Genomic DNA, 133,984 nt, shown 5'->3' with positions numbered 1-133,984 from the left:
TATTGACAGTTAATATTTCAGATTAAATGCAGATTAGCATGTTCCAGAAACAAAAACTGATGGCTAGTCTGAGACGGGTCAAGACCAAAGTGGACGTCTGTCCTCTTAAAACAGCTGCAACCTCAAAAGCTTCACTGTTTCAGATAATGCTTTTTACTAACTTTTAAACCATTGTCACGTTATTTACACAGAAGCTGGTGAGTTTTCAAATGGGAAAGGTACGTTAGAGGCTGTGTGCCGATAATGAACTTCCTATGTGAAACAGACACTAAGGAAAAAAAACGAAGGAATGTCTGGTCAAAGTAACTACCTACAGGAGAAGTAAGGTGGTATGAGCACCGATGAAACTAGAAAAAACTGTTCCTGCGAAACAGCAGTGAGAATGATTTTCTGCAGAATGAAAAGCCCCAAAAGTTTCCTGAGTCATTCTGAAGCCTGAATTGTTTACCGGAGCTGAAGCTGAATGTTAAAGCGGCAACGGAACAAAGGGGAACGGTGAAGAGCGTTTAAACACAGAGATGAAGAGATGTCACAGGTAAAGTCAAAAGAGACAGACAAGAGAAGAGAGAGAAAGAATGGAGGAGGTAGAGGAGAAAACAAAGAGAGAGGAAGAGTGGAGGAGGTGACGAATGAGAGAAAGAAGGGGTGGGGGAGGAGAACAGAAAGAGAGAGTGGAGGGAGAGAGAGAAAGATAGAGAGAGGTAGAAGACAGTGTGGCGTCAATGGGCTTCCTGTGGTAAACACCATACCTGAAAATGTAAAGCGTCTCCATTCAGAGGCCTAATTTAGTAAAGTAAAGTAAAGCAGTGTAAAACTCTATAAAATAGCATTCATCACTGTGTCTGTCTGTCTGTCTGTCTGTCTGTCTGTCTGTCTGTCTGTCTGTCTGTCTGTCTGTCTGTCTGTCTGTCTGTCTGTCTGTCTGGATAGATAGATAGATAGATAGATAGATAGATAGATAGATAGATAGATAGATAGATAGATAGATAGATAGATAGATAGATAGATAGATAGATAGATAGATAGATAGATAGATAGATAGACATACAGGCGCTGCACCTCTCTAACACACTTATCTGCTAATCAATGACTTCCTCATAGAACATACCACAGCTCCTCTCTCGTCACCCTGATCTCTAGATCTACAAGACAAAATGCAGCTCCATCTGACCTTCTCCATCAACATCCACAAAGTAAATACATAAATGCGTCTGTAGTACCTTTTCTTGGCATGAAACCATGCTGTTGCTCGCAGATGCTCATTTCTGACCTAAGTCTGGCTTCCATTACTCATTCCCATAACTTTTTGTATGACACATCAACTTAATTCATCTGTAGATTCCACAACTCTGCACATCTCCCTTGTTTTTGAAAACTGGTACCAGCACACTTCTTCATTCCTCTGGCATCTTTTCTCTCTCTAAGATCTCATTCGACAGCTTAGTCAAAAACTATACTGCTGACTCTAGACACTTCCATACTTCCACAGGTATATCATCAGGACCCTACTTCATCCTTTTTAATCATTGCTACTTCCTAATCCAAAATGGTCACTTTTTCTACTCATTGTTCTCTCTTATTTTCCTTTTTCATTAGCTCAAAGTACTCTTCCATCTTCCCATCACACCTGTTGCACCTGTGAGTACCTTTCCATCATGGTCCTTAATCACCCTAACCTGCTGAACGTCCTTCCCCTCTCTGTCCCTCCACCTCGCCAACTTGTATAAATACGTCTCTCCTTCTTTACTGTCCAATCGGTCACACAAGTCATTGTACGATCTTGTGCTGCCTTAACTCAAAATAGTAATTGTTGTTCATGCAAACACAATTTCATGTACCTTTAAATTGTTATAACCTTTGCACTTGGGGTTTTATTTTAACAGAAGCAGCAGATAAATTGAGGTAGGAGGTGGTGTGCCACTAAGGATCTTCCTTTGTTAAAGTGATTCTGGTTGTAGTGACAGCCTAACAGAAAAGTAAGGGTATGTAAAAATCTATTTAATAATGGTCACTTTAAGTCATTTAATATTTTCTCAATCATCCCGTTAAGATGTTCATGTGTGACTAAAGCACCTCCAAGCACTTCCAAGCAGGCCTCCTACTTTCTTCTCTCATTCTTTTGGTCTGTTCTAAGCTTCCTCTTCTTTTCGGGGCTCTCTGTACCGCAGCTTTGGCCCAACTCTGCAGCACCCCTGCCTCCATTAAGCCACATCAGATGTTTTCAATCTGAATGTTGGCTTCTTTTCTGAAGACTCATCACCCTCTCTACTTTCATTTTCTGTCTCTTTCTGGGATTTTGGCTCCCTTGCATTACCTTGGCCTTTTTTAATTATGTTTGTGTTAAATTTCACTGTCCAACAGTTTGGTGGTGATGTTGCTCTTTAGCAGATGCCTGATGTTTTCTGGTTAATACCCTTCTTAGCTGTTTATAGGGCCCCATCTTCCTGATTGTCAATGCAATGAGTCAGCAGCATTTATTGTATTTTCGGTTAAGTGTAGGTGATGAGAAACAAAAAAAACTCATGTAGCTTTGAGCTCTTTACAGTCATTTTCCCAAGTGAAAAGAGCATTAGAGCCAAAATCCAAAGCATCCATGAATTGTCTCCCTCAATCCCAACTGATTACTGCAGAGAACAATAACAATATTGCTGCTGCTAAAAACTTTTTGCACAGATAATCACTGTGCGAAACCTGAAACAACAGCAAAGGCAAATATGGTTTTGACTACAGAGTAAGAGCTTCCTTGGAACTGGTTTGGTGTGAAAGCGAGACAGCAGAGAGGACCAGGGCATCTGAATTATTGACTGTAGCCAGATAACTTAATCCTTAGACAAAACATCAAAAATAACCTTTTGGCTTTTAAATACCTTTATCAAATGCAAAACCTGAAAAAACATACCTTATATGGCACTGAAATGTCAACCGTACATGGCTCCTTTTCCCTTTCCCCCATTGCTCTACCACTAAATTTAGCAGTCCATGTTGAAGGGCAGCTGGCAACTGGTTTTCCAACTCATTTCAATAAGAAATGTCTGCAGGCTCTGAGGACTGCACCAAGCCCAGGCTGTCTGAGGTAAGTTCTGGATAACTGGAACAAAGAAAACAATTTCTAAATAAATGACTTCTACATGTTTATTATTATTATTATTATTATTATTATTATTGGGGTTTAGGCTTAGTCACCAGGTTAGATTTAGTGGTTTGAGCTATTTTAGCTACTCAAAGCAATTCAAATTGAAACTATTTACCATGGGGTATCTTCCTGGCACAATAGCAGTCAGTGAGCCTCTATAATTTTAAAAGAGACAGTTGTATAATTTCTCACTGTTTACTAGGCTGGACATTGTAACAATTGGTCCAATTAGTTGATTGTGAGTCTGCCAGGAACATTTCCAAAAAACTGGGAGAAAAGCACCAGAACAAACTGATGCCTGTGCATAACGGGCAGCCAGTGGCAAGATCCATGGGTTTCCTCAGCTCTTGGGTTCCCCTTAGCTGTTATTCTTCCTCTGAGTATTTCTTCACTATTCTACAAACCCACGCTGACAAATAGAAATATTGCGAGGGAACAATTTCTATTACATTACTATTGTTATTTTAATGTTACACAACACCAGTTCAAAAAAATCCAAACCATAATTTTAAAATCTTCAATTTGAAAAAGTTTAAAGGCTGAGTTGAGGAGAAGTATGGGCTGCTCCAGAAAATGCCCTAATCACCAATTTGTATTTATTATTTTTTTTGGCTTATTGGCAGTTATTGATACGAGTGCTACGGCTCACCACCCAGAGCGCAATACTCTCATGGAGCGCCACAGGCATTAAGACAGCAGAAAATTAATATGCTGTCAGTTGCAACATATACACCATTTTATTTGGCCTATTTAAATGTCCAATCTATGGGGAGTGGGCGCCCCCCTGTGTTGTGTAACTGTGTAAGCACTGTATGTAAAGATCTGTGGACCCAATCTGATTAATTAGCAGCTTCTTTTTCTGCACCAGAATAAAGGTCTATTTCTCTTATTTCTAAATAAATCCAGAATCCTGTATCTTTTGTTTGAAACCAAAAGAACACTTAGACCGGTCAAATCTGAGCTGAGCAAAAGGATTATTTAAAACACAGTTAAGAAATCTATAAAGCATTTATTCAATCTGAGAAAATACAGTAACCAACATTTTCAATGCTTTCTTTGGCATCAAGACAATAGAGTACGAAACTGTTGATTGCCAATACTTATTGCATGTCATATAACAGTGTTTATGAGGACATTACCGCTGTGTCTGTTGATGTAAAATATATATGGGGACAACCGATCTCCATTTTCAATTTCAGAGATGCTCTTTTTTATTATTTAATTTTAAGGACAAGTTTTAGTGATAGCGGTTAGAGTAGAGGTAGAGGAAGCACTAATGAGATTTGTCTTTTAGCAGTCGATGATTCAGATAAAATGTTTGGAGTTTTTTTTAAAAAAAACCTACTGATTTATAAGTACAATTACAAAATATCAGTAATGTTGTAGAAATATCAGGATTTTCTTCTTCTTCACTTAATTCAGCTGCATTTGTTCACCTTACCTATCAAAGAAAGACGGCAACAAGCCAAACGAAGCACTGTTCTACACAGAGTTCACCTCATAACTGCATAGAAATGTCTTGTTCTTAATGGGAATGCAGCATAGATGTGCCGTATGTACCAAACAGGTAATCCCAGTGGATAAAGTAGGGGGCAAAGTTAATATTCTGCTTCTTGTGATGGGCTTGGTGGTGGGGGGATCCTCCCATACAGGGAAGTAGTCTGTGTAAAGCCCAGGGCAGGTTGTAGCCACAGTGGTCCTCCACTGCCAGCCAGCTGTTGAGGAAGTGGAAGAGGGTTTCACTGAGTGGGTGGCAGCCCAGCACCCAGGCACTGATCAGAGCAAGGAGCAGCAGGGACAGAAGCTCAGCTGAGCTGGCATCCTGGGCTGCCAACGCGAAGAGAACACGGTGCTGGTGGTGCATCTGGTGGATGGTGCGATACAACCAGGGAACCCTGATGAGGAGCAAAAAATATGTTTGTCTCAGTACATGTGTGGGAGCATTCCATGGAAAACAATCCAGTCAATAATCTGATATGCTGCGCCGGTCAGATCTCAGTGCTACCTTTGACACCAAAGACCACAACATCACGTTCTCAATTGTGTGTCCGGACTCAGCCATGGATGGACTGCACCAGCCATCAAAAAAGACTGGTGAAAACTCTACATCCCAGAATACACAGTCTGAACCTGATTACATGTTGGTTTACAGGAAGGAGGAGTTTCACAGCTGGAACCCCCATGATGTGATGGAAGTAGAAAAGCATGAGCAGACCTGCCCCTCCGTCTCTTTTCCTGCAAATTGACAGACTTCATCTGGGAGGAAACGTAGATGAATGTCTTGATCTTGCTGGCCTAGCAAAAGACTGCATCTTCAATGATACTTTGAATCCAAAATAACAAGTCTTATTTTGACTGCATCTGGCCATATGTACGTAAGACTTGTGCGCTTAGTAACTTTAAGAAAAATTACTAACTTTGTTAAAAACTCTTTTTGTACTTATTAATAGTTATTCATTACCAAACGAACTAACAAACAATTGTCATGTTTGTCAATTATGGGTAAAGCTTTTAAACTGGCCTAAGCATGTGCTATCGAAAGGCTTTTCACTTTATACATGTTGCCTGTGCAGATTCTCAGTTACCTGGGTCATCACAACAGTAAACAGGTTTAAATCGGAGGCATCTGTTCAGTTCTTCTGAAAAACGTTGAGGCTCAAGTGCAAGCCACCATAATTAAAACAGACTCCTGGTCAGGTGTCGAAACGTTTTCAGAAAGAACTGAATAAAAGCCCTGTTGCCTCCGATTTAAGCTTGTTTACTCTTTACACAGGTTCATAAAGAGTCATATAACATTAAACATTAACGTTATGCTGTTATATACAGGGGTTGGACAGTGAAACTGAAACCCCTGGTTTTAGACCACAATAATTTATTAGTATGGTGTAGGGCCTCCTTTTGCGGCCAATACAGCGTCAATTCGTCTTGGGAATGACATATACAAGTCCTGCACAGTGGTCAGAGGGATTTTAAGCCATTCTTCTTGCAGGATAGTGGCCAGGTCATGACGTGATGCTGGTGGAGGAAAATGATTCCTGACTCGCTCCTCCAAAACACCCCAAAGTGGCTCAATAATATTTAGATCTGGTGACTGTGCAGGCCATGGGAGATGTTCAACTTCACTTTCATGTTCATCAAACCAATCTTTCACCAGTCTTGCTGTGTGTATTGGTGCATTGTCATCCTGATACACGGCACCTCCTTCAGGATACAATGTTTGAACCATTGGATGCACATGGTCCTCCAGAATGGTTCGGTAGTCCTTGGCAGTGACGCACCCATCTAGCACAAGTATGGGGCCAAGGGAATGCCATGATATGGCAGCCCAAACCATCACTGATCCACCCCCATGCTTCACTCTGGGCATGAAACAGTCTGGGTGGTACGCTTCTTTGGGGCTTCTCCACACCGTAACTCTCCTGGATGTGGGGAAAACAGTAAAGGTGGACTCATCAGAGAACAATACATGTTTAAAATTATCCACAGCCCAAGATTTGCGCTCCTTGCACCATTGAAACCGACGTTTAGCATTGGCACGAGGTTTGGCTATAGCAGTCCGGCCGTGGATATTGACCCTGTGGAGCTCCCGACGGACAGTTTTGGTGGAAACAGGAGAGTTGAGGTGCACATTTAATTCTGCCGTGATTTGGGGAGCCGTGGTTTTAGGTTTTTTGGATACAATCCGAGTTAGCACCCGAACATCCCTTTCAGACAGCTTCCTCTTGCATCCACAGTTAATCCTGCTGGGTGTGGTTCGTCCTTCTTGGTGGTATGCTGACATTACCCTGGATACCGTGGCTCTTGATACATCACAAAGACTTGCTGTCTTGGTCACAGATGCGCCAGCAAGACGTGCACCAACAATCTGTCCTCTTTTGAACTCTGGTATGTCACTCATAATGTTGTGTGCATTGCAATATTTTGAGCAAAACTGTGCTCTTACACTGCTAATTGGACCTTCACACTCTGCTCTTATTGGTTCAATGTGCAATTAATGAAGATTGGCCACCAGGCTGGTCCAATTTAGCCATGAATCCTCCCACCCTAAAATGAGAGGTGTTTCAGTTTCATTGTCCAACCCCTGTACATTGCAGCATAACATGGAAGGGGAAATAACATGCTTTTAATGTCTTCCTTTTGACATTGAAATATTTCAGCTGTGGTTTATCTAAAGTGGAACTGCAATGCTTTAGTCTGAATTCTTTGTTAATTCCCACTTGTTCCCTCTTTCTACTCCTGTTCTGAGGTGCGTCTGAGAGCAATTGGTTTTGGTGCTGTCTCTTTAAATCTAAAGGAGGCATCTTACTCTCCGCCCTATTCCATTTCACAGAACGTTCCACTTCATCTTGTTACGCCATTTTTTGAATATGCCGAGAGACAGAGTAATCAACAACCAGACATTTTACACTTATCCCATTGTAGCTTCGCCATCCTTCAGCCTGGACTAAAAAATCGCTCCAAGAAAAAAGAATGGCGGACTCACGAGACTGGTGAGCTGGAAGTCCATGACCTTGTTTAGTAGTCTCGTAGCAAACGCTGTGACTTAATTGTTCAAAACCCATAAATGAAAACAGAGAAAACTGAACGACTTGAAAAAATAATGACCCAAAAAGAATATAAAGATATCTATGCAGCTCCTGGACAGACGACATTTAAAATTTCTGCATAACTAGAGACTCCAAGTACAAAACAAAATCTATTTAAGGGCTAAAAGGTGGATTTTGCATGATAAAGCCTCTTTAAATAAATTAAGGTTTGTATATTTAACCTTAAAAAGTCATCGACATGTTATATTCAAACACAATTTTCATTTGTATGCTCATAATTAGTGTGACTAGTAAAGCATGGGTTCACTATAGGTCCTTTAACCGTCATAAACACCTAACTGGAGCAGTATGTTGTTTGATCTACAAAATATTACCAGTATTAAAAACACAATTTTCTGAAGAGATGCTGTACAACTGGTCCTGTCATGATTTACACTTAGGTTGGATAATTACACTTCCAATGCCCCCTCATTTCTTTGTATGCTGATTTAAAATTGTGCGTCGAGTACAGATAGATTGTTATTGTGTCTCCATATTTTCTTTTCTTTCTTTTTTCACGAGAGTTCCTCTGCCTCCCACCATCTGCCCTGGGTCAATGAGGGTATCCTCAGACACTGCTGGCCTTCCCGGTGAGGTTAAAGACAAGTACCCTATAAGTGTTTGCAAATAATTCAAAAAGCAAGGTCACTCTGTCATAGTTGCTTTTGTTACACTTGGGTTGTCCTCTCAAACTCCTCTTGTGGCTGTTCTGAATTAGGATTCCTGAAAAAGACTAAATGGGTATAGATTGAGAATTAACTTTCTCCTTGTTAACAAATACCACCTTCTAAAACAAAAGGAACAAAAGGGACTTCAGTGGTTCATCTTTTCAATTTTAACGGTATCAGCAAGGGCTACACAGTGGCGCAGTCTGTAGCACTGTTGTCTTGCAGCAAGTTAGTTAGGTAACTCTGTAGGGAGTTTGCATTTTTCTCTCTGTGCATGCGTGGGTTCTCCCCTGGTACTCCGGCTTCCTCCCACAGTCCAAAAATATGATGGTTAAGTTAATTGGTCTCTCTCAACTTGTAACTTTATTTTTCTCTTCATAGTAGGTAGACCTGGTCTGGCGTTCAGTTAGCTGTGACACCATCCAGGGGTCGGATCATCTGTTATTACCATATAACATAGAAAGGATTCCTGGATCAATGTGTGCTTTTTTTTCAGTATTTTCCTCCCTGTTAATGGGGAGTTTTTCTTTCCACTGTTGCTTCATGCTTGCTCACAGCAGATGGCTTTGGACGTTTCTTTCTGTTAAAGAAGAGTTCTCCTCTCCACCGTCATCACATGTGTCTCAGATATGAGGGATTGCTGCAAAGATAATGACTAAATGCAATCGACTGTCAACTGTCACTTCCTTAGATACCAAACTTTTCACCATGTTTTTTACTTTTGATGGGACAACACTGAAGATACGATCAAGATAAACTTATTTAGTTCAGTCTGTGTGTGGCGGCAACCAGGTGAGGAGCACAAAGACAATTGTGTCTTTCCCACAATCAAGCATGGTGGTAGGAGCGTCATGGTTTGGGACTGCATGACTGCTGTGGGGAGCTGCAGTTTATTGAAGGAATTGTGAATGCCAACATAGACTGTGACCTACTGAGGTAGAGCACAATCCCCTCGAATGGGAAACTGGGCTGTAGGTCAGTATCGCATCATTATAACGGCCCCAGCATGAGGGATTGCTGCAAAGTTAATGACATAACGCAGGCGACTGTCCACTGTGGCTATGCACTCTTTCAGGAGGAGCAAATTCTGCCAGTCAAAGACTGGTCATGGGGCTGTGGATCCGGAGCAGAGTACATAAAGCTTTGTCAGTTTTGTGCTCTAAGTCTCTCTCTCTCTCCATACGCTGGGCCCCATCATGTACATTTGAGTTTGTTTTTGTATATCATCATTTACACATACATACCACAGCCAAGCATTTGCATTACATCACTGACACCTATATACTATTGTAGATTTAACCTTATACTTTATCATTAATAAATGTTCCTTTTGCGCACTTTTCCCTGTGGCATTTCTTTTGTGCCGTATTTTTATGGCTCGAGCAAGTCAGAACACAAGCTATACACTGACTACACACTACAGAGTGTTGTTTCCATGAAAACGTATAATAGAATATTTACAAATATTCTATTATACCTCACACAATATTTATGTGTGAGGTTTACTCACTGTTGTGAGATACTGTAGATACCCATGCAAGTAAACCGTATTTAGATCCACTTAATCAGCAGATTATTCCCACATGCTGTTTGTGTGCCACATTTCAGCACACATGCCGTTGTACTGAAGACGCTTAAAACAAAATCCCAATTTACTTCCAAATAAAAGAGCTAAATGTCAATCGCTAAAAAGTTTCCATCCAAAGTTTTTTACATATGATTTGTATTTACATGCAACATGTTGCATAAGTTAGATAGACTGTAAAGAGTGGTGGCTTCCAGGCATTTGGCCCGGCTAAAAGCGGAGTCTCAAATGGTTTGGTCCCGCTCAGAGACACAAAAAACAATTAGATGTTAACCGGAATCAGGATTATTTTAAACTCGTCTGGGAGTAATCTATTCCTGTTAGAATCTTAGAAATAGGATGTTTTCCAATCAGTGTGTGTGACTCATTTTGGCTGCTCCAAAATGACTCAAATGACTGCAAGCCATCACAACCTGTTCACGAACTTTAAGTGGGAGGAGAAAACCTGTAAGAAGCTCGCCTTAAATAATTAGGACCATAGCTTCTACCATTTCCGTTGAGTTCATTTAGGCTTCTACAAAAGGGTGTTGGACTTGCTCTGTTTTCTCCCACTTGAAGAGTTCAGCTCTGTTTGTCATTGGGCACAGTAGTAAAAGTCTACTAACCCAACAGGGAACACAGCCAGAGACTACTGGTAATCCCCGTGTAAATCAAAACAAAAACTAACACAGGATACCAAAGACAGTCAAAGACTTTAGTCATTTTCATTGTTTTGAAATACTAGGGAAACTCTATTTAACTGCAGGGTTGGGTAACAAAAGCACCTCTATTTCAAAATCGCAGTATGACATCACCACTTAAATATATAAAGGTTGATAACCACAGAAAGGCTTCTATAAAGTAACGCTAAATATGATTTAACAATTTAATGCAAATGGAATTTGGAGCTTTTTTCTTTCAGCGATTATGTTGGTCCACTGTAAATTATTTTTAAAATAATGATGTTGAAATTTTGACCAATGGTCCACATTATATTATTAAGCGTGCAAAACTACATCGTTTTGCAGAGGAGTTATGCAAAGGAGATAAACTGCAAGTCTTTCTGCAGATACCTCTTTCCCACTACCAAGAGGATTTTATAGAATGTTTAGATATTTTGTGTTAAATTAAGAGACAGCAACGTAACCTTGAGTTGTTTTTGAGATTTTGAATAAAAATAGGAAGTGGCAATAGGAGATACATAGGGCATATCAATAACTGTTGCCTCCATCAATTCCCAGACCATTTTCTCCCTTCCATGTCTGAATTATTACTGGGGCAATGTTCTGTTCCATTTTTACTCAAAGACACTTGCATTGTCTTTATTTATTTGATTACTCTTGGCAGGATTGCTGCAAATGGCCACACAGATACATCAGTGCTTTAAAGGAGAAGTCCGGTCAAAATCAGAATTCAAACTGCTGAAAGTACTTTAAATATAAAACTACTACATACTGTACAAAAAATTATTCGTTTTTTTAATTATGAATAATTTTCATTTAATCATGTTTATGTGGAGGAATCCATCTTGGTCAAGAATAGTACTGTCACCTCCCATTTTTTGACGTCACTCGGCGGACCCGCAGATGAGCAAGTTTCAACGCTCTGTTTGTCAAGGCGCACTATTTTCCAACATGGCGACGACTGGTGCTCTGTACGAAGCAGAGAGTGATGAAGTACTTAGTGACAGTGATGAGAGTTCTGTGGAGCTATCATCATCTGATAGCAATATGGATTTTTTTTAGAAGAGTTTCTTGACAGAAACCGGACTTTTGACGGAATCCAGCGTACCTATTTCCAGTGCAAACTCAGTCGGGTCCCACAGTATATATGTATACACGTGCGTGTGTGTGTGTGTGTGTGTGTGTGTGTGTGTGTGTGTGTGTGTGTGTGTGTGTGTGTGTGTGCGCGCTCCGCCGCAGCTGCAGCGGAGCGCGCACACACACACACACAGCGGAGGAGAGATCGCTGAAGTGACTTAAGTTATATATTTGCCCTCTAGTAAAAAGGGCAGGTGGTCATTATTGTATAAATATTAAAATATAAGAGCGTTCCAGCACATGCTGGGGCGGAGGGATACCACATCACATGCGGTATCCCTCCGCCCCTCTGCTCGGTGACCATCCCCGCAAATTCTAAATAAAAAATTCTAAAATAAAAAATAACTTACCGAAAATCCTCACTCTCATGTCATGTTCAAAACATTCTTCTTCAAAATGGTTGCTACATATGGTTGCTACATATTTCTCTCTGGCCAGAAGTTAGATGGCAAATCCGCTCTCTTTAAGTTGGCAATCCAGCAACGAGCCCGGTGGCTCATGATTTGGGAAGTTGAAATAAGCAATGGTTTTTCCACTTTTACCAGTTGTGTTGGAACATCCGATGGCCATGCACGTGGGCATTGTTGCTTCAGCTATAGCTCTTGGGAATGTCAGTGGTGAAGTCCTCTGGAAATCCGAAAAAATTATTGATGATCGCAGCTATGTAGAACGGCTCCTATTGACTTTGCATGGAAAGCGGAGAGAAATGCTGTCGCCGCTTCCGCTTTTCCACGCCCCAGGATGTGATGTCAAACGTATGGGCAGTAAGTAATGTCAGCCCCCAAACACAGTGATTCAGACGACAATTTATGTTTTTATTTTCTTATTGATTAAAGATAAGTTCATTAAATAACCACAAACGTATTAGTTTTAGTTATAGCTAATGATACCCTGATTTTTCCTTGTTGACCGGACTTCCCCTTTAAATGGGCCAGTACGTACCAGTAAGCAGTACAGACACTTTTAAATTTTACCCCTTAGTGCACCGGGGACTTTTTCTTCAGCATGGGACACGTACCCGGGACTTTTACCGGTTTTCCCCAGTGATCTGTCCCCCCCCCCCCCCCCCCCCCCCCCCCCCCCCCCGACCTATTAACCGTTAAAAGCTTGTAGCCTATTTAAATAAAAAGATAAAATAAAATCTGCTAAGAAAAACCCACATTGTTTTGTTGCAGAAGGCTTGCCATTGTGGATGTAGGTGTTTCTGATGAGAGAGGAAAAGCGGAGGAAAACAGTCACGGCTGTGATGTTGATCTGGCTCCAAAAGGGCTCAAAGAACATTAAACTAGAGCAGAGATGAACGAAAATGTCACTACATATAAAAACGGAGGTCGGACTTCACAAGCTGGCATTAGCGCATCCAACAGGGAACCTGAGCCTGACATATTTTTAGATAAAAGGAAAAGTCAGAGGCAGCACTAGTCATTTAGGTGCATTAATCAGAGCTCTACCTATCTATCTATATATAGTATCAACAATGGAGTAACAAACAAATAAAGTACAATAAATGAAATGCAACCTTTAAATCAAGGTTAAAAACCTATTTTAGAGTTGCCTTTCAATGTTAATGCTGAAGTCTGCAGTCCAACTCGTCTTATACCTTGACCTGCAGCTACTATTCCACCGCAATGTGCTTTCCTCTGTAATGTCTTATTTTCTTTGTATTGTTCATGTACAGCACTTTGAATTGTATTGTTACTGAAACATAATAAAATAAAGAACTAAAGTAATAAAGAACTAGGACTCGTCCTATAAATGGCCATTAGAATGAGGCTGATGTCACATGTTGCATTTGTTTGATGCAAATCCCTAAAACATAAAAAGGTCCGACTTTATAGAGGAAACTGACCTAAATGATCGACAAGTTTTGTTTTCCTGCGGAAGATTCATTAGGAGGAGCTCATCAAAACCAAAACCCCTCCAAGTCTGCGCAACCTCTACATATCTTTCAGGGGCATAGGAAGGTTTTAAAATGTGTGTGTGTGTGTGTGTGTGTGTGTGTGTGTGTGTGTGTGTGTGTGTGGGGGGGGGGGGGGGGGGGGGTAGATAAGGTATTATAGCCAAATGGCGAGCGGATCGAACCAAAAAATCTTTTGGGTCCATAGGCAAGGAAAAGTGAAATGCACCCCTATTTAACTTGTCTAATAAGCATGCTGATTAAAGAAGCAGTACATCTACATCTATATCAGCACTGTAGGCTTAAGAGTTATTTTTTCGTGGCACATCATTATCTTCTCAACATTTAGGAGGTATTTACCAAACAAAGAACTACCCCAAGAACTTAAGGTTGTGCATAAAATGTAAAAATGACCAGAAAGGCAAGATTATCAGCAGCATGGAAGAAACCTTTAATGTTTTGTGACATAAAAACTGGAGTACAGATAAATGGTCTGCAAAATGGTTAATACTGAACTACAGCAAACAGCAATATCAACATTGTTAAGGAGATGACCTGGTTAGTCAAATTTGCCAAAAAACCTGAGGCGACGGTCATTCTTGCTGGCAAAGTCTATGGCTACTTTTTTCAAATCAAGTTCATCTGTCAAGTCTTTATGGGCTGTGTCGTAGCTGTGTCCTACAGCTGCTAATGCACGGCGAACTGCCGTCAGCTCTATGCTTATCCACGTCACTGGATGCGGTGTCAGGCGGCCATTTCTGCCCATATTTGTAATGACCGCCCCCATACACAGTGATCCAGATGACAATTTATGTTTTTTTATTCTTATTGATTAACGTCAAATTCATTAAATAACCACGAACGTATTAGTTTTAGGTATAGCTAATGATCCCCTGATTTTTCCTTGTTGACCGGACTTCCCCTTTAAAGTTACTAATATTTGATTTCAGAGTAAAATGTTTTTGACATAGCAAATGTGCAATTATTGATAATAAAAATAATATAACTTACTACGCTGGGAATCGGTGGGTTCCTGTAAAAATTCAGGTTATCCTAGGTCTTGGTTTAAATCTTGTCTTCTTTGTCTTAATGGTTTTAAAGGAAGAGACTATAGCGCATGAGTCAAGAGTATGGGGTAAAAGCGGTTCCATAATAAACTTGTACATAAAAGGATAGTTGTGTCCATATTAGTCAGAAGTTGTGCATAAAAAACATTTGTAAACTCATAATAATTTAAATCGCATTCAAAAGATACAACATACAGTTTAAATAGTTACAACTTCAATAACTAATAAATACAAATTTCAAGTTTAAATTTGTGCTTTACTCTTTATGAACACAAACAGCAGCGGCTGCTTGAGAATACGGATTTTTTCTTTGAGAATACGAATTCACAACAGTGGTCTGACGTCACGGTTTCCAAGGCTGGTTAATGGAGCACAGAGTGCGAAGATAGGAGCCGCGCATGCGCTCTTCAGACTGACCGTCTCTGAATGCACCGCGGCTGCAGATTCATTCCAGACAGCGCAGAGCTCACAGTGGTAAGTTAAACACTCCCTTTTCTGCTGCTGTTGTTCAAAAGTACGTTTTCAGATCGTTTGAGGCGAGAACATTATACTTTTAAGCTTCCCTATGTGGCCTGTTTACAGAGTTAGTGCGTAATTTAAAAAAAAAGAGTGATTTATTTGTTTTGTGTTTATCAGGCTGACGCGTGTTGCTTTATTAACTCAATAATTGCTGGAATAAATTGTAAATGTCTCCAAAGAATGACAGAAGCATATAAAATGGAGGTGGACCATAATTTAATAACAATATATATCAGTCGAAAGACGTGTGGCACAATAAGGGGAAAAAAGGGTCGATAAAAGTTGGTAATAGAGACAGTTTTCCTTCCTTCCTCTTAGCCTATATTAGTTGATGCTGCAGTCACTGCTTCCTCTCGACCAATCGTAATCGCGGACCCAGGCACGCCGTCACAAGCGCCGCCCTCTCAAACCACAACACAGAGCATGTGAATATGTCGCAGCAAGGAGCAGCGGAGGAAACGGTCCCAAAACGGGGTTTTACTAGTTCGCCAGCCTGACTGAAATAAACCACAGTGAACTGTAACATTTGCAAGGAACCGGTAAAAACAAAGTCTGGTAACGCAACCAACTTGTTTCATCACGTAAGCCGCTCACTACCTCAGCAGCGCGAGCTGTGTCAGCCCCGCGCTGCTGCGCGTCATCTTCTTAGGAATCTTCTGGAAGTTCTTCCAAAACAACGCAGGTATAGCAGCTACTGGGCTCCGTTCTTTGTGATAAAATGACAAAGCGTCCTGGCGGCGTAAGGACATCACGCATGCAGTAACGTGCTTCATAGTGATGGTGTGCTGCTGTTGTTGTCTGCAGCTGAAAAACCTGGCTTCAGACAATCACTCGCCACTCATGATCCATGATAAAAAGTTCCAGGCTGCAAGTTTTTCTCTAACAGCGCCGGTCACTTTAGTTTATTCTTTGTCAGTATTTAATAACATCACCCAGGTCTCTTAAGTTAAGTCATTTTTCATAAAAAAAAAAAAATCAGTTATAATTAAAAATGTTGGTTAAATAAGAATTAAATTGGGATTGAGTGTTTGTGTGTGATATATTAAAAGTAAGTCATTTAGCAATATTATAAGAGCCAGGTTTTAAATCTTTTTGATAATTATCTATCGATCAATATGCATTTTTTTTTATCAATATGCTTTTTTTCTATATCGTCCAGCCCTAATATAAAATCTATAAATAAATCTATAAATAAATTCTATAAATGTTTTTCCTATCTAAGTGAGTTTCCTCTGAGTGAGGACACGAAGAATCGAGAGAAGAAAGAGGGAAAGAAAACAATAGTAACAATATATGAAAAAATACAGATATTTATTTTAGACAAATGTTTTAACTTTGGAACAGAATGAAGGTGTAACATATTCAACAAATTAGCAGTTACTAATGTGGTTTAAAACAAAGAAATAACTTCTATTCACATCTTATACAAATAGACAACACCTACAAACATACAATTAAAAATAGTTGGAATGGAAATTAATTTACTGATTATTTTATGTATTTTTACAGGTAGTGAAAAAAATGAAATGAAGCAGCATGTGGACATGACTAGAACTGATTTACATAAGGTCAGGTGTAGTCATGTTCACTTAAACATGCAGCCAGCTGGAGCAGCTCCCTGTCTTCAGCCGCTGGATGGCCGTCCTCCTCTGGGTCAACCTCCTCGTCCTCCTCATCTAGCTGGTCACCTGCTGCTATACAAATACTGTGGAGGATGCAGCAGGCGGCGATTACTTTTGGGGCAAACGTCGGGTGGACCTCCAGCGCCCTGAAGAAGATGGAACGCCACCGTGTCTTCAGATCACCAAAGGCGCACTCAATGATGTTAATCAGCCTTGGCGTGGTGCCTGTTGTAGCGTGCCTCCACTAGACCTGTACCAAATATAAAATTAACTTGTAATTTAGGTAATATGCTGATCTGTCTTAATCTTCTATCCAATTAATATAATCTATGTATCAATTGTGTGTCATTGTTGGCTCTATTTAAGGACAAGAAGGTAAGAGATCTTACTAGCAAGCTGTTTCCCTATAGGATGCACCACAGACCAGCCAGCAGAGGGTCAGCAGCACCTCTATCTCCTGTGGCCATCCATGGACCTTCTGATGGGCAGCAGCTGAAGGAGGAGGACGATGGTGGCCCTTCTTAGCCTGAAGGCTGGTTTCAGGTCCCCTTCATTAAAAAAATATTTGGAGGATTGGCACAGAAGTGTTTATCCTCACATATTTTATTTCTGTTTCTTCCTGTAAATAAAAAATGCCAAATGTTACCATAATTGTTTTTTTCAATCCTCACCTTTTCACACCATAAAACTATATGTAGTTAACGTGCAGATTATTATAGTTCTCAAGAAAGAAAGGGTCAAATGTATAGTAGTAAATGTAACAAATGGCTTCCCTTCTCTGGTATTTCTACCATTTCACTGAAAGAATGAACTGAACTAACTGCACATAATTTATAGATTAATCGCTGTAAAGGTGGACAGACAGAAATAACTTTTCCTTAATGAACAATGCTGTTAAGGTTAGACAAAGTAGCTTAACTCTACTCCCTTTACTGTTACTAATATATAAAAATTGTGTTTTCATTTTAATTATTTACAGATAAATAGTCACAATTTCAACGTGATCACATGTTTAATACCATCCTCAATGTTGTTTTTTTAAAGATAAAAGTAGGAAATAGGCTGTCAGTCTCAAAAAACCTACCAGTTGGCACAGACGCTCAACGTCGGACTTTTTATTAAAATTACGCACTAACTCTGTAAACAGGCCACGAAGGGAAGCTTAAAAGTATAATGTTCTCGCTTCAAACTGCCTGAAAACGTACTTTTGAAGAACAGCAGCAGCAGAAAAGGGAGTGTTTAACTTACTACTGTGAGCTCTGCGCTGTCTGTAATGAATCTGCAGCCGAGGTGCATTCAGAGACGGTCAGTCTGAAGAGCGCATGCGCGGCTCCTATCTTCGCACTCTGTGCTCCATTAACCAGCCTTGGAAACCGTGACGTCAGACCACTGTTGTGAATTCGTATTCTCAAAGAAAAAATCCGTATTCTCAAGCAGCCGCTGCTGTTTGTGTTCATAAAGAGTAAAGCACAAATTTAAACTTGAAATTTGTATTTATTAGTTATTGAAGTTGTAACTATTTAAACCGTATGTTGTATCTTTTGAATGTGATTTAAATTATTATGAGTTTACAAATGTTTGTTATGCACAACTTCTGACTGATATGGACACAACTATCCTTTTATGTACAAATCTATTTAGAAAGCTCTCTTACCCCATACAAGAGGTCATTAAGTGGACAGACTCAAAAAAGTTGGATACTGACTCATTCCTCATTCCTGTGCTGCATGGAAATGTATTCGGGCTGATTCATTACTTGTATCTGCCTTCTATAAACTAAGGCTGCACCATGTTGCAAAACTGGACACACTAAAGCTGCATAGTGGCAACACTAGAAAAAAGCTGTGTAAGACCATTCCTTTTCAAGGTTTTTAGAAGGTTTTTAGTTCAAGGTTTTTGAGAAAAACGTCATATTATGAGAATTAAGAGGAAACAATTTCAGAATAGTCACAGTTTGCAGAATTATTTCACTCCTGGAGTAATAGGGCCAGGTTAGATTATTTGAATTATTTTTATTCTTTACGATAATAAATTCAGGAGAATGAAGCTAAAGGGATACGAAAATAAACTTGTAATTAAGGCTGGGCAACGATTAAAATCTTGAATCGCGATTAATCGCATAATTTGCCTGATTAATCATGATTAATCACATTGTATGCGCAAACTCCAAGAATTAATTCAAAAGTAGTGTAAAGAGCACTTTTATTTTAATGTTCTGCTGCCATATGAACAAAAGAGTTGTAACATTTGTAGCACTTATCAGTAACACATATTTAGTGTAAAGCTCAACTTAAACATGTGAAACAAAAAGTAGCAATAATAATAAATTAAAGCTTATTGCCACTGACAGGGAATTCTCTTTATGGGGAAAAAATCTACCAAAAACAGGCAATTTCTGAGGTAACATCAGGGAGCAGCATTACCATTTTATGTTCAATACCAAAGTGTGAAGCACAAAAAAAGGTCTACAGTAGCTATCCGCTTCGCCATTACATTGGTTAGCTTCTCTGAGTCATTTAATTGACTCAATGTCTACTGTGTGTTTGGCATTTAAGTGATATGTTAAGCTCAAGGTGTTCCTGTGATAAGAAAGTTTAACTTGGCAGTGGTTACTACTAACTTGTTTCATATTCGTTGCTGGAAGAACTTTAAACTGAAATGGCGTGGATGACTGCTGACTCCGCCAGCAGTCATCCACGCAAAACTTGTTCCGGCCGCCAACTCACCGCCTCGCCTGAGGAAATTCCTGCGGGAAACACCGCCTTCCGCATGTCGGCTTTGTTTTTTTCCGCGTTTTCCTTTAACCAGCCAGCACCTTTCTTCCTGTTTGAATCCGAGGCTGGGCTGACAGCGAGGTTATTGGCGCATTATCGCCACCTACTGTTCTGATTCAAACCCCTACACCGCAGCAACAGACCTTCACAAAATAAAAGCATGTGAGCAACATGCGTTAATGCGCGATAAAGTAAATATCGCCGTTAATAGTCTAAAGAATTAACAAGAAATTAACGCGTTAACTTGCCCAGCCCTACTTGTAATATTACAAAAATAAAAATATTACGAGTAAAAAGTATATTCTGAGCTTAAAGTCCCTCTGATACTGTTTAAGTGACTGAGTAACTGCAGATTTGCCACATTTAAGATGGCGGACGCTCTGACGCATCGCAGCATAGGCAGAACCCGCCCAACGACGCGTCTACGTATGTCTATGGTAAACAGTACATAGTCATACAAGATGTAAACAATTTGCACATACTAAGAGTACTGAAGCTTAACTCATATTAAACAAAATAATAATAATGAATTTGAACATTAAAAAGATAATGAAATAACCAGTAGACTTCAAGTAATTAAAAATTTAATTAAGAGAAAACTAATTAATTAATTCTTGTTGATATTGATAGCTTTCTTATTGTTGTATTTATCAAAATAATGAAAAAAGTTTAAATTAAATTTTATCTCAAAAGTGGGGGGGGGGGGGCAAAACATACCTTTTGCCCCCCCCTGTCCAAAAAGTGAGGGGGCACTTGCCCCCCTTGCCCCCCCCTATTCCTACGCCACTGTCTTTTTAGAACAGACATGAACACTGCTGTTCAACGTAAATATTTTTGTTATGTATTGATTCTATTTAATAACATGCTTTACACATTTTTCTTTTAAATCTGTCACACTACATAATTATGATTTGTTTGTGCCTCCCTCGACAGGTGGGCTTAGCGCAGGGTGAGATTATGTTAAAGTGACATGCAGGGTTAATTTTCATGTCCATGTTAACGCCATGAGGCTTGAAGTTAATGAAAATGGCTTCATGACACCTTAAATGTGGATTTGATTTATAACTGGATTTGCTCATTTGTTCTTTGTAATTTCTGCATAATAAAACTATTGATGTATAGATCTATATAAAAATATGACTCATATGTTTCTATCCCATATTTTTACGAAAAATGAAGAGTACTGGAACTATTTTTCCACTTAAAGCACTTACAAACAGGCTTACTTTAATAACTGATTTCTCACCTGTGCATGCAGTAGTGCCATAAAAAGAAGAGCGCGTCAAACAGCAGGAAGCATGCCACCACTTCCACGAACAGCTGCCAGCAGGACGGGGCCAGTTCCGGTAAGTTGGGGCTCCGCAGCCGCTGGAAGAGCGCCGCCGCGGGCAGCACCGCTGTGGCGTATTTGAAGAGGACCCTGCAGAAGCACTCCAACCACTGGCGGAGGGACGGAGGCGGGCCTGAGCCCGCCGCGATTCTCCACGAGCGGACGCGCTGACACGCGCTCCCCAGCGCGTCCAGCACGAGGAAAGGTGAGCAAAGCGCCACGTGCGTCAAGAAGGCGCAGGACGCGGCCAGGTGAGGGGAGAGCAGGATCTGCTGCTGCCCCGATCTCACGCTCTCCCACAGACCTTGCAAGACGGGCGCATCCCTGAGCGCTGCGGTGGGTTCGTTCATCATCACGGTGTCCACGTCCCTGTCACCACATCACCCCCAGTGCGCTGCAGCCTCTTCCAGGACCCAGTGTGACCAGAGTTTTCTGCGCGTCCTGCGCTCCACTCACAGCTACTCATACTCATTGTGCTGCAGAACGCAACATCAGCCCACACTGTGGTAGGAGGGGCCCCGGGCCCGAATGCCGTAATTAAATACGTATGTCTGTCTTTTTTTTTTTTTTTTTTAAAGAAGCCTAATCTATTCCAAGGTAACTGCGGGGCGTAAAGGTGAGCTGGTGGGTGGAAATGTAGGGGATTTTTGTATTGTTACCCAATACCAATACCAGTACCTACAGAACATTCAAGTACAGCCTTCTGAGTACAAGAATTAAATACTATGTTTAGGCGATAGACATGCTTGGACATTTTCCTAATTGATTTTTACAGCAGAGATCTCAACACCCGCCCCTCCAGACAATTTCTATACCTCAAGTACTTTCAAGCTCTGTTAAAGTAAGATCTTGAGAAACACTTTAAAACCGCTCTGCTGAGGTAGGCGGGTAGTTTATTAAAAGCAGATGTGATGTGAGTCAGATTTACACAAAAAAATAAATAAAAGTGAACCAGGGCAGTTGTCCACTGCATAGGTCATTTCCAACAAACACAGGGAAAAGGGTAATTGTCGGGCTAGAAGCAGCCCTGGTTCACTTGTTCAAATGTATAATGCAACATCTAGCGAGTCGTGACACTGCTCTTCTACAGTGAGGGTATAGGTAAATATTTTCTTAGAATTTGTGATAAGTGAATTTAGTCTTAGCAAATTGTCACTGTGGAATCACCTCGTTGCCAGAGCTGTCAGAGTCAGCCCCAAGCCTCAGAACAATAAAGCACATTCGAAGCATCCTCACATTGGTCCGTTGCCAGTTCCTTAGAATGCTGTCTGGATTTTCCTGGTCTCAAAATCTATGATAATTATATCACATCTGTTTTCACTTGTAAAATGTGTTTGAAGCCTTAAATACATTTAATATCATCATTGGGCCGTTTAGCAGGATAAGGCTCCAAAAAACAACAGACACAGGATCAGCTTTATTCAACCTCCACCCATTTCTTTTCAATGTGAGATTGTGTGACTGAGGTAGTGCTGCTGAAACAAACATGCCCCCTTACAGATGTCCTATGTTATTTTGTCCCATCTAAATATTTTGGATCCTCACAAATGTTTTAATACCTGACAAAAAAAATCAACTCGAGTAAATACAAAGCTGCAATTGTAGTATCCTAGAGCAACGTTGGTCCACTCTATGAAGAAGTGTTTCTGCTGTAGAAGGGTTTTGAAGGATGAACAACACGTTTAAGAGCATTTAACCGCATTTTCATATTTATGTCTGGACTTTGACTAGGTCATATCAAAAATATTTTATCCATTTAGAGGGCTTGGATCATTATCCTGCTGCAAAACCCAAGTGAGCACGAGGTCAACGATTGACCGCTAGCGAGCAGTTTATGCTTCCATCAACTACAGCAGGTTGTCCAGGTCCTGGAGCAGTAAAGCAGCCACCCGCATGTTTGACGATAGTTATGCTGTTTTTCTGAAATTATGTATTATTTTCATGGCAGATGTAATGGAAAGCTCACCTCCCAAACAAAAGTGTCATTTTTGTCCCATCAGTCCACAAATGTTTTTCCCAAAAGGCCTAGAGATCAAAAAGTTGCTTTTTGTTTAGTTTTTTTTTGGCAAATGTGAGACGAGTCTTCATGTTATGTTTAGAAGTGGTTTGGGACTTGGAACGCTCGCATGGAATCTATTTTTGTTGATTCCAGTGAATGCTGACCTTAATTCAGGGATTCAGTGAATCGGCTCCGAGTTTCTTGGTGACCTCTTCGATGATGATCCACAATTGTGGTTGGCCAGTATGGATAGAAAATTACAAGCTCACACTAAGTAGGTGCTGAAAGCTGCAGCCCAGTAAGAGGCGGTGGCCACAGATTTGGAGAACAGAGCTGGGAACAGAAGGGATGCAGGCTGCGGCCGAGCCAAGGGTGTGATTACTTTACCTCTGCTCTGTTTCTCAATAAAATGGTGGAACTTGATGAAATTGTTGTAAGTGACATCTGTTGCATGTTTTTCTAGTTGTAGTTGATGGCGGCGGATAGCACTCCCAAAGCCTTAGAAATGACTTTGTAACCCTCCCCAGACTGATAGATGTCCTTTTGTCTTATGTTGCCAGATAGGTTGTATTTAAAGGATTTCCAGTTTTGAAAACTCTGGCAGTAATCAGGAAAACTTCAGTTTGAATTTACCCAGGTTATCTTTGTCTGCTGATAAAATTTGATAATGGATAGATATAGTAATTGTCATTTCCAAAGGTCAAAACAGTCAAAATTTTAAATGACAGACTTCCAGCAGTTTTTAGCTTCTGTTGAATTTATTGTGTTTGTAACACAAGCTTTCACTCTTACAATCAGTACAAAAAAAAATTCTTAAATATATTACTGCACTTGTTAACAGAAGCTTCCCGATGTAATTTATTTCTGGATTAAAACAGCAGATTTTTTGCCTAAAGACAATATTTTGATTGTACATTCATCACATCACAGTGCAATAACACCGTTCTGTTGAGTCAGTGCCTGTCTCAGTTCATCTGAGACTCTGGAATGAATATTAGGGTATGTTCCTGTAGCCTTAAAGGGTGCTGCCCGTTAACAAGCTTAGCTCTGGATATACAGCGGTTCTCTGGAAAACCCAGGATTTGGTCATTAACTCAGTCCATCATGGAACTAAGGCCAGTTAAATACCCCCCCCCCCCAAAAAAAAAAAAAAAAAAAATTTGAAACAGCAAACAAAGCAAAACAATCGAAGTAAATGAAATGCATCACACAGCAAATGGAACATTTTCTTTTGCTCCTTTTCAAGCTTTCAACAATAAGTGTGTCCACCATGAGCAGTTTCTATAGTTCAGTCTATTCCTCAAATTCATTTTTTGTGTCCCCTTGTTCTTCTTCAGGCCCTTGATGACGCCACAGCTTCATTTTCAGCAATTTACGATAAAATCTAGAAAAAGGTTCCTGGAGAACATTCAAGAAATTGTTTTAGTAAAAAAAAAAAAAAGCAGAAAAACTGTCCAGAGAGAAGCAGATATGCCACATGTCTGGTTTGGATGTCAAAAGTCACGTGAAAAGCTGCTTTTTGTGTCACAATCTAGGATGCTCTTGGCACAGTTTGCTATGAAAAAATGCTAACAGCACACCACATTCAGCAGGAAAAGTGCTGCACGCTTACACAACATAATGAACCTGCAGCTGCAGACATCCAGTGAACTAGAAGTCGATTCACTGGGCACAGAAAGCCAATCAAACAAAATGCAGTGACTTGAAATGAGACGGTGAGCGGCTACCGCACCACATTCATTAAGCGTGCGCTGGTCAAGGCCCGTATTTATCAGGCAGACCAGAAGGAAATCAAGCCAGACTCCCCACGCTGACGGGGGTCTCTTTCAGACCCACAAAAATGTCTCTAATTGACAGGATTACCAGCATCTTCCTCGAACAAGGAGCCCCAAAGCTATTTTTAGGGTTGAAAGGGGATTTTCTTTGTTCCCATGTTTCTGAACACATTGGAACCTTAACCCAGGCGCTTGTCAATTCAATTTCTTACTCCTGCAGTTTTGGTGGCAGGACGGGGTCTGCCATGAGTCATTTCATACACACCATGCATCAAACTGTGCTCACCAAAGGGACTTTCCTACCCGGTTGCATCAGTGCAACTTTAAACCGACCTTGAGGGCCACAAAATGTAGATAAATGATCAAAAATACTCATTATGACAGAATAGGGCAGGTACAAAAATGTTTATGGGAAGCAGTATGGGCCAAAATGGCATCCTACCGATATATAGTGATGGATAGGAGAAGGGCTAAATTGATTCAGAGCCCACAAACTGACAAAAACCCTGTAAATTAAAGTCCCTCATCATTATTTTAAATGAGACTGACCCAATCTATACATGATAGCCATGCCTAGAGTCTAGTTATGCATTTCTAGGGTTTTAGGAGCTTAGCTACAGGGTACCTGCATGAATTACTGATGCCTTCACGTCCCTTCATGCAGTGCAGAGAAATTATAAGGAGGCCTTAATTATTTCACAGGTTAAGATGATCGAAGACCCCTAAATGTCTCCTCACATACAAGATGCTCTTTAAAGATCAAACCCTTTTCATCTGACAAAGACAACGCTCTCTTTATATTCCCAAATCACACATTTTAATTTTAAATCTAACAATAAGGTTTGTTATTCAGATGTTTTCCATTGAACTGACTAGCATAACATCTGATCTCCATCACAGCTGCAGAAACATTTTGTTTACGCAACTCTCTATCAAGGTCACAATGCATTTCAAGTTTTGAGTTTCTCTGGTTACTTTCAAAGCCTGAGGACTGATTATACTGCATAGCTGGATGTGTTGTAAAGTTAAGAGACATTCAGAGTTTAGGAGATACTTTATTAAGGGCCAATTCTAGATTATTCCTGTGTTGAAATAAGTCAAGTATCTGTAGGATACCGTGGGAAAGTGCTCCGCATCATTCGCATGAGCTAACAGATTTGATCTGTGGAATGACTTGAGAAATGGGCTACGAAAACAAGCAGTTTAATCTCATTTTAATTAAGGAGCATGTGTAGGAAATTAAACAGCTGCCTGTGTCCAACTGAACAAAGATCCATTGTGACTTAACAAATGGGAAACAGCTAAAAAAGAAAGCAACAAACACTTGTTCTTTCATTATGCCACTACATTGACTGCAAAATCCTAAAAAGTGCAGCAGCAAGAACAAATCTTCAGAGCCATTTATTTTTTTTGGTTGCATGTCAGTTCAATGGATCTGGGACCGATGAACATTTTAGCTGTCCTACCGTTCTGGGTTAACATTTTGTCTTTTGACCAGAACAGAGTTGAAGGAACCTAATGAAGTTTCTGCATTGGAGCTGAACTTTTTAATTTATCCTCTCCAACCTTCCAGTAGGACTTCCTGTAGTGATTCTGAATTATCTGAGAAATACTTGCCCTGGACAACAGATTATGTTGATAACAGGGAGTACCACTGTCACCCGCAAGGAGTCCGCCACTCTTGGTGGTCCTAAGGGTCCCGCTACTTTCTTCGTTAATCCAGGTCTATAACTTGATCATTAAAAACATCCAGGACTGCGGAGGCCTTGATGGAGCTCCCTGCGGAGCCAGAGTCCACAAACATCTGAGGTATGTCGTTTCCAAAGTAGATCTTGCTGTTGGCTGCGATGGCCTTGTACTTCATCAGCTGCAGGTACTCTGGAGTTAACTTCAACTGCAAGAGAAGCAACAGGGTTCAGAAAAAGGTCTGGATCCTCCACCCCAAGATGAAGTAAAGCAGTTTGAACTGCTCTCAGTTACAGCAAAGTGTTCACTTTACAACAGAATTAAAAGGGCGATAGGACTAGCAGCTGATTGTGCAGATCATAAAGTACTTTAAGGAAGTGTTGCGCTCCTATTAGAGGAAATGGTCAGCATCACTTAGCTGTTTTTGGTCTTAGAACTATGGTGGCCAACAGGGGCAAATGTGCAGCAAATGAAGTTAAACCCGCCCTAATAACGGAAGTGCACCAGACCACTAGGCGGAGTAAAACAAAACAAGTCATATAAGTACCAGGCCCTCAGTAAAGACATTAACACGATCCCAAGAAAAAATTTTGGTGGGAAGAAAGAAAAGGTAGGTTTTTGTTCACCGTCCGTCCGTCTTCTTCCGCTTATCCGGGGTCGGGTCGCGGGGGTAGCAGCTTCCGTAGGGAGGCCCAGACGTCCCTCTCCCCAGCCACTTGGGCCAGCTCCACAGGAGGAATCCCAAGGCATTCCCAGGCCAGCCGAGAGACATAGTCCCTCCAGCGTGTCCTGGGTCTTCCCCTGGGCCTCCTCCCGGTGGGACGTGCCCAGAACACCTCACCAGGGAGGCGTCCAGGAGGCATCCTGACCAGATGCCCGAGCCACCTCAACTGGCTCCTCTCGACGTGGAGGAGCAGCGGCTCTACTCTGAGTCCTCCCCGGATGACTGAGCTCCTCACCCTATCTCTAAGGGAGAGCCCAGACACACTACGGAGAAAACTCATTTCAGCCGCTTGTATCCGGGATCTCGTTCTTTCGGTCACGACCCAAAGCTCATGACCATAGATGAGGGTAGGAACGTAGATCGACCGGTAAATCGAGAGCTTCGCCTTTTGGCTCAGCTCTCTCTTCACCACAACGGATCGGTACAGCGCCCGCTTCACAGCAGACGCCGCACCAATACGCCTGTCGATCTCCCGCTCCATCTTCCCCTCATTCGTGAACAAGACCCCAAGATACTTGAACTCCTCCACTAGGGACAGTACATCCTCCCCCAACCCGGAGCTTCAAGACCATGGTCTCGGATTTGGAGGCACTGATTTTCATCCTGGCCGCTTCGCACTCGGCTGCGAACCGCTCCAGTGAGAGCTGTAGATCACGCCCTGATGAAGCCAATAGGACCACGTCATCCGCAAATAGCAGAGACGCAATCCTAAGGCCACCAAAGCAGATCCCCTCAACACCTTGGCTGCGCCTAGAAATTCTGTCCATAAAAGTTATGAACAAAATCGGTGACAAAGGGCAACCTTGGCGGAGTCCAACTCTCACCGGAAACGAGTCCGACTTACTGCCGGCAATGCGGACTAGACTCTGACACCGGTCGTACAGAGACCTGACAGCCCTTATTAAAGGGCCCGGTACTCCATACTCCCGGAGTACCCCCCACAGGATCCCCCGGGGGACACGGTCGAATGCCTTCTCCAGATCCACAAAGCACATGTAGACTGGTTGGGCAAACTCCCATGCCCGCTCAAGAATCCTGCTGAGGGTATAGAGCTGGTCCAGTGTTCCACGGCCAGGACGAAAACCACACTGCTCTTCCTGAATCCGAGATTCGACTATCCGACGGACCCTCCTTTCCAGAACCCCTGAATAGACCTTACCAGGGAGGCTTAAGAGTGTGATTCCTCTGTAGTTGGAACAAACCCTCCGGGTTTTTGTTCACGTCTATTTAAACTAGTGGCCGTAACATTTTACATCAGCAAACATCAGTATATTTACGTAGGCAATATTAGTTCTACTGCTCCCCCTTGTGGTCACTTAAATTTTTTTACACAGTTTTCAGCTTTTTTTAACTTGCTTTTTGGATAAATTTTCTTTTGCAGGGTTTTTCCTGTTGTATTAATTTTTTTATGCTTGTGCGTTTTTGGAGTTTTCATCATTCACCTGTCCGCATCGCATTTAGCTGTTTGCTGCGGGGTCGCCCCTGTTGGCCACCATAGAGAACAGGTAATATGTCCCATGTAACTCTGAGTTTTCACCACACCATCGCAACTACCCTAACTCTTTGTTGCATTGATTCAACAAGGTGTTGCAAACATTCCCCAGAGATTTGGGTTCATATTAAAATGATAGCGTCACACAGCTGCTGCAGATTTGTAGCTGCACAGCCACAATGAATAACTCCAAATCCACCCCTGTCTGGTCAATGTGGCAGTCAGAGTGAAACAAAGCAAAAAAGGGTCCAAAGTGTGCCGATAAAAGATCTTCCACACCGTTATAGCACCAGCCTGGACTGGTGACACAAGGCAGGAGGGGGACCCATGCTTTTCAGATGGTAGAGTCACATTCTGACTCTACCATCTGAATATAACTGCTGAAATCCAGACTTGTTAGACCATGTAATATTATTTTCTTTTCTTTTTTTATCTGAGTGTACGGACTTTAACCTCATTTTCTTCTTATTAGCTGCCAGCAGCTGTAGCTGGTGTGGTCTTCTGCTGCTGAAGCCACCCATAACAAGACAGGTAAAGTTACAAATATGGTTCCAGTGTCTGTGTTTAAAAAAAAAATTTCTCAAATCCCATTTATGTCTACTTTATCCACTGTAATTTAAAACTCCAGAACACTTTTTCTGTACCACAAAGGGTTCTACAGTCATGGGAAAAAGAAAGCACATCCTCTTGTAAAGTATTAAGTATTTGGACATAATAAAAGTGATCTCACCCTGATTTAAATCTCAAACCAAGAGAACAAAAAGACACCTTCCACACTGTCAATTATTAGACATAGATCAAACACACATGCTTTCTATGAAAAAAGTTTATCCAGTGGTTTAATAGTTTGCAGAACCGCCTTTAGCAACTTGCAGTCATTTCCTGCATGATGTATCACTTGGTCACTCTGCGTCATGACATTGAAGGCAGCAGGGGTTTGTTTCTGCAGTTCTGTTAGGGCCCACAACGGTATTACCCTCACACCGAGCTGTGAACTAACCCAATGCAATGCTGGACTATTTTTTTTCTTAGTAATCCTGTTAGGAATTTGCTGATGAATCTTAGATCGTTGTCATGTTGAACTAATTCTGACTGAGCTTTAGCTGTTGTGGATTTATGGGTTTTCCACCGAAATGTTTTCAGTGTCAGACTGGTGCTAGTGCTGGCCTAACATCAAGTCCTGTGCTGTTTTCACTATTGCAAATTCTGGTTCTGGCATTGATAAACTTGTTCTTTCTTAGCACCAACATTGAGCTGGGCTAAAGGAAAGAAGCACTCTTATCAGAAACCAAGCTCAGTAGCGGCCAACAACCACTCAAAAATGGTTTAAGTGCCCCTTAAATTAGCTTGTAATCTAATTCAATCTGATCTGAAACCCAAAATCTATATTTTTAGCTTTAGTAATAGTTAAGATTAGACTCAGAATCACAAGGCCACCCCTTGGCCAGAAGGAAACGAGGGGAGGTAGCTTTTAGCGTCCATGTTCCTCAGCTGTAGAGTAAATTCACTGAAAACTCTGTGCACAAACTTTTGGCTCCCTTACATCAGGACTGAAAACATTTTCGTTTACAGCAGCTTTCGATCAAAGAGTCTCGCTAAAGAACTGTTAGCACAGTCACTGATGGATGACCAAAGCAGGAGATTGAAGATTAAACTAGCATTTTAACATGTGTTCCTATTTACGCAATGTTTTAAGTGTTTGACAAACTGAACTCTTTTTTTTTAAAGCAAAACTTAAAGGGTTTTCTTATTTGAATGCCTTTCCTTTGAGGTACTTTGTAGTGCCTCATGTATGGATGTTGCCACTGAAATACACTTGTCTTCTCTTCCCACTGTTTATTTTTGAAATCACAGTCAATATTTTTCCAGACAGTCTTTTAATATAAATAGATATTGTTAATAAGGTGCTAAATGTTTGCTGTGCTGCTGGTACTGACTGGAGATCAACCTGTTGGAAAAGGTTGCAGTGCATCTGGAAAGTATTTACAGCGTTGCACTTTTGTCACATTTATGTTACAGCCTTGTTGTTGAATTAATCTCCTCAGCATTGCACACACAGTCCCCCATTATGACAATGTGAATTTTTTTTTTTTTTTTTGAAATTGCTGAAAATTTATTACAAATAGAAAAGTAAGAAATCCCATATACATAAGTATTCACAGCCTTTGCCATGAAGCTCCAAAGTGAGATGCGGTGCATTCTGGTTCCACTGACCATCCTTCAGATGTTTCTACAGCTGGAATTGAGTCCACCTGTTGTAAATTCAGTTGAGTGGACATGATTAGGAAAGGCTCACACCTGCCTATATAAGGTCCCACAACTGACAACACAGAGTGCAAACATCAAGCATGAAATAAATTATCTGTAGACCTCTGAGACAGAATTTTCGAGGCACAAATCTGAGGAAAGATACAGAAACTTTTCAGCTGCTTTCAAGATCCCAAAGAACACAGGCCTGAAAATCATTCATAACTAGTAGAAGTTTGGAACCACCAGGACTCTTCCTGGAGCTGGCCGGCAGTCAGGACTGAGTGATCGGTGTACGGCCTTAGTCAAGGAAGTGACCAGAAACCCCATGGTCACTCAGTCAGAGCTCCAGTGTTCCTCCGTGGAGAGAGGAGAACCTTCCTGAAGGATAACCATCTCTGGAACAAGCCACCAATCAGGCCTGTATGAAGAGTCCCCAGACGTAAACCACTCCTGAATAAAGGGCACATAACAGCTGAAGGACTCTCAGACCCTGAGAAACAAATTTCTCTGAGACAAAGATTGAACTTTTTGGTGTGAATGCCCTGTTTAGAGGAAATCAGGCAGTGCTCATCACCAGGCCAAAACCATGGTGGTGGCAGCATCATGCCATGGGGAATGTCTGTGAATGTCATTGAGTCATTCAGACTAAGGTCATCTTAAGCAGCACGACCCAAAGCACACATCCAGGACATCAGAGGAGTGGCTTCAGAACAACTCTATGTGAGTCCTTGAGTGGTAAAGCCAGAGTCCAGACTTGAATCCAACTGAACATCTCTGGAACGATCTGAAAATGGCTGTGCAGACATCTCCCATCCAACCTGATGGAGCTTGAGATGCATGGCAAAGAAGAATGGGTCAAACTACCTAAAGAGAGCTGGTGGTGTGGTATCATATTTAAAAAGGCTTGAGGCTGTAACTGATGCCAAAGGTGGATCAACAAAGCATTAAGCAAAGATACTTATGTAAATGTGATTTTTTTAGTTTTCTATTTATAATAAATTTGCAACAGTCATAAACATTTTTTCCACATTGTCATAACGGGGTATTTTGGTTAGAATTTTGAGGAGATTATTTTAATACTATTTGGAATTATGCTGCAACATGACTAAATGTGGAAACAGAGCATCGCTGTGAATACTTTCCGGATGCACTGTAAATGTTCACAAACTTTGTTTGTTGCCTAAAAGAGTGCTAATGAACTGAGATGGTGGCGTCGGGGCATCTGAGATGAATAATGTGATTTGTGTAGATGAACCGTTTCCCTGAACTGAGATCCTTCACCAAAATTGAAAAGTGAAACACATTCCATTCATATCGAGACTGGTTTCTAGTGGAGGTTTGTCTCCCCTGACTCTACTTCCACCTCACTGGCCATGTTTCCATTCAATTCTCATGCGAATTTTTAAAATGTCGCCAAAAAAAAAAAAAAAAAAAAAAAATTCGCATCAGGCGTGTTTCGTTCTTCTGGTTTTAGTGAATTAACCAGGCGACACACAGCGTAACGTCGTCATACGTTGATGTTGGCTGTAATAAACAGGAAGTAGAGGTTGCTAACTAGCACGGACCACAGATCAGTGATGGAGCGAGGCTTTAATGAATGTGTTGCTATTAAAAAAACTTTCGTCATGGATGAGACTAAGAAATGCTCAAGTCTCTTCGTCAGTCCACACGTACGGGCTGTTGCTTCCAGCTCGGTTTCCGAGCGTCATGGGAAGACGGCAGCAGCAGAATTTGACAAATGTGTTTCCATCACCTCTATAGCACATTTACCCTTTTTTTTTGTAAAAGTCAAAAACCACTGCAAGCAAGCGTAAAAACTTTTTTTTAGTAAAATTTCATGAGTTAATTCAAAATTTTCCATATCCATCAACCTTTTCTAGTGCTATATTATGCCTCTTTGATGTGCTTTCATCTGTGCTTTTCTTTTATGTTCTACTCATGTAAAGCACTTTTAATTGTTCTGTAACTGAAATGTGCCATACAAATAAACTTGGCTTGCCTTACATGCATTCTCAGTTTGAGGGATTGCTGCAGTCAAGGGCACAATGCAAGCTCCTCTCCACTGTGGCTACACGCTCAGTCAGGAGGAGTGAATGCTGCAAGTCAATGACCCTGTCGCTTTATGCATGCTCGGTATGAGTGATGGGTGCACAGCTAACGAGGATTCAGTTTATTCATATTGTGCCAATTTACTACGAATGCTATGTAGAAGCACTTTGAAGAAGAAAAAAAACATCCAATTAATCCCAGAAGAATACAATCAACTGAGTCCAAACAAATTCAGTTTACTATGTCATTTGTTGGCTAGTTTCTGAAGCAGACGGCCAGAAATCTCGGTTTTAAAATTAACAATCGTTTTTTTTATTTGACAGCCAGCTCAATAGTGTCATTAAATCCAGTTTCTTTTGGCTTCGGCAACTGGCCAAAACAAAGCCTGTGCTCAGGGAAAAGCACTTTAATCCATGCTTTGTGTAAACACAGCTGAATTACTGTAACACATTTTATTTTGGTGTCTATAGGTCGTTAATCACACATTTTCAGATGCTGTAAAACGCTGCTAAATATCTTTTAACTGACACACACAAGTTTGAGCATGATTTACCAGTTTTGAGTTTACTTCATTGGCTGCCCGTCCATTTTAGAATCTAAGATTTAAGATTCTTTTATTTATTTTTAAGCCTTTAAATGGCCTCATCCCTGAGCTTTCATAGCCTCACGTGCCACGTCGCTCTCTTAGGTCAGATGACCTTTTGTTATTGTCAGTACCCAGAATCAAACGCAAGTCAAGAGGGGACCAGGCCTTCTCTGTGGCTGGTCCCTCACTCTGGAATACCTTCCTGAAAAAGAAAAAAAATTAATAAGGAATGCCTTGCTGCTGTACATAAGGCAAGGTTCATCCCTGGTCATTTTTAAATTTCTTTTAAAAATATATTTTCTATCTGGCTTTTGATACTTGGTGACATGTTGAGTTTTATGTGGATCATCTGTTGTTTTTATGTTTGTGCATTTTTTTATTTAGCCTTTGGCTGTACAGTAGACATCTGTGTGTTTTAAGTGCTATCTAAATAAAGATGGATTAGATTTGACAAAAAAACAAACAAAACTAACTTTGCTGTCTAGGGAATCCAACTGCAGAGAGCCACCGACTCGCAGCATTCAGTCCTCCTGATTGAGCATGTTGCCACAGTGGATAGTAAACTTCATAGGATCATTATCTTTGCAGCAATTCCTCAAACTGAGCATAGATGTAGCGACAGTGGAAAGGACAAACCTCACTTAACCTCCAGCAGAACCGGGCTCAGTGTGAGCGCCAATCTGCCTCGACCAACTCCAGGTTTGAGAAGCAGAGGTGGGACCCAGTCATTGTTTTGCAGGTAGGTCTCAAGTCTTTTCAAAAGTGCTGAGTCAGGTTCCAGGTGTAGACATGAAAGTCCCAAGTCAAGAGTCAAGACACGGAAATCGAGAGTCCGTGTCCTAAGCTTTTGATTTTGAGGCTTAAGCAAGTCATGTGACTAAATCTGTTTTTTAATCCTGTAATAAAAAACGTTATCTTTAAAAAGGTGGTTTATTCTTTGTGAGAACAACCACAAAGAGCAACTGAACTTCAAAAATTAGTGCTGATGTTGCTTTTTACAGTAAACATTATCAGAAACAAATAACAGCCAGTAAACTGAGAAAATAATGAACTGGATTGATATAGATTCTTTTAAAAAGCAACCAGATTTCTGCACAAAATAAACGGCATCTCTAGGTTAACAAACAGCAACGGTACACAGCTGCTTTCATAATACGACAAACATCAAATTATCTTTACAACTCTACAACAGTCGTCTTGTGGACGGTTGTACCTGAGAGACTTGTTTCTGCCTGCAGGTCTTACTGACAGTTCCTTAACATTAATGTACAAACTTACGTATGTTGTACGGTAGGCTTAGCTTTATTTTGGCTGAGGCTGTGCAGCTGTTTTTGGTTCTTTTATTCCCAACTTAGTGCAACTCGCTTACATTGCGCAGGAGGACAAGACCTCTCACCATCCTTGGGTCTTCTGCTCCCATGGTAGGATGCCACACAACGAGCAGGAGTGGTTTGAGGGTGCATGCAGCGTCAACATGAGAAGAAAATATTGGCAAATGGCCAGGATGATGCAGCGGGCTGGATCGTGTCCATGCCATGGTTTAATCATTGCAAGGTTGTAACTTTTTCATCTGCCTCCTGGTAGACATGACGTCTTTTCAAGTCAACTGAAGCCATGAGTCATTGGTGTGGATGTCCAAGTCAAGTCCTAAGTCTTTTGTGATTTTATCGAGGCAAGTCTAAAGCAATTTGATTTGTGACTTCACATGTCGGGCCACACGACTCAAGGCCGCACCTCTTAATAAGAGAGCACACACACATAAAGCAGGGATGGTGTAGGAGTCATTTCCATGTTAAAGGAAAATTAGAGAGTTAATGACAGGTATGGCTCCTTCAGTAGCTTTGCCAAGGAGAGAGACAGGGTTAAACAAAGGGTGAATTATATTGTTTGTAGAAAGAGAACCTTAAGTCATTGGCAGCAATAGAAAAATAAGGGACACAGCTAAACAGAACCACTGGGCCAGATGTAACTTTGTGTAAATAGAGAAGCAACATCCTCTTCTCTAACACCACTGCAGAGGACTTTCTACTTTGGCATTGAGATGTTGTCTGGATGTGCCGGACCTTAACAAACCGCCAAATACAGAACCTGATGATCAGAAAATAAACCTATAAGATAAACCTGACTGCTGACTTTTCTCTTAATTCCTAGGGAAACAGCAAGGAGGAACTTTAGGTTTTCCATTTTTGATTGATCTTCCTTTGATAAATAATGACAGTATGGAATCTGCTGTAAAGTTCTGTACAGTTGATGCCTACATCTTTATAGACATCTTTTTGTCCCCAATGTTCCTTGGATGAAAATTAACAGTAGGAATATTGTTTGGAATAAAATGGCAGACTTACAGAAGTGGGTAGTAACTAGTTACATTTACTCAGTTACATTTCCTTGAGTAGCTATTTGAACAAAATGTGCTTTTAGGAGCGACCTGTCCAGGATGTACCCCGCCTCTCGCCACTTGACAGCTGGAGATAGGCACCAGCACCCCATATGTTGAAGTAGTGCTACTCTGACTTGAGTACAATTTTTGGCTACTCTACCCACCTCTGCAGATTTATACGTTGAATGAGGGAAATGTGCAGCAAGAAACGTTGAGTCGTCTGTTTACCTTGTTGGCCTCAGCCGCTCTCAGGGCTGTATAATACTCTGCATCTGCCTTGGCTTTCTGCCGGGCCAGGTAAGCATTATCTGTCCATAACAAACAAACAAACACTGTCATCACCATCTTTATCTGAGGATGATTTTACATCCAACATACACTGAAGGACCAGGCTTTTCTTGTGTCCTTTTCTCTTATGAAGTTACTAACTTTACAACAAAAACAACATAAATTACAATAATAACCATGTATGACCTCAAACTACTGGAAGGAGAACCGGTCCACCTGTACCTGTTCAGGTTCTTATGTCTGTTGACAACTAAGATCTTTTGAAATCCTATAATCCAAAGCCTCCATACCAACCTTCAATTTCAGAGATCTTCTTTTCAGTTTCCTTCTCCATAACTTTTTGCCCAAACTTGATTTCTGAGACTTGTGCCACTTTCTCCGCCTCTACAAAACAAAGAAAGCATTATTTGAATTAGACGTGCAGTGTGGAGGATGCCATTGTCCTCGGGTTTCTTCCTCACCTATGACAGCTTTAATCCTCTCAGTTTCTGCCTCCTTCTCCACCACCTTCTGTGTCTGCTGGGAAATCAGCAGTTTTGTCTTTTCACTCTCCCTAAACATAAAAAAAAGCAAGGATATATCACATTACAGTCCGACTCTAAATCACAGTAAAAAGCAGAGGATTACATTTTTTATGTCATGATTTACAAGACAGCCATACAACAGTTGTCAATGGCTGAATAATTTTCTAACAACTCAGTCTCAGACAATGCAAATTTGTTAGCAAAGCAGTTTCTGATTCAGAGCTATATAAGTTCAGGTACAGTTAGACTTTAAATCCTGCATCGTCATGGAAACATTACCCCAAATTTACTCTGTACATACCAAATCTGGGGTTTTACTTTCAATAGCGAGGGAAGAAAGCATATTACTAAACAGAATCTGTAAACTTTGCAATACACGTAAGTGGCTGTATACCGCAGAAATCCAGTCACTGTTATCTTACGTAATACTGTGATACGTCTGACCGAGGAGCAGCATAAACAACACAGGATTCAGTGAAAGTCAGCTTGTGTTGGGTCCAAACGCGTGTGTATTATGAGAACTGGTTCCCGCTTATATATGCTGACATCCAAAACCATTTCATTGCAGGACAAACATCCAAGGCTCTCCATTTGATGGTAAATCCTTCATGCAGTAAATGAAGCATACTGAGAGAAGGGGACGCTTGAAGCAGACACAACATAAAGCTTCAATAACTCATTCTTTTAAGGAGGTCGTTTTATTACAGATCCTCCAGTTACCAGAGGTTTTCAGCTAATATTTGTTTTAAATTACATGTTGCTCAGCCGTCATACATCAGGTTAAGGAAAATTGATCTTCGGAAGTAGGTCTTAAACTCCTTTGCCCAAATTTAAAGCTGTCCTGGTACACAGAGGTTTAAGAGGCCCCAACATATTTTAAACAATGTTTTCAAAAAACCTTAGAAGCCTGTGTTGTATTGTGTGAATCTAAGGACTTGCTTGTTTTGAGCTGAGGGTTAGAATTATGATGGATTTTGAGTCCTGCGTTTATTTTGTTCTGTTTTATTTCCCTGGGTACCTGCAACTCCAGCTTGTCCTCACAGCAGTTTTCCATTAGTCTCGTCCCTCAACAGTCTTCACTCCTATAATTGCCACCCCCAGTATTTATCTTCCAGATACTCAACCAGATACTCTTGTTGTCTTGCTGCGTCTCACAATTCATTTTAGAAAACTGTCTTTCCAGTTTCTTACTTTTGTACAATATAAAAAAAAGAAAAAAGAAAAAGAGAAATCATGTATAATTTTCTCTCTACTTCACAATTGTATATAACTTTGTGTTGGTCTTTCACACAGGATTTCATAAAAATATATTTGTTTGTGGTTGTAATGTGACAAAATGGGAAACTGTGGGAAAAGTTCAATAGGTAATAGGTATGAATACTTTTGCAAGTTACTGTATATCCACCCTAGACAAATACTATGAAAATATGAAAATACTATAAATCAAGATTAAAAACACATTTGTTTAAAATTGCCTTTGAATGTTCCAGTTAAACTGTTTTACTGTTTTTAATGTTCTTTTTTGTTTCTACATTCTATCCCTACTTGCTTTTATTCCTATATTTTAATCATGTAAAGCACTTTGCATTGTCTCTGTACTGAATTGTGCTATATAAATAAATTTGCCTTGCCTTGCCTATGAATCAATACACATGGAAATAACACATTTATCTATCACTAATTTTTTCTTTGCACAATAGTAGCAAAGCGCTTCATGATAAAAACCCTTTTGTCCAAGACCCTCATCTCCACTTTAAATAAAAATAAATAAATGTTTAAATGATACTTGAAGACAGAAGAAAAGGATTGGATGGAAGACATCCTGATCTGTTATTAACCTGAGGATGTAGCCGGCTTCCTGCTATAACACTAACAAACCCCTTTGTTACCTTATGCAGTGGACATCATGGTCTGTATATATACTAGAGTTGTCAAGAATATCGATACTCAAACCTTGTATCCAAATGTAACACTAATTTGGCATGGTATTGATACTAAATATTTTGCATAGGAGGTAAATGAAGAAGGGAAACCCAAAGATCTCAACAAGCCTGTGTGCAAACAGTGCTTTAAAGTGGTGGCAATGAAGTCAAGCAGAACAACAAACTTAGTCAAAGATCTCAAGGAACGACACCCTGGCTTTCATGATGAATTTCAACAGGTTAATAAATTAAAGTTCTCGTTCATAATTTAAATTAATACATTAAACGTATCACTGATGTTAGCGCGACTGGTGGGCGTATTACTGTTGTGTGATTAGCAGTCGCTAGCATGCTACTAGGCACGTGTTACTTTGGGTTCTTTATTTAGCATTTATTTGCACACTTATTTAACTAGCATCTGTGATTCTGTTGAGAAAGCATGTTCCATGTTGAGATTGAAATAGGTGAGATATTCATGTTAATAAAAATATTTCTTAAGCCTTTAATTATTTGTCTTTTTTTTTATCTCTGTGGTATCGAAAACGGTATCGAGTATCGAATATTTTCCTGGGTATGAATATCGGGTCTGCAATTTTAGTATCGTGACACCCCTAATATATACCTGACAGACCCTAAAATGTTTTGTTAAATGCAAGTTATGCTGATGCCCTAAGATGTCCTTTAAAAAATATACCAGTAGTTAAGTCCTTTAAATACCTCAAGTTTGTATTTATAAAATCTCTGCCTCATTGGAAGAGCATCATTTACGGAAAATATTCGTTTTTCCATGACAAACCGCATGCTGTTGGTCATTTTTCATGGTTACAGGAAGACATGAAACAGCTCCCTTCCCCGACCACAGGACACAGCAACGGGAGTTAAATAAACATAATCCCTATTCCATTAAGGGAAGAAAACTGAATTCAGGGACCATTTCCCATTGAGCTAGAAGAAGAAAACCTACATGAGCTCGTAGTTCCTGCGAATGCTCTCAGGAATGTTGGGTTTAGTGACGCGCACAGCCTGGGGAACAGAGAGAGGACAAACAGACAATACATTCAGCTTTGTGGAGATGAGAAATAAGCACAACATGCGTGAAATGATGATGAAAAGTTGTTTGGTAAGAAAAAGAAAAGAGAAAGAGCTTGAAACAAACTCCAAGGCTTTGTTGATACTGTTTTAATTCCTCTGAACTCCCCAGATCATTACCTCATCTGAGGGGACTCTTATTTCAAATGGTTTGGGAAAAAAGCAGGGGAAGAAAACCAAAATAAAATTCTACTTAGGCCCAGTGAAACATTTAGCACTAAACATTAAACATGTCTGTGGGGCGAGAAGGCAGGGGGGAGGATTGTGCAATATTTAACTTTTTGGAAGACACAATGTCCTTAGTCATTCCAATAACTGGCCCAGGAGGGATACTGACGCTGGGAACGTCTGGAAGCCCTAAAACCTTACATGTAATGATTCTTCCCACGTTAGTACTACTTTTCACTTTCCTGGTTGTCCACTGCATTCCACTACTGCTTGACCATCCCTTAGAAGGAATGAAACAAGCGGGAACATAACTTGGATTTCAAACCAGTAGAACCAAGTAAAATCAAACCGAGATATTTTGTCTGGGGTGAATAGAAATTCACGCCACATGAAATTCAGCTTGTGTCCCTGTATACAGCAGCTCTTGACGGAAAGTCCAATAAAGGAGATGAGTCTACTGCCGCAAATAAAAAAATATAAGCACATCCTTTTTTCTCTCAATCTCTCTAAACAGGACTTTTTTGTTATAGCAAAATATAAGTCCTCAAATGAACTAAACACAAATTTGCACAACTGACTAGAATACAGTAATTGAACAGAACACAGAGGTTCATTTCTAAAGTCCTTTTCAGGTGATCATTTTCAGTTCCCGATCTGCAAACGCTCTTAATCTTGCAATCAGCTAAAAGTACCTGATACAGAATATATTCAACCGAATAACTTTAGGCTTCATTAAGATTGATAGATATACAATGCAAAGCAAAGACAGCAGCAGTAGCAGTAGCAGAACAGTCTGCAGCAGAAATCCAGCTGATCTGATATAGATGATAACCACAACTTAGTATTCAAAGCACTAAATGCATTTGACCGGCCTGCATTAGGGCCTGACATAGAGCTAAGCTATACAAAGGAGAAAGTGCTGACATACTTTCTTTGCAAATTACCTAGGGTGAATGCTGTGGGTTGTAGGCCACACCCCTTTGGTTCCACAATCCCAGCTGCTTTCTCTAAAAGCACACACAATCAGGGATCTCACCACATCAGCCATTATATAGTGCGAACGAGAAAGTAATGCCTCAAGGGCAATGTTCTGAAAGGAGCTTCAGACTCTACATGCCTCAGCTAGCATGTGAAACGATTTTGTAAATAACACAATTTAATATGCCACGTTTTGGACGGAGGTTATACTCACCCAATGTAAAAATCAATAAGGACTACATAACCTTTTACTATGATACACCGTTCATAGAACCAGCAATATGAACTTTGCACAGATTACACAAAAAGAAAATAGACTTTTTCATTTCAGAAGGTGGCGTAGCTGCAGGATCTTGGGTCAGACCACTGAGTCTATACTACACCTCAAAAATTGAGTGTTTATCCAAACTGGTGGTCTTATAACACATTACTTTACCTGTATTATAAGCCCAGGTGCCATAGACGTTAGATCCTCTTGTAACGTCAATTTGAGATTTTCATCAATTTGGTCTGTTTGGAAAAAGCAGAAATAGAACATGAACACAATTTATACCCAAAATGAATCTTCTGACACATTGGTTCCTCAGTTTCACCAACAAAACACTTTTACAAAAAATGTACTAGTAAGAATAGACTGAGTTTGGACTCTATTACGACCCATCTTGCTGCTTTTAAAGGGTTCTTTTAGATATACAGTTAAGAATATCAAATAGTCACATATTCCTTTCCAGAGTTGAGTAAAAGGACATTGGCGAGGCAGACAGATTGTGAAACTAAAAGCAGGAGGTTAATTTAGCAACAGGAATGGAAAAAAAAAAACACCAAAGGCAATAAGCATATGAAATACAAAAGAATATGAAAAGACATAAACTGAGCTGATTATTTTTTAATTACTAGTTTATTTGTACTCAGTCTGGACCATATCTCTACTCACCAAACAAGCCGATATAGACTTCTTGTAGCGAGTGAACGCTGCAAAACTGGTTGAGCTCATGGTGCACTTTGTTGAAAATCAAAGCTTTGTCATAGTCTGCTGTGAAGTTCCTCACTATGTCATATACTGCAGAGGAGAAATAGGTTACACAGTTGCAAACACAGACAGGGAATCGTTGGTGTGCAGCAGCACATAACCAGAACATCTGTGTTTAATCTGAGTCCAGAGAAGATGGCTTCTTCCGACGTACCTGCTGATGGAACGAGGAAGTTCACCACTTCAATGCGGTCAAAGTAAATCATAACTCCTCCACTGAGAAGAAGATACACATGAAACATCTTTCATCACACACGAAAGAATGTATAAAGTTTAGCAAAGGTAGTCAAACAAAAGGTTTAGGTTGTGTTGTGTGGGGGTGTATGTTTGCTCCATTAACCAGGACAAACCTATCTAAGCTAGCAGAAACAGACAACCCACCTTGTCCCACATGGTACGTTCTTCACCTCATCCGTCTGCAGCGTCGTCTGCAGGTCAAAAGCACATGGTTACAAGTTTTGGGTGATATTTTCTTATCTACTACACCCGATGTTTCTATTACTGAAATAATTTCTAAACAGAAAACAAGCCTGGAGCTGAGATATAACCTATCGGCACAGCCTGAAATCAGAGCTAACAGTGCATTAAATCAATAAAAGATGAATTTTACACATAAAGGACAAATGGAAAAAACATTAGTGAGAGCAACCAGAATTTCACAAAATTCTGCAGTGATCCATCTAAAAACACCACATATTACAGGTCTATGGTATCAGATTCTAAGATTGCCCTAAAACTTAGTAAGCCAACAACTAAAAAGCCATAAATCTTCCTGTAGCTACATAACCGTGGTGCCCTGCTGTCTAGTTTCCAGCAGAGTATAGTTTGTATAGTTCAATACACATTTATTTTATGCTTCTTACAGGAATCTTTCTTCTACCTGAATGTGTCTGGGAAACAGCTTCTTGAAGCAGAACCACAGTTGGAGCCAAAAGCTTTGGCAGCGCCACACGTTTTGCAAACATTGCAGTTTTTGCTCATTTGCTGGCAATTTTATCCCTAGCACAAAATCCCCAACCCTTATTCCAGTTAAACTGCATCAGAACCACAGATGAAGCCGTGAAAGAGTCCCACTGTAATGATTATTATGATCAGCAGACTAATTTTAAGTTGGTCCAGATGTGCATTGAATTATGTTCTCTGTTTTAGCAATGGCTAGCACACAATGTGCTGACTTGAGGAGTAGTTTTCTAAATGACTAACAACTTAAACACCAAGACATTCAGTTGGAGCCAGACAAGCTTCAGTGTGCCCAGAAAGCACCATGGAGCAGTGCACTGCAGAATTATGTTGCTACCATTGCAGAGCATGCTCAGCCTCAGCAGTCGGTAGGTGTGAGTGAATCTGTATGTACAATGATGTGAAGACGTTTAGGACCTGGCCCTGTGCCAAGAAAAGCACTAGGGAGGATATTTATTTCCAAGAAAATGATAGAGGAGAGAACTAATATTCTGCCAGTACAGCAATTATAGAAGGCAGAAGCTTGGTGAAAAATTGTTTCATCTAATGAGTCCCCCTCTTGACTGATTTGGACATCTGGAGAATCATTTGTTTAGAGATACCAAGGTGTTGGCAACCATGGTGCCGACAGTGAAATATCCTGATACAGCTCATGTGTAGGACTGCTTCTCTACCAGCGAAGAGGACTTAAATCAAAACATCCTCAGGAGCAAATTCCAACAAATCCAGGCAGGATTTGGAGATGTTCTGAGTTTTATTTTCCAACACGATAAAGTTCTGTGTTACAAGACAAAATAGATAATGAAGTGGTATAACAATCATAACAAACATTTTCACTTATGGCCAGGTGTCTGAACAGACCTGAACCCAGTTCTAAAATAAAGACAAAAAAAACTGGTGGGTAAACATGAGATACAAGCAACAAGCATGAATACATTTTCATACAAACACAGATCTTTGCAGAAGCATCTACAGCCATGAACCTCTGTGTTAAAACCAGAAATGTCAATGTATAATAATGGAATTTTATGTCCATCCAACCATCCATCCATCCTCTTCCGCTTATCCAGGGTTAGCAGCTTCAGTAGGGAGGCCCAGACGTCACTCTCTCCAGCCACTTGGGCCAGCTCCTCCGGGGGAATCCCAAGACGTTCCCAGGTCAGCCGAGAAACATAGTCCCTCCAGCGTGTCTTGGTCTTCCCCTGGATCCCCTTACCTCATAAGGGAGGCGTCCAGGAAGCATCCTAACCAGGTGCCCGAGCCACTTCAACAGGCTCCTCTCGATGTGGAGGAGCTGTGGAGGAGCTACTCTAAGTCCTCCCCGGATGACTGAGGTCCTCACCCTATCTCTAAGGGAGAGCTCAGACACACAAGACTCAAGACCATGGTCTCGGATTTGGAGGCACTGATTCTCATCCCGTTCGGTTCACACTCGGCTGTGAACCGCTCTAGTGAGAGTTGTAGATCATCTAGAGCCCTAAGGTACTCAGGGCGATTCTCAGGTGACCTGAGCACCAGGGATGGGAGAACCCGACCCAGAGTCCTCAGGCTCTACTTCCTCAGTGGAAGACGTGTTAGTGGGATTAAGGAGGTCTTCGAAGTATTCCGTCCACCGATGCACGACGTCCCAAGTCGAGGTCTGCACACCACCCCCACTATAAACAGTGTTGGTACTGCACTGCTTCCCCCACTTGAGACGCTGGATAGTGGACCAGAATCGCCTCGAAGCCGTACGGAAGTCTTTCTACATTGCCTCTCTCCGAACTCCTACCACACCCGAGTTTTTGGCTCAACGACCAGCCAAGCCGCCTGCCACTTCGACTGCCGGTACATATCAGCTACTTCCAGAGTCCCACAGGTCAATAAAGCTTGAAAGGACTCCTTCTTCAGCTTGACAGCTTCCCTCACAGCTGGTGTCCACCAGCGTGTTGAAGGGTTGCCGCCGCGACATGCACCGACAATGTGCAGAAAATGCACCGACAACCGACAACGTACTGGGGTACTGTCATTGCCCGCGTACTGGGGCACTCTACAGTACCCCAGTATGTGGGCAATGACAGTACCCCCTACAATACCCCCAAGGGCACTCCTTGGAGGGGGTAGAGTGCCCCTGGGCACTCCAAAAAGGGTGGGTAATCCAAGCTGCTGTTTGGCGCATAAGCACAAACAACTGTCAGAACCCGTCCCCCCACACGTATGCGGAGGGAGGCCACCCTCTCGTTCACCGGGGTAAACCCAACGTACGGGCACCAAGATGAGGGGCAACAAGGATGCCCACTCCAGCTCGGCGCCTCTCACCAGGGGCAACTCCAGAGTGGAAGAATGTCCAACCCCTCTCAAGGAGACTGAGTCCAGAGCCAAAGCCATGTGTTGAGGTCAGTACGACTATCTCTTGGTGGAAACCTCTCAACCTCACGTACTAGCTCAGGCTCCTTCTCCACCAGAGAGGTGACATTCCACGTCCCAAGAGCCAGATTCTGCAGCCAAGGATCAGAACGCCAAGGCCCCCCCCCCCCCCTCGACTTCCACCCATTTCACCATGCACCCAACCCCTTTGGCCCTCCTACAGGTGGTGAGCCTATTGGAAGGGGGACCCACATCTTCTCTTAGGGCTATGGGTAAAAGCCCGGCCACCAGGCACTCGCCAACGTGCCCCACCTCCAGGCCTAGCTCCGGAGTGGGGCCCCGGTGACCCACGTCCGGGCGAGGGAACACGACGCCCATTTATTTTGCTCATCAGGAATTTTATGTCAAATACCAAAAGCTGAGTTAATTTTGAAGTGGAAGAAATAATACTATTTTAGATTTTCTTTGGCAAATATAAACCTGAAGCGTATGGTACACATTGTAACCACCTTTCTGCTCTGATACTGCTAGAAGCAAAGTGGCCCAACTATGTAACTATGGAGGAGCTGCAGACATCCACAGCTCAGGTGGGAGAATCTGTTGACAAAACAACTATTACTGTACACAGATTACTATGGCCTCTATGGAAATGTGACCATTGATTTAGACATAGAAAGACTTCATCGTCCTTCAACTGCACATTTACAATGTACATTTGAGAAAAACGTTACAAGGCTCAGAGTGAAAATAGAAGACAAAAGAGAAACATTCTAGCTATAAGCATTTGTCAGGAATATAGAGGCAAACCAAAATTGATAAAAAAGACATAATATGGCCATTATGGAGAACCGACCATGAAATACAGCCAGGAATTCATGGAAGGACATCCTCTGGTCAGGGGAGACTAAAACCGGCATTTAGCTGGCATGCTAAAAACTTGTGCCAGAAAAATAACCCTGCACAGCATCCTGAACACACCATTCCGACCGTAAAACATGGCAGCGGCAGCCTCATGGTGTGGAGATGCCTGTGCAAATTCTCAGTTACAAATTTAAAAAAAGTCAAATAACGTGGCTATGTACCTTTAAAGTACACCTGAATTTACTGACATCATACAGAATACAGCTGTCAATGTCTAAAGTGTATTTTGTGCACTGCGTTCGATCTCAGGTATGAAATACACAGAGATAAAGCCTATATAGCATATACACCTATATCTTTTTACAAGGCACTGTATATCAATAATAAATGTTACCTTTATTTGTGTTTGAAAAAAATCAAGAAACTCAGTAAGGATGCCAAACTGTCTTATCTAACTTTACCCACCTGTACGGACTTGTAGGTGGTGATGAATGGAAGCATAAGGTGGAAACCTGGGCCAGTGGTGGTAGTGAGGAGCGCCCCTCCCCTGGGTTATACAAATACAGGCAGATTAAGAGCAATATTCCTGTGGAGAAACTAGTTATTTAAAGAGAGACAAAAAGTATTGCTATCTCTCAGGGATGGCTGCATTTTGGAGACAAGAACTAGAAAACAGCTGAGTGGACCATGTTCCGTGCCTCTATTTCACTTCTATTCCACTGCACAGTGAATCTAAATGTTGACTATATCACTTCCTCATCAACCAGCTTCACTGGAAACGAGATGGGAAACTATTCAAAAGAAATTCTAGAACATGTGCCGACAACATCAACAAGAATCACGTGTTACTGTCTGACATGAATGGTCCATTAAACTACAGAAAATATGTAACGGTTAAGTCCTGCCAGCAGCTACAGAAACAAGGCATGTCTGTGCTGGTGATAATAATTTTGGGGCGATGAACACAGCTCAGCTGGCATACAGAGTAACAATAACGTTCGTTATGGTTCCGCTTACTCTCCACTGTTAAGATGCTTAAAGAGACACTCCCGTCTTCTCTCACTTTCACAACACACACACTCAGAGCTACACAAAAAGTGATCCTTTGGCTCACCTGTAGTACACTCCAGTGTGTCCTTCATCAATTTTGTGCACAGAGGCCAACAGCGCCGCTCCTCCAAGAGCAGCAATAATAGAGAAGACGGCCCCCCACTGAGCCATCCCTGTGGTCAGACAGTGAAAGACAGCAGGTGAAAAAGAGCAAATGGACCTTTAAGACAATCCGTCACCACGGGGACGGTAAAACTTTCCCATTTGACCGGCCAGGTAACGCTCAACGCCCCAGCACTGCGAGGCTGGCTTCTTGCTCACTGGTTTATCTCCTAACAGCCCGGGCTTTGCAGGGCATTAGCAGGGACTCCAACCCCGGCCCACACTTAAAGAGGATTGAGATTAAACCACAGAAACATAACCTTTGTGGACAGAGCTAACAATCTGTGACCTCCTGGATTGGGCCAAAGCAGCTAAATGTACAAATACATATTTTACTTTGACGCATAATTTAAAAGAAACATCGGTATTTAATGATGATGCCTTCATTTCTAGTGTTTGAGCTGGGGTCACATTCATGCACATTACAACTGCATGTTAGCAAACCAACGAGTAATTGCCTTTTTTATTTTAAGCATCGATGTGTTTGAGAGATCGGGGCGGAGGAAGCACAGAGACATAGGAAGTTATCTGAAAGGTGTTTTCTACGATATGGGAAGACATGTCTGCCGTTTATTAAGGCGCCAACAGAGCGCAACAGCATCAGCAGATAACAGGAAGACTAAACAAGGTACAGCAAAGCTGCTCTGTTCAACCTCTGTGCTTACAACCCTTGGCATGAAACAAGCTTGATTTAGGGATGTAGGTAAGTGTTAGAAAACATAAGATTTAGGGAAACTATCAACATTCTCGAAAATATACAGAAAAAGACGACCGTTTTAGAAGTGCTACCTTCTCTAAGCGCTGACATAGCATGCTTAAAAGTTTAAAATGTCAACTCCATGACATTTCAACTTGGTTTTAAAACAGCAAAATCCTGTTGAAAACTGCCTGTTCTCTCAGATAGCGACGTCGACTGTACGCCAAACGTACATCATTACTGACTGATGACTGAATGAAGATTTGGGGGGGGGGGGGGGGGGGGTTATCCTGTTCTATGTTTTGGTTCTTAAAGAAAAACCTCAATCCAAACATTTTGTTATTGTGAGGCCAACACTTTACAGAAAATGGAGATTGAGAAATTAGCCACAAAATTGCCACTGATGAATCTCTGCTTGCTTTTCTTTGGTCACTTGTGAAAAAAGCATCAACTTTTATCTGTCCTGATAAAATAAACAAGAGGGACACAAGGAAATCCGTTCTGTTCACCGAGGCTGAGCATCGGGTGACGATGAGCAACGTCAGCTTTGCTTAGTAAGGATTTGCAGATGCAATCTGGTGGAGCTTATGGCTGTATAAGGTCTTTATTCTAGCAGATGTTTTACAGCACCCTGGGCTGTCCTGTCTCCACACTGCTTAGGAAAAATAGAGTGCGCTTTGGCTCCGTTTGGTGTGTGACTTGGTTTTTGCACCGAGCTGGTTGCATTTTGTTTTGGAGCACAGCTTTAAATTAAGAGTTTAGTGCAGATTTAAAAGTGTTACTCCATCAAAAATACTCCCCTTAAGGTGGTTTTCTGTGTGCCGAAAGGATGGTGTGACTGTAAAACTAAAAAGCGAATCATAGCAGCGTTAACATGCAATCGCTATATAGGACTCAAATTATAAATCCATGAAAATGTCGCATATTTACATGGAGTCCAGGACACTAGCATTGGCGGCTAGCTGCGTTAGCAGCACACAAGGCCCGTTTCCTGGGAACACACCTGTCCTGATAGGACATTCGCAACTGTGCTGTCAAATTTCACTTAAACATGTGCCAAACGCAACATTAAGACATGTTTTAGTTTATCTTGTAACTATGTTGTAAGAAAGCAATGCAATTGCAGCACGTCTCGCAAAAATGTACCGATTAGTCATAACTAAGACGTCCGGAAACAGCAGCAGGTAAATGAAATCACCTTACCTGTAATTTTATGTGAAAACACAGCAAAGCGGACGGCATACAGGAAGTACCTTCTTCTGTTCCGTTTCACTAGACCTCTCAGGATACGCAGTGTTGCATTTGCGCCCCCTGCTGGAAATTCCCCCAGCATTGCAACCAGATTGCAGCACCGTTCTTCTTCTTCTTCTTGTTGAGTTTATTGGCGGATTGCAAACAGCTTCAAGGTGCATACAGTCATCTACTGTACAAGAGTATGCAACTTCACGACCTCCACAAACTAAATTCTGTTTTTCAGTTTAGTATCATGTAAGTTTTTGAATAATGCTTTTCTAATTTTTTTGTCCCCTTCTGTACCAAAGACACCTTTCAAACTCCATTCCCATCCTGCCGTTCGTACCTTTTCCTTTAACTTTTCTCTTTCAGCTAAATATACTACACATTTCATTAATATATGTTCAACATTTTCTTTTTCTGCACAAACTACACACAGATTGTTAGTTGTGTTCTCTATTCTTTATAGAATGTAATTTACCAATGTATGACATACCCATATTCTCAGCATTATCAGTTCCTCTCTTCTATTTTTTCCCTCCTATATTCTTTGTTACTACGGAATTTTGTATCTTAAGTCTCTCGCTTTCTTGTCTTCATTCCATCTTTTCTGCCATATTTCTAATTTTGTTCTTTTGATTGTTGCTTTATCCTGACCTTTCCCAAATGGAATACATAATGTTATTTCCTTCCCTAAAGCCTTTTTAACCCGTTCACCTGCCATTTCATTTCCTTTTGCCCCCTCATGTGCTGGCGGCACCCAACAAAACTGTATATCCATACCCTGTGAAATCTAAAGAAACTGTGAAGAATTTCTACTATAAGATCCCTCCTATTGTTTCCTTTAGACTGAATACTTTCTATTACTGCCTTTAAATCTGTAGCACTCCCTATTGCTGAATCTCCCCTTACTATCCATTCACATGATTTTGCTATACAACCAGAAACTAACATGAGATCTATACATGATACCAAACCTTTGTTTATATTAATTCTCGTACTCCTACCATCATAAAATGAGGACCTTTTTTGGTCCTCATTTACATCAAAGGGGATGTAAGACCATGACTAACTTTCCTTCAAGGGGTTCAAAGGATTATTGACCTTACAGTAATATCACTATAGCAACATATCTGATGTATTAAAAATCATTGCAAAACGTGGAATGTGATGATGTCATAGTCAGTGATGTCACTTTTGGAATAAGTAAGTGTCACCGTCACATTCTAGACATTCTAAAGGAATCTCACCGACACTTGTCTCGGGAAAGCTGTCTTTACTAGACAGGGCTGTTAGCTGGGACATTATCTACATATTCTTGTGGCTAAACTTGTTTAAAATACTTTAATTTACGAATTTGGTGTAATCTAATCTGATCTGCCAAGTTACACAGGAGGTGACGTTCAGAAGAAACAAAGGTAATCTTTGGACACTGACACTTTGTGTGTTTTTCCTTCAGATACCAACTCTTTCTTTTTCCTCTGTAGTTTTTGCTACAAACATATAACTTCTCTTTTGGATTAAATAGCTCAGCTTTTGAATTTGGGGAAAATTTGGCTTGAACTGTCATATAACAAGCAACAGAAATTTCAGAATGTTTCAGTCTACTAATTCACTACAGGCCAAAGCCCTGCAGAGGTCAGAGAAGAACGAGAAACTACTCATGGAGGAAAACAAGAAGTGCAAGAGGGAAATTGCAAATCTTGTTGAAAAAAATTCAAAACTAGGAAAGGAGAATGGCTGGCTTAAAGAAAAACTAAAAATGCACGACTCTTCAGAAAACAAACTAAAAGTCTTGCAAGACACCATTGCAGACTTGCAGAAACAACAACTAGAAAAGGACAAAAGTCTGACCAGAATTCAAGAGCAAAACATGGCTCTTCAAAAGGAAATCCAGACACTTTATGACAAAAATGCCATTCAGACTACATGGCAAGAGCAGCAAGCAAAAGATCTTGAAGGTTTTGAGAAGTTAAAAAAAGAAGCTAAAATAATGACTTCAGAAATAAATGACTTAAAGCATCAAAATGGAGATCTTAAAAAGAAAGATCAGCAAAACCAAAATAAGATTCAGGAACTGCAGAACCTCATACAGAATGAGTGCACAAAGAGTATGAATGTTCAGACATCATCAGACAGCAGACATCGTTTGTCTGAAAAGTCTTTGGCAGCTTTAAACGATACAGTAGAGAGCTTACAAAGAGAAAAAGATGGAGTCCTGGGTGAACTGAACACATGTAGAAAACAAGTAAAGTCGTTTGAAAAAGACATTGGAACGCTGACAGAAGAGATTCAGAGAGAGGAAATGAACAATAAAGAGTTGTCAGAGTTACTTGGCATGAAAACCTCAGTGAGTGACAAACTCCAGGCAGAACTGCAGGCCAAAAATGCACAGATAGAAAGTCTGGAGCAAGAGGCTGTAAAAGCCAGGAAAATCATAGACAGGCTGCAGCTGCAATTAGACAAACTCCATCTTGAAATAGAAAATTATCAGAAGAGAAATGTGGCGTCGACTCTGTGTTTGAAGAAGGAAATGAAAGCAAGGGAAGAAAATGAACGTAAGCTCTTGACCGAAGTTTTAACCCTTAAGAATCAGATTGAACAGACTGATGGCAGATTCTTTAATGTTCAAACAGATCTCAGTAAATCTGAAAAAGAAATTGCTTCACTCAAGGAGCTCAACGTGACCTTAGATCGTGAGATCATTGTACTTAAAGCAGAGCTGGAAGATGTGAGATGTGAGAATCAGTCTTTAAATGATCGACTGGAGCAGGTTAGGAAGCAAATGGAGGAGACAGAAGCAAGAGGCAAGGAGGAACTTCTGGTTGTTCATGGGGAACTGACTAAGGTTAGGGACATGGTGTCAGTTACAGAGGTAGAAAGGCAAAGACTTGCCAAAGAACTAGAGGGCCGTGAACAGGTTGATTTACTCAAAGACAGAACGTTAAAGCAACTAGAAAATGAAAAGTCTATGGTGGAAGACAAGATAATAAAACTAACTGAGGAAAACAGCAATCTCCTAGAGGCGAATAAGAAACTGAGGCAGTTTGAAGAGTGTTGGGTGTCTGTCCTCAATTCAATAATTGGAAAAAAAGATTAAGATTCTCATTCTACGAAAACCACCAAAGGAGCAATACATAATAGGATTTTTTTTTTACATGCATCAGTAAACACACACACACACACACACACACACATATATATATATATATATATATATATATATATATATATATATATATACCAATGGGCAGAAGTTGAGCCCTCCTCATTTGCATAATGAGGGAGAAATGCATACAGAAATGTAAAAAGGACAGGCAGAAATGTAAAAAGGACAGGCAGAAATAAATAGCATCACAGAAATATATAGGGTAAAAAAATACAAAGGAAGAATAAAACAGACAAAAATATTATAACATGCACATAAATAAATACTTAAAAAATATAAGTAATTAATAAATAAAGTTGAAGATTATAACGCACAATAAATAAATAAGGTAATTATTACAAAGGCAAATAAATAAATAAGCTAATTAAAAGAGATATATACATTTGTCTCACTGTATAATTTAATTTCTACCTACATTTATTAATTTGGTGGCAATTAATTGTATGCTTATTTATTTTTTGAGCATTTATTTATTACTGTATTTATGTTTAAATATGGACGACTTGGTCCTCCATAGTGTATATATATATATATATATATATATATATATATATATATATATATATATATATATATATATATATATATATATATATATATATATATATATATATATATATAGAGAGAGAGAGAGAGAGAGAGAGAGAGAGAGAGAGACCTAATTTTTCTTCAAATGGGGTTCAAGGGGTCTGAACAATTTTGCAAGGCACAGTGAAATGGTCTCTCACAATCTGCAACAATTCCCCCCATGGTTTTGTGACTTTACATTAATATCACCAAAGCAAAATAACATATTTCATGAAAGAATAAATTTAGCAGTTACCATGGTTAAATTACAGCAGAAATTGTTACATTTAAATGCCAACTGTGACATTCCACTATGGTCTTGCATGTTCTTCCATGTGAATTGAACGGTTTAGAAGGTACTAGAATATAATTTCTGTACAGCTATACAACGGCTGTGTCTATGTGTATGTGCTGTTGTACTTGCAGCTGAGGGAGAACATTTTTTACTTATTTCACTGGTAAAGCGAGGACTTTGATGTAAAGTGAGAACCTTTTTTTGGTCCTCACTTTACACCAAAGGGGGATGTAAGACCATGACTCATTTTCCTTCAAGGGGTTCAAAGGGTATGAACAATTTTGTAAAACAGTAGAATGCCACTGGTCCGACTACACGCCCCAACATCAATGACACAGAACTGGTATCCGCCGTCCACATCTGCCAGGAGGACAATTGAACAATGTAATCAATAAGATTTGAATGTTAACATTATCCTCCTGGTCTGCAGATGATTCTAGATGACTGGAAAGCAGTCCATTGCCAGTCAAGACAGAATCTTTTGTGTTTTTTGGGAGGAGAATTGTTCTTTGGAGAACATGGTGCAAGACCTTGGATTTGCCTGTGCAAATTCTCAGTTATCCGGGTCATCGCAACCGGACTTTCGTTCAGTTCTTTCTGAAAACATTTTGACACCTCTTTGTCAGTTCTGGTGGCTCACATTTGAGCAACCTGTAGTTGGTGCGCTGCTGTTTTTAAGGACATGGAGGCCCATCCTCCTAGGTGCATTCTCAGTCAGATATAAATCAATGACCCTCCATCACTATCCTGGGTCGTTAGAAGCTACTGCTTGGTGTGAGTGGAGTACTTGGTCACCTGAATCACGATGAGATGCTGATGTAATCTCTCTGAAACGTGTTGGAGAACCGAGCTGCAAACACTGAGGAGTTGGAAGTGTAATCCTCCCCTTCTGTTTAGTGATGGCTTTTCTCTTTTGATGAAGATGGCTTCTTTCAGCCCTCTTTCAAACCATCTGTTCCTCCTGTCCAAAATCGGCATGCTGTTTTTCTTGTCTCATTTGCTGTTTCCCAAAGCTTACTGGCTGTTTTCTTTCAATCCATATTCTCTTCCCTCTTTCATTTGCTGTTTTCCTTCTCTCACTTGTTCTTTTCCTTCATTCCCTTGGCTCTTCCCTCTTTCACTTGCTGTTTTCATTTTATCACTTGCTGTTCTTCCTTTTCTTGCCGCTTCCCTCTATTTTACTTGCTGTTTTCCTTCTTTCCCTTTTCTTGTCCTTCTATCACTTGCTGTTTTCTTTCAATCATTTGCTGTTTTCCCTCTTTCTCTTGCTTCTTCCCTCTTCCACTTCCCGATTTCCCATTTTCACTTGTCACTTTCCTTCCTTCACTTGCTGTTTTTTGATTGTCATCAGCTATTTATCCTCTCTCTCTTTCTTTCAATTCCTGCCATATTTTCTCTTCCACCACCATTTTCTATATTATCTGTTTAGTTATCAGAAGGTGAAATTTTTAGGATGAAAAATCTAGCTTTTACTTTTGTAAATCTATCTATGACCTCCAAGTGGTCCACATTGGCCAGCATATCCTTTTCAATTGACAAGACAGCCAAATCATTTAGCCCTTACTATTTCTTTCACAACTACAGCGTGTAACTGGAATTGTTAAAGAGGTTTGACAGATGGTGTTAAGGAAGGGAAACTCATACTTATCCAAACACACTTTCAATGGTGGGTAGTGTAAGAGATTATGAGGTTACAAAGACTGAACTGCAAAATTGGTTGCCCTGGAAATTACAGATAAACTGACTCTCAAGGCAGAACTCAGAGTGGACAGGTAAAATGTGTCACCAAAGACGTCTGCATTACAGATCTTCTGCACCAATGGGATAAACAGAATGCTCATATTATAATGGGAACATAGTTCTGTCTGTAAACATTCCTCTGCCTTTTAGATTAAATGTGGTAAAAGATAGTTACGGTTTGAAGAGTCTTTTTATTAGAAGTCTACAGAAGTCTACAATGCAAACACCACATTATCAGATAAAAGAACCTGGAGAAGCCGATAACAGGTCAATACCTGAACAGTAGCAATAACGTTTTGCAACAAGAATTTCTTCAGGTTTCATTTGGATGGTGTAATGTTCAGTCAGGGGTTTGAGTGGCTCTTCACTCAGGAAATAATCTGAAGAAGACTGACATTCCTGTACACCTGTCAAGATTTTTTCTGCCACTCCAGAAAACCTGTTCTGGAAAGAAGACTCTCTCTGTAATGATTCTGGCACTGGAGCTGATTCTGCTCACAATTCACACCCCTGTCCACTCTCCACCCCTCTGCTGGATTATTGGACTCCCCGTTACCGGACCCGGACTGCCCCTGGACAACGCCTCTGAAAAGTCCCTTACTGCCGGAGGGTCGCTCTACGGCTCCTGTCCCCGAACTCTCCCCCCTGTCTCTGGCTGATTCTCTGCGCCCAGGCTCCTCTCGTTATCAGGTTAGTCTCTCAGTCTGCTCCACATTGCTAACCCGTCACTGCAGCCTCTAACCTGTCCCTCTGCCTCCAGGAAGCTCCAACCCGCTAGCGAGAGCGGCACGCGCTAGAGCCAGCGCTGATCAACCCTGCTTTTAATAAACATTGAAAACGTCACTGACCTGTCGTGGTTGAATCTTGGGTCCGAATCCGGTACATGACAGTACAATCTGGCCAATAAATGGATCCTTCACCTGATGGTCAGTGGCGAGCAGGGGTTGATAAATCCATTACTTTGTTAGAAGCCGGAGTCGCCGAGAGTTTAAATCATCTCCGCGGCCAGGCTGCTTCCGCACTTCCGCAAACGTCATCGCCGGCTGCCACGTCACGCCCGGGGACGCAGACAATCCCTGAGCCGCGTCTCGCTCCACCCGAGCCCTTTCGAGGAGATCCAGACCAATGTAGGGCTTTTCTCACTCAATGTGAGATACATTTTGAATTACAACCGTCCTCATTCCCTACTGACAGAGCCAGAATAGCCTATGTTATCTCCTTACTGGCCGGTAAAGCCAAGCTCTGGGGCACTTCCGAGTGGCAGAGCGGCTCCCACATCTGCCACTCCTATCATGGATTCTCCCGAGAGCTTATAAGAGTGTTTAGCCCCATTTTACCCTGTCGTGAGTCCACCAGGGGGCTCTTATCCCTTAGGCAGGGGGATAGAACAGTCTCCGAGTACATCATAGACTTTCATTTGTTGGCTGCAGAAAGTCTTTGGAACGAACACGCTCTTATGGATGTGTTTTTAACGGGGTTAAACGACCGGATTAAAGATGAACTCGCCACTCGAGATTTTCCCGTTTCTCTTAAGCAATTAGAGAATTTAGCCTCTCGAATTGACCTCCGCCTCATGGAGCGGCGAAGGGACCGCCGTGCAGCACGGCCCGCTCCTCCCCGCCTTTCTGAGGCCGTCCCAGCCGCGCTCTCACCCCCTAGGGTTTTAACTGACCCCGAGCCCATGCAATTGGGGAGGTCAGCCCTGACGAAGGAGGAGCGACAACGCAGACGGCAACAAGGACTCTGCCTCTACTGCGGTGGAGAGGGCCATGTCGTCCAAACCTGTCCAGTTAAGGGCTCAGGCTCAGTAGGGGAGGGGAGATTCCTGCTGAGTCGTACAAGACTCTCCGTCACCCCGAATCTGTTACTGCCCGCCATTTTGGCCGCCTCTTCCAAACCCCACAAAGTCTCTGTTTTTGTGGATTCAGGTGCGGATACGGAGTTCATGGACCAGACTTTTGCCCAGAGTCTGAACATTAAATTGTGTCCCGGTCCATCTCCACGCAGTGTCCTCGCTTTGGACGGCCACAAGCTTCATCACTCCTGCCTCGTCACCGAGCCATTGGAACTCCAGATGGGAGGTAACCATGTTGAGAAGCTGACTTTTATGGTCATTCACTCGCCGCAGGTTCCTATCATCCTGGGGGCTACATGGCTTAGAAAGCACAACCCCCAAATTGACTGGCGAAGAGGGGAAGTTACGGGCTGGGCCTCATCTTGCTCAGAATCCTGCCTTTTATCTGCCCAGTCACCCCACTCCTCTGAAGGTAAGGTGGAGGAGGTCTACCCACACCTATCCAAAGTTCCGCCCGAATACCATGATTTAAGGGAGGTGTTTAATAAGGCCAAGGCTACGAGCCTCCCTCCTCACCGTCCATATGACTGTGCTATCGACCTGTTATCCGGAACCACTCCACCCAGAGGTCGTCTCTACTCCTTATCTGCTCCTGAGTCCCAAGCCATGCAGGAGTACATTAATGACGCCCTAAGGGCAGGCATAATTCGCCCCTCGTCCTCTCCCGCAGGTGCTGGTTTTTTCTTTGTGGGGAAGAAAGATGGTTCTCTTCGTCCTTGCATAGATTATAGGGGTCTAAACAACATGTCCGTTCCGTCCTGCTCCGCCTGCTACAGAACCAACTCTATGTCAAGGCTGAAAAGTGCGAGTTTCACACTACCTCCACCTCTTTCCTCGGTTTTGTTTTATCCCCCGGTCAGATCTCCATGGACCCGGCCAAGGTCCGTGCGGTCACTGAGTGGCCGGCTCCAAGCGACAGGAAGCAGCTCCAGAGGTTCTTGGGGTTTGCCAACTTCTATAGGCGGTTTATCCGTAGTTACAGCCAGGTAGCTGCCCCGCTCCATGCCCTCACTTCTAGCAAAGTTAAGTTTGCATGGAACGAACAGGCAGACAAGGCTTTTAAGCGTCTGAAGGACCTTTTCACGTCTGCTCCGGTCCTTGTTTCTCCCGACCCAGAGAGGCAGTTTATCGTTGAGGTGGATGCTTCTAGTTCTGGGGTTGGGGCTATTCTCAGTCAAAAAGCCATAGATGGCCGCATTCACCCATGTGCCTTCTTCTCCAGAAAGTTGTCCTCAGCAGAGCAGAACTATGATGTGGGCAACCGGGAGCTTCTAGCGGTGAAATTGGCGTTAGAGGAGTGGAGACACATGCTGGAGGGCGCCAAACTCCCCTTCTTGGTGTGGACGGACCATAAAAACCTGGAATACCTAAAGACCGCCAAGAGGCTCAACCCCAGGCAGGCCAGGTGGGCTCTGTTCTTTGATCGTTTTAATTTCTCCCTCTCCTACAGGCCTGGATCAAAGAACGTTAAGCCTGATGCCCTCTCCAGAATGTTCGAGTCCGAGGAAAGTAACGACCAAGCCTCGGAGTTCATCCTCCCTGACTCTGTCAGATGTGCAGTCACCAGACTCGATCTGGAGAGGGAGGTCAGGGACTCCCTGGGGAATGTACACATCCCCGACGCCTGCCCTAGGAACAGGCTTTTCGTCCCAAACTCCCTCAGACAGAGGGTTCTGGACTTCTGCCATAGCTCTCGCCTGTATGGCCACCCTGGCATCACTAAAACCCTCCGTTTGGTCCGTTCCCAGTTTTGGTGGTCCACCTTGGTCAGAGACGTCAAAGACTTTGTGTCTGCCTGTCCTCTCTGCACCCAGGCCAAGGTCTCCCGTCGACCTCCATCTGGTTTGCTTCGCCCACTGCCCGTTCCTTCCCGGCCCTGGTCCTGCCTCTCGATGGACTTTGTCACTGGTCTCCCATCCTCTGAGGGCAACACTGTAATCCTCACAATTGTAGACCGTTTCTCGAAAATGGTCCACCTGGTCCCGTTGCCCAAGCTTCCCTCTGCCAAGGAGATGGGGTTAATCCTGGCACGAGAGGTCTTCAGGCTACATGGCCTGCCGTCCGACATAGTGTCAGACAGGGGCCCCCAGTTCGTGGCCCGTTACTGGCGGGAGTTTTGTGCCATGTTGGGCATTTCTGTTAGCCTGTCCTCCGGTTTCCATCCCCAAACAGATGGCCAAACGGAGAGGATTAATCAGGAGGTCGAGACCAAGCTCCGCCTCTTTTGCCGTTCTGACCCGACTAAATGGGCCCAGAACCTGCCTTGGGTGGAGCACGCCATCAACGCCACACCCTCCAGCTCCACTGGTCTGTCCCCGTTTTATGTGGTGTATGGTTTCCAGCCACCGGTGTTCTCCACTGAGGAGGTGGAGTCAAGGGTTCCGTCCGCCCGCCTATCTGCCCTGAGGTGCCAGCGTGCCTGGAGAAGGGCAAGGAGAGCCATTCTCGCCTCCTCCCAGATCCAGGCCCGGGCTGCTAATCGCCGGCGGGTCCCAGCCCCGCATTACCAGGTGGGAGATAGAGTTTGGCTCTCCACAAGGGACCTTCCCCTGAAGGTTGAGAACAAAAAGCTGGCACCTCGGTTTATTGGGCCGTTCTCCATCTCCAAAGTGGTGAACCCGGTGGCGGTCCGTCTCCGCCTGCCCCCAGCGATGAAGGTCCATCCCACTTTCCATGTTTCCCGAGTCAAGCCTGTCAAGACCTCGGCTCTTGCTCCCGCCTCCGCATCCCCACCACCCACCCGGCTTGTTGATGGCTCCCCTGCCTACACGGTTAAAAGAATACTGAGGTCCCGGAAGTGGGGCAGGGGCACCCAATATCTCATCGACTGGGAGGGTTATGGCCCAGAGGAACGCCAGTGGGTTCCCTCTCGTCACATTCTGGATAAGTCCCTCATTAGGGATTTTCACAGAGCCCATCCGGACCAGCCTAGGGCGTCTGGAATCCGCCCTTGAAGGGGGGGCTCTGTAATGATTCTGGCACTGGAGCTGATTCTGCTCACAATTCACACCCCTGTCCACTCTCCACCCCTCTGCTGGATTATTGGACTCCCCGTTACCGGACCCGGACTGCCCCTGGACAACGCCTCTGAAAAGTCCCTTACTGCCGGAGGGTCGCTCTACGGCTCCTGTCCCCGAACTCTCCCCCCTGTCTCTGGCTGATTCTCTGCGCCCAGGCTCCTCTCGTTATCAGGTTAGTCTCTCAGTCTGCTCCACATTGCTAACCCGTCACTGCAGCCTCTAACCTGTCCCTCTGCCTCCAGGAAGCTCCAACCCGCTAGCGAGAGCGGCACGCGCTAGAGCCAGCGCTGATCAACCCTGCTTTTAATAAACATTGAAAACGTCACTGACCTGTCGTGGTTGAATCTTGGGTCCGAATCCGGTACATGACACTCTCAGATCATCATTATAACAAAGATCTGACCATGAGCTGCAAAATGTTGCTTCGCTTCTTCCTGTGTGTCTCAGTTGAATGGATCTCAAGTTCATTACACAGCGCCTTGGTCATAAATATTATGGGCCTTCTCATTATTCCGGTAACTTTTGAGCGTGCTCTGAAATACCACTTTATATTCCATTGCCTGGGCCAATTGATTGTCTCTTTCTGTAAGTACTTGTGCATACCCTGAGTTCCTGAGAGCAATATAAAAACATGTAGGTGGTGCTGAATCTGCAATGCTTGCTTTCCAGCTTCTTAGCTAGAGGTGCTGAAATGTCCTGCAATTTGTGGATCAAAACAGGAAGGTTTTGTTGAGTGACATTTACACTTTCAATCTGACATGCCCAGCGAGTCTTTGACAACTGAACCATTTGCCTTTCTCCCACCTCAAGTCGCTTTAAAATTCTTGCAATTTCTGATGGTGGACAAGAGATGTGGAAAAGAAAGAGTACAGATAGTCTAGGAGTTTGAAGAGGTCATGTGTCTCTGGGATGGCTTTACAAGTGGAACAAAAGACCAGAATAAGGTCAGGGACGTAGCAGTGACCATATAGTGCCTCTGGATGCTTCTTTGAATCGAGCTTGTACACCACTTACTGATCCACTCATGACAGCAGCACCATCATAGGACTGAACAACATATTTTAGGTGTCCAATTCCATGTTTTTCAAGCTGCTGCTCTATAGTGTCAGTGATGGACTTGGCATTAAATGCACCAAGCTGGCAAAATCCAAGGAATCGTTCTTTCACCAAGCCCTGTGGAGAAACATATTGGACAAACAATGCAAGCTGCTCTGAAAGATGATCCCTTGCTTTGTCCATTATCGAAGACATTTTTGCCTCTTTGATTTCAGAAATTATTCTTGAAATAATGGCATCAGATGTGCTTCGATTCACCTCATTTTGGGACAAGGGTGTCAGAAAAGTTTCACAAGATGGTTTGTATGTTTTTAAAAAAGGATCGAACTTTTCAAAAAGCTGCATGCATTCCAAAAACGTGTCCTTATTGTCACTGTCCATTGGTTCATTGCGCCCTCTGAAAGCAAGTCCTTGCTTCCCGAGAAAGGCTTTCACTGCTTGTAATGGCAAACTTTAATGGTTGCCACATAGAGTGGGAGACAGTTTGGGCCTACACCCAGGCCAGCTTCCACTCCCACAAAAGACTCCACCGCCTGTCCACTAAAGGAACAACAAACACCTGGCCACACCCATACTCTCCAAAATAAATGTGATTAAATAACATGTAAATGTATCTAAAATAATAAGTTTAACTAAGAAAACCTGATGCTGATTTTTTAACTAATAATTTTACATATTAGTTAGCTAAATAGTTAGCTAAATTAGCTACATTCTAAGGAGAACACAAATAATGTCCCTTACACTGCTGCTACATGTGTCAGATATTCCCTTCTATCCAGTTTTGTTATGTATGACAGATTTTTCATGCTCTCTAAAAGACTAATACTCTCTTCCAGTTACTGGAACCTGTTGTGGTGAGTGTATCTTTTTGATCCTTTGCTTGTTTTGTTTTGATATACAATCTATGAACAAAGCAGAAAGCTGCATTAGCAGTTACAGTGCTAATGCAGAACACACAAGCAGTTACTTGTGTGTTCTGGTCTTCCTCATTGTTGTTATTGCCATCTCCTCCATCTGTCTCCTTTTTCTTGATCTCTGCTGTTGTCCTCTGCTCTCCTCAACTGAACTGACCCTTACAACATGCAACATGAGTCGGTTCAGCACCTCCTACAATGTCATGGCAGAGCTACTCAGAGTAGTACTCTGTTTGAAGGTATTGTTTTAATTAATTTTGTATTATATGCCAGAAAAACACAGAGGTCCGGACCTGAATGGTAGCTACAGCATTGCTTGAAAATGTCATGTCATGAGCACATCTAGAAAAATATTTACTATGGAAAAATGGTGATGTGTGCAATTTCCACCAACTGTATGTTTAGCTGTAGACTCTGAATTTAAAGTGTTCTCACTTTAAAAGATGAACAAAAAAAACAAGTCCTATGGAAAACATTTAATTCATTTAGTTGCACACTAACACTTTCCCAACAATTGTTTTGGCTTAATGATGCCCTTTTCAGGTTGTGCACAGTGTCACCTGCAGTATTTCATCTCTTGCAACTATATAACTTGGATTTCCCTACAGTTTCAGATTAAATACATGATGTGACAGAATATTTTTTTCTTTTTGGCAAGAAAAATTTAGAACATGTTATAATTACTTTTATGACACGTTAATTAGTTAATTAACTTAATTTAATGACTTTGTTTGGAACTAAATGGTCCTTTTTAAATCTTCATGCCATGATATTTCCTTGACATGACATTTTTTATGTTTCAATGTCATTTTGTTTTACATTTCTAAAGACTTCAGAGGATTTTCTCTGTTTATATATGAACAGACACACACACTTCAACAACAATGTACCATCTGCTGCACCCAGGCTAATCACGTACCACAAGATTGTTTAGATCTCTCTCTCTGAAGGTTAATTTATTATTATTATTCCCAAATCCCATTTAATCTCTGACCAGTAGAAGGATATTGTTTTTATTGTTTATTTTTGTTTGTTTGTTACCTATGTTTTAGAAATACTTAAGATAGTAAATGAAGAGTATATAAATTAATAATACATGTATACGTTTGGGTGATTTTTTTTTTCTTTTAGAAGCTTGGAGATGTATCTTAATCTCAGAGATAGGTAACCGTGCAGAGTGCTGAATATAAAGATTATTGCCCTTTTACGCAATTTTCAACTTATTTAGATGTACCTGTTGATATTCTCATAAAGACCAAAGTTAATTTTTACTTTTTCTTAAATATACCCGAGATCTCTAAAAAGGTTGGATTGACTGAGAGCACTGTAACTGCTCAATGACTAAATTTATTCTCAAAATGTAACTTGCCTAATATATGGTATATAGATATGTAAAGTTTGAGGTTATACAGTAATAAAAATTGTAGAAAATTAAATGATATGAATACTGCAAAAGCAATGTTAATTACATCTTTATGTTGATATTATGACTTCAGTACATTTATCATAGAATGTTTTACGTATAATATCAATAAATGTTAAATTGCATCATGGCTTTTTGGTAAATATAATTATCAGAACTATAATTGGAACTACTAGCTCCTTGTTCCTGTGAGTTAGGTGGATTGTTCAGAACTCCCACAACCTGATTTGAACCTTTTACAGATTCTCATATGTACGTGTGTGTGTGTGTGTGTGTGTGTGTGTATGTGTATATATGTATTTACATACTGTTTATTACTATTATGAACATGGCTATTGCTAAAAACCTGAATGTTTTAAATTTCAACTTATCAGACTGATCGTAAATGATGAAGTAAAACTTGACTGCAATTATATGCACTGGTATCACCAGGTGGATATTCTGTATATTAAATTCTAGTTATTTCATTTTTCTTTTGTTTTTTTCTTTTAACTATGGGCTGTAATATTTTTAATTACACTGTCTGAGATAATGGTGTATTTAATAATTTTTTATCTTAATATTGTCTGTTCTTGGTATTGTACTGTACTGTTTTGTTTGTTATTGCAATGTATTGTTCTGTTGAGGGTGGCTCTGCCTCCTGAGGGGCTAGAGATGGAAATCAGCACTGGGTATAATCTAAAATTTTTACATTATGTTCATTAATATGTATTGTGCCTTCAGAGGCCAAAATTCAAACTTGAGTCCTCTCTTTTCATGTCAGGGTCTCTCATTTCTCTGTTTCCATGCACCTCAAAGTTAAACACAGAGGTTTTAGTATTTTGATGTCCTTTAGTTAAGGTGGCCTGACGTTCTAATCAAGGCTGCATGATAAATTTAAAGTGCAAGACAAACAAGCAGACATATACAAACAGAGATGTTGCTCAGTGGACTTGAAACCTAACTGGATCTTTAATGACTGATACATTGCAACCTCGCAACACTCACATGTACATTCTTATGTGAAATTAATTGAAACCAATAAGCCAACATCACACATCAGCAGTTTGATAACAGCTACTGGTTCAAAATTATTACTTGGAAAGAGGTATTTTGCGCATGTATGTTTTAAAATCAAACAAGAAAAGTGGAATGTTCGTTACCCTCAGAAAGTTCAGATTGCATCAACAACCATTTTTTTATTAGCCTTCATCCGTTGTGTGAAGGAACAAGATGTCATTGCAGCTTGACTTGTAGCAAGCCGATGTTTCCCGGCTTTCCTTTATCTCTGTCGTAATACCTCAGAGCACAATCAATAGCTATCAGTAGATTTCTACACGTACTGCAACTGTCCTCACAGACGAAACCTGCAACACCTATCTGATAACTACAACCAAAAGCTAAGAGAAATGTATAATGATGAAAGAATAGGACGTGCAAGAACATCGATCTACCTATGTTAAGTGCTATACATGGATAACAGACTTTACCTTCCAGTATGTATTGTTAGAAAAACAGAAGTGTCACTTATACAGATCCAAAGTGCAGGCCTGCTTTGAAGAATAGACATGGTTGAGGACCTGTACATTGAACTCATTGTGTTGACAGAAGTACAGAAACCGTGAGAGTGATCACAAGCAGTGAATCAAACTGGGTGGGTGAGTTGTATCCGACCTGGATCAAAGAGTTGGTGAAAATAATTACAGTAGCTCTTTAACTTACTCGATGAATCACCACAAACATCAATCAAATTCAGTGGCTAGCAGTGGCACTCTAAGATACCGTGTCTGGGTTCGACATTGAAATGGCTCTGGATGGTTTTTGATGTGGTTCCATCTACTGCTCCGTCACGCACGATTGACCCGTAGCACTTCACCGAGGTCTGACATGTCTGTGCGACCCTTTCAGGTCTCTACTTTCTCCTTCTGCTTCTTGCTCTTTTTCAAGAATGATGGTGGCTTGAACTTCTTTTTCTTCTTGGACGGAGACTTGCACGGCGAGCCCTCGGGGGTGCCGCTTGGCACCTTGACTGGCAGCGCAGTCGGAGTGGAGGAGGTGTCGTTGGTCGAGAGCGCCTTCATCCCTTCCTCCAGTTCTTTTGTCACCTGCTTCTCCTCTTCCCCTCCGTTCTGAATGACGGGAGAGTCGCTCTGTACCTCCATTGCTGCAACAGTGGTTGAAAAGGGAGCAAAGAAAGCGTCAAACACTAAGCAGACATATGTGAGCTTGGTGCTGCTGCAGGGATGCATGCAGGAAATGTCTCTGCAGGTGAACGTGCTAAATACTTTCTGTATATTGCAGTCACAGTCAGTAGTTTACGTGCAATCATGATAGAGGAGAATGTCATTTTCATTTTGCCTTTCACCGGTGTGTTTGAACTTTTCTTTCTCCCGGGTGGAACCTTTATACAACATAGAACCTCAATAGGCATGTAAACTGAAAGAGCCCCTAGTGGTGCTCTAGCAGCTGCCATTTGGATGGATGAGAAAAGTGCCCTTTCTGCTGAAAGACGATTTTTTTCTTCATTCATTGATATTTAAAAATATAAATGACCTTCTGTGTCATCAATTCTCCCCAAAAGTGTTTCAAAATATGAAGGACATTTATTTGGGTTGTTGTGAGAATTCTGCCCCGATTTTTATTTTAGGAATAAATCCTTTTTTGACTTGAACAACTACCCTCAAAATGATCTGTGCAGTGCACATGTCTATGAACAGCTTGACATTGAGGAACAATTATGAAATTACTTTGTACTTTCCTTAATTCACAACGAGTCAAAATTCCTCATATAAACTGAAATGTATACGTGCAATCTCAATATGGTTGGGTTGGTTCTTATCAGAGATGGTAAATTTCATTGAAACTGGTTGTATCCTGCCATTAATCTGGCTTTTAGCTGAGTCAGCACATTTGAGAACAAACTTTAAAGGAGCATCATAAAAGGCCTGATGTAAGCTTGTTTTGATGTGTTTGGGTTTGATCTTTTGTTGGAACACCCGGTTGTATCCTAGTTTCAACCATCTGATCCAAATATTCCCCCTTTGGGGTAAAAGTTCAGAAACTGACTTGGTTAGAAAATAATCACAAATTGGAAGATGCATGAACATTAGCATCTCTCTCTTTAGTAAAACCTGTCAAAGTGGGTGTGAACCAAGAAAGAAGCTCCCTCCTAGACCTTCCTTAACTATTTGGCCAACAATGATTTCAAATATGTTAGGAAGAGTCAAAGGAGAGTTAAGAACACTGTAATCACTACCAATGAAGGTGAGTTGTCATGTTGAGGGCCTGTTTCCTGTCAGTGATACTGATTCATCAAACAATGAGGCCTGAATACTGAAAAATGTAAACTTCTTCCAAATTCTTCAATTTAACCTCAAGTAGATGGCAAGATGGTTGATACCTGGACACACAGTTGGGTATTCCAACAGGACAATGATAGAACAAATTAATCCCAACCAGATTTCAAATGAACAATGCAAATTAACATACTTCTGAAATGTCCCAGACCTTGACCCTTTGGAAAATTTTGCGGGCTGAAATTAAATTAACTCTAAGAGGAAGAGTGTTGAAACATTCAGCCAGAATTGTGCCAGATTGTTGTTAACAGTGACAAAAAATGGGTGATTACACTGGAACTCGTTAACAGACAGTTATCCAAGCATCATTGCTGGTGTATGCATATTTAAAGGGGCCATGAAACAAATTTCATTTTTCTGTGGTTTTGGGGGTATATTGTGGCCCTCCACTCTCACAGACATGGAGTTCATCACCCAAGATGGAAGATGAAACATGCAAAAAAATGGTCAGCAATATTAGAAGAAGTTTTTTTCTTTGAAAATATAAATAACAACAGATTCATAATTTGCCTAAACTGATTCTCCATTTTTACATTGTTTTAATATATTTTGAGATATCTCATTTCCCACCTAAAACAGTTGAATGAAAATATTTTTTAAATTATAAATCTACCAGGAATATGAATTATTTGGAGCATAACTGTATGCATAATTTGTACGCAAGAAAGAAAAGAAACACAACAAATTAAACCCTTGCACTCCCAGTTCTTGTTTTTAAGACATTAATGTTGTTTGCTGTATAATCAGTCCAGCCAGAAAAAGAATGGTTCAAAAAATCTATAGAAGACCAAAATGAATACAAAATCAATGCTGATAAGAAGTGAATGTAACCTTCTGATTGGAATTGCACTCAGTTAGAGCAACACAACCAGCGCGGCGGATGTGTGCCCTGAGAATCAGGTTGGAGTAACAGAACATGACAGACAGACACTAAAGGAGGGAAACGCGTGCCAAACAAAAGTTAAAGGGGTAACCTCACCAACAGACATTCATCATACATTTTTTTCTATTGTTCCTTTTACAGATTTGCACCTTTAGCATGCTTTATTGTAGCCTACAGATGCAGAATATGTTTGAACCTCATATTAAAAGGTAAAATGTCTTCATGGACAAACATCACGTTGACCGCCAGCAACAGCTGACAGACAAAGTTACTCCTCCGGGTGTCTAAACAGCATCCCATGTCAATCTACCTTTACCACGTTGTCTTTTAAAAGCAATTTTCCCATCACATCTTCACACTTAGCACTTTTCTATTTGGACCTATGTAAACTAGCACCGCACAGTAATTTACAAATGTGAAACCATTAGTCTTATGTATCATCTAGTCAAAATTATCCAGAAATACATGAAAACAGATTATTTGGGAACCGATCAAACAGAAGACTTAAGTCAAGGTGATGTAAAGAATGAAGTTCTCCAGTTTTATGCAGCAGGACCTCCTGCATCAAGGTAGTGTACCAGTTGAATGAGCTTCTTAATTCTAGTAATGCTTGATTATTCTGTTTCACACATTCGTTAGAGTAGACACGTGCTTAGTTTCATTTTCCTCTCACTGAGGAGGCATCACTACAGCCAGAGAGCCTAATTCATAGTTTCCTGCTGCAACGTTGCCATGTTCTGTTAAAGCTCCAGAAAAGGTAGAATGTGCACCCACACTCAGTAGAATTAGAATATGAGTATAATAAGTATAAACACACTTTTCACTAAGCCCAGATTTCTGTGTTAAAAATGTGTTTTCATCAGCTGTGAACTGAAAATTATGATGAAGTTACTAAATTAAATGAAACATTTATTAATATTCTAATTTAATAAATATATCTGAATGCCTAATACCTAATTTAGTGATTTTTGTATATATAAAAACAAATTCTATCAGATACCGCCTAAACAATTACTGTTGATTCACTCTTAACTGCGCTGTTTGTGTCCAGTTGTGTAGAGGTGTGAGTCACTGTCTGCTGAATGAAGGAGGAGTAACACAGCTGTCCCGAGAGGCCAAAGGCGCAGCTCAGACATGTGAGTACATGAGCAAAAACCTGAAGCAAGCGGCGCGTCAGATAAACAGCGCGGAAGCCAAGCCGGACACACAGAGAGCGTGTGCTCTGCCAAGCCTCACCTGAGACAGGAGCGTGGCTGGCTGCAGGGCCTTTTGTAGGGGAGGTAGCAGGGGAAGACTCCCTGTCATTCTCCACCTCCTCCCCTACTGTTACACACACATACAAACAGTGAGGGACAGTGAGGACCTAGCTGGGCGCAGGGTTAGATTTGTAAGGCAAGCAGGAGGGAGCACAAACTACACACAGTTATAGGACAGGAACAGATGAACGCTTGTTTGTTTTAAAGGGGCCTAGTCATGGATCTTGACCATAAAAAAAGAAAACACACAAAAATATATATATCGTCTTCAAATAAAACAATACACACCAAGCTTTCATCTTGATACTGTTTACTTAGTCCTTTTTGAGCCCGAAAAGAACTTTGCATGATCAGCAGACATTGTTGAGCCACCTGCTGGCAGTACTGCAGAGCTATCGGAAAGCAAGATGGCGGTAGCTACTGTCAGAGCCAGTGGACCGAGCTGCAATGCCTCGCAGTAAAATGACAGCTTGGTGCGGTCGAAGACCAATCAGATCTACAGGCTAGCTGTTGCTGAGTTGCTCGGCAACATTGCCTCTCCTTGTTAACCCATCGCTCACATGTGCAATATCGTACTTCTGGTCACGTGGACTTGTTATGGTAAATATACACAAAGGCACATTGTTTATTAAATTAAATATAAGCCAACAAACTGGGTGTGATAGTTTAGTTGGAAAACCTTAGTGTGCAACCAGAGTGAGCTAATGGTGTAGAAATGTGTAAAGTCAATCGTATGTGACTAGGCCCCTTTAAGGAACATCAACTATAACCAGTTTTACAAAAATAAAATATTTTATTTTTAACACTGAAATGTTTGGATGGATGGATGGATGGATGGATGGATGGATGGATGGATGGATGGATGGATGGATGGACGGACTCAGATCAAACATAACATAGATGAGCTTTGACTAAGCCAGATTTAATGACTGCAACACCAAACCAAAAATAAAAAAATAAAAATATGTGCTCCTTTAGGAGAGTTGGAAAACAGCATGACGACTGGTTGCATATTTTATCAATTTTACAAGGAAACACTGGATATGACAACCCACACAAACCAAAGGCACACGTATAATGTGAAAGTATAATAGTGAAACGTTATCAGAGAACTTAGGAAACTAAAGCCATGCAACAGAAATATTACAGCAGGCAAATATACATAATGCAGAAATTATATTTGTTTTGTAATAATCACAAAACAAAACAAAAAAAATGTACTTTTCTTAATTGGCTCTTCTTTTCTTGGGTTTATGCGCAATTATGCATTTTCCCATTCACATTTTGTCAAATGATGTCGTCCACTTTCTAACTAGAAGTAGTCTCATAAATCATCCACGTTTTATGTTGCCCGAAAGAAGAGATAATAACAGCAACCAAATGTTTACTCTTGCTGGGTTGTATAAGAGTGCCATCTTGTCTCTTGTGAGATATTACCCAGGTAAAGGTTAGAAACATATTTTTTTTATGTTAGCTAAACTAGTTTAAAGAATCCCATCTTTAAAAACAAATAATTAATTAAAATAGCTGAAGTCCTTTAAAAACTGTTACCGTCAGTCCCTCCATCCTGTTTTCGCTCCACCTCCTTGCGGTACTCCTCCAGCTCCTTGTCTGTCAGCTGGTTGAAGGGGTTGGGAGGCTCCGGCTCTGGTGGAACTTTGGGTGGGCTCACTGGGGTCTGATGGACACAGAAACACAAAAACACAAGTCTTGTAAGTCAAGTCTAGATCAAAAGTTGGGCCATAACATTACAGGTTGTGGGAGCAGAGATGGTGCTGTGTTTACCGGAGGGCTCTCCTCTGTTATGACACTTGCAAGGACTTGTGATTGCGGTCCAGCTGTCTTCATGTCCTGACGATTCTGTTGTCGAATCTGAAAACGATGCAACGGGCTTCATAAGTATATTTCATTCATTAGACTGGGCTGAGGAAGGAAAAGGAGGGAGGACAGGCTCGCCTTGTTTCGCGTCTCAATCACCTCCCGAGGGTTGGTGAAAAGAGGCACAAACTGGTTTGGGTTCTCTATCTTGATGGCCGTGCTTCCAGTCTGTGTCGTCTCTTCTGTTTTCAGCCACTGCATGAAGGAACAGGAGCATGCAAACAGGATTTAAGTTACTAATTTAGGAGAAAACCCGGCAGAGTAAAGAAATGCATGACAGAACCTAAAATACAGCCATGGAAGAGTCACCTGCTTTTTACTTTAATTCAAAAAAACATGGCTATGGGAGGGTTGTATGTAGTATTTGTGGCCACCAGAGGGCAGACTTTGCTTGCTCATTGAGATAATGTGGTTTCCTCTGCAATGCAGAGAAGAGGATGAAGAGGGGAGGGACAATGAGGCTCCTCCCACTGATCTGAGACTGCCTCTTTCCTTTTTTATGTAATTGAAACTTTGCTCTATCCATCTTTTTAATCCTGTTCAGGGTCAGAGGAAGAGTCATATTTCCTTCTGAATATCAGAAAACACCTGATCTTGAAAAAGCATCCAGAAGTCAGATGGAAAGCTGTTCACTGTGGATGCAGACATCTTCCGTGAGCCCACACTAAATATTTTCTGTATGTAAGAATGATGGTGAGTCACTATGTGTCCTCGCTGCCTCATCAAACCAAGCTGAACACCTTAGTACACCTTTTCCTCTTTTCCTTTCGCTCATCTCGTTCTTATCTCACTCCAGGTTCTGATCCTTCTGCTATGATGATCTCCATCACTTTTTTTAATCTTCCCTAACGCTTAAAAGCACATTTAAACCATTCTCCTGTTGGTCACAATGTTCGTACCACAATCAAAGAAAAGCGACTTTACAAATGCACCCCTGCAGTGAAGGAGGACATGGATGCCTATACAGTGACTTGCAAAAATATTCTCACGTTTTGAACCTTTCCACACTGCCCTGTTGCACCCCCAGTCTTTGCAGCCTCTAACAGTCTAATAATCAGAGAGCACCTTCTTTGACATGTTTGTTAATACATTTAATAAGACACTACAACTAAAATTATTTCAGTGCCAAAATAGTGTCAGCAAAAAGCAGTAAAACCTTGTTGCTGACATAAAAATACACTGGAAAAAGGGAACTAAAAGTAAGCAAAATTTTATTAAAATGTTTATATTTTTACTTGATTTGAGCAGCTAAATAAGACTATTTGCCAATGGAATGAGAATTTCTACCCCTAAAACAAGATAATTAGACATCCAGCACTTGAAATAAGATGATGGAGATGAATTGTTCTTATATTAAGTGCAAAAATCTTATTCCATTTGCAAATGGCTCAGCTCAAAGCTCAAAGCAATGAAAAATGCACTAATTTCTAGAGGATTTATCTACTTTTGGTTCCCTTTTTGCAGTGTATGAAACTGTTTTTGTTTCCCAGTAGCTGGATTGATGTGCAAAGCTTAGGATATTGTTTTATAAGCACACCCTGCTTTAAACTTCTTCTTTGTCATTTTTTGTTCACTAAACAGATGGATTCATGCTGAGAATAAACTGGAATAAATTTAGAGGTACTTGAGCAAAGGGCAGCAAATTGCAACACTTTTTGGGTTTTAAGTTGTATAAAGTGGGAAAACTACTTTCTGATAGTCAATTGCATAAGCTCCCAATAAAATACTTTTAGGTTAGTGGTTGCAAAATGGCAACATTTGAAAAAAGCTCAAGGCGTGTGAATATTTTTGCAAGGCGCTGCAGATCACCGTGTTTAGAACCAGAAGCTGGAATTCATGCCCAGAGCCTCACGGTGGTGCGCTGGTGTCCCGGGCTCGCCTCCTCCTGGTTGATTTTCTGGTAGGTGTTGGGAGTGTTGAGCCAGCGGGTCCTCTCCTGCTGCTGGCGCTGAGCAAACGGGTGCTGCCTCAGAGCCGGGTGGACCCCGTCATCATCAAACTGGTGGAAGGCGCTTACGGTCGCCGGCACCTCCACCTCCCTCCGTGTCCGAGTTCGCTCTAGCAGCACAGGGAAGCGGTAGGCGTAGCCGGTGCGGTAGCCCTGAAGACAACACAGAAAGCCACTTTTTAAGATTAAAGCTGGCACTGCACGGCAGGACTCATTTCCAACGCTCTTGTTGCAAAAGTCCATTAGAGGTAATACTGTCGCACCAACAATGACACCACCTAGGTTATTAATACGTGAGCCTTGTTGGCGGCTAAAAACCTTCTTAAAACTCGGTGCTCAGCCTGCAGACTTTTTGTGGTTGAAGCTTTTAGTCCAGAGAACAGCTTTATGTCCTACATTAAGCTGCCGCTTCTGCACACTCAACATTTCACACTGCTCTGCTTTAAGACTTCAATTTGCAGACCACAAGAAATCTGTTATGCCTTTTGTTTTGAAGTATCAACAGAAAATGCCGGAAAAGTGCTTTCTGCCACTCTGCAGGATGCTGAAGTCATGATAGTCTCCACGATGAGACAGCACAGGAACATCTTAAAATATCGACGGAAAGTTATCAAGGTGGGAGAGAGAGAGCTGCGTAGAGAGTAGCTGAATTTCAAAACAAGTTTTGTCCTCAAACAATTGCCTGTAACGGAATTGAAAGATGCCACATTATCAAGCAGTCGTATCAAAATGCTATGTGCTAGCATTAGCCTAGCATTTAAACAAACCACACTGCAGGGAAACAGCAGGTCCATGACATGAGTTGGCTACTGACGCTATGTACAATGAGATACTTGGTTAGGAATGTTTTAGATCATGTGCTGCTAAAACATCGTAGCTGTCTCATTTCAGCTCATGTTCATGCTCAGATAAGATGTTTGCTTGGCTAGGCAAAGCAAGATGCTGATCTGTGTGACAGGAAAAAGAAGAATAGAAGAGATCAATGCCTCCGGAACATAGCCGGTGAGTAAGTAAGTGTGATCCTGATGAAATACAGCGTTATCCCGGTGCTGGTATCGGCTATTCTTAAATGTTGTGGATCATCTGGGAAAACAAATTCTGATCGGTACATCCCTTCAACACTCACTATCTGCTTTTTTTCACCAACGAAAGAAAATGCCATCAGTATTCTAATTAGATTGCAGAAGATGTGTGTGGCCGACTAATTACAGTGAGGTGCCATCTTATCAAAGTCCAAAACAACAGAGGTCAAAGAACAGTGTGCACAGACTGAATCTTTGCGCTGTTTGGTCCCATGGACGGCCCAGTATTGTGTGGGTGGTTCTGTACTTTTTGGAAAAAGTCTTGATCAAAACCCAGCAGCCAGAATGAGCTCAGTTTTTAGTCGTTTAGTGGAATAAAAAGCTTCATCCTGATTTAAACCCAGCAAGAGTTCAAAGAGGGCATCTGGTAGAGTGACGTCACACTGCTCCAAAGTTGGGAAATTTGTCATTGACACTTTAAAATGCAACGTGTAAACCCACAGCGGCGTATGAGCCACACTCTGCCTCACTTGGGCAGACTGTGGCTCATTAGGAAGAGAAGTCACCTGGCAATAGAAAGGCTTCTATTTCAATTCCGGGTTCCTTACTGCCTCCTGAGCAAGGCACTAAACCCCATGTTGCCCAGCGAATGAATAGATGTATTCCAAATGTGTCCATTTCTGACTTTGTTCAGTTAAACCGTTGCTTACCAGATTATCCATGGTTCTCATGAGAGCTTCAAACTCATGTTCCCCAGTACGGCTCTTGGTTAGAGGGCCGAAGGTGGAGCCGGCCCAGCCGACGGTGCCGGTTGGGTTGGGTTTATGGATGGCCCGGTCCAACATAATCAGGTTGTGCTCCCCTCCAGAGCAACACAAAGCTGACACCTGCCAAAAACACACACAAGTAAAAAAACAATTTTTCCAACTGAGAGTTATATCTGCAGCTGTTTTTAGGAAAGGTACAGTCCTGACAAACAAAAACAACCAAAGAACATTTACGTTTCAGCATCAGATACTCCTGGCACAAAAGCATCCAATACAATACATGTACATTAAAACCTTGCAGTTTGTCCCATAATGCAACCAGCAGTGATTATGTAGATACAAGACAGTCCAAAATAAAGCAAAGCATCATTTATCATGCTTTTCTACAGGTAAAGACTGAGATGGGAATTGAGGCGACAAAGATTGGGGTTCGCGGTCTTGCATACAGTAAATACAAGTCGCTACAATGTTTACACAAGTATTTCTGTGAGCGGTACCTGAATCTGGCAGGCTGCCTGTATGTGGTAGATGGTGTAGAAGGCCTCCTCCACTGATTCCCCCAGAGCCACGATGCCATGATTCCTCAGCACCAGAACCTGGAGGGAACAAAAGCTGTGGATATCAGCGCAAGCTTCAATCGTTAATCCAGTGTAACTCTACATCACCTTGTGGATCCTCAGCTTTCAGTCCTGAGGCTCAATGGCGTGGGTGGAACATACAAACTAAAGGCTGGGTCAGTGTTTAATTAAGTCTCTTGTGGTCCGCTCACCTTACAAGTGGGTCCTAAGCTCTTCTGCAGCTCCATTCGGTCCTCTTCCTCCCCCATGACCCCGTTGTAGTCGTAGTAGGCCACGTCACCAACCAGCAGAGCCTCATGGGAAAGAGGCAGCAGGCCGCTCTTCATTGCAGAGACCTGGAGACAGTAAGCTGTCAGCCTAGGATGGTAATGAAAGCTCACTTTTACAGGAATCGAGCATGACGGATATTTGTGATCAAAGATATATGGATGAAACCTGTAATTTAGACAGAGAAAACCACATGAAAACAATAAAGGTGTCTCTTCTGGTCAAGTCAGAGGAGAGTTGGCAGAGTAACAAAAGGCAAAGCAGGACAAGTTAATTCATATAGGACTTTTCAGTGACACCGGCCGCAGTAACAGAGACTCTGACTCACTGCCGCTGTAGCAGGCGTGTGGAGGTGAAGCAGGCAGCGGACATCGGGGCGCGCTGAGTAGATGGCCGAGTGTAGGCTGAACTTGTCCGTGTCCACCTGTAGGTTGGTGCTGCCCTTGTCAACCACCTCTCCAACAAGATTCACTTTCACCTGTTATAAAAACACCTCACTGTCAGCATCCAATTCAACATCACAGCTTGAAGTTACCAAGGCCTGAGTCTGACAATTAACCCAACTAAAGGTGGTGGTATTTCTCTGAAAACTAAAACATTTTTAGTTTATACACTGCAAAAACGGAACTAAAAATAAGTACATTTTTCTTGAAATGAGTGTATTTGTACTTTATTTGAGCAGGTAAATAAGATAATTTGCCAATGGAATAAGATGTTTGCACTTAAAATAGGAAGAACTCATCTCCATCACCTTATTTCAAGTGCATTATATCTAAGTATCTTATCTTAGGGGTAAAAATACTCATTCCATTGGCATATAGTCTTATTTACCTGCTCAAATCAAGGACAAATGCACTAATTTCGAGAAAATTTTACTTATTTTTAGTTCTGTTTTTGCAGTATATATATATATATATATATATATATATATATATATATATATATATATATATATATATATATATATATAACATATCAATATTACACTCTTAGTCTGGGTTTAACAATGAGATGGTTTAACATTTGCTGTATTCTTTTTTATGATCATAAGTAAAGGGGGCTGAATACAAATGCACGCCACACTTTTCAGATTTTTGTTTGTAAAACATTTCAAAAATTTTAGTGTGAAACAATGGTTGAACTTCATTTACGTTTCTTTATTTATTTCAGAGAAAAGAGCCTTTAGTTGAAGACCCTTCAAAATAGCGAATAATCCAACAATGGGTACGATTTGCTAGCTTGCAGAAATCCCGTTTGCACAGGTTCAGGGTCTTAGAAGAAGGCTTGCTGCTTTTTATTAATCAATATATTCAACATGTTCATTCCATCAACAACACTTCAACTGACTCACCAGACTGGATCCGGTTACCTCACTGTAGGCCAGGCCTTCTGGAAGCACCAGAAAGTGTTCCTGTTCTTTACTCACACGTAGCTGCCAGAAAAGAGACATCAGTAAGAACACCAGACAAGACTCCTCCTAGACATTAGTCAAAAAAACAAATGAGAGAAGGGTTGAACCATAAACCGCGTCGTAAACTAACCGTGAGAAGGGTATGGCTGATCTGAGCCCAGCCGTAGAGGTCGAACAGTCGGTGGGTGCTGGCCAGTTTGCAGCGCATCAGCCGCTCCCCCTTCACCATGCTGCCAGGCTCCCATCCCTGCAGGTCGTTGATTGGGGTCACCATCATCATGTCTACCGCCAAGAAACAAAGAAAAGAACACTGAGGCGGAGGAGAGCAAAGCTTGAGGCATTAGTAGAAAGGTAAAAAAAGGAAAAATAGATGATATCCTAATTCAGTTTTACCTATGCAGCGATGTAACTTTTTTTGCTCTTCTTCTCAGTGAGCTTGTTTTTTATATGACCATCATCTTTGATTGCCCATTTTTCTATTCATATAAACTTCACAGTCCCTCCCAGGAAAAATGAACAATTTACTTTTTTTTCTCTGTAGCTTGAAACAAAAACATAGTGTCCATTTACCATTTCTACTATGGGTCAAGCTTAATGAGCCGAATGCTTCAGACAACTGGTGCCATGGCAATATAAGATTTACAGCTGTGTCAGGCATCAAATATTACCACAGCATCAAGAAATGTATGTGGTTGGGAGTACTGAGCATGGGCAGCCTCGTAAAACAGACATGGATGTTTATCATAACGTATATAGATGCAGACACATTTCCTGTCTCTCCTGGTAATGACGTGCATTATCTGTGCAACGTCACACAGATAAACTAACAAAATCCCACCTAGTCCAAATATTGGTTCCCCTAACAATTTCTAAGGACAGACATTTTCCCAAGACCCAAATCCTACAGGGATAAATAATGCATGACGTTACAGGACGGGAATAAGTGCTGTGCTGTTTGTAAAAGTGGGCTGTCCAACACACCAGCAGGGGTGCCAACATAGTGCCTGCAGTGATTATGTAACAAACTCAACCTGTGCTTATATGAAACAGGCCTGTGCACACCGTCGTCCTTGTGCGCCTGGGAGTCCAACAATCAGAGTGTTTGCTGCTGAAAAGCTCAGTCTTATCCCATCTGACCAAAGCAAAGCTCGACTCAAAGTCTCCATGGAGTTTAACAAACTCCACATGTTGTGATTGTACGGCAGAAAACATTTTTCTTTGGACATCACGTGTAGATGCAGTTGCTGTATTTGCATGTCTATACCATTTGATATTTTTATTGTTATTCTTTGCTGCAGTTTTCTAACAGTGCTTTTAAGCGGCTTCTCCTGTACGTCTTACTCCATCCTGCTCACTGAGAGAGGCTGCAAGATAAAGGTGGGCTGTCGTCCAGCATAGTGGTCAGTGGGCAAAAGAAACTGGCCTCAGTGCGACGTCGTATTTATACACCAGGGAAATATGAATTCCTGCAATACCAGTTAGAAGTTCCTATATACCGTGTTCTACTTTAAGAGCATCGATTTAAAAAATGCATTAGTTACATTTACTTTAAGGCATTGTTTCAGGAACCAACATTTTTGCCTTTTTTCCCACTGAATAATTCAAAGTGAAGGTAAGGTGTTTCTATGTTTCTTTAGTCTATATTTTGTTAGTGTAAAAAAAGACATGCATTGTAAGGCTTTTTACACTCCAGGGGTGCCAACCAATATGTCTGTGTCTTTATCCGGCTCCTCTCTCCGCTCTCTGGCTCCTCCTCCTGCTCTAATCTAAGTCCTTGCACTTGGAGGCTTAGGGAGGAAATAGCTTTCTTTCATCTGTTTCCAGCTGTGGTCGACTCATAAGATCTCCTGTCTCCTTTGATCGGAAGTTCAGCACACTCACACGAATTTTGCCATTACATTGAACACATTAGCAAATGTGTTCAATCGCAATTTACTTTTTTAATCAAATATGTTTTTCACGTTCTGCTTCTGCTATGGTTTTATTTGTTGGTACTTGTTACTGGTAAACGTTCATAAGATACGTAAAAAAAGGATTTGCTGCAGAGTCTTTGACACATACTGGTAGGTGTGACTGGCAGGGTGGCCGGGGAGCCATGAGAGGCCATGAAATCCGCGAGTTGTCTCAGTGCCCACAGATTGGATGAGCTGCCACCCTTCTTCATCTGTTCCTGGATCAGCACATCCAGCTCCTCTCTGAATGACTGCACACACAAAAAAAAGCACAAAGCGGGACATCTACCATCATATATAAAGCTGCGGTAAATAATACGACCCAGTCTCGTTTTCAGCTACAGCTCCGTAGACAAGGTCCAAAATGTTTTCAGGGGGAACCACGTGTTATAAATGTGTCCTTTCACTCCACGGTCATCGTGTAATTTCATCAGCAACATGATGCTTCACTGCTGACATTAGCAGACTCGATCAAGCTGACAGTTTACTCCAATTACATCTCCTCTGCTAAAGAGGAAAGATTTATTGTGAGGATCTGATCAAATTTAAAGGCAACTCAGGGTAAGAAGAAGGCAAAAACTTTCACCAAGTTGTAGAGAAACAAGCAGCTTTCTCACCGGACTCTGAAGGAGGCTGGATATCCGTTTCTTATGCTGCACTCCAGAGCCAGGCGTGGAGTGCTGTGGCGACTGGAGGCCCTCGGGGACCCCATCGCTGGGGCTGCGCTGCACTGGAGTGCCCTTTGGGGTGGGAGATTTGCTCATCCTTAGCGTTTTATAGTGAGTGTATCACAGCCTGGTGGAGACCTGTAATGAAACAGTGTATTACATTTTTGAAATGCAGTAGGACCTTGATGAGACGTGTTCACAAGCTGCTGACAAGATAAACTAACTGAGAAGGTAAATGGAAAACCTGCAACTTCTATGTGAGTTAATGTTGTGATAACTGGTACTCAGATGAGTTGTTGTTATTCTGATCCCACAAGAGAAGATACAAAACTATCTAAAAAATTAAAAGGTATGGGAATGAACAATAAGACACCATGTGTTACATTGAGTAATTTGTATGACTGAGAACCCAAACAAGCAGAACCAGCTACCATTCTCAATGCTTCAACACGACTTAAACGACTCATTTCCAATGATAAAAAGCTTACATTTGTAAAGATGCACCATAAACACAAATGAATATGTGAATATATTTGATAATTTTTGACACAACCTTGTTTCAAGAAAAAACAAAGGCATCTTAACATTAACACCTGACACCAACCCAAAAGCACAACGGCGGATGTGAGGATTTGGGTTTATGTTGCAAGTACTCCAAAACTCGGTGTATGGCCGCCTGTGGTACTGGTTGAAATTGGCTCAAATTGGGCAATTAATAGTCTAGAACCCCAGCTGATTGAAATGGTTTTCAGGGACTCTAAGAGAACTTTGCTAAAGGGTGTTGAACGCAAGAAAGACCAATATACGTTACGTACTGCAGGAGGATTTGAGCAGCTTTGACATCGGTCAAACTGTAAACCCAAGAATTCATCAATTCCCTCACGACACTAACTCACAGCAACACGTGTTGATCGATAGTCCAGTTAGAGTTGACGAGTTAAAACTAGGGACAAACAACAACTAGTGCGTAACCTGAAAGTGGAAAGAAAATTATACATGATTTCATTTTGATTTAGAAATAAAACTGTGACAAGTGTGGAATGCATTTATATTCACCCTCCTGAGTTAATACTTTGCTTTTATTACAGCTGCAGAGGCTGAGTTTATGGGCCATTATTCTTGCCAAAATAGCCCAAGTTCAGTCAGCGTAGAAGGAAGAGGGCATTACTTAAAGGAGCTATAAGTAATACTGACAGCTTGTGGCTCAAATCCGTACAACAGCTTGCCAGTCACAACAATTTAATATGCCGTTTTTAAACGGTGTGTTGCTGTTGTGAATTTCTGCTTACGTAGGACAGGAATACGATGTTGTATTCTGTTCTATTTCTGTTTTGCTTCTCTTACTGGCTTCCATGTTTGCAGGCTGCTGCTCATTTGCCAAGATAAAATACCAAATGCTGCACTCTGTGCTGGGAACCCTGGGAGCTCTCATATGATTGGCTCAGGAACCAGGAAGTAAACACGGGCTACACTCCGAACCGAAGTAGTTCCGGACCGTACCTCTAGGTTTGAAAAAAGAAAAACTTGACTAAGACATTGTTGATGGAGAGGACCGATTGTTTATAGGGAATGTTACTTGCATCCCAGGTTACAAATGAGAATGATTTCGGTTGATTTTACTGTAAATATTTTGCTTATAGCTCTTTTAAGAAAATACATATTCAATTCTTAGCATATGGATATGCTTTGATCTGCCATGCCATACCATACCATACCAATATAAAGCACTTTAAACACCCACGGGACCAAAGTACTATACTCAATCATAAGACATAAAAAGGATCAATCATAAAGCAATAAGCAAAATAGTATATAAATGTAGTGATAAAGTATGTTTAAGATTGTTTTCTTGCCAGAAGGTGAATCTCAAACTCATTCTCAAGTCTTTTGCACCCTCTTGCAGGTTTTCTTCCATGAAAAGCAATCTCGAAACATGATGCTGCCATCACCATGTGACACCGTGGGGACGGCCTGTTCAGCAGGATGTGCGGGTTTAGCTTTTTAAATGTCGGGAAAGAAGTTCAGCTCTTCTCCCATCGTCTTCGCCAGCTCCTGCTTCCACATCTTCACTCAGTCCACTCTATGGTTTATGGGAAAATGCAAAAAGGAACCCTAATTGTTTTTTTCTTGCCACTCTCCAAAAAAGGTCAGATTTGTAAGTTGCACGACAAATCGTCCCACCTGAACTGTGTGTGAAATGTTCAAAGCCTGGGATATTGTTTTCTAACCTAACCTGGTTTAAATCCTCTCCACAGCGTACCCTCAGACCTGCCTGCTGGATTCCTTGGTCTTCATGATGCTGTTTGCTTATTAATGTCCTCTAACAAATTACACTCTATTAACTACTTAGCTGACTTCTGAAGGTATTTTTTTTGCGTTGGATTTTATTTAGAGTATCATGTAACCATGTATCACTTTCCTTCCAGCTCACATATCTGTGCTACTTGTAACTTCACCTATCTGCAACAAATGAGAAATCCTAACTTCCCTGTCATTACCCTTTTCTTTGTCAAAGTCAACATTACTGATAAAATAGATAAAGTCTTTTCAAGCATTTCTTTTAAAAGATCATGAGACTCCAATCTGCAAATCAGCCTCGAGAGAAGGAAATCCCGTGTACGACCCAACCTGTGTGATCAATTATTCAAAAAATATAAACTGTTCAATCAAAGTTCTCACTCATGCACAATGCAAACCACCTATAAATACCTTTGCATATTACACCGACTTTAAGAATCTCATTTCCTGTTTGCAAGTACAAAGTGAACATTGAGTTCATGTTTCCTCGTAACTTTTAAATGGAGGCATTAAAGTGAATACTCTACCGTTACATTAAGGATGCTGTATTCCTCTGGGTCCTGGCTGGAGGAAACGCAGCTCAGACAGAAAACGCAGGCATAAGCACTCGGCTCTCGCATGCAGAGAGCACCTCTAAGAGGAAACGATACAGCTGTGTTATTGAATAAAGTGTAAAGAGTTACTGTAAGGATCTCCAGTGGAGAGCTGGCCCCTCCCCGACACGCACAAACTGATCTGCAGTGACCAGATAACGTCCCGAGCATGCCACACCCTCTGATCAGCTGCTGCATCCTTCCAACTGCCTTAATGACTTACTCACTTGATTTGTTGCAGCTCTGTAAAAGCTCAGCTGACACACACACACTCTCAGGTTACACCCCTCAATTTTCCCAAACCGGATCAGATCCAGGGACATCGTCCGAGCTCACTGCGCTGCAAAGTGTAAGCCCCGTGCAGATAGCTAAACCTTTAGCTGAGCTGCTGGACTGAAACACGCTCTAACCCAACCAGATTAGCCTCGAGCAGCAAAATATTACACCATCTGCCCAGATAGCTGGTAAAAATGGAATTAAAACAGTGAGTCCTTCCCAGAAGGATCGTATGAAAACTAATGGAGGCTTTGGATGAATTCAGAAGAATATGTCAGCCTTTTTATAAATCTGCAGCTCTTGCTCGGTTTCAGACAATAGACACTGGTTTAGATGAAGGTGGGAGGGGGAGGGAGTTGAAGCTGCAGACAGAAGCTCCCCCTCCCTCTCCAGGGAGGGCCCTAATGACTAAGGGTGATGCATGGTGCTCTGGCTGCTGGCCTTCCATCCCTGCTTCTCCGGCTTAGCTTTCCTCTGCCTGATGGCTGCATCATCACATCACTTTTGTTCAATGCTAACTCTGGAAGCAACGACTGACTGTCTCACTTACTTCTCCAACAGATGGCTGCATGCTACGTAAATGAACAGGATTTCTGAATGTTAATACCACTGAAAATAGTCAGAGTCATTTACCTTAATAGGAGTTTTATTCAATGCTTTTAAGCCTTACTTTGTACTCATGTCTGCCTGTGAGAGCTGCTACCCAGCAGCACAGAGGCAGATGGGAGTTTCATTAAGCAGCTCTGGGTTCATTTTTTTTCTTCTCATTCAGCGTTTGGCGAGTTGGTGGCTGACAAAGTCAAAAATTAAATTCCTGCTGAGGAATAAGTTAGGATAACCTCACATCTATTCCTGCTTGAAGTATGTATAATTGCCCTGAGGCTGATCACATCAGATGCACATGATAAGAGCCTGATTACTCAGCTACCTCAGTCATTAGCCTGGTGAGCTCCTGACTGTAGAAGTGAGAGTAAACAGTGTGGTGAGACCCCAAGGGCCTGTCTGAGTCCTTCAGAAAAAAGACTGGAGCAGCAGATGAGCCTGGAAAGGGATTTAAAAAGATATCAGAAGATTTGGAAATCAGCCCTTTCACTGTATAGAAAGTATTTAATGGGGTGTCTTCCATTTATTAGCATGACCGTACAAACCCACTCACAAACATTTGTTTAATTGCCCCTTTACCAGTAGCGGAGAACTCACACACTGTTTGTGGCCATAAAGAAGATTCTGGCATAATTCTGGCCGGATAGTTCAGCACTCTTATATCAGAACTGGTAGAGCTCATTTAGATGTTTTGGTTTCCTGTCACAGACCCAGGCTCCACATCTTATTTGTATAGTTGAGATCACAGCATTCTTGATGCTTAATGTTAGTCATCTTTGTCCAAAATGGACAATATGCATGTTTCAATTGAGGGTACTGTCATTAGCTTGAGGGTCTTTATTCTGCCTATTTTGTGCAATGTGTTTGTACCATTGGCAGAGAAAACCACTATTTCTCCCAAGTATTTATTTATCGTCCTAACCATTCTTTCTGCCTCTAAGTGCGACACTGTGGGTCAGAGGATTGAAACAAGACAACTACCCCAATCACATCAAAACTGGTTTTGGAATAGATAAAGTAGGTTAACATCAAGCATCTGGAATGACCAGGCACTTGACCTTAGAAAACGTATGGTCTATGCTCACAAGCTGGGTCTGTACCAGAAAACTAACTAGTTCAAATAAAGTCCAAAATCCTAATAGAGAAGAAGAGAGATCAAATACCCAGCCAAAATTATTGGATGACCTTCTTAAAGGCTACAAAAAAGTGGGTGGTGTCTCTGAGACTGGGTAAAGTCAATGAATCCAAATACCAACATTAAGGACAAGAAAACCCACAATAAATTAAAACTTATACAATCAATTCTAGTTCCTCAGAATTAAAAGCTGTACATAGTAATACCATATTCATTCCCTACATTAATGTTTTTAAGCTGAAACAAAGTCTTAGAGAGGTCAGTGTGGCTGTGTAATCACAGTCTCTTTTCTAAGAACAAGACCTGGTCAACTTCTTTTTTCTTTTTTTATGATTCAAGATCAAAGAGTATCAAATGGAATATGAAACATCTACATAGTAGTAGTAGGCTGAAGTGAGAAGACCAAAGCAGCAGATTCTTCCTAATTCTGTGATGTGAAAACAAGTCAGATGACTCAAACACATTAATAGATCTGCTTTGCTTCACACACAACCTCTGAAGGAGAGAGGTTTCCCTTCGGAGATGATCATACTGGAGCAAGAGATCTGAGACTTGCTGCCAGTCAGAACTCATCGCTCACTAAGCTACAGCTGACAGAAGGTCATGGTTCCCCACTGACTGTCCTCTGGGGTCTGTCTTAATCTGTTTGACTGGCAGAGAGCTGGAACACTTCTTACATTTACAGTCAGCACAGCCAAATAGACACAGTGCATCTTATACATGTCATTACACACCTTCAACAAAAACAAAAACAAATATTGTCCTAATTCTAACTGTGATGCATACGTGTATGGGTCAGACCTTTGTCAAAGGGTTCCAAGACTTTGAAGTGCATTAAATTTCCACAATTTCTTCTTTGAAAGAACAGCAAGAAGTGCCTTCACTAGTTTACCATGTTGTGGTTTCTCATGATGCTTGCTGCTTAGATTTTTATTTGATACTGTGATTGGCTAAAACCAACATTTTGGTAGGCAGGCACTAGGTGTCACTCCGCCCAATTAGCTGGGAGAGTTCTGATGAATCTCCCTCATTTCCCCAAACGGATTCAATGGGAGCAGACCTAGATTGATAATGTGTAGTACGTAGAGTGATACACATTATTCATCTGGCTGACCAGGCTAGTGTAAAGTACCACTGCCCCTCTCCCAAAATCTTTCTGTGCACTGCAGGCTGAAAGAAATTGACTACACTTTAGCGCCACCTACAGGAAAGACGGATTTGCCTTTTATGAATCCACTACCATTTTGTGATATATGTCTGTTAGCCTATTAAGAGCAGAATAGCAGTAAGGATGAACTTCTGCTGAATAAGGACTTGGAAACTACTCATAATTCTGTGTTCTATTTGGTGTTTTTTTTTTTTTTCTATATTTCTACCTAAGGCTTTTCATCAAAAATAATAATAATAATAATAATAAAGGTTTGAACATTATTATACCTTTAACAAAATATAACTTTAGAAAAATTGTTGATTCTCTGTTTCAAATAAAAGTAATTGGAACATGTTATACATTTATGCAACTACAATAGTTTATTACCCAAGATTAATATCCAGTGAGAATCTCATATAGATCTAAGGCTACATGTGAAAAACTGTTAAGTGGTGTGAGCTACATCATTCTGAAAGTCAAAATGTGCATCCCATAATACCAACACACAATCACACTAACAACAAAGTAGTTGATTTGTGTCCATTCCCACAACAAAAACCCAATGAATGCACCTTTCATTTTTCTTTCTTTCAACAGAACCTTCAATCCAAGATGGGACCACACATGACCCCTTCGGTACTTGGCTCTCTTGTTCTCTTGAGTGGTTTTTAAGTGTTCTTTTTGTGCTCCTGTTCTCCACGTAGGTACACTTGTCAAGCGGTGTCAATAGCTATGTATATAAGTGTAAAATTTCTTGATCAAAATTTAATGTGTTTGGTTTAAAAAGAAAAAAAGAATAATCTGAATACAACGTTTATCTCGGTATAGAATCAATGAATCAAGACGTACTTTTACATGCACCAGGCTTCATTCAGAATACAACCACTGTGACATGCATAAAGTCCTCATATGTCTCTAAAAAACACAGAAGAAGCTTCACTTGTCTGTGCCAAAGACATTTTTCTATTTTTATTTTTCTAAACTTTGCTGACTAATCATACACAAACAAACAAGGATCCAAACAAACGCAGCATGCACTGGCACCAGCTTCTAAGAGCTGTTGAGACGTTACTGCACTCGTTAATAAAGCTGCAAGCTTAACAACACATGCTATTAGTCTTCCTGTGTGCTTAATCTCATTACAATATTCCAGTTGCCTTGTTTACATGAAAACACACAGAGGTTAAACCACTACACAGTGTGGAAATGATGGCGGACTTCGCCCCCACATTCCCTCCTCTTCCCATCTTCCCACAGTGCCTGCTGTGGATCATGGAAGATTATCAGTACCAATTTTCTCTGGATATAAGGGTGGACTTCACAAATTTAAATGTATTTAGTTTGGCAATATTGCTTCTTACTATGAAATAAGCCTAAGGCAAAATAACTATATTGATTGGTTTAAATGATGTAAAAGGACAAATTGGATGAGTAGACAGAAGCTTAAAACCCTCTTTCAAAAACACACGTGTCAGATGAATATATTACTGTATAATTCACAAACACTCCTTATTTGTTTCTAGTTTTGCACATATTTCAGTCCTTGGAGAGTCTCCAATACACTGGTCAGGCACTGGGATCGGCATCCTTACTGATCTACGCATTTGCAACTAACTTCAGTGCTCTGTGTACTCTGACACATTTCTATCAGAACCAGTAGGAACTTCTTTAGCAGTTTAAGTTACAGAAGTTCATCTGTTGGACTGAACTACAGGCCAACCTTCTCTGTTTTCGCGCATCAATAAGCTTTGACCAATTCTGTCCCCAGTTCACAGGTTCTTTTTGGACCGTTTTTGTTAGATACTGACCACTGTGGTCCGGGAAAAGCCCAGAATGTATTCCATGATTTTTATAGATGCTCTGGCCAAGTTGTATAGCCATCACAATTCGGTTCAGACTCAAATTCTTGCAGAGGGAAGGTGGGCAGCCAGGATTTTCTCTACGGACCTGATTACCACAGTAGCATTGGTCATGTGCTCCAACTGACTGATGCATGCTTTTTAAAAAGAGAGTGAACCACCAGCTGCTTTGGTTTGATCGATGGACCTCCATTTTATACCTTGTCATAATAAGTTTATTTCCATTAATTTATGGTTTATGATATATATTTTTTCATTTTAGTTAAGTATTGACATAAATTATGAAAACAATCCCAGAAATCATTTATTTGTATGTCTACTTATGTCTACTAATAATAAGTTTATTATTTTCCCAATGATATGCATGTAAAAAATGAAGCTCTGGGCTATTAAGTCCCTTCCTTGAAATCTTCTGTACACTGAAATAAACCAGTGTTGATCATTTCATCCCTACATGCCTGCAGTTTCTACAGGCATGTATAAACAGTTTTATTTGTACCTAATATAAAGTATAAATCTGGTTCTTGGTTGCCTGTATCAGCAAGTTATGATAAACTTATTCTGACAAAATTTTAAATTAAAGAGTATCATAGTGGCCAAACTGATTTTTTTTTTTTTTTTTTTTTTTTTTGATTTTCAAATCTAAATTGTGTTTTTTTTTTATTGTAAATAGTGGATCAAATGCAAATTTTTAGGCAGACAGAAGGGGAGCTACATGACATTAAATGGAAGAATGTCTTGAGGTGTGCACTAACTGATAAATCGTGGGTTTGTAACATCTGAAATATGATGGCTTCATATCACACCAGAAAAAGTTCAGACACCGCTAATCATAACCAGTCAAAAGGGGGAAAAAAGCATTCTAGGAATTAAATGACGTTGAAAATTGATGCTTCAAATTAAAGAAATGGTTGTTTCTTGTTGACAGGAGTTGCAGAATCCTAACCAGTCCTGCAAAAGCAGCCAATAATAGTCTACCACAGCTTCACCAGCTGTATCATTTAATTGCTGTCTTCTGTAGCTCGTTAGGGATTGTAACAGGTAATTTCACTAATACCCTGGTTTGTTTGTGTCCTATGCAAAGTACGGTGGCTGTGTTGCAGTAGAAGGGAAGTCAAAACACACAAAGCCCATTATGTTGAGATGGCAAGGAAAAGGGGACGAAAAAAAAAGTACATCTTTGATTTGCTCAGCAGAGCTTTGGTGAGTTCGGCACATTGCCCGGGCTCTAGAAGCCCGACACTAAAACGCTGTTGTTTCTCTTCCTCCTGATCGCATCACGACAGTTGCCCGCACGCAGCATGGCTGCCTAGCAACACTCGCGATCGCTGCAGCATCAGCACCAGCAGGATGAGTGAATAATGGCTTCCAGCCTGAAGGCAGGCAGAGGCGAGCGGCTGCAGCACGACACCGCACTAAAGAAGGCAGCATACTAAAGCCGATACGGTCCGTTAAAAAGAGCGCACGGCTCCCACTGTGGCCGTGTCCCAAAATAAAAGCTGACGGCCCACATATTCCAGCATCACCCTGTTTACTGGTACAGGCTAATCATCAGGCGGCCATAACATCAGACCTAGGAATTTGCCACCCTTTGTGGGGTACTACAAAAATGTTAAAGTCAAGAGAAACTCGCGCAAGAAGTCCTCTTTTGTCGTGATTGCTATTTTAGAGCGCCCGCTGAGAGAAAGAAAGGAGAGCGACAGCGCAGTGAACAGAGGGAGAGGATGGCATCTTCTCGGACATGTTCTGTAGAGAAGCGCACACAGCACTCGCACCGACGGCACGGAGAAGCCCGTACAACGCCCTGCCCGCAGTCCTTTCATCATTAGTGTGGACAAAAACGCAGCAGGGCCAACTCACCTCAGCGCGCCGCCACGACCGGCCCCGTTGTGCGGGCACACCCACGGCCCAACGGTGAATCTCAGAGGGACAGATTTGGTCAGTTAGAAAGCTACCATGTGGCGCCAGTGCTCTTATATGAAGCAGTTTTGGGGGCCGCAGCTGATCCCGGGTCAATAGACCTTGGTGTGTTATTTCTCCATCGCTCGGTGAGCCTGGATCGTCCCACTGCCACGCCTTTCTTGTCTGACACCCAAACGCACTCCGTCCCCAGTCACTGCGCTGCGGAGGGAAGCTGCCCACTGTGCTTCATCATTGTGCGCTTATGGCCCCACGCACACACAGTCCCTGCTGGATTTATTGAGCTGCCTTCTAAAATGTGAAGCTGCTCAGGCCCACGCCAAATAGAGCAATGATGTGCCTTGGTGTCAAACAGGCGCCATCTTCCGTTATAAAAAAGAAGTGTACATTTACTTAGGCTATATTTAAAACATTATACCTTCCGCTTAAACTCGTTTGTCAGATTAAAAGTTCATTTTGAAAATATCAACCTTTAAGCAGCCATTTAACATACTTTTCATCAAGCCCACATTTCTGTATTTTATTGGTCTGATGCAAAATTTGAATCTTAAACATGTTTTTTTTAGCTGTAAGTATAAACATATATAATTAATAGAAATGCTTGAAAACATCCCTCTGTGCATAATTAACCTAGTAAATATGTCTCAGTCAGTGAGCTGTTAGTGAAATAAATGAACGTTTCATTAACATGCTTTTTTAAAAACAGTATCTAACAAAAATGATCACCACCCTCACATTTTTATGAATATTTTATTTTTTCATGGAAGAAAAGTGAAGATATGACACTTTTGTAGAATGTAGACAGTATATAGCTGGTATAACACACTAAATGTGCCTTCCCTTTTTAATAACTCGACACAGCTATTAATGTCTAATAGAAAACACAAAGGAAAGGATTTGGACATTTGTGGACCTTAAGCAGAATATGTTTTAGGGGTCCTACTTTACAATAAGCAAACAGTTAATCATAATCAAAAACAAACACTGTATGCAATTATGGACCTTAACATTTGACCTCTATGATTAGGGTATTAACTGCTAACTGAGCACGCTCGCTGAAAATATTGCATGGATGCGTGTGTGGATGGGTAAATGAGGGCACAGATTGTGTTGTAAAGCCCTTTGAGTAACATGGTTGGCTAAGGAGCTTTATAAGCACAGTCCATTTACCACTTAGTGGTCTAAACACTGCTTTGTGTTGAAACTTGTTAAATGGTATTAACTCAATTTGACCACTAGAGGGCTTCAAATCTAAAGTTTCAGTAATAGTAATAATAATAGTAATATCGTCTCTATTGTCATTGAAACATACATTACAATGAAATCTGCTTTCTGCATTTAACCCATCCCCTTGGGGAGCAGTGGGCTGCCATGTGTGCCGCCCGGGGAGCAATAAGGGTCTTGCTCAGGGACCCAGAGTGCCAGCACTGGGGATCGAACCGGGTACTTGCATCCTACTTTGAGTGCATGCGTGCTGCTCTAACCACTCGGCCACGAACCCCCCTCTTTAGATAAAGAGCCCTCTTTAGATAAAAGAGTGATCATTTGATTGAATAAAAAAAGTTTAATAAAGATTATACCCTGTTTTCATGAATATTATAAAGCCCAACTTTTCAGATAATGAAAACCAGTATAATCTAAATAAACTGAAAAATTTAATGATGCCTGTATTACTCATCCAATGGCGTAATATGTGGATTATTGAACTGCCACCTACGAAAGCTTGTCAGGTGATGACCATTGCTGATGCATAGCGTTCTACCTGACCTACTACTATCAGAGGACTAATGATGCTGAGATAAGCTCAAGAACTCCAACTCACACAGAAGCCAACCTCGTTCCCAGGACTGCACCAGGATCCCAACTTGCCTCCAAAACATGACGCAACAGTAAGCCAAAAAGTGCTGTTCATTTTTACTTCTTATACTGTCATATTGTATATACTGTATACCAAATCCACCCACCTCTTGCATGTAACACCGTATAAATAAACACTCATTACAGTATTCTCTGCAATCATCACATAGTGGACTTGTATTTTTGTATGTGCACCTGTACATCACCCCCACCACCATCATCATAAGCACAGTAATACTGAAAACTGTGATACTGAAGGATGCAGGAGTCTTGGACAAAGGCCCAAAAGGTCTCATTACACTTTCCACAGTCAATATAGTCAAAAAATAAATTATCTAAAAAAACAACATGCTCTGATCTGGGAAAGCTCATTACTCTTCATCCTTCCATCCAACAGCTACTCCCCCTTTTCCAGGAGGACCGGTGTCTATCTCCTTGGTCCCTGGGCGAGAGGCAGGTACACTCTGGACAGGTCAACCAGTCCTTCACATGACAACACAGAGACAGACAGGACAACCATGCCTGACGATCCTCGGTCATATAAAATGTAAATACACCTATGCTGTTCTTTTGGCTACTTACCTGCAGGATAGTCTGACGAAGAGTTAGGAGATGCAGCTTCTTTGCTACATCTGTCACCCATAAACTAGAATTAGGGAGGAATGACCCCTCTCAGTTTAACCAGTTTTAAAGGCAATGTATAATACAAAATTAACTTTTCAGCCCTTAAATACATTTTGTTTTATTGTTGGAGTTTCTAGGCGTGATGAAATTGAATGTAGCCTGTCTGGGTACTGCGTAGATTGCTTTTCAATTTTCTTTATTACCTTTTATTTATTTTTGAACAGTTATGTCACATTGTTTGGTGCGGACCTGCTAAACAAGGTCATGGACATAAACCATCAGATATATAAAACCATGTGCAGACAGGTCACCGCACACGTTACCTTGATAAACCCAGATGTGCAGGAAGTAAAACTTAGGTTCACATCTATCTTAAACTGCCCTGTCCCTGTTCCTAAATACATTATGCAAATCAGTAAAAAAAAATACCCAGAAGGCACCAACATGTCCAAATAACCATGGCAATGGCGCTATCAGTAACAGAGACACCTCTGGGGATATTTGTAGTGACAGTAAACCAACGGCTTATTGAGCGACATCAGCAACTCATTAAAGAAACTGGCTATTTTGATTAGATTGTCTGTCACTGCACTCATGTTGTGAAGTACTTTAAATCTTTAAAATAAGTCAGGATGTTACAAAAAAAACAAACAAAAAAAACTAGATATCAGCCATCGAGCCTGCTCTTGTTTTTTTTACCCATCCCAACAATTATGAGAATGATAATTATGATATAGCGGAATCCTAAATTGAGCAGAATTACACCAAAATGACTGGAGTCAAAGCCCTGATTACATTTGGAAATCAGCTCTATGCTGCAAATGAGAGCATCAGGGGAATTTTACATATCTGAACAAGAATGATCCCATACTGCAGGCTTGCAGCACTATAGTTTCCCTCTGTGACGCTGGGGTCATTTTGAAAAAAAAAAAAAAAGAAGCCCTGAGCAAAAAACCGGCTAACATGGCATTCATGTTTAGCACAGCGGGTCAGTAGGATTTCTGAAAACTCGCTCCCGTTGCATTCTTCCGTTGGCAATATCCTCGGTGCCAACGCTGCCATTGTTCAACAATTATGTGCCACTTTAGGCAGCCATTTATGAGCAGGAGTGACTGTCTCCACTTTAGGGAATAAAACAGCTGTTTATTTACAAATTAATCTGCTGATTCCATCCCATTTTGTTCTTCAGTGAGAATGACAGAGCCCGTAAAATGATTCACATGCATTTTCTGAGTATTTACATCTACATTTATCAAAAACAGGAATATTCACAGTTTACATCTGATGTAGGTTGTTTCCATAAATTTGAGGGGTGTTATGTTGCATGAGGCCAGATGTGATTATCTTTCCTTGCACAGATTTAAACCATAAAGGCTCAAACTCATGGGAAAACATTGGGTTCAATTATTCTGAATGGAGTAACATTTCAGTGGATCTATGTCAGTTTTAGTACTGTTTTTTTATTTTCGATTGAAGTTTGCGTTGCTGCTGCACATTTTCACGGTAGGTCAAAAATGAGCATGGATTATAACACACTTCATAAATTTTTATACATGCTAAATTTGATGTTAAACATTGCACCACAAGTTACACGCTTTGTACATGAAGCCCCTGGACTGGGGTTGAGTCAGTGCCTCAAGTGCCACCACACACATACCTTTCCAGGGCATGCCTCCTCCTTTTCACAGAAAAGTCAGTTTTCATTACATATGGAAGTAATGGTCGTAGAGTCTGGATGAAGCGTGATCAGTCAGAACCCAAAGTGTTACCAACGCTGTTGTGTACCAATGGCACATTGATGAGTCTAATCAAATCTGGGCCTACAGCCTTCTGAAAATAAAGTACAAAGTGCATGCTCTCTTCTCTGCAGATATTTTGGTTAACTTCCATGAAGTGGACTGTGCTTATATGTCATGTTACGCAAAAAGATCGTGAGATTCCTTATAGTTCCTTACCATTGGTAAGGGTTCCCGTGCTAAATTAGCTGTGACAGGAAGCATACAGGTTCCTATTCCTACCTTCTTCCTGACATTTCAGTTGAGTTTTAAAATGCTCGGACGTACTCGCACATGTGCGCTGTTGCTACACCGCAGTCATTTTGTGTCATTGGCTTTCAGCTTACCGGGTGATTGAGGCTCGCTATGCCGAAAGAACGACCCCCCATCACATTGCTTTCAAAGTCCGGCTGGCTTTTTGCAATGTGTTAAAAAGGAGAAATAATTCAAATATCTAACATCATCTAACAACATTTAGTTAGTTCATTCTTATTCTCTACAAATAAATTGATTTAAAACTTGGCTAGTTATAGGGTTGGTGTTTAAGTTGTAATAAGGTTGTATAAATTACATACTTTTGAGGTGTATATTTCTGCATCAACATGAAATTACTTTAAACATTAATTAATAAAAAGAAAGATGATAAAGCAACATTTTAAAGGGGAAAATAAAAACTGTGTACAGCAGTTAACAGTAGAGAAAACAGGATTTGAGCGCCATTTGTTTGGCTTCATACTGTCACGGTTGCTAAGCAACAAGAATATTGCTAAGGTAAGAGCAGGGACAGCCGGCTGAGGGTAGCCCGTCCCAATTCGATCTCTTCGGGTCTTTTTTTAGCGGCTGACAAAGGACCCGGCCCATGTAGGCTGGGTCCTTCGAAGCCAACGCAGCCCCTGAATTGGGACACACCCATGATAGTGTACACAGCATGATTTAAGCTTTATGCATTTTTACATTTGCTGGGATAAACTTTAAAAAGACAATGTAATTTCTGTGTTACTCAATTTATTTACTTATGCAATTAAGGTAAACAAAAAAAGCCAATGGCTTTTTTAATGAAGTAGTACATGAATGTACATTTTCAATCAACAAGTTCATTAGGTTTGCTACAACTTAAATGTTACACATCCAGTGAGTTGACAAAAAAAAAAAAACAAAAAAAAAAAAAACAATGAAAATTACATTTGAACAAAAGTATTAAAAACAAACCAAAAAAAGTTTGCTTCTTTCTCAATGACTTCTTCAAAGCAGCTCCTAAATGTCAGAAGATAGATTTTAGTTCTCTTTATACATATCCATTTAAATCAACTACAGTGACTACTATACAAAATAAGCATTAGTTTAAAAAGATTCAGGAAGAAAAAAAAATTATAATTGTAAAAGGGGGTCTCATACAGTGCCATTCAAATGCATTTATACTAGACATTTTATGCATGACAACCACAAACCTGTTTTCCTATGATTTTATGTGACTGAAAAATACAGAGTGGCACATCATTATGAAGCAAAAAGTGTTTTAATGGTTTGCTCAACAGGTAAATATTGTAAATAAGAACCAACTCTAAATTGTTTTACCTTAAGTAAAGGTTCAACCCAAAAGCAAATGTTCGATGAAAGTCAAAAATAAAAAAAGGGGGTTATGTGTATTAAAGAAACAAAGATAAAGAGATCTATTTTTTACCTTGATAGATATTTTTACCTTGACCAATGGAGCCTGATCAGAAAGCACATTCTAAATCTACTGAGCTGTGCATGTACAAACATAGCTAATTGCAATAAAAACGAGTCTTGTAAACACGGGAATATTGTGATCAGATTAGGCCCAATTGGAATGAAATCGTATTCCAAATAAGACGGGTGGTATATACCAATTGTTAATCCAAACAATGTCCCCTTGATCTAATCATGTCATTCAAATTGTGCAAAATTGGGATTGGGGAACTCAAGCTGCCGACCCCATAAAAATAACTGGTTAAACATTTTCCAAGTAGGATCAGGTGTAAATATAATCATTTGATTCATTAAGAATTTATTACTATTTAACTTTACAATGTTTGTTGTTGACGACAATGATACTCTGTTTTCACAATATTCAGATTTAGACTGAGACGTCACTTAATGTTTGGGGGAAATTGCTTTCTACTGCTGCTCTGTCTGGGCAGATGATTCAACTTTCCTCATGTCATGTTTGAAAGGTGACGCCCTGGCTTCAACCGTTTGTGTCTGAACCAGAAACAATTAGGGCTAGTCACTTTGCAGTAATGTGGTTTAAGGTGGGAGATACCAGTGTGATGAAAGCAAGAGCTACTGAGCCCACAGCTGAACACATGGTAGTCTTTGTCCGCATGAAGATAATTTTGTGCAAATACAGCTCTATCCATGTCTGATGATCACCTGGAAGTGTGCGTGAGATTGGCTATCAGCAACTACTGTGCAGACTATGCGGCCTTAGCTGATGTCATTCAGTGCAAGTAATCAGAGTAAGGTAAGGACAAATAGAGTACACAGTTGTATTTTACGATGTGGGCTCATGTGGTTATGAAAGGCACACCGATATGTATTCTAATTCAATCAAAATATACTTTATCCTAATATGGGAATATTAGGAATCCCACCATTGTGTTTATTAGTTTTTGGCAAAAGCTGAAGCATTTTCATTTAATCCAATGCTGTAATTGTAAGCAATACTCTCATTGGATGAAAAATTCCTGTCTGATTGGCTGGTATACAGCTGGTTTTAAGAGCGTGGAAGGAGCAGGTCGAGCATGTGAGAAGACACTGAGCAGAGATGGAACTGAGCGCGATTACAGTGGGTGAATGAAAAAAAAATAAAAACAAAAAAAAGTTTTGGAAAGCCAATGTTACCATCAATTTTATTAAGTTATATGGAGTTTAAAGAGTCCTTTTCCCAAATCAATCTAATATAATGTGCCGAATTAGCAATAGCCTCAATTTAATAGAAGGTAGAGTCATCTTAGATGACTACTCAAACTATCCAAGTTGATGTGAATAGAAATTTACATTTTAAAAACAATCACATCCATGATAAATTTTAGAACAAAGAATGTAATGTCATTTATTATTGCATTGCAACATAACTGCTCCACCTGTCTGCATGCGGCAGCTGAGGAAGCTCTCCACCACAAGAGGGCAGCAGAGTAATGCATTTGAATCTATTGGGAAAATATAATTAATGTCAGGTAAGACTATGCAGCCTTACAAGAAAAGACAGGAAAAAGGCCTTTATTCAGTTATCTTTAGACAACATAAAAGGTTAACTTAATTTGAACTGTGTTTAACAAGTTCCTTCTGGCTGCATTTAAAAAAATAAATACAGCCCCCCCCCCCCCCCCCCCATACACACACACACCCCTATAGTTGTACAACTTAAAAAGAGGGATACAATTTTTTTGTATAAACAGTTGTAGTATTCTTTTTAATTATAATTGTACAAAAAAATATTTTGAGTGCTTTAGTCCAGGGGTTAAAGCAAAAATAATCAGTTTGACTGAAAATTTTTATAGTCAGTCCATATTCCCACGGCCGTGGACATCATGCCACATTAGTTACCTCAGTTGCTTATTGTGCAAAGTCAACTTTAAGCAATCTGGTATTTTTAAAATATCCGTTGACAAGTCCTGTATCTCTCCCACCTTTCAGATTAAGAGCCTTGTGTCATCCTGGACAGCCTCTCCATAATCTGCATCACTTTCCACATCCATAACATCACCTGGTTAACTTTCATCTTTGCAGCATCAAGCAAGTTCTTCCTTCTCACATTTTCCAAAATGGTCCATAGTCCACTCACCTCTCGACAATATAATTTGACTCACCCTTCCCTCCCTGACCCCCAGAAAATCTTCTATATACTGCAACTGGTACAAAAGACAGCAGCTTTAATCGTTACATCATCTACTTCACACCTGAACATTAACTACTCTGGCTCCCCGTCACATTCAGTATAAACCGATCTTATGAACATACAAGGCTAACCACAACCTTGGACAATGCAGGACATATAACCAACATTATGATGACGTCATACATTTAAAATTAACACAGATTGCACATTACAATAATCAGTTTTTGAAGTTTAATAAAACTGTTAAATGTTAGCCCTGTGGCTAGAGACCTGTCCAGGATAGACCCTTGGCCCCTGCCTCTCGTTCATTGACTGCTGGAGAGTCACCACCCTCCCCATGACCCTGATGTCGAGCCGCGTTTCCCCATCAGATATGGCTCGACGTAACACCACAAAAGCAGATATAAAAAAATTAAAAATAATAATTGATGGATGGAATGTTACATTTTTAAAAAGTTTAACAACATTGCTTAAAGTTTCCTTTTAAATATGAATATTTTTTTAGTTAAAATTTTTTTGTTAAACTTTTGCATAAAGTTAAATTGAGTCCATAGATCCACAGGAGGCTTTTTCAGCTGTTTCTAGTGTGACTCGCTTCTACAATGTCGCGCTCCACAGTGTAACAATAAAAAAATAACTTCATAAAAGCTCTCAGAGAATCTCCTTTCTCTGGCCTCACCCAGTTAGAACCCGTTCTCCAGTCCACGTAGCTGCAGTTTATTTTTACTTTTTCTTTTTAATTTTTGACGTAGTTTCCTTAATCTGTATGCATCAAAATCCCTGTAATTTTATTTAACAAGTGTCCTGGTTCAGCTGCTCATCAGGTGGGTGCTGCTGCACATTGACTGACAGCCGCTCTGACTGCAGCTCTGCCTTCTTTGTTTCAGAAAAGCGCAGGTGGAATTTATTTATTTTACTTTTTCAGAATCAGACCCGCTCAAATGCGGGACATTATTTGTTGAAGAAAGGTTGGAATGTGAAACAAATAAATAAAAGCATGTCATGCTAAATTAGCCTGAGCTAGCACGTTACTCTCAGTTTTAAATAAAACATAACAGTGAATCATGAGGAGATCCCTGGTTGGTCACCGCGTTTATTAACTAAATTACTGGAAGGGGGGAATAAATGCTGACAGGTAACGTAGCCACAGGTGGAAATAACTCATTAATTAACTGCAAGAGGAGCCACAGACACGCTTACTGAGGGAAGTTGTTGCCAGCTGTTCATTCCACTGAACTTTTCAACCTGCTGGTTTGCATAAATCCAAAGAAAACCTTGGACCACCGCTACTTTCCTTCATGCATCTGTGGTCAGTTTGAGACGCTTACAAAAGTTAAATGATTGAACACCAATAAAACTCAGACTGGCAGATGTCCGCTTTGAAAAACCGGCCCTACTCTCTTTCTGATTGGCTAATGTCCCTGCTCTGCCAGCTTTCATTAGTTGAGAGCAGCTTCATTTTAATACCATGAATAAAAGGTCTAGACGGAACTTTTTGCGTTCATTTTCCAAATGACGGAAATCCGTCGAAGCGTCGGAGAACTTTAACCCATGCTTTAGTCTAATTTGCAACCTGCTAATTTTTTAGCCACCTATTTTGCACCGTTTTCAGTTTTTTTTCAGTTACAAATTAAAAACTATATTACCTGACCACCCAAAGGGCGTAAATAAATAAATAAATAAAAAAATAATTATATTATATATATATATATATATATATATATATATATATATATATATATATATATATATATATATATATATATATATATATATATATATATATAATTATTATTTTACAAAGATAATTCGAACCTGGAAATATTTTTTTAATGCTGGTCCAAGCTATCCGGTGTCAGACCCTTGTCAAGGCGGAGACATCTGTTAGAGCAAGAAGTTGTTGTAAATTGTTTGGAACACAACGTAGCAAGCAAATTTTCATCTATCAATATTTTAAGTCAAGTCAAAGCTTAAGCTTTCAATTCCTCAGATTTCCTCATCTGGATCAAGGCTCCATATGATGATACACCATATTGTTTAGACATGGTTCACATGCTGTCATGGTTTTAATAGCACAAGTGAAAAGGACATTAAAACTTGAACTGTGTGCAAGAATAAATTCTGTTAACAGAATTGCATAAATGTGAACTCTGGGGAGGAAAAGTGGGAAAAAAAAAAAAAGTCATGGCTTGATCTAATCCTCTTCACCGTAAATTATCCAATCAGATGATGAGGCACTTGTGAAGATGGTGCAAATCTTTCAGATGCTGGACAATCAAATGCTTTGTGCTGATTGCCAGTCATAATTGTAGTGTCTTTCTGCCAGATCACTTTTGGAATCAAACATGTGTCTGATTGCCTATTGTTGGTAGAGTTCATCGTTTGAGAATTACAAAACGAAGGCTTCATGTCTTTGTTTTGAAGGCTGCGCCATTTGTAAAGAACAGATTTGCATTCATCTAACTCGCCAACTACACGCTGTTTTAAAAGGAATTCTTGAATACAAATTTGTAAAAAATGTTTGTTCAATATAATTTGTTTTTCGAAACCTTGGTTAAAACCTGCAAAACTAGACAAAAGTTCAGTTTAACGAACATTAAAAAAAGGCTTCTGTGATTCAAAATTTATTCCAGGGAGACAGCGAACCCAGTTCGAATGCGTTTGGACACCCACAAACATTTGCAGGGTCAGGCTAACTATGCAGGAGAAAAGCTGACCCGGGAGTAATCCACATCTCTGCTGCACAGAAATCCACATGATGCAGCCCCCACAGTCCTGAGCTTTCTACAACCTGAGATTCGCATAAAGCAGTGGGAGCCACCTCCTTACAGGCTTACTACAAGCTAGCCACATGCTCGCTGTGCTGAAGGACCAGCTTCACCCTGCTCAAACTTCTTCCAACTGGATGCCCAAAGTAAACCGAACAGACACAGGCTGAGGTTTGGCAGGGAAAGTCAAATGGTTCATTTAAAATACTTTTAACTGTTCTTATCAAAGTAAATTTCCTGGAGCTTATAGGCTAGCTTCCACTAGCATTCTGGAAACCAAGCTTTGCTGATGTAATTCGAGTCCGTTTGTACAGTTATAAAAAACTATTTCCGTAAGGGTTTTATACATCGAGGGGACATTAACGTTTATGTTGTCGGATCTGCTCATTACAATCAAATAGAGCTCAAAGTCTTTTTAAATTAGTGCTGAACGTCCGCTAGCAGAAACTATTAGCTTCACGGATAGCAGTTCTACCACAGAGTCAACACAACTACAGTATGTTTTAAAACATACTTGTTTCACTCCACCATCGTTCGATAATGCTATGAGCGGTAATACATAAGTAATAGGGAAGATTGTCAATTTAATGGTTTGTATAATGATAGGATTAACCCATCAAGTGACAGATTACTACAGAGACCCCTAGCTTCCTAGAGGAACAATTGCAATTACTAAAATCATGGTCAAAGACTGATTTTTACTGAACAAAAAAAAAAAAAAAAAAAAAAAAAAAAAAAAAAAAGTTATTCCCCCAAACAATTTTTCCTAACTTAGATTTGCATTGTGAATGGGTTGAACATTTATAAAATGCACTAAATTAGTCAAGCTAATTTGATCTCATTCCACATTCTTTAAGATGAACTTTAGTTCTCCATTTAGAGTTGCAGTGAACCAGGATTCACTGAATCATTCTGAAGGTTTTCTATTTTGTCCTTTGTTTCTTTTGTGTACATAGTTCCATAGTTTTTCATCTCAATTTTACTTTTTAAACTTTTTAGTTAAGCTTCACTAGCCTAGTAGAGAGGATTTGTTGATTGAAATATTGTGTTAATACAGATAAACAGCATTATACAGTGATGTTCTCTGGATGTTAATTTTATTTCTGTTAATAAATTCTTGAACTTCAAGAGAAGTTGTCACTCCTTTATTGTGTGCAGGGTTGATATTCACAGGACAATACCCAACAGACAGAGGGTTATTTATTAAACATTAAATAACTTGAAACATGTGCATAATGACACAACAAGGTGGACTGACTGATTTAACAAGCAAAAGATTTATCTGTGCTGTTCAGACATCCATAAACACTTAAAAAGGCAAAATAATCATCTTGGGTCACTTGTATGGTGTTAACATGACTCAAAAGGTGCAACTTCTCAGCCTCAATCTTGTTTGCTTACAGGGGAATTTGAGATAAAAAAAAAAATTATGCTACCTAAATATTTTAAACATGTGTGCCACTATAAATGTCTGACTAAAAGCTCAGTGTTCACAGTCTATTCGGCTTTAATACAAATACATTTCTAAGAGCCCTTGAAAACAGCCTAGGACACTGTACTTACAGGATTAAAATACCAAAATGGGACAGTGTAATTGCAAAGAATACTGCGTTATGATCAGGTGGGATTTTGGTCTGAATCTGAACAGGGAGAGAGTCAATATTTCTAATGTCTGCTGGGAGTGAATTCCAGAGTTGGAGCAGAGCAGCTGAAAACTCGGCTCTCTGGGTGTTAAGGCGGGCAGAGGCCACAGTAAGGTGGACGACATGAAGGAGTGGGAGGAAGAGGTTATGTGGAGCTTTGCACTTTATGTATCATTATGAAAAATACAGTAAACCCCGACTCAGTTTTCAGCTTCTCACCTTTCCTATACATTTTTATTCATGGTCATTTTGAATGTGGCCAAGGGAAGATTCTTCTTAGGCTTCTGTTAGGCATTTGTTAAATGAAAAAAGGATAAGGTTTTTGCAGTTTTGGACATTTGTCCTCAGCTTGTCTATTTTTTTTTTATAGCTCATGCCACAATATACTGCTAGGAGGTCCTTGGTTCAGATCTATGCCAGGGGTCTTTCTGCATGGACTTGGTATGTTCTCCCTGTACATGCATGGTTTTGCCAGATGGTCTGGCTTTCTACCATCAAACAACACACATTGAGTAGTTTTGTCAATCTTAACTGCTAATGATGTTATTGAACACAGAAATCACAGTTCGATATGTACGTTGAAGCACACAAACCATACCAAAGTGTGACTTTCAAACCAATCATTAGAAACAAGTCGCGACTATATAAGTTTATTAAGGATAAGAGATTATTGCCACAGGCTGGATGGATGTAAGGATGATGCAACAAAACTGGAATTTAAGAAGAAAAAAAAAAAGGTTCCGGTATCTAGACATTTAGATAATCCAGTGCATGAGATGTACTTGAATGCAGTATTTGAATGCAACTGTTGGAAAATCCCCTCTGGTCAGAGGACTTTACTTTTATGCCGATACCAGATTGGACACCATTCTAACCAAACTGGACACCATTTTTAAAGGAGAAGGATCAACGGTACGAAGCTTAATGTGTGGCAGGTACATAATGGATTACATTATCAAATTTGTTACAAATTCATAATGGAACCACCAGATGCAGTGTTAGCTTTAAGCTTTAGGCACTGCAGCGATAAGTGTTAAAGACCAACAGCTGGCACTTAACAAAAGACAGTTAAAACTGGTGTGCTTAAAGAAAGACTCAAAAAATGTGGTACCTAGTTATGATATATTATTTAACTGTGAGGAGTAACAACAACATATTTACATTATATACAATATGCCACAATTCACATTGAACGGATCACTAATTAAGTCCGATACATCAGATTTAAAAGTCTCAAGTGAGGCAGGATCCCAATTGCAATATTCCACAGATTGAAAATTAACAGAAAGTGCGTATCTAGGCGAGTAGTTGCAGTGCCTCCTACCACACCAGCAAAAGAAGGTTGCACTCTTATTCCTTGGGCTGTTTTCTTCAGGCTCAAGGCCATAATCTACCTGGGTTACAAAGAGTTCTGATGAAAAAAAACAACAGGTATCATTTTTCCTATTTTAACTTCATTGGCTTCCTGTTAAAATAAAGACTAGAATTTAAAATTCTCCTCACGTATAAAGCCCTTAATACCAAATCTTTCAGACCATAAGGCGCACTGGATTATAAGGCGCACTAAATATTCTTCCCAGGTGTGTAATATCACTCCGCCCCTTCACGTACACAGCTCTCTATCCGTCTCTGCCTGGAGGACAGAGTAGTTGGACTACACTGCCCCGTTTCGAACATGAGGCCAAAATAAACCTAACTTTTATATTACTAGGTTTATTGTTGCTAAAGCGTACTCCAGTGCGACTGCCTGCTTGGAGCAGCTCAGTGTACACTGTAAAAAAAAAAATAAATAAATAAATAAAAAAAATCAGTACAATATACAGCAAAACAGTCAAATAGCAACAGTAAAAGACTGAAACCAAAGACGGCCCTTTACTATTTTAAAAAAATAAAATAAATTTACGTGTGGATTGTGAAGCAAGCATGAAATAAAATTTTTACAGAAGCAAAATGGTTAAAAATATAGTCCACTGTAAAAATGCCAACAGTGCAATGTTGTAAAAAAGCTGAAATATCAGCACTAAAAGAAAAAAAAAAAAAGAAATCATTAACCTTTGTTATAGAAAACATTTAATCTCCGCTAATGACAAGATATTAAAATAAACAAATTGCACAATTTGTTTTTAATGCTTCTTAATTTTCTGTTTCATTTTTAAAGAAAAATTAAAAAAAAGATTATTGAAGAAAGAAGTAAATTCAAAGTTCAAAATTAGTTCTTAAAACTGTAAATGTAGATAACTATATGCAAAAGCTACATTTGAAATGTTTAAGACATTGTTTTATCTACTTGCCTTTTATTTGTGCTATAGAAGTTTCGATATGCATTGCAAGCTCATATTACCAATATAGAATGACCCATCTACTAGAGGGCCCCCAAGACCAATATTTTTTTTTTGCATAAGTTATAATTTCTACATGATTAAAGATATTGTTAAAATATGCAAAATTTTATCATAAATCTTTGTTTTAATTACGATAATCAGATAAAAGTCATTATGTATGCATTCAAAAAATAAAACGATTTCGCTTAGGGGCCCTCTAGTAGCTCTTAGATCTTATGCAGCCGCTAAGTTTGCTTCTGCCTTGATCCGGCACTGGATCTGCAGATTCCAATAAAAACAATCCCATTTCCACACGATTTTGACTTAATTGTTTCCCCTGCTCTTTTATGTCTCATAATCAGACCGCCTTTGGTGTGTCCACCTGAAATCTAGAGTAAGTGTGATGGTTTCTGATTTAACAGCTGTTTTACTATTTGAAATCACATTACAAGTCTTTTACTGTGACAGTTTGAATTGCAGAGTGCTCAAAGAGAAACATTTTCCCTCTCTTCAAAGCTGTTATTCAATTAACGACCTTACTGAGCTTTTTCACCAATAGGCACACTACTAAACTGTGCGCAGATTGCTCGTTTGCGCGTAGGAAGAGACAGCCGCCATCATTTCTTCACCACGCTAACCGACGCGTCTTCTAACCTCGTCTGGCGTTTTCCTCACCTGGACTGCTTAAAATGAATATGTGAGGACGGTATATCTGTCCGGTTTAAGTATTTTAGATACCAGTCTAATTTAATTGTTTCTTGGAGTTTGCTAGGTTTGTTAACTATTTTTATGAGCTTTATTGAATACCCACCAGTACAGTTTTGACCGAACATTTAATGTTTTTAAATTTATTGCTCCGAGTGTGTGTGAAGTTAGCTGAGTGGACGACATGTTGAGGTGTAATTTCTGTGGCATGGTGTTGCAGTCATGAAGGGGCTATGTGCTTCACTGCAAGCTTCATCATAATGAGCCATGTTTTTTTAAGTGCATTGAAACTGAATGCAAGCAAACATTTAGCAGGTATGGAGCACTTAAGGCATGTCAATCATTAGTGACCACATCAGATGATGTTCCCCTGATTTCAGAGCCTGCTCATCAACCCAGTCCAGACGACGGTAATATGGAAATGTCCCTGGAATGCTGATCTTTTTCTGAGAAATGTCTCACTGTTCTACTTAAAATTGCAGGGTCATATTTTACTGCCTGCCTCCACCATACAGAACATTGTGGAGGAAATGCAGAACATCAATGAGTCGGGTCAGACGTACACTTTGAGTAAACTTGTCACTTTTAAAAGATGACACCTTTTTATCAGATGAGGACATCAGCAAAGTGTGTCAGTCTGTCAAAGGCTTTGATCTTTTTTCTGCCTGTCATACAGGGCCAATGAGGATGGTGTATTCAAGATCTCATACTTTCAAAGAAGCATTCAACTACGTGGAGCCAAAGAAAATGTTTTTAGGCAGGATAGATTTGCCTATTATATGCCTTTGAGAGAGACTTTAAAAATTTTGTTAATGTCTGATTTGATACAGAAATCAGAGGAGCCCTCTACTGAGTCTCCTTTTGATGTTCTGTGACATAAGTGATGGCAAGTTATTTAGGTCAAATGACTTCTTTAGTCAAAACCTGTCATGTCTCAAGCTAATACTTTACCAGGAAGCCTTTGACGTTGCCAATCATTTGGGCTCAACAAAGCACAAGATATTAGCTGTGTATGCATCTGTGGCAAATTTGCCACTTCATGTACGTTCAGATACGGACCACATGTCCCTCGTCTTACTTTGCAGGGAGAAGGATTTCAGAGAGTTTGGTCATGACAAGGTCTTTTCAAAATTACTATCAGACTTGAAAGAATTGGAGGACAATGGGATTGCTGGACCAGATGAAACAAAAGTAAAAGGAACATTGTTTTGCATTGCTGGAGATAATCTGGGTTCTCACTGTATTGGTGGCTTCTCTGAAAACTTCAGTTCCTCAAAGTACTTCTGCAGGTATTCCCTGATAACCAAATCTAAATTTCAGGGTACTCATCCAAATTTATGTGGACCAAGGCGTACCAAAAAACTACAAATCTGCTGTTAACCGTCTGCTAATCGACAATACAACCAACGAAGGAGTAAAGTTTGGGTAAGGATACAATTCTTTGAAGTACTTCCGTGTTTGTATGCCAACATGTCTTGGTCATGATATCTTTGAGAGAGTTTTGGCTTACGATGTTGTACTTTACTTTAAGTATTTCATAAAGAAAAAGAAATGGTTAACTTATTCCACTCTGAATCGATGCATCAAACAGTTTAGGTTCCATGCCTCTGATGCCTCTACAAAACCATGTGAGGTCAACCCTCAAGCGGCTAAACTCTCAGGACAGGCTGTACAGAACTGGAACTTCCTCCGATTGCTACCTCTTATGGTTAGTGACACAGTTAAAGACTCAACAGATGATGTTTGGCAGTTGACTCTGCAGCTAAAAGATATTGTGGACATTGTATGACCATGTGCTTTGAAAGTAAGCACAGTTATTTCAAGAGATGTGCAAGAAATCTAAAAAAAATAAAATAAAATCTCTGCCATACACTCTCTGAAAGACATCAAATGTTTCAGGCTTATTTGGGTCAGTCTATTTTAAAATTCAAAGATGCTTCTCCATTTTATTCAGTGCTGGTACAGTAAAACCATTCAAGACGGGATCCAAAGGTTTGACTTTACTGTAACCAATGCAAAAGGTCACAGGTGACATAACTTTTTGTTTGTCTGTGTAATGGTTTTATGTCGTTTCACTGTACAGCACTTTGGTCCTCTGAGAAATTTTAAAGTGCTTTATAAATAAAGTTGGCTTGGATAACGTACAAAGGAACGCAGTACAAGAAAGGACAATTTCTGGTCATAGGGGGCACTGACACTGTTGAGTTTGGTGAAGTAATCCTTATTTTTATAAAGAATGACCATTTTCTCTTGTTGGTCCATTTGACAGAATATCATTCTCGGTATCATCTGTACTGGGTGACAAAGTAAAAGATGCAGGGACTTAATCGATTTCTATCCAATAAAATCTTACATGAGGTATGTGTACCAAAGGGTTCCACTGAAACACTTCTCACAGTAATTGAGCGGCAGGTACTGACTGAACAATGGACATTGTACTTGGATATTGTACTTAAGACACAATGACAATTACAAAGACAATCTTTATATTTTATGATACAAAAAAATATCACTTGATGTAAACTGACATTTATTCACATTCTTTCAGTAGACATCTTGAAAACGGGTGACATCATAAGAAGTTCCATCACAAAAGGTACTACCAGACCTGGCTGCCTCAGTTCTTAAAATCGTATTAGAGGCTGTACAATCAGTAGGGGTGGAGACAACCGAGGACTTGCAGTTCAATGAGACAGATCGTGACTCCGTGCTGAGACCAGTTTAGGAAAGAAAACTGTTGGCTGCATGGAAGCAACCAAGAAGTTTAAGAATTTCAATGTACAATAGCCATGAAGGGCTTTCAGTGTTTTTTCCAGTATATTAATACAATCAAAAATGTATGTGGAGGGGGGCAGCAATGCCCAAATGGTATTCATGTAATTTTATTTTTTTAAGCATTAAACAGTGAAATTTCCTCCCAAGCAAGCACATCATCTCCATCCTCATGCTCCACATTTTCTGCCTCCCCTTCACCCAGTCATCCAAGACCTTCTTTCGACTGGGTTGATTCTGTCCATGCGAGAATTTCCCAGAAGGGCTAATGCAAAGTCTTCAGAGAGGAAAACGGCCAAAGCCAAGGTTTTGGAGGGAGATGATTTGCATCATTGTTAAGGAGATGATGAAAGCCTGTACCTCTCCATCTAGAAGAGCATCAACAGAAATTGCAAAAAGACTGGTTGCAATGAATCCCAACTTACTGCAGGATGTTATTGAAGGGAATGTGGTGGGACAGGGGTACCACTCATTGGTCAAACAGATCCAAGCAAGAATTGAGAATGTGAAGAGGTCTTCTTCACCAATGATACAGAAGCACAAAAACAGTAGAATCTGAGGATACGGTTTAAGTGCCACCTGAAAAATGGGCATCTATCCAAGACACGTATGGCTATATAAACTGGGACATGAAATATTTGCCAGTCAGTGACCCATTGGAAAGCCAGCAGGAGAAAAAGGAAAAAAAAAAAAAAAAGATTCTTAATGAACAGACTAGCTTCAGACCGGAAGAAGTAAAAACTAATGAAAAGCACCTACTACTCTCAGTGTAAAGCAATCAGCAAAGCAGCAGACTTGTAGATACTCATTGAAGTGTGAACTCTTCTGTTTCAAAATATTGGGATGAGCATTCATTTTGAAGAGCTTACTGGAGTATTGCTTAAAACAAACTTCTCACCAGTTTAGAGAAGAAAGGAAAACAGCTTCTGGACTTTCTGAAAACTACCTGCGCACACAAGAATAACCGTTAATAATTATTAAGCTTCAGATTCAGAGGACAGCAGAAAGGCAGCATAGGGAAGGTCAAGGATCTATTGCTTCTTCTGTCTTATTTTGACGAAAAAAAAGAGGAGATCCTCTTCCACTATGTTGAAGAAACATGTCTGGCTAAAGAAGTCCAAACAGAAAGCCTGCCTGTGACACCATGCATCATTGTGGTGAGTTGAGGATTTTTTTCCATAGTGAAGTATATAAGTATAGATGTCTAACATATTCCTGCACATTTTATAACACAGTTGGATGGTAAAAAACAGGGTTTGCAGGCAATTACTTCAAGGGTGTAACTTTGTGTTGAAAGTTGGTGGGGACGGCTCATAGGGAAAGGGAGCTATACCTGCGCGACACATTTTTTTTGTTGGAAAGGATAAAGCCAAAAAAAATGTGAATAACATATTAATTTAATGCTTACAGCTGAAAACACAACTGTTACAATATTCACTAATATATTTTGTGGAAAAATATCACATAAATCTAAACTTAACAAGTTTCCCCAAAAATAAGCCGATACAAGAGACAAACAACCAAAAACATCAAAGCTTTCTACATCAGAAACTGAACAACTCTGAACAGGAAAACAGATTCAATATTGATTAACAGCTTTATACCCCTGCCTTCCATCTGAGATTTTGACATTAATCCTAAACTTTGAAAGAAGCCCCAGCACAGACTCATTTAAAGTGCCAAACACCTGCCTTCTTCTGTCACTCACTGACACAAACTGCTGACATATTTGATCAATGTCTAAATTGTCTAGTTTTGTTTGGTGGACATGGCACACAGCAGCATTGTTAAGCCTTACTTGAGTCATTGTTGATCTGAGCCATGTCTTTAGCCTCCTGAGAGCACTAAAACTCCTCTCTGCCTCAGCTGAAGACACTGGGTTCACCAAAAGCAATCTAACAAGCGTTTCCACTTGATCAAACAACCCTCTGACTTCTGTTGTCATCTCTCTGAGAAATGTGACCACCTCATCACTGGACTTGCAAGCATACTTAGCATGAAACATGTTCAACTGAACCTTCAGACTGTGGGTACTTAATTCTGGATACTGGTCCACAGTTTCATCCACATCTCCAGAAAGTAAAATAGCCTCCAGTTTCTCCAACACATTTAAATCAGACTGAGTGAACCTCTCCTGAAATTGCATATCAACAGTGTCAAGCATGTGGGAAATTATTTGCGTGTCTTTTAGTATAATTCTGATATATTGGCGCTGTTGTCTGTTTCTATGGTAACGATACTGAATGTAGTGTAGCTGACATAACAGGGCGGGAAAAAAGTGGTTTGAGTTTTTTTTCCAACGGTTCAGTTATATTTTAAATAAGGTATTCACTTATTTTTACACTATTCTCTATTCTTTTACAACTTTAAGTCTCTCCTGAGTAATATTAGGTCTTATTTCCACAAGTCCCTCTCACCTGCAAGTCTGAGTCCACTGCTATCCCTGAATCGGTTAGCATTCTTGTGGCCTGCTGAATGACACATATACAACAATATAACCTTAAACTGCCCTTTATTCCTTTATCTCACACATCTCATCAAGAATATTTTCGCAACACTGTTTGCATTTTACCTGAAAACCCGTAGCATCTTCCACTGAGGAAGCGATCTGAACTATATTTGTTCCCTGTTAGAAAGAAGAATAACCTGCATTAAATGCTGTCATGCTTTGTTACTCATTTTAATTCGCCCAAAAAAACTTACACGTTGCTGCTGTTTGGTGAAAAAGCTCCGGATGTCAGGCAGCTTTTTCGGTGGCATTTTTAGCCAACCCTGAGTCCAATAGGTTAGCTACCGGTTAAATTTAATGAACACCGCTGTGTTGCTATCTCTCCTCCTGTCGATCACATCAAATGGTGGGAGTAGCAATAGCGGGGGCTTTTGAAAGGAAGCGACAGGAGAGGGGGAGAAAGCGAGAGGCAACAGATTTTTATTTTCCTGAGGAGCGGCGGAGATTTTTATTTTTTTTTTGTCTGGGTTTGTGGACGGTGAGCAGCGGGGAGAACTTTTTTATTTTCTTTTTGAGGAGCGGCCTGAATGGGGTTTTAATCAGATATACACAGCACCGAAAGTAAAATACGTGTACAAAATATTGGTGGGGACTGTCCCCCTACCGGTCAAGATTGGTGGGGACATGTCCACACCAGTCCTTAAGGAAGTTACGCCTATGAATTACTTTACATGTCATTTTCCCAGGCTCTTCTAGCAAAGCATCAAGACTTTTCATGACGAGTGTTGTAATGTTGTAAATGACCAAATAACCAACTTCATCTCTGCTGTCTGATGCTTGGAAGCTACTACTGCCTTAAAATCCACTATCCAGTAAGCTTGGCTCCACACTTGAGTTCCTTCAGAGGTAATGTCATTTATTTGAATCCATTGTTTCAAGGAACAAACATTTGTTTAAAAGCAATTTATACCTGTTCTGAACAATTTATCCTCAACTTTATATTTGTTGCTTTGATTTGAAAAAAAAAAAAGGGGGGGGGGGGGTGACACAGCTAAGACCTGCATATCTTTTCAAGCTTAGTAAACATGTCTGATATTTTACACATTTGTCAGCTGGCTGAATCTTATTTAGTCCTTTCCTTTGAACAGAAAGTTAGTCTTGTTCCTGACATTTTCAAACACCAATGTCAAGAAATCAATTCAAAGGCTCCATCACCGAAGGTTATGGTGATATTTCAAGTGGTATAAAAGCCAAACATTTTTTCCTTATCTTTTCTAACGACTTTCCAATTATTATTTTTTTTGTCTTTTTACCCTACAGCTGTGCATTTGTGAACAGCATCAGAAGGAAGGGAAAGAGAAGCAAAGTAGTGCCAAGAAGACGACAGATGAAAATCTGCTAAAGACTGAATCAAACCTTGGCAGGAAATTTTTCGGTATGTTTCATTATTATGGCTGCTTGGTTGGCTTGGCTTTCAATGTTTTACAAAGGGACTGTAGTCATTTGATTTGTGAAATGTATTCCACGCTTTTTAGCCACTGTGGTTCAGTCTTGTACTGCTACATTTTTTGGTATAGCATATTTTTGGTAGGTGTATTTGCGTTTACCCTTTTGACACCAACAGTTCAATATCTTTCGCAGTTGAAAAGTTTTACACTTCTAAACTTAAGTAGTCTGAATAAACCTCAGCCTAAAGAGAAAAAAATCAAAACATCACATCATCATAAAGGACTTGGCATCAAATTCAGATACTTGCATAATCACTTAGCTCATAGCCAAACTATTAAATTAAGTTTCCAATAGTGCAGACTATTACGCACTAGGGATGTCCAATTCCAACTTTTTTGCTTCCTATACAATACCGATGTTCCAGCGTCGAGTTTTGCCCAATACTGAGACTGAACTGATACGACATCAGGACTAATCTACTAGAATCACTAAAAAGTACTTCAGTGAAGTCCACACCTAGAGATTCAATAAGAGGTAACCAATTGTTTGTTCAAAATAGTTTGGCAGAAAATGCAACCATCAATCCAGCTCAAGCAGGGTATTTGCCATGATGAGCAGTTCTGTACAATGAAGGAAGCAAATATGCATTTATGTAATTTGAAATTAAATGCATTGGCTTGAAAAAACAAATTTCAGCAAACTGAAACTGAACACATTTGAATAGAAATCTAATTTTTGTGTGTTGAAAATTCAGTTTGACATTACATTACATTCAGTTCAATTCACTGTAATTATATAGTGCCAATTCACAACACATTGTCTCAGGGCACTTTACACAAAGTCAATTTAAAGCAGTGATACAGATTCCATTGTAAAGTCCATTCATTCCAAATAATCAAAGTTATTCCAGAACAATGAAATCTAATACAATTTATCACTATAATTAGTTAAGTTTACAACTAAGGGATCCCAGTAGATTGCATCGAGCCACCAACGTGCAACTCCTCCCACTGACCAAGCATGTGGCGACTGTAGAGAGGAAAAACTCCCTTTTAACAGGAAGAAACCTCCAGCAGAACCAGACTCGGTGTGAGCAGCCATCTGATGCCACCGACTGGGGGTTTGAAGGACAGAAAACACAGAAGGTGTTGGCTGAGTTACTGCTGCCAACAGCACATCTACAGAGCTCACTCAGGAGAACCTAAGCCACTCTACTTAAAACTTTCTTTCTTGATAAAAGTTATAAGTCTGGTTTTAAAAGTAATCAGGGTGTCTGTTGTAAAATTTACTAAAGCAAAGACGAGCAGGAGTCGATTGTATAATTCAGATGAACTTTAGTGAATAAAAGGGTGAACAAAAGCATACAGAGAGAGCAGAGAAAAAAACCAAAAAAAAAAAACCCTTACCCCAAACGCTCAGAGCCGCACCTTTCTTCTTAGAACTTCTTCTGCTTCTTAAGCATTATGAGAAATATAGTCCCTTCTACTTAAAAAACGTTCTCAAACGTGGTCCACTTCAAACCAGACAACAACATCTATATGAAATTGCAACTAAAAATGGCAGCCCATATGAAATTAAATTAAATATCCCATATAATAAATCAGAAATAAATAATTAATTTTTTTGGTTAAACCCAAAACAAATCCTCAACATGTCTGCCTCACGGACCAAAACTGGGAGCTGATTCCACAGGAAAGGAGCCTGGTAACTAAAACATCTGCCTCCCATTCTACTTTTAGAGACTTTAGGAACCACCAGGAAACCTGCAGTCTGAGAACGAATTTTATTTCAGCTCTATGACATTCAGTTAAAAAATTATTCTATTTTTATGTCGTCAGGGTCCATGAAAAAATACTTAATCATCACAGATTCACTGACCTATTTGTAACATCGGGTTAAACTTCTCTAATGACACTTTGAGCTGAGGCAGTGCAGTGCAACATCATTTGAAATAGTTAATGATATCCAGCATGCTCTGAAATGCTTCAATGCTTAAAGTCAAAACGCCATTAAATAATTTAAGCTGTTCCACATAAAACTTGGAATCTTTATTAGCTGCTTTCTAAAGCACCCAGATACACGACCAAGGAATAGAAATGAAATGGAACTGAAATTACATTAGTAAAACAGTATTCAAAGCAATGATTTTCAATTTCAAAACCTAAATAACTTTTCAAACCAAAGAATTTCATTTCAAATTATGTAAATCCAGATTCCGTTTTAGCAAGTCAAATTCAGTTTCTGATGGTACATGTTTCTGCCCATAAATGGTATAAAATATAGATTTAATGTGAGGAACTACATCTTTTAGAAACTAAAATAAACTTTTAGAAACTAATTTTTAATGGAACTTCAAGTTCTATTAAAAATTAGACTTGATACCGTTTTAGAACTTAGAATTTTTGCGTTTTGAGTTGTTTTTGGGTCTGTCCCACCACCTTGTGGCTAGATTTAAAGACCTGCAACCGTAACTTCTAAGAGATACTTTATGAAAGCTTAAAGATATTGTTTTGTCTGTCTTTGTTAATGTTTTGTATGCATGACATTGATCAAACGTTGGTAACTGTCTATTTTCTTTCTCGCAATCCAAAGTGAAAACCCAATGGTCAGCAATTTGACTTCTCCAGCAGAACTTGTCTCTTTGATGTCATGTACATTCAAAACCTGATCTGTCTGAGGGCTATCTTCAACTAAGTCCAGACTCAGTGACTTATTACTCCTGTTCAGTGAGGGGCAAGTGACTATTTTTCATGTTTTTGTTCAACCATTACCAGTCATATGCTACATTGTCAAGGTTTATAGTGATTTGTGATCGTGCAGACAATGATCTGTACAGTCTTTTTTCCCAGATGTTATTTACAATTGTCATTGATTTTCGGTGATAATCCGTACCTTGATTAAATTTGTGCATCTTTAAGTTGCCAATGTAAAATTTACACCAAACAAGTTATCTTGCACATCTATTGTACTATATTTTTAGCGGTAAAATACCGGCAGCTGTGGTTGCCAGGAATTTACCATGAAATGTAATTGGTTGAAATAGAATTTTACAATTTTAGTGAGTTTTTTATTGACAAAGCCTTTAAAAGGCTTACCACATTTCAGTTGTTTTAAAAGTTTACCATAACAATGTTTTCCCACATTGTAAAACAAACAAATTACTGTAAAAAGAACTGTAATGCATCCATGTTTTACAGCAGATGAATGCAAAAATCTATGGAAAGGGCTTTTTTATTTCACAGGACATTACAGTTCAAGGATTTATAGCATTTATTTTTTCTACAATGACTGAAAAAAAAATGTTTTCAAATGTAAGATTTAATGTTACCAAAACAATGGACCGTTTTGTCTTGTACAGATTCCCCACCCCCCTTCTTTTTTTAACAGTACATTCCTGGCAATGTTTTACCATAATTTTGCCTTTTTTTTTTTTAAACAGTGCATCAAGCTTTGTGTCACATAAAACAGTTCTATATAAAGACTTCTTGTCTCCGATGTTTATAGTGTGACACGTACCTGCATGTGCGGAGACGCACAGAGTCTGCTTTTGTGCCATCAAGCCATGAGGGTAAATAAATAAATAAAATAGGGATTGTGTTGAAACATGACACTGCCCCTCACAGCAGGGTGCCCTGCTATGAAGCCAGGCTACACCTCACTTATCTCTCTTCTTGCCTGTGGACTCTCTAGGAGAGGGGCCACACTGGGGAGACCAAGCAGAGTAAAATGTGCTGTGAAACTGTCCTGTCGTTCCTGGAGCAAAAAAAAAAAAAAAAAAGAACGGGGGGGGGGGGGGTTCTCTTCGTGTAGAGGACCTGACTGGGCTCACAACAGCAGGCTGGATTGAAGCTAAATCGGCAGTCTAACTTGTGCGTAACCAGACGCCGGAGTAACGAATCCATCTATGTCAGGGGTCGGCAACCTGAGGCTCTTTGAACCCTCTGATGTGGCTCAGCTTTTGAAAATAATTGAGTATTTCATTAAAACACATTTTTGTTTGTTCATTTTTAAAATGTAATTCTATGAAGATTGTGGCAATCTTGTAACAACTAAGATATTTCAATATTTTAAAAAAAAAAAAAAAAAAACAGCTGTTCCCAAACGTTCCCAACTAGGTTGATGCAACAAAAAGGAGAAAGAAAGAAAAAGTTGCAGTTACAACAACACAACCATCATAACAAAGGTTATGTAAATAGAGTTAGAACATACTTTGACTTAAATTGCAATAAAGTTACATACAACATCCACAACAGAATCCTGAGGATTTTCAGGTGCATCAGTGACTCAGCGTGAAGCGAAAGAAAGAGATGCTCAGATCGGCCACCCCTCCACAACCTGAAACGTCTCTAAAGCGACCATCCAGGTGGATTCACGGACTAAACTCGGATCTACCTCTGTGTCTTCTCACCTTATTTATTTTGTGTACCAGCTTCTAAATCTGAGTATGACTAACAATTTACAGCGCAAAATACAAACACGAAAACATTTATATTTATTTGCGTCTGATGATGAGCGAACGAGCAAGAACACATTGGTAGAGCAGCACAGAGTAATAACAGAGAACTCCATAAAGATGTTATTAAAAATGAGATAAAAACTTTCATAGTGGTTACATCCAGCAGGTAGACACGACCATGGCAACACACCTCAGCTCCCCCTCAGCCCCCACTACCGGTTGCCGGTTTCCCTGTTCTGATCTGAATACGCGTTAAAACCGCATCTTTAAAATAAACTGCTCCTGTCTGAATCACAAAGAAAAGTATTGCAGCTCTGGGCGTGAGTATAGTCAAGAAATTGCATCTACCACTAATTGCCCCCCAGCAGCAGCGGCGGCAGCGGTGTGGGCGTGTCATGCGTATCAGTGCTCGTGCCGGTTCAGGTTGACGGCTGACTCCCCTGCGCCAATAAAAGGATGACAGCACGCAGAGAGAGGACGACATTTTTATTTGCTCCCAGTCAAAAATTTAACTTCTGCGTTTTTTTCTTTTCATTTCTACGAGGGCTCAAATAGATATGGAGTATTTTACTTAACATTCAACCCAACGTGGCAGCCCCTCCCTGGGCTGCCACCTTACCGTGGTGGAGGGGTTTGAGTGTCCCAATGATCCTAGGAGCTATGCTGTCAGGGGCTTTAAGCCCCTAGTAGGGTCACACAAGGCAGACAGGTCATAGGTGAGGGACCATACAAAGAGCAGCCCAAAAAGCCCCATATGACGAGTACAATTAATGGATTTTGTGTTCCCTCGCCTGGACGCGGGCCTGGAGGTGGGGCACGTTGGCAAGCATCTGGTGGCAGGGCTTTTGCCCATGGAGCCAGCGGTGAAGGAAGCTGTCAAGCTGAAGGAGTCCTACCGGGCTTTTTTGGCCTGAAGCAGCTGGAAGCAGCTGATGTGTACCGGCAGTCGAAGCGGCAGGCGGCTCGGCCGGTCGCCGAGGCAAAAACTCGGGCGTGGGAAGAGTTCAGAGAGGCCATGGAGAAAGACTTCCGTACAGTTTCGAAGCGATTCTGGTCCACTATCCGGCACCTCAGGAGGGGGAAGCAGTGCAGTACCAAGACTGTTTATAGTGGGGGTGATGTGCTACTGACCTCGACTTGGGACGCCGTGCTTCGGTGGGCGGAATACTTCAAAGACCTCCTTAATCCCACCAACACGTCTTCCATTGCGGAAGCAGAGCCTGAGGACTCTGGTTCGGGTTCTCCAATCTCTGGGGCTGAGGTTGCCGAGGTTGTTAAAAAGCTCCTCGGTGGCAAGGCCCCAGGGGTGGATGAGATTTGCCCTGAGTACCTTAAGGCTCTGGATGTTGTGGGGCTGTGTTGGTTAACGCGGCTCTGCAACATTGCATGGACATCGGGGGCAGTTCCCCTGGATTGGCAGACTGTGGTGGCTGTCCCCCTATTGAAAAAGGGGGACCGGAGGGTGTGTTCCAACTACAGAGGAATCACACTCTTAAGCCTCCCTGGTAAGGTCTATTCAGGGGTTCTGGAAAGGAGGGTCCGTTAGATAGTCAAATCTCGGATTCAGGAAGAGCAGTGTGGTTTTCGTCCTGGCCGTGGAACACTGGATCAACTCTACACCCTCAGCAGGATCCTGGAGGGGGTATGGGAGTTTGCCCAGTCTACATGTGCTTTGTGGATCTGGAGAAGGCATTCGACCATGTCCCCCGAAGGATCCTGTGGGGAGTAGTCCGGGAGTATGGAGTACCGGACCCTTTAATAAGGGCTGTCAGGTCTCTGTACGACCGGTATCAGAGTCTGGTCCGCATTGCCGGCAGTAAGTGGGACTTGTTTCCGGTGAGAGTTGGACTCCGCCAAGGTTGCCCTTTGTCACTGATTCTGTTCATAACTTTTATGGACAGAATTTCTAGGCGCAGCCAAGGTGTTGAGGGGATCCGTTTTGGTGGCCTTAGGATTGCGTCTCTGCTATTTGCGATGACGTGGTCCTACTGGCTTCATCAGGGCGTGATCTACAGCTCTCACTGGAGCAGTTCGCAGCCGAGTGCGAAGCGGCCGGGATGAAAATCAGTGCCTCCAAATCCGAGACCATGGTCTTGAAGCTCCGGGTTGGGGGAGGATGTACTGCCCCTAGTGGAGGAGTTCAAGTATCTTGGGGGTCTTGTTCACGAATGAGGGGAAGATGAAGCGGGAGATCGACAGGCGGATTGGTGCAGTGTCTGCTGTGAAGCAGGCGCCGGGAGGAGGCCCAGGGGAAGACCCAGCACACGCTGGAGGGACTATGTTTCTCGGCTGGCCTGGGAACGCCTTGGGATTCCCCCGGAGGAGCTGGCCCGGGTGACTGGGGAGAGGGACATCTGGGCCTCCATACTGAAGCTACTACCCCCGCGACCCGACCCCGGATAAGCAGAAGAAAACAGACGGACGGTTCTCTGGATGTTCATTTTATTTCTGTTAAATTCTTGAATTTGAGAAGTTGTCACTCCTTATTCTATGTGTGCAGAGTTTGCTGTTAAAAGAACGCCAGTGCTCAAATCCTTGCTTTCAACCATTGTCCCAATATCTAGCCTTGGGCTGATATTCAGACAATACTTAACAGAGAGTTATTTATTAAACATTAAATAACTTTAAAGAGTGCAATAGCACAACACTGCCTTGAGTACACCTCGCGTGGGCGTGGACCTCCGCAGAGTGAACTACACCCCAGTATGTGGGGGCCTTTATATTAATGCACTTCTAGTTTCGACATTACAGTCAGGCCGTCTTGTAGATCGCTCAAGTGTCCAATCAGGTAGTGACACGGTGTACTGTAATGCTCCGAATATCGAGCGGAGTGGCTTTGTTGCTTACCAAAGTTTTGCTTACACATTTTAACAGATTTGAGCACATTGTACCGCATAAAAAAAATAGTCAGTAAGCACAACGGTAATCATATATAAAAAGGTGCAGCATACATTTTTTAGACGATTTGAGGATTTTTATTATACCTTATAGTCCAAAAAATACGGTATTCAAACGTCACAGATCCGATTACCCCGTATGTTCCTAACAGAGCCCTTCACTCAGACTGCAGGTCTACTTGTGGTTCTTAGAGTCTCTAAAAGTAGAATGGCAGGCAGATCCTTTGGCTATCAGGCTCCTCTCATGTGGAACCAACTCCCAGTTTAGGTCCATGAGGCAGACACCTGGTCTACTTTTAAGACTAGGCTTAAAACGTTCCTTTTTGATAAAGCTTATAGTTAGAGTGGCTTATGCTACCCTGAGCTATCTCTGTAGTTATGCTGCTGGAGGATATCAGGGTCTATTTTTCCCACACTGTTCTTGAAATTTGCATTGTTATTTCAACTTTTTCTTCTGTAATTTTTTTCTTCATAGTAGGTACACCTGGTGTGGCGTTCTGGTAGTGGTGACATTCAGGGAAGACAGATCATATGCCATTACCGTATAACAGTGGTTTTCAATAGGTGAGGCGCACCTCCCTTGGGGGGCGCCAACGAGTCACAGGGGAGGCACAAGAAGACAGAGAAAAAGACAGAAGAAGACAGCGCTGCCGCTCAGCTCATTGAAACTATGTAGCGATATTTTTGCCTTCTGTTTGAATGTGCAGGAACCAGTCAAGCGCGCAGTGAGACAACTCAACGCTCAAAACCATTCTGGCACGCGCTCAACTCTGATAAACTCTTCTCAACCCACTGTCCTCGCACTCAGTTCCATCTCTGCTCGCGCGCACCTGCTCATTCCACACTCAACACCAACTGTGTGCTCACTCTGCTGTTTCTGCACTCGTGACTTCAAAAAACTGTCCACCTCACCAGTCAATCACAGACAGGTTTTTTCCCCCATCCAATCAGAGTATGGCTTGCAAATACTGCATTCAGATGGATTAAATCAAAATGCTGCAGCCTTTGGCAGAAATTACTAAACATTACTGTGGGATTAAAGAAAAAAAAAAGAAAAACAAATAAAAAGTTTAAAGTCTAACTCTTGGACTGAAAAGAAATCTTGAAAACCGTTTAATAACTTCCAGAACAAGGTAAACTTTGAATATTCATGTATCAAAAGTGTTCAAATTAGGTTTAAATATGAAATATTGCAAATTTTTTACACCGATATGGTATTCCGCGTTTGAGTGCTGCCTCCATTTACGATCGGCCATTTCCGACGCGAGACGTCAGTTCAAGAACACCGAGAATACGCAAAGCGAACTTGCATAGAGACACAAGCGTTTACGTTGTACAACCGGTACGACGAACAAGGATATATATGCATGTTTTCCAATATCTTCTTTCACACACCAAATCTGCTAATCCACATCTACTTTGAGCAAGCGCTTTGAAAAAAAAAAAGAAAAAAGAAAAGAAAAAGAGAACTAAGTCCACAATAAAATGCCTTCTAGGTGCGTAGTTCGTGGCTGTAGTGTCGCTTATAGGCCTAGTGCAGACCGTGGTGAAGTTGGTTTGATATTGGACATTCAAGCTCCGCAGTCAGCGGGATCTAGCTCACGGTTGATCCGGTTGAAGGACTCCAATTTCGGCCAGCGTCTCTCAGCTGCTCCCTTCTCCCATACGCGGTGGGACCGTCAACAAATCTGATTTGATTTTTGTTTGTCAAGAGTGCTCCGCTGACTCCACGGAGCTTGAATGTCCAATGTCAAACCAACTTCACTGCGGTCTAGTGCAGGCCAGAAAGTAGCGCTACATACTTGGCCAGTGGATCAAAAGGTCTGAAAGAAATGGGATAAATTCGTAAAAGAAACGCGAAAGGACTGGATTGCTGGCAGTGACAAAAGTGTTTTATGCAATTCACACTTCATGAGCGAGGATTGAGGGGTACTTACAATAGAGCATGGGCTCTATGTCTTGGGCAGCGTTAGATATAGTCTCCTCAGGTTCACCTTGTTCAAACTCAATTTATTCATTATATATATATATATATATATATATATATATATATGTAGATACTATATATATATAGATATATATATATATATAGTATATATATATATATATATATATATATATATAGTGTTAGCAGCCAGTGTTATTGCCGGATGCACAGTACTAGTTCTGTTTGTGACGTCACATTCCGGAGCTGCCCGATTAAAGAATGTTCGGGCTCTTTCGCTTATACAGCAAGTTTATCGAAATTACTTCCAAACGGCGCACATAATTCACATATAATATACATTTCTTTACTCTGGTGACTATTTGAATGCATCTGCGTTAAAATACATTCAGTCCAAGAGTTAGACTTTAATATTTTAGCCTAAAATATTTAGTCTAAAATATTTAGAATATTAGAGTTACTAAGTGAGGTGTGAAAAATATTTGTGTCTTTTCGTTCCAGCTTCTGGGAGGTGATGCAAAAGTCTATTCTGATCATAATCATCATCGTTATTATTTAAAGAGCACTTTAACAAAAGGTAAAACAAAGTGCCAAACCTCAAATAAGAGATAATAATAATAATAATAATAATAATAATAATAATAATAATAATAATAATAATAATAATAATAATAATAATAATAATAATAATAAAATGCTTGGTTGTTAAAATAGCAATAGGTTAAAATTGTGTGTAATTAGCCTAAAAAGTAAATCAGAATATAGAATGTGTTGACGTCTGTTAAATTAAGGTCATCTTTTTTATTATTATTTCAGTTGATGTCTCCTGTTGACGTGAGTTCAGTTTGACATCCGCATCTGTTTAGTTCAGTTTGTCTGCTGTTGAAAATAATTGTTTATGAATTTGTTTAATGACAGTTCAACTTTAAAAATAGGCCCTTGGTCTGTGATGTTTCAGTAAAAGTAGCCTGTAAGATGGAAATAATTGGATAGATATTTTATGAATAGGCCTTTTTTCTGAATGTACTTTGTTAAAATAAATACAAAAAAAAAAAAAAACATGTACTGGGCTATCAGATGTTTTTGAAACACAGCATTCCAGGAAAACAAAAAGATGCATTTGCTGCATTGGGGGGCATGGTTATCTTTACCTATTCCAAGGGGAGGCTCACATTCAATGAATTTGAAAAGCCCTGCCATATAACCTAGAACGGATTCCTGGATCATTGTGTGCTTTTGTGTCTCTGCTCTTTCTTCTCCAACCCCCAAGTTGATCGAGGCAGATGATCGTTCACACTGATCCTGGTTCTGCTGGAGGTTTTCCTCCTTGTTAAAAGGGGAATTTTCCTCTCCACTGTCGCTTCATGCATGCTCAGTAAGAGGGATTGCTGCAAAGCCATGGACAATGCAGACTGTCCTGTGGCGCTACGCTCTTTGAGGAAACCCAGCAGAGTCAAGACAAGCAACCTTCACTCCTCACTAGATTGGTCAAAAAGTTTCCCGTCTGTATGATTTGTTTGTATTTGACTTTGTAAAGTGCCTTGTGTTGTGAATTGGCACTATATAAATAAAATTGAACTGAACGGTTTAAAATATAATAAAATAGAAACTGTTCTATTTTTCATTCAGACAGCAAAGGACCGAAACTGAAAGCAGGACAAGTAGTTAAATACATAAAACAAAAAATGTCCAAAATAACCTGGGGGGTGGGGGGCAAGAGTGGCCATTGGGAAACAAACTGGTACAACTTAGAATACAGTGAGCCAGAGAATGTTTCTGGATCAACAGGGTCAGTTGATATGTGAAAAGTAAACAACCTTGAAATTACAGCATTCAAATGCCAAGTCGTACATTAACAACAGATGAAATATTAGTGGTGGAGGATTCCTTTTCCCCTCACAAGCCAAACAAGCTGAACTTGACAACTGGAAAGGAAACAATGCATTTCAAGAGGCAAAAGAAGGCAAAAGAAGGTCAGAAATGCATATCAATGAGGTGGATGTGCGCACACGAAAACACAGATGGACATTGCACCCATAGCTAGACTGGATGAAAGCTTTGATGAAATGAACCCACAATAACTTCCTTAAGACTCACCCTTAAAATAATCTTGGGTCATATGCCAAAATAAACTATGGACATGAAAGCAGCTTTCTTGCAAGTTAAAGATTCAACCCAAGATGTTTATATCCACCCACTACAATATGCATCGGGCGAAGGAATTGTATGGAGGTTAAATGTGTTCATCGCTTGGCAGATGCTTCATTGCTTTGGTAGAATAGCAGGAAAGAACACTAGTTTGTTTCTTGCATGATGTTAAACTGAAATATTGTTACAAAATGTTGTTCTAAGTAGTATTTTTGCTTTTTAAAAGAGGGGAACTTGTCAAGTTGCATGTAGCCTACTGCATGTTGTGCTTTTAGCCAAGTGAAATATAAAATCAGATTGTATATTGTAAACCATAAAGAAATTAGACACTTTTACAGACACCGAGGACCCTCCAGCAGGGTGCCGTTGCTATGTAGCCAAGCTCCCCCAGGCTCATCTTTCTCTTTGCCTGTGATGAGTGGTTCACACTGGGGAGACAGCCTCCTGGGCTCGATCACCTACGAACAATTGCAGTGCCAGCCAGGCTAAGTAACAACAGAACATAACAGCCGACTGCCACGGAAACGGTCTGCTTAAAACTTTCTTAGCTGTCGCAGGAAAGCTGCGTCGGAGCGGTCTCCTCTCTGGCGGTCAGGCATTGCTAAGAGGAAAACTGATCTAACGTCACCCGCTGCAACCTGCACTGGCCCTCAAAACAAGCAGCTACGCCAAGGAGGTTGAGTGCAGGTCCCCGCTGCCACAGCCCGAACGCACCCCATCCCCAGAGCTGCCTACAGCTAGCCCAAACCCGGTTTCCCAAATGAAGGATATTTTCCTCTTTGAGCTAGCCGCCTGCTCGCTGCTCAGACAACCAGCCTTCACCCTGGTCCACCTTCTTCCAATTGGATGCCCAAAGTCAACTGAACTGACAGAGGCAGACAGGTTAGGCAGGAAAGGTTAAGTAGTTTACTTGATTTCCAGAATGCTAGCGTGTTTGCTCGGTCAAGCTTTAAAAACGCAGTAACTAAGCTTTGCTGACTTAGTTTGGATGCATTTTTGCAGTTATAACATTTTATCTTTATAAGGGTTTTATACACCGATGGGATATTAAAGTTTGTGTTTTTCGGTCCACTCATTACAACCAAATAGAGCTCAAGGATTTTTAAATTAGCGCTGAATGCCCACTAGCATTGGCGGTATTAACTTCCTGGGTAACATTACGGCCCAAGTAAACGCTATGGTTCTTTTTTGCAAACATAATGCTTGTTTTCATTTCACTCCGCCATCTTTCGATAGTGTTATGAGCTTTAGCACATCATTAATATGGAAGATTGTCAATTTAATGGCGTTTTGTATAATTTTAGGATTAAACCATCAACCGAACAATCGCTACAGAGCCCCCTAGCTTCCCGGAGGAATAATTGCATTAATAAAATCAAGGGTCAAAGATATTTTTACTGAGCAAATCATTATTTAAAATGTTATTCCCTCAAATAATGTTTGCCAACTTAGATTGGCATTGTGAATGGGTTGAACATGATTAAAAATGTTGTTCCAAGTTAGTCACCATTACAGATCCCCTATGAGTTTATCTGGAAACAATCCCTCTTCACTAATCTGTAGAGGTAGCAGCTCAGCTTGAATTTAGCAACTTCCAATCTCAAAATCCCTTCTTTAAGGAAGGGAAGGTAAAATGTTTTATTAGGTAGTTGAGCACCTAGAGCAGTTTCTCTTCCAGCAGGCACCCACCACACACCTCAGTGCGCACAGAGAGGAGCTGTGATATCGGGCTTCCTTGCGACCGTCTGCTTGGAGAAGCCCAGTGCATCAAGCTCGGTGTCACATAGAGAACAGTTTGATGTTAAGACTTCTTGCAGCCAAGCAGCTGGTAGTGAGCTGGTAGTCGTAAATATTTAGCTCTGCGTGTACCTGTCTGCTCGAAGCCCGACTTCAGTATGCATTTAAATGTCCTTACGGATATTCCCTGTATTGTACAATTGGTTCATAAGTGTTTATCTGGTTGATGAGGGAACAAGGTTGGTAGTAGCGTTTTGTTGTGTAAATGCATATTTAGTTATACTTCAAGGAGCATACATGTTGCTATTAAGAGTAGTAGTTGTGTTTTTGCCCAGTAGAGCGTGCTAATGTTCTTTGGCAAGTTAGTCATGCATGTTCAGCAATACAAAGATTTTACAAGTTTCAATGTGAAGTCACAGATTGTTGCATTATTATGCATTTCATCCTACAAGGAATTATAAAACACAATAATAAACAGTTGAATAATTTTACATGATAAAAGATGAGCACTCAACGTTAAATGATAAACTTTTTATCCTTAAGAATTCATGGTAAATTAATAAGGTAAAAAGGTTAAAGTCAACATACTGTCTGATTTACTAATGGCATTTTTATTTTGTAGCCCTTAAGGTTCACATGCTAGGTTGTTCAATAAAAATAAAAAAAAATAAAAAATTGTCAATCATCAGTTTCTGTGACCATCTTTTTAACCGGAATGTTAAATATGTGGACTCATGTCTGCGCAAGTATTCGGGAGCCTTAAGAACCGTCACCAGTCTTATAGGCGCATTTTCAAGCTGTTACAGTACACAACACACGTGTGCCTTAAGCACTGAGACATTTATAGTATATGGTTACATTAAATCTTAATCCACCTCAAAAATGTCACCAAACTCTGCTGGCTGCCCATTCAATACAGAATTCAATATAAGCGCTGCCTCCTTACTTACCAATGCATATGTGGAACTGCCCCTGGCTACCTCAGCAAGTTACTCACACCACACACACTACCTCACGAAACCTCCAGTCCACCACCTCCTCCTACTGCCTTCACCCACCCAGGACCAAACTCTCCTCTGTGGGAGACAGGGGCTTGCAGGCAGTTGCCATCAGCTCTGGAATGCCCTCCCAGAGACCCTGAAAGTGTCTGTGTTGGAGGTCTTTAAAAAAAGGCCTCAAGATATTCTTGTTTAAAGAAGCTTTTTTAGAAAATGTATTATGATTTTATTTATGTTATTCGGTGAATGGTGATTATAAAGTGCTGTTCCAGGGGTGTTTTTAGCTCTCTGCTCTGTAGCACTGAGATTTCTTTGAAATGTAAAGTGCATTATAAATAAAAGTTAAATGAAGACGGATTATATGAAATATAGAATTAACTCAAAGAATTGAGCAACAAAAATTGAAAAACAAAAATATATACCGAAGCTTGATCAGGTGCAACTTGGATGATAAACTGGTACGGAGGCATCACACAGTGTTGCAACACCAGTCTGGGCACGTCGCCGTCCTCCGCTGCCGATTCTGGGGGCAAAGAGAATCCATCTTCCAGGTGCTCATCTATGTTAAGCAGCTTCCAAGGGGAAAAAAACAAAAAACAAAATCAAACATTTGTTTTGATAGGAATTCTTTCTACTACAAAGTTCAAGATAATGTCTTAAAATAAGACATTAAGAAAGTGTGCCTTTAAGAAACGTCCAATTTTAGTGGGGCTAGGTTCCAGGGACGTGCAGAGGGGGGGGCGGAGGGGGCTTGAGCACCTGCCCCTTTGCCCCTTGGTGCCCAAAGTGCCCTTTTGTCAGGTTTTTTTTTTTTTTTTTTTTTATGTGTGCGTGTTTGTTGGTGTGTGTGTGCATGGTGCATGTCCAAAAGAATAATAATTTAGATCTACCGTGGCTGGTTACATGATCCACATAACGTACCCTCACTCTGTCCTACTTTTCCTCTCGCAGCTCCCAGCTCCGCTGCCTCACGCTGGCCAATCTGTCCTGCCCACTGAGCTATATTATACACTGGAGTGCTAATCACCGTCTGTTTGAACGAGTCGCTTTGAAGCCACCAGCCGCCATATTGGTACTCCCTATTTCCCCCCAGTAACTAGGGAATATGTGCGCTACAGCATCGGATTTTCTCATGTTCAGGGGGGGCTTAAGACTTTTAAAATGTCAAATGCCATATACTTTTATGTTATGTTCTAAAAATATCAAGTACTGAGAAAGTTATGTGCTGAAATATTTTGCATTTTATTCATTTAAATATATATGTTTAACATTTCTAAATATATAAATAACAATGTACAAAAACATATATTTACATATGTGTATACATATATATACACACATATATACATATACACATACTTATATATACATATATATATATTTAATATGAATAACATGTAAAATATTTCAGCACCTAATTTCCTAGTAGTTAATAGTGTTAGTACATCCACTGACTGTAGAATTACCTGTGAAATATTTTCACACAGTCAGAAAACTGCTTGTTGTTGCAACCAAATCCTATGGGATTATGTGATAGTAGGGAGTAGCAAGATGGCGGCCAGTGACTTCAGTTTTTTGGCAAAATCAGCACTCCAGTGTATAATATAGCTCAGTGGTCCTGCCCCTTTAAATCTGCAGCACACTTGACTGTGCTCTGTGCTGTTTAACTCCACTGTCATTGGTTATACTGCTTTAAATGCCGCCTTCCCTCTTTCTGATTGGCTGTTTTCTAGTCTGTCCGTGTGCGTGCTTGCTTGGAGCGGAGATTTCAGTTTTACAGTTATCATACAGGAATACTGTGGTTACCACAATTAATACTAGGCCACGGAACTAGTCCCAGTTAAGAAACTAATTATCTGCAGTAAAATAGGTGAAAGCTGCTGAGTGCAGTTCTGTAAAGAAACAGGCGAGAGAGTTTTGATTTATGGAACTTGAGAAATGTAAGTAACCAACGTTAGCATCTCAAAATAGCATCTATTTCTGAAGTATAATGCATTTATCAACAGAAACCTAATCTGTTTTATAAAACTAAATATTTTGTGCCAGGCTGGAGTTCTGAAGCCGGCTGGAAAGATGGAAAAGCAAAGACTGTAGACTATTAAAAATTCTGATTCTTAGCCACAGCTGCCTGAAAAAGAAAAGGTGAGGGTTTCCCTTTTACCAATATTTCGTTGCTATTATTGTTTAATTTTTTTGTTGACCCTCTGATGCAGTTCAGGTATAAATAGCAGGTGATATTTCTTTTATAAGATATACAACACAACAACACTATATGCTGCCTAAACAACTGCTATATTTTGTTTAGACTTTTACTTATTTATAATAGCGTAATTAGGATTTCACAAAATGATAGTGCTATTTATTTCACTATTTCTACTTCTAGAATTAGAATTACGACAAATACAACCGAGGAACACTATTTACATTGCTTTTATTGTACAAAGATTTCCACACTGTCTATTAGTAAATTAGTGCAAACCAGGGGCGGAGCTAGACATTCTTATCATCAGGGACTTAATCCATAAAATATTACTTCATTACGAGGGTAATTTGGTACACCAAAAAAGTAAAAAGTATTTAATCTGTTGATATGGTCGTAAAATTAATTTAATATAGGCCTTAACATATCTTAAAGTTTTATCTGCTGTTCTTTATTAGTCTTACTAGTATATACCAATAGTATGTGGTTCTCATTTGAGTGATGAAATGGACAACCACTCATGAAACAATTCAGTTTTGGTGTCACCAATCTTACTCAAAGTACAGTATTGGGTCCTCCATGCTCCTTATGTATTAAGATTTACTGCACATTTAAACATCGACAACTCACTATTGTTAGGGAAATAATTTAATTGTCTGAGAAGATGTAGGTAAGGAGAAGCTGTTATCTACTCTTCAGATATATGATGTAAGAAATGTGTTTGAAATGTTGCAGATGGTAAAAATTGATAGGTCTCTGTTGCTGGTAAGTTCAAATGCAAACTTTTTCAAAGTGGGAAAAAAGTCTCAATTCAACGTTCATCAGATCGGGCGCTGCTTTATAATTTATAATAATAATAGAACTTTATTGATCTCACAATGGATAAATTCACTTCTGCATCTTTACCCATCCCCTTGGTGAGCAGTGGGCTGCCACTGTGCGGCGCCAGGGGAGCAATCGGGGTTAAGTGTCTTGCTCAGGGACCCAGAATGGTAGTCTGTGGGAGTTGAACTCAGAACCTCTGGGACCCAAGATCAATGCTCTAACCACTAGGCCACCAGATTAACAAAAAGCATCTAGTGTGTGTCGTGCTTATAAAATTTGTATAAATGTAGTAAGAAATACTGCTTTTCTCTTTAGACAGAAGAAACGCGCCCTGACGCTCAAGTCAAGCATAAAGAAATAGGAGCATGCATACTGCGTAGGACCAATGATGTCAGAGCAATGAAGTGTCCCTAGGGTTAAAGTTCAAATCAAACCTACGCCCTTGATTCCATGTTACATTCTTTATAGTATGGGTTGGTACATTTCAGCAGGATGTATAGCAAGGTATGTTTCTGTATCATGTTTTAAATCCGTGCCCCATGTGCCCTCTTTTAACTTTGAGCACCTGCCCCTCCAACGGTCTCTGCACGTCCCTGCTAGGTTCTAGGCTTTGATCTGCCCATTGTCCACTGAGAATTACACTTAATAATAACAGGCTCAAGTCACAAATTTTAAAACAATTTTTTGGACAGAAAATCCATTCTGTTACACTCTTAAGCTTTCCTATAGCCTGACATACAGGGGAGAAGCCAAACATAATTTCTGTCTGAAGAATTTGCCAGTTAATCCATTTTGGTTTTTTTGGAGCTGCATAATTATTTAAAAAGAGCAATGAGTGCTTCCACATTTACCTCATATGACTGATCAGCTGTTTTCACTTTAGACATCCCTACTGGATGTTCCTATAACATGCATAGAACTCTGGAACTTTCTGGATGTGCCACTGTTGATCTTCGCCACATGTGTGCCTTCACTCCCTCAGCCCCCCCTTACTTTCAATCTACTTTCAGTAAGGAAAAAAAAAGGGGATTGCATTTCTTTCTTTCTCAATATCTCCAGACTGCAAATAACATCGGCAATACTACTTGACATGACAAAATTACAACTTACCCAATAGCAGCACATTCCTGTGTAGTCTATTTCCGGTGTATTACAGCCATGTTTAACGTCAATGTCTTACAAACCTATGCTTTGCATAGCCTGTTTAATTCACTCCAAACAAGTAGAGGGAAACACGCCTAATTTGCATTTTTTTGCAACATCTTAAATGTTTGCTAAAAACTCATAACAACTGGATGGAAACATGGCTAATTACTAAAGTAACAAATCAGCTGCAGGTATTCTGTTTGAGCTTTTGTTTGTACCTTACTGAGCTGCATCATACATCCTCATATGGCCCCTTTCCCAAAACAGAAGGAAGTCGTACTAATACTCAGACGAACAGGTTCGCGTTGGTCATTTCTAATGATTAAAACGGTTTTGTAGCATTAAAGTTCCAACTTGGTTCAAACTATAAAGTGAAAAGAAAACACTCACATCATCAATTCTCCATAAATCATTGCCAATGTCTTCAGTCTGACCATAGGTGATCGCATTCTTTAGAAAATCAGTCCTCGTGCCAGCATTCTGGGAATAAGAAAAATCATTTCAAAATAAATCAAAGCACTGTTCTTGGAGACAGACCTGTCTGTATGTCATGAGTGTAACTGAATCAAGTACTCACACTTTCAGTATCATGTAAAACTGCAAGAAGCAGTCGAATGTATTCAGTGGCTGCTTTAAGTGTGTCCACTTTACTAGGCTTTCGGTCTGGCCGCATCAGTGGAACCATGCGTTTCAAGCGAGAGAACATGGCATTTAGGTTCCTGATCTGCACCCAAAAAGGGGCAAAGGTCAGATAAAAACTAACATGGCAAGAATATTGGTAGATCTGCAGTAAACTGATGCAACTAAATGCTCCTGTTTAGCATAAAGCACCAGCTTTGTTCTTTTTCAAATCCCAAAGATAGGATTTAAGACCCCTGAAACAAGCAGCTTTTATTGCAGAGCTCTTTAGTTCCGATCAGGTTTGCATACGCTCATCTTTGACATGAAAATAACTGTTCCATTTTCTATCTGGAATGATACTACAATAAACCCTTATTGAATATGCAAATGAAAGTAGACCACAAGGTTTTTCAATGAACTCACTCTGGAAAAGCACTTTAAATACACTGTTCAGAAAAAATAAAGGAACACTAAAATAACATCCTAGATGTGAATAAAGGAAATATCCTTATTAAATACTATGTTCTTTACATAGATGAATTTGCTGACAACAAAAGTCACAAAAATTATCAATGGAAATCAAATTTATTAACTTATGGAGGACTGGATTTGGAGCCACACTCTAAATTAAAGTGGAAAAACAAACTGCAGGCAGACCCAACTTTGCTGTAATGTCCTTAAAACAAGTCAAAATGAGGCTCTGCAGTGTGTGTGGCCTCCAACTGCCTGTATGACCTCCCTACAACACCTGGGCATACTCCTGATGAGGTGGTGGATGGACTCCTGCGGGATCTCCTCGCAGACCCGGACTAACACATCCTGGACAGTCTGTGGTGCAACGTGGAGTTGGTGGATGGAGCGAGACATGATGTCCCAGATGTGCTCAGTTAGATTCAGGTCTGGGGAACAGGCGGGCCGGTCCATAGCATCAATGCTTTCGTCTTGCAGGAACTGCTGACACACTCCAGCCACATGAGGTCTGGCACAGTCTTGCATCAGGAGGAACCCAGGGCCAACCACACCAGCATAAGGTCTCACAATGGGTCTGAGGATCTCATCTCTGTACCTAATGGCAGTCAGACTACCTCTGGCGAGCTCATGGAGGGCTGTGTGCCCCCCCCCAAAGAAATGTCACCCCACACCATTACTGACCCACTGCCAAACCAGTCAAGATGGAGAATGTTGCAGGCAGCAGAACGTTCTCTGTGGCATCTCCAGATTGTCACATGTGCTCAGTGTAAACCTGCTTTCATCTGTGAAAAACACAATTAACCAATCTTGGTGTTCTCTGCAAATGCCAAACGTCCTGCACGGTGTTGGGCTGTAAGCATAACCCCACCTGGGAACGTCAGGCCCTCATACCTCCCTCAGGGAGTCTGTTTCTGATCGTTTGAGCAGACATACACATTTGTGGCCTGCTGGGGGTCATTCTGCAGGGCTCTGGCAGTACTCCTGTTCCTTCTTGCACAAAGGTGGACGTAGCAGTCCTGCTGCAGGGTTGTTGCCCTCCTACGGCCTCCTCCACATCTCCTGATGGACTGGCCTGTCTCCTGGTAGCACCTCCATGCTCTGGACACTACGCTGACAGACACAGCAAACCTTCTTGCCACAGCTCTCAGTGATGTGCCATCCTGGATGAGCTGCACTATCTGAGCTATTTGTGTAGGTTGTAGACTCCGTCTCATGCTACCACTAGAGTGAAAGCACCACCAGCATTCAAAAGTGAGCAAAACGTCAGCCAGAAAGCATTGGAACTGAGAAGTGGTCTGACGTCACCACCTGCAGAACCACTCCTTTATTTGGGGGGGGGGGGGGGGTCTTGCTAACTGTTCCAAGCGCCACTAGAGGTCTTGTCAAGTTGCAGTTACAGTTTCAAGCTAGTTCAGTTACCACGGCTTAACAGATAAGTAGCTAATAAGAAACATTTCATTCACCACCTGACTTTTAACGACAACTTACACAATATAAGTTTTAGTAATACTCACTCTAAGTCGTTCCTTGGCGTTGACCAACTCTCTCTTCTTAACGGTTTCGTTGAAGTCCTCGGCAACAAAGTACAAGCCGTCTCTGCCTCGTTTGAACTTCTCGATGCTGCAGTAAAGGGGCAGAGCAGACTCCCCGGTTAGCCGTTTCAGAATATCACTCATTATTTCTGCTTCTGGGACCTTCATTGCTGCTCCTCGCACTCACTGCAGAGGGAAAAAAAAGAAATAAAAGCATGCGTTGGGCTCCTTCCACTTTATTTCGGTCTGCGCAGCGACTCCAGCTGAACATCCGGGTGAGCGGAGAAACACACCTGTCCTGCAGCGTGCCGTTAATTAGACTGGCGCCAACAGCGGCGGTGCTCAGGGTCGCCTGCAGGGTTTTATCGGAGGGTCCGCACAAAACCATCACCACACCTGACCCACGCGATTGACATGCGCGCGGCACAGAAATACATTATGTGTTTGTGTGAATCATCACAACTTGGATTCAGCGAGATGCACTAGGCTGCTTGACCTACACACAAATACAGTCCACACGCGCTCGATGCGTGTGGCGCAAAACAGTACAGACCCACACGGCCCAAAGCATACAATGCGACACACACACACACAGGCAGAGGTTGCTTATTTGTTACAAATGAAAACCAGGCCTACCAGTTTGAATAGAACTCTCCTCCTCTCGGTCGCAGCGGCTCCTGCTGCCACCGGAAGTGTCACTACTAGCTGCCGCAAATTGTCTCTCAAACACTTAGAGTATTAAAAAGATATAACACTTTATGAAATATTGCCTGTCTATAACTTTAAGACAAATTCATTGCTCAAAGACTTACAGCAGAACATAGATAGCACCAGATTGTCTTACCATCTTACAACTAAAAGGGAATTATCAAACTCAGTCTTGAGCATCAAGTAAGATAATTTACACAATTCACACACATTATTATCATTATGCAGCATCATTTTACCTTATCATTGATTTACTGTATCGCATGGAAGAGGTTCAGTCAAGCATGATCAGATAGTGTGATAGTTTAAAATGTCCTCCTGACTGTCTGTAACATAAACTGAGAATACTGGGTTAAACCTTTGATTTAGCCTTTGGTAAAAACTATCAAACCTTTGTCCTAACAGCATATATTTTTGGCTGTTTGTTGCTCATAGATGTTCTCTTAATGTTCAAGAATTAAATAGCTTTTGTACTTAAAGAAGATTGTTGCTCATGCAGGAACCTTAGCCTGCCTAACAAAAGATATATTTCCTTATTATGTTACAGCGTGTGTAGTTTTAAACTGTTGAATCAAAAGATCTGGATACTGGTTTAGAAGTCCAATAGCAGGGGCTCCAAAATAATCCATAGCAAAACGAGGTCTGTTTCGGCTAATTCACACAGTTGTGTAACTTCTCGCCATCTGCTTTGGCAGAGTTGAATGTTTGCTCCCAGTGTAGACAACTGCTTCACCAGGGTTAGGAATTTGCCTCCTTTCAAACTATTCCAATCAGGTGGTCTGTGGCAGAAAAAAGAACAGGGGAAGGCGAATAAACCATCCAAAAAGTCTGAAGATTAAATGTTTCTGCATGGAATAAAGTCCAATATCCCACAGTGCAAGGTGGATCATTCAGAAGTTGATAGTTTGTACCCAGAAGGAGCACCACTACTCTATGCAGTGGTGTTAAAAAGTATTTACCCACTTACCAATTTCTTCTCTTTTTTCCTTTCGACAGACTGAATGTGTT

General features: G+C 40.7%; 5 protein-coding genes and 1 long non-coding RNA gene across 12 annotated transcripts; 2 read left to right on the top strand and 4 right to left on the bottom strand.

Annotated features, from left to right (window-relative positions):
- Positions 1–4,474: 4,474 nt before the first annotated feature.
- Positions 4,475–21,539, bottom strand: ch25hl3 (cholesterol 25-hydroxylase like 3). The gene is made up of 2 exons (XM_012879084.3): positions 20,897–21,539; positions 4,475–5,028 (listed from the first exon to the last, which is right to left on the bottom strand). The coding sequence occupies exons 1-2, from the start codon at positions 21,331–21,333 to the stop codon at positions 4,659–4,661; spliced, it is 807 nt and encodes a 268-aa protein (XP_012734538.2). The 5' UTR covers positions 21,334–21,539; the 3' UTR covers positions 4,475–4,658.
- A 4,402-nt stretch (positions 21,540–25,941) lies between these two features.
- Positions 25,942–49,298, bottom strand: erlin2 (ER lipid raft associated 2). Of its 2 annotated transcripts, none has more exons than XM_012878959.3 (12): positions 49,200–49,298; positions 47,202–47,310; positions 46,553–46,634; positions 42,302–42,348; positions 42,075–42,136; positions 41,825–41,950; positions 41,327–41,400; positions 39,620–39,678; positions 36,671–36,762; positions 36,504–36,593; positions 36,150–36,229; positions 25,942–26,648 (listed from the first exon to the last, which is right to left on the bottom strand). In XM_012878959.3, exons 2-12 carry the CDS (start codon positions 47,306–47,308, stop codon positions 26,469–26,471), a joined length of 999 nt encoding a protein of 332 aa, XP_012734413.2. In that variant the 5' UTR covers positions 47,309–47,310; positions 49,200–49,298; the 3' UTR covers positions 25,942–26,468. The 2 variants fall into 2 exon arrangements, with proteins under 2 accessions (XP_012734413.2, XP_021180701.2); XM_021325026.2 differs by having other exon boundaries at positions 47,202–47,334; positions 49,200–49,286.
- Positions 49,299–50,576: 1,278 nt separating this feature from the next.
- On the top strand, positions 50,577–52,404 carry LOC105932660 (CAP-Gly domain-containing linker protein 1-like). The gene is made up of 2 exons (XM_021321424.2): positions 50,577–50,647; positions 50,851–52,404. The coding sequence occupies exon 2, from the start codon at positions 50,893–50,895 to the stop codon at positions 52,327–52,329; it is 1,437 nt and encodes a 478-aa protein (XP_021177099.2). The 5' UTR covers positions 50,577–50,647; positions 50,851–50,892; the 3' UTR covers positions 52,330–52,404.
- Positions 52,405–64,843: 12,439 nt separating this feature from the next.
- add2 (adducin 2 (beta)) lies at positions 64,844–89,404 on the bottom strand. 6 transcript variants are annotated; one of them, XM_012878603.3, is made up of 15 exons: positions 89,008–89,404; positions 79,183–79,371; positions 78,675–78,816; positions 76,744–76,895; positions 76,554–76,634; positions 75,531–75,680; positions 75,127–75,270; positions 74,855–74,953; positions 74,301–74,477; positions 72,473–72,721; positions 70,699–70,815; positions 70,528–70,614; positions 70,294–70,420; positions 68,723–68,809; positions 65,152–65,411 (listed from the first exon to the last, which is right to left on the bottom strand). In XM_012878603.3, exons 2-15 carry the CDS (start codon positions 79,327–79,329, stop codon positions 65,152–65,154), a joined length of 2,019 nt encoding a protein of 672 aa, XP_012734057.2. In that variant the 5' UTR covers positions 79,330–79,371; positions 89,008–89,404. The 6 variants fall into 6 exon arrangements, with proteins under 6 accessions (XP_036000521.1, XP_036000522.1, XP_021180636.2 ...); XM_012878525.3 differs by lacking the exon at positions 89,008–89,404 and adding an exon at positions 82,059–82,287; XM_021324931.2 differs by lacking the exon at positions 89,008–89,404 and adding an exon at positions 82,065–82,287.
- Positions 89,405–94,464: 5,060 nt separating this feature from the next.
- On the bottom strand, positions 94,465–132,664 carry figla (folliculogenesis specific bHLH transcription factor). The gene is made up of 6 exons (XM_036144627.1): positions 132,562–132,664; positions 132,251–132,454; positions 130,222–130,368; positions 130,035–130,124; positions 125,896–126,045; positions 94,465–94,577 (listed from the first exon to the last, which is right to left on the bottom strand). The coding sequence occupies exons 2-6, from the start codon at positions 132,434–132,436 to the stop codon at positions 94,566–94,568; spliced, it is 585 nt and encodes a 194-aa protein (XP_036000520.1). The 5' UTR covers positions 132,437–132,454; positions 132,562–132,664; the 3' UTR covers positions 94,465–94,565.
- LOC118565048 lies at positions 106,179–107,650 on the top strand. Its single transcript, XR_004932139.1, has 3 exons — positions 106,179–106,330; positions 107,171–107,218; positions 107,600–107,650. It is a non-coding gene; the product is annotated as an uncharacterized LOC118565048 (long non-coding RNA).
- Positions 132,665–133,984: the final 1,320 nt, after the last annotated feature.

Source organism: Fundulus heteroclitus, chromosome 12 (genome assembly GCF_011125445.2).
Source record: "Fundulus heteroclitus isolate FHET01 chromosome 12, MU-UCD_Fhet_4.1, whole genome shotgun sequence".
Taxonomy (NCBI): Eukaryota; Metazoa; Chordata; class Actinopteri; order Cyprinodontiformes; family Fundulidae; genus Fundulus; species Fundulus heteroclitus.
This window is presented reverse-complemented; position numbering and strand designations above follow the sequence as displayed.

What these genes read in the sequence shown, in the direction of transcription:
- figla (XM_036144627.1), bottom strand. Translation starts at nt 132,436, where the DNA reads ATGAAGGTCCCAGAAGCAGAAATAATGAGTGATATTCTGAAACGGCTA. An exon ending in ACGCCAAGGAACGACTTAGA is followed by an intron (nt 130,369 to 132,250) that starts GTGAGTATTACT and finishes TTTTGGGTGCAG; the next exon opens with ATCAGGAACCTAAATGCCAT. An exon ending in TTTTACATGATACTGAAAGT is followed by an intron (nt 130,125 to 130,221) that starts GTGAGTACTTGA and finishes TCTTATTCCCAG; the next exon opens with AATGCTGGCACGAGGACTGA.
- LOC105932660 (XM_021321424.2), top strand. Translation starts at nt 50,893, where the DNA reads ATGGAGGAAAACAAGAAGTGCAAGAGGGAAATTGCAAATCTTGTTGAA.
- erlin2 (XM_012878959.3), bottom strand. Translation starts at nt 47,308, where the DNA reads ATGGCTCAGTGGGGGGCCGTCTTCTCTATTATTGCTGCTCTTGGAGGA. An exon ending in CGCAGGAACTACGAGCTCAT is followed by an intron (nt 36,763 to 39,619) that starts GTAGGTTTTCTT and finishes TTTTATGTTTAG; the next exon opens with GGAGAGTGAAAAGACAAAAC. An exon ending in GAAGATCTCTGAAATTGAAG is followed by an intron (nt 36,230 to 36,503) that starts GTTGGTATGGAG and finishes TGTTATGGACAG; the next exon opens with ATAATGCTTACCTGGCCCGG.
- add2 (XM_012878603.3), bottom strand. Translation starts at nt 79,329, where the DNA reads ATGAGCAAATCTCCCACCCCAAAGGGCACTCCAGTGCAGCGCAGCCCC. An exon ending in AGGTAACCGGATCCAGTCTG is followed by an intron (nt 75,681 to 76,553) that starts GTGAGTCAGTTG and finishes TTTTTATAACAG; the next exon opens with GTGAAAGTGAATCTTGTTGG. An exon ending in CAGCCACGCTCCTGTCTCAG is followed by an intron (nt 65,412 to 68,722) that starts GTGAGGCTTGGC and finishes CCACTGTTGCAG; the next exon opens with CAATGGAGGTACAGAGCGAC.
- ch25hl3 (XM_012879084.3), bottom strand. Translation starts at nt 21,333, where the DNA reads ATGATGAACGAACCCACCGCAGCGCTCAGGGATGCGCCCGTCTTGCAA. An exon ending in TGGCACTACTGCATGCACAG is followed by an intron (nt 5,029 to 20,896) that starts GTGAGAAATCAG and finishes GCTCCTCATCAG; the next exon opens with GGTTCCCTGGTTGTATCGCA.